At 39.9% G+C, this 121,896-nt stretch overlaps 1 protein-coding gene across 1 annotated transcript; it reads left to right on the forward strand.

Moving 5' to 3' along the window:
- The first annotated feature begins 37,912 nt into the window (after positions 1 to 37,912).
- STK32A (serine/threonine kinase 32A) lies at positions 37,913 to 121,615 on the forward strand. The gene is made up of 11 exons (XM_065874062.1): positions 37,913 to 37,960; positions 39,018 to 39,169; positions 70,155 to 70,328; positions 90,570 to 90,607; positions 97,655 to 97,744; positions 105,839 to 105,936; positions 111,221 to 111,337; positions 113,717 to 113,842; positions 115,328 to 115,456; positions 119,880 to 119,885; positions 121,547 to 121,615. Exons 2-11 carry the CDS (start codon positions 39,051 to 39,053, stop codon positions 121,613 to 121,615), a joined length of 966 nt encoding a protein of 321 aa, XP_065730134.1. The 5' UTR covers positions 37,913 to 37,960; positions 39,018 to 39,050.
- The last annotated feature ends 281 nt before the right edge of the window (positions 121,616 to 121,896 follow it).

The raw sequence follows: 121,896 nt of genomic DNA on the forward strand, positions 1-121,896 counted from the left end.
GTTAAACTCTTCCAAAATACAGCAGAGGGAGGACCACTCCCAAATTCCTTCTACGAGGCCACCATCACCTTGATACCAAAACCAGACAAGGATGTCACAAAGAAAGAAAACTACAAGCCAATATCACTGATGAACATAGATGCAAAAATCCTCAACAAAACACTAGCAAACAGAATCCAACAGCACATTAAAATGATCATACACCATGATCAAGTGGGGTTTATTCCAGGAATGCAAGGATTCTTCAATATACGCAAATCTATCAATGTGATAAACCATATTAACAAATTGAAGGAGAAAAACCATATGATCATCTCAATAGATGCAGAGAAAGCTTTCGACAAAATTCAACATCCATTTTGATAAAAACCCTGCAAAAAGTAGGCATAGAGGGAAATTTCCTCAACATAATAAAGGCCATATATGACAAGTCCACAGCCAACATCATCCTCAATGGTGAAAAACTGAAAGCATTTCCACTAAGATCAGGAATGTGACAAGGTTGCCCACTCTCACCACTCTTATTCAACATAGTTTTGGAAGTTTTAGCCACAGCAATCAGAGAAGAAAAGGAAATAAAAGGAATTCAAATGGGAAAAGAAGAAGTAAAGCTGTCACTCTTTGCAGATGACATGATACTATATATAGAGAATCCTAAAGATGCTACCAGAAAACTAGTAGAGCTAATCAATGAATTTGGTAAAGTAGCAGGTTACAAAATTAATGCACAGAAATCTCTGGCATTCCTATACACTAATGATGAAAAATCTGAAAGTGAAATCAAGAAAACACTCCCACTTACCATTGCAACAAAAAGAATAAAATATCTAGGAATAAACCTACCTAAGGAGACAAAAGACCTGTATGCAGAAGATTATAAGACACTGATGAAAGAAATTAAAGATGATACAAATAGATGGAGAGATATACCTTGTTCTTGGATTGGAAGAATCAACATTGTGAAAATGACTCTACTACCCAAAGCAATCTATAGATTCAATGCAATCCCTATCAAACTACCACTGGCATTTTTCACAGAACTAGAACAAAAATTTTCATAATTTGTATGGAAACACAAAAGACCCCGAATAGCCAAAGCAATCTTGAGAACGAAAAACAGAGCTGGAGGAATCTGACTCCCTGACTTCAGAGTATACTACAAAGCTACAGTAATCAAGACAGTATGGTACTGGTACAAAAACAGAAAGATAGAACAGGACAGAAAGCCCAGAGATAAACCCACGCACATACGGTCACCTTATCTTTGATAAAGGAGGCAGGAATGTACAGTGGAGAAAGGACAGCCTCTTCAATAAGTGGTGCTGAGAAAACTGGACATGTACATGTAAAAGTAGGAGATTAGATCACTCCCTAACACCATACAACAAAATAAGCTCAAAATGGATTAAAGACCTAAATGTAAGGCCAGAAACTATCAAACTCTTAGAGGAAAACATAGGCAGAACACTCTATGACATACATCACAGGAAGATCCTTTTTGACTCACCTTCTAGAGAAATGGAAATAAAAACAAAAATAAACAAATGGGACCTAATGAAACTTCAAAGCTTTTGCACAGCAAAGGAAACCATAAACAAAACCAAAAGGCAACCCTCAGAATGGGAGAAAATATTTGCAAATGAAGCAACTGACAAAGGATTAACCTCCAAAATTTATAAGCAGCTCATGCAACTCAATAACAAAAAAACAAACAAGCCAATCCAAAAATGGGCAGAAGACCTAAATAGACATTTCTCCAAAGAAGATATACAGACTGCCAAAAAACACATGAAAGAATGCTCAACATCATTAATCATTAGAGAAATGCAAATCAAAACTACAATGAGATATCATCTCACACCGGTCAGAATGGCCATCATCAAAAAATCTACAAACAATAAATGCTAGAGAGGGTGTGGAGAAAAGGGAACACTCTTGCACTGCTGGTGGGAATGTGAATTGGTTCAGCCACTATGGAGAACAGTATGGAGGTTCCTTAAAAAACTACAAATAGAACTACCATATGACCCAGCAATCCCACTACTGGGCATACCCTGAGAAAACCAAAATTCAAAAAGAGTCAGGTACCAAAATGTTCATTGCAGCTCTATTTACAATAGCCCAGAGATGGAAACAATCTAAGTGCCCATCATCGGATGAATGGATAAAGAAGATGTGGCACATATATACAATGGAATATTACTCAGCTATAAAAAGAAACGAAATTGAGCTATTTGTAATGAGGTGGATAGACCTAGAGTCTGTCATACAGAGTGAAGTATGTCAGAAAGAGAAAGACAAATACCATATGCTAACACATATATGGAATTTAAGAAAAAAAAATGTCATGAAGAACCTAGGGGTAAGACAGGAATAAAGACACAGACCTACTGGAGAACGGACTTGAGGATATGGGGAGGGGGAAGGGTGAGCTGTGATAAAGTGAGAGAGAGGCATGGACATATATATACTAACAAACGTAAGGTAGATAGCTAGTGGGAAGCAGCCGCATAGCACAGGGAGATCAGCTCGGTGCTTTGTGACCACGTGGAGGGTTGGGATAGGGAGGGTGGGAGCGAGGGAGACACAAGAGGGAAGAGATATGGGAACATATGTATATGTATAACTGATTCACTTTGTTATAAAGCAGAAACTAACACACCATTTTAAAGCAATTATACCCCATTAAAGATGTTAAAAAAAAAACACAAAAAAACAATGTGTTTTCAATCAGGTGTCTGATTTGTGCCTTAAAAATAATATCCTCTCTCCAAAATGATTCCTTAAAAATTCTCTTTTCTTTTTTTCTAAACTTGGTTGCCCTCTTTTGGAACTTGAGGCAAATTCCACTTTAAATGTTCATTTATATCATCCGATCCTCTCTTAAACAGGTTTTCATAAGGAGCTGGCAATATAAAGTAAGGTTCTACAGAGTTCTGCCACCAACTCATTGTGTGACTTTTGGCAAATTCCTTCCTCAGGACCCCCATTGGTAAAGGAGAGAGTGGGCCAGTTGAAGGTCAAGGTTATTCCAACCTTGAATATTACTAGGATAGAATGTAGCCCATGGCTGAGGTAATAGAAAGAAGATGAAAGGGGCTAAGTCATAATAAAACAAGATAATTACTCTGAAATATTCGTTTGAGTAAATTATGGGGCTCTAGACTGTAAGGTGAGCCACCAACAGCTTCAACAATTTCAGCATATATTTAAGATGCATTAGACACCATTGTATGAGCTAGTACTAAACAAGGTGATGGAAGCCAAGGTGGTTCTTGCACGCTGTGCAAATTTACATCTAGACAGATCAAAAAGTGGGAGTCTAAAAATTAACGTTCCAGCCACAGACACATTTTGTTGGACCAACACAGTTTTTAACATTTTTAAAACTTGCCAATGTTTATAAATGATGCGAGATTTCACAGAAGTTCTCGTGTCTCGCTTCCCTTTTAAAATCTGAATATTTGGCAACGCAGAGCTGGTATTTCCACATTGCAGCGAAACGCTGGGCTTGGATAGAAGCTGTTCCCACATCACTCCCAGACTAGACTTACACCCTCTGGTGTCTCCCCCCTCACCCTCGCCTCACCACTGCCCACCATTTCACACCCTGGCAATTTCAGTAAGAAACCTATATGCCAATTCTCTGATGGCTTAAGTGTGTGTGACTCTACAGTTAGAGAGAAAACAGTAAGAAGTTATTTCAGTCGTGTTGATTATTACAAAAGGGAAGTACAGGGAGCTGCCACGGGAGAGAACAAAGAAACTTCAAGTGGGATTGATGTTAAAAATGGGGGCTGGGAGCCAGGAGACCCGGGTCTAGAAAAGGTTCTCTCCATTAATTATGTTACACTGGACAAGTATTTTTCTTCTCTGTGTCTCATTTTCCCCAGCCGTAAAACGAGGAAATCTGCAAAACCGTAATCGTTACATGATCCTTCATGTCGGGATCTATAAAATTCTCAACCCTCTCTTGGGTCTTCCTAACACCCCTAGGAAGTCTTAAAGGAAATCGTGCCTCTCCCCATCTGAGATCTGCAGGCTCCTATCAGTCACCTCCATATCCACCATCCTCGGCGGCGCTGCCCGGGTATCTTGAGTGGGAGATGGTAGGGGGTGGGGGAAGGGGTCACTTCAGGGGAACCGGGTCTCTGTCGGGTAAGTTGGGTCGCGCTCTGAGTCTCTGCGGCTCCGGATCCTGCCAATGCGCCGCGGGACCCGCCGCCAGCTCGCAGCGCCGCCCTCCCGCCTCGCCCTCGCCCTGGCGGAACTCGGAGCCCTGGAGACTGCCCAGGCCAATCCCGCAGAGCACTGCGCCCGGGACCGCCCGCCGGCCGGCTGCTCCCCACCCCTGCCCCGACCCCGGAACCACCCCTCCCGGAGGAGCTGCGACCTCTGCCTACGCTCGGACCCCTCCGCAGCTGCAGGTGCCAGCCCGCCCCGCCACGCCCCGCGCTGGCGGCCGCTGGAACGCCCAGGCAGGTAGGTGCCTTCCCCTGCTTGCTCCTCGTTTCTCGGAGTTGATCTTTTAGCTTCGCCTCCCCGGGTGGAAGCACCAGTCTGAGCTTCTCGGAAGGCGTGAAGCGAGAGCCGAGATCTAGGTGAGTGATGGTCTAGATTTTTTCCTTTTAAGTAAACCTGCATACTAAGGGCACTGTTGGGAACCTAGGAAGTTAAAACGGAAGAGAAATATAAAGGCAGGCCGTCAGGATGACCCACTACAATCTGACAGGGCTGGGATCATTCCTAGCTTCTTAGCTATTTTGTACCCTACTTTGTCCCCCAGCCTCTGACTCGGGTCCAGATGCGGACAGACTTCAATAAATATTTGTTGGGTGGAGATAAGTACGGGAGGTATTTCTGCTTGTTTCTCTTATCCGGTCTCAAAACAAGCCAACACTGTCTTTGATGGTTGGCTTCATCTCCACCAGGATTTTTCCCCCCTAAGCTGAAGAATTTAAACGTTTTTACACTAAGTGCCCAGGATTCACACAATGGACTGCTATGCAGCGCTTAAAAAGCAGAAATCAGAGCTGTAGAGATCAGCATGGCTAGATGGCACAAGTATAATGGTAATGATTACAGTCAGATGCAAAATATACCTACTATATGATGTCATTTAGGTGACTTACTTTAAAAGGCATGTCGTGTGTGTAAAATCGTAGAAAGTGGACTGTAAAATGTATACCAGATTAACAATTGTGGCTGTTTTGGGGAAGTATGAAAGGGGAATTAATTTGGCATGAGGACTGAGGTGGAAAAACTATTTACCTACGGTTTTAATATATAAAAATGATGAAGCAAAAGTTGATGAAATATAAACAATACTTAACTGCAAGTGGTTGTAACTTGGGTCTTTTTCAGGATATTTTCTTTCTTTCTCACATTTCTAAATTTGTCTCAGCTTAAGTAGTTCTGTTTTTCAAATGCAAACAAAATAAATTATGTCTATGCATATGCTGTGACAATAAAACTAGACAGTTCTGTCAGAAGTTACAACTTTCTTGCATCACAACATAGGTTCTTCCTGAAGAAGACATCTCTTTACCTAGGGAGCCTTAGCTGCTTGGAGCAGCTCACCTGTTGACATCCCCCCAAAGTGTAGGCTAAAGGTCAAATGTCATCTGCAGTTAATAATCTGATAAGCGGCCAGGTCAAGGTAGAATCTGGAAACTCTTTGTGTTCCTATAAGACACATTGCTGTTTCTCTTATATGTTCTGTTTAGGATGTTCATTTCCATGGGTGGTGACTGCTTGACATCTCAAAAAGTGGTTATGTAACACTGCAGAGTTAATATCAGGTCAGGAAAGAGGCCTATAGCTCTGCTGGGCCCTATTCAGTGGAACAGAAAAGATGTGTCTCCACTTGCCTGCCAGAAAAACGTTGATTTCTTTCTGGATATGAGGGAAAGTTACAAATTTGGTTATCCACGAAGGGAGAAAAAGATAAAGACCATTCTAGACTGGATTGAGAGTATTAAGTGCAGTGGAGAAACCACCACCCAATAGTCCGAGCCTGCTCATCCCCCAAACATATACAAAATTTGTTCCCTGTTTACATATTTTCTTCCCGCTAAAAAAAAAAAAAATCACCGGATATTTGGTAAACAAAATTGTCTGCACATCAGAAGGCAACTCAGAAATATGGCAAATTGTGATAATTTTCCTCTTTCTCTTTCTGACTTGACAACTTGCAAGGTCAGTGCTCAGTACATCTTGTGTTGCAGGAAGATGGGCTACTTGAGAAAAGCCTGAGGTGTGAAGAAAAATCTAAGAAAGACAGGATTAGGGTGTGGTGTGAAAACTACATGTACCGAGGTTTTACGCACAAAATTAAAGAGAACATAGCCCCAGTTGGTAGTATTAACAACTGCAGCTCCTTCAAATTGATATTCTCTTTAGGACTGAGCCTCTCTAATGTCATCTGTGGCTCAGCCCTGACACTATTTCCCACTTATTCAGGACTCTAAATGCAGTAATGCAACACACAGGGCACCCCATTTGCTTCTCCCTAGCCCACAAGGAAACACTAAGGGCATCCCACCTGCTTCTTCCTCATCCTCTTTTCCACTGGCATTAAAAGCCCTTTGTTTTTAGCCCAGAGATATAGTTGAGTTCTTTCTATCTTCCTGATCTCCATCATCCCCTCTGAGCTTCCTCCAGACACCTGTTACCTCCTGCCCCTCTCTCCCCTCCCCCATACCGTTTAACCACTTGCTTCCTAATTGCTGACTCTGTCTTTGCTCTCCATTTAATGATTCTTTTTAAAGTCCAGAAGGCACTTTGCCAGCAGTTGGCTTTCAGTATGACAAGCCGCATTTCCTTAATGAGTCTGCCTTCCAAATGAAGGCTTTACTTACATTTCCCCTAATAGGAAAAGAAGCTTTTCTTCTCGATTTGCTCCGGGGCTCCTCTAGTTCCTTTTCAATAACTCATCCTTAGCCCAGGTTCACGTGGGATACTTTTTTCAATTCTGACTCCGATCTGTATTTCCTTCACATGCAAAAACTCCAAGAGGAAATCAACAGGTGTCAAATTTAAAAGAAAATAATACGTGATAAGGAAATACCCACTACTAATAAAATAGCAATAGCTAATATTAATTCTTTGCAAATTATGTGCCAGGTGTGGTGCTAGCTGCCTCATACAGATTCTCATTAACTATATGCCATGAGCTGTATTTGTCCTGTACATGAGATTTGCTCAAGCCATATAGCTAAAACAAACTTTTTTTTAAATTAATTTTTATTGCAGTATAGTTGCTTTATACATAAAACGAACTTTTAAATATAATTTTATATAACATCTGGATCTTGACCCTTTTTTGGGTAAATCTGAAGATCTGGCCCCTGGGCCCATGTTTCCACTTAGCAACAATCTTTTAGATCCAAGAGCAGTGACATCTTTTAGATGGAGCCTGGATTCACTAGGTCACCAGTGTCGCCAGCAGGCAGTAATGTCTTCCACCTGGTCCAGCTCAATTACTTGCATTTCCCTCTGGCTCTTGTGGGCATCTGAGCTTGTTATTCCTACAGAAGGCATTACTGTTTCTCCCATTTAAGAGATGAGAGATTAGGTCATTGAGCCAAAGCCGTTATCAGTGTCAGTTTTAGAACCAGAACTCTGGATGCCGCCTCTCCTTACCAGTTTCCAAGAAAGTAAAGTTATTTATGTTTAAAAATGAACAAAGCCATAAATATACAACTTTCAGGGCTTTTTAGTTCTCACCTATGTCGTTCAATTTGGGCTCCCTAGTGGCCTGCAATTATCAAGCACTTGTGCTGTGAAAAGACTTTACTTATCTCATGAAATCACATTTAATTTGTCTTTGAGGTAAGGACCGTTATGATCTTCAAGTTCAGGGAAAGGAAAAAAAGTAATGTGTTCCGGACTTCCCCGGTGGCACAGTGGTTAAGAATCCGCCTGCCAGTGCAGGGAACACGGGTTCGAGCCCTGGTCCGGGAAGATCCCACATGCCGTGGAGCAACTAAGCCCGTGCGCCACGACTACTGAGCCTGCACTCCAGAGCCTGCGAGCCACAACAATTGAGCCCACGTGCCACAACTACTGAAGCTCGTGTGCCTAGAGCCTGTGCTCTGCAACAAGAGAAGCCACCACAACAAGGAGCCTGTGCACCACGATGAAGAAAGCCCGAAGATGCAACACAGCCAAAAATAAATAAATATATTTAAAAAAAAAAAAGTAATGTGTTCCATGAAGCTCAGCGACTTGCTGGTATGATCAAGCCCAAACTCAGAACTTGTTCCTTTGACGTTGTAGTAACTTCCAGGGCAGGAGGAAAGAGGCGTATGTCTTTTCATGACTAAAAAAATAAGTTGTTGATCACACATCAAAAAAATGTTTAAAATTAACATATTTTCTCAAAGACATGGAGAGTCACAATAAAATATATATTAGTTTATAGTGGTTAAATAAAGTATTGCTGACCTCATTTTAAACTTGCCTTCACACTCAGAAAAATATTTTGCTTTCCTCCTTTCTTGTAAGTCCAGGTCCACTTCTGACGAGGCCATATAGTGGGTACTCCCAGATGCTTGACTTTCTCTGTTTTCTCTGAAATTATTATTTTCAAGAACAAAAAAATTCCACTGCAGGGGCATAGATGAGGTTAATTTTCAGCCATCGTCTATAATCAGGGTACCTAGAGTACACCATATCATAAGGATACTGTTTCTTTTTCTCTCCTAGATATCTAGCTAAGGTTTCCGGTTCTCTTTTGAGTGAAGCTGAATGTTTCTGCTGGGATAATGTAACTGGAGGATCCGGGTCTGGGCAGACTTGACCATGGGAGCCAACACTTCAAGCAAACCACCGGTGTTTGATGAAAATGACGATGGTGAGAAACGTGCGATAATTGTATATAAACATAGTTTGCAAAATTCAAATATAAGCTCCTTGTTTCATAAGTAAACTGTCATGTAAGACCTTAAAAAAAAAAAAAAAAAAGAACCACAAGGGTAAGCCTGAGGACCTGGTATGCTAAGAGCTGGATTTTTACCTTCTACTTTCCATGGGACCTTGGACAACTTTTTTTTTAATTAGAAAAGTGATATATTAGATTTTTAAAATTTTTTTTAACTTTTTATTTTATATCGGAGTATAGTTGATTAACAGTGTTGTGATAGTTTCAGGTGTACAGCAAAGTGATTCAGTTATACATATACATGTAGCTATTCTTTTTCAAATTCTTTTCCCACTTAGGTTGTTACATAATATTGAGCAGGGTTCCCTGTGCTATACAGTAGATCCTTGTTGGTTATCCATTTTAAATATAGCAGTGCGTCCATGTCAATCCTACACTCCCTAACTATCCCTTTCCCCCGGAAAACCATAAGTTCTTTCTCTACATCTATGAGTCTGTTTCTGTTTTGTAAATAAGTTCATTTGTATAATTTCTTTTTACATTCCGCATATAAGTGATATCATACAGCTTTCTTAATCACAACTCTACCAATGCCCTTTGTCCAAAGGGAGCTATGGGTTGTCATCTGGTGGATAGAAGACCTTGAAACAAAATGATTTATTTGTTGTCTGTGCTGCTCCCTTGACAGTTGAAGCTACCCCTATTGCTAGTTGTTATAGAAAAATTCTTATATTATCGAGTTGCATGTGAATGATGATTGATACTCATAATATTGTACAGTGGAGTCAGGCAAGCAAGTTGGTGCCTCCTAGCCAAATTCCACAATGCTGGGTCACAGGAAAAAGGATCAGTTTTATTGGAGAAAAGGGAAACTTTACAGCAGCCTTGTAGGTATATACTGTTTATAGGTCGCCTGGGAAAAAGGTGGCCCTGGGTCCTAGCTCGTAAGTTATCCAGGCCCCCCAGACGCAGCCCTCAGAATCATTTCCAGGGAGTTCTGCTAAATGGACCACAGAGAAAAAGAACAATGAACTGAAATCCAGGAGATCTGAACACTCGTCCTATTACCAGCTACCTGTGTGCTCGAGAAGTTTATTTACCTTCAGTTTCCTCATCAGTCAAGTGAGAGGAGAGGGTAGTAACCTTGAAGGTCTTTTTCAACTCCAAAAGTTTATCATTTTGAGATCCATACTGCAAAAATTATGAAGCAGCATCTGAATCACCAAGGAAAGCTTGCTCAAACAGAAACTACAAATCACAGTGGCATAAAGAAGATGGTAGCGTTTTTCTTTCTCACGTAACAATCTAGGCATAAGTAATTCAGGTGAGATGTGGCTGTGAAGGGTTAGGGACTCTGGCTCTGACAAGCTGGCTTCTTTCCTTCCCTTCCCTGCCCTAGAGTGTTACTGTCACCCTCATGCCTCAGGATGGCTCACCACCACATCCACATTCCAGCCAGTGGGAAGGGGAAGAGTGGGGAGACCGAGCCCACTTCTTTTCAGGATATGATCTGTCTCTTGCTTGTCACTTTCACTCACATGCTTCATTACAAAGGAGACTGGGAAATTTATTTAGTTATCTTGCGTGGCCATGAATCTTCTAAATACAAGGACTTGTGTTTTGTTACGAAAGAAGGGGACAATTAGCTATTTGCCATGGCTGGGAGACAAACAGAAGTCTGCTGCAATCTTAATTTTTGAATCTTTGATTGGACCCTTTAAAAAACATGTCTAACCAATCAACACACCTTGTTGCCAGCTTTTCACTATCAGTGTAAAGGTGCATCATGACTACCTATACAAAATATTCTCATAGGAGCCCTGAAATTACATAGCTTGAAAATGGTCTTAAGAAAACTTTTTCCCACTCATATCTGTTGCCTTGCTTTGCTTTATCAAGTTGTAAAGTCAAGGATCTAGAGGCCAGGGATGTTCCTTGATTTTTCCATCTCTAAAATGGGAAGGCAAGAAGGCTTAGATTTCATTTGTTTGGTGCCCTGTGCTCCCTACAGATTCAAAACTAATGTGCATGAGGCTGGTCCTCAGAGAACAGAGGAGGTAAGAGAGGCCAGCTTCATGCTTGTTACTTGCTAGGGGTATGTATTGTTTTAAGGTATTAGGGTAACATGATAATGAGAAAATACAGAGGTGTCTAAATCTTTAATCCAGCCGGCCCTTGGTCTCATGGAGTGCCCAAGAAAGCAACTGCCCCAAGGCATTATGGCAAATGGGAAATCAGGTAGCACTTTATAAGTACCTTCAAGGGGCTCTGGGAAAACTAGGTTGGAGTGAAGTTAGGCTTAATGAGCAAGGAGATCTTTCTTAACACCCTCTAGGTCACCACTTTTTGTGGTCCTGTCCCCCAGGCCAATGAGACAAGCCTACAGCAGCACCCTTAGAGAGAAGGGCTGAGCCTAACAGTATGTCTGCACTTGCCAGGGGCGAAGCTCTGAGTCCGTTCACACACACAGTTGCAAGGCAGAAGTAGAAAGGCAACCCCGCCTACTATGAGCCCATCACTCTGCTAGATGTCCCTCTGCTAGATGTGAGGAACAGAGTAGGAGAGAAGATGGCCCTTCCCCTGCCCTTGTGGAGCTCGTATTCTAATCGTGGGAGGCAAACAATAAACTAGTTCACAAATACATAAACCAGATAACTTCAGATAGTGTTAAAGTGCCACCAAGGAAATGACTGTGAGTGATCTTATGGAGAGTGACAGGTGACGGTAAGGAGACCACTTCAGATAGGGTGTGGCCGGGGTTGGCCTTTCTGACGAGGTGACATCTGAGGTAAAGCCTGAAAAAGGTGAGGAAGCCACTCACGTAATAACAGAAGAACAGTTCAGGCACAGGAAAAAGTCCAAATAATGACAAAATCGGAAATGACCGGTTGCCTATGTCTTCACATTCCGATGAGGATGAGTTTGTATATTATGAAAGGGATATTTTTAAAATAAATTTATTCATCTATTTATTTATTTATGGCTGCATTGGGTCTTCTTTGCTGCGTGCGGGCTTTCTCTAGTTGTGGCGAGCAGGGGCTACTCTTCGTTGCGGTGCGCTGGCTTCTCATTGCGGTGGCCTCTCCCGTTGTGGAGCACGGGCTCCAGGCACATGGGCTTCAGTAGTTGTGGCACGCAGGCTCAGTAGTTGTGGCTTGCAGGCTCTAGAGCGCAGGCTCAGTAGTTGTGGCTCACGGGCTCAGTAGTTGCGGCACACGGGCTCAGTAGTTGTGGCTCGTGGGCTCTAGAGCGCCGACTGAGTAGTTGTGGCGCACGGGCTTAGTTGTTCTGAGGCATGTGGGATCTTCCCGGACCAGGGGTCATACCCCAGTCCCCTGCAATGGCAGGTGGACTCCCAACCACTGCGCCACCAGGCAAGTCCTGAAAGGAATCGCATTTAATTGCTGTATTAACTTGTTTACAAGATCATTGAGTTTTGGGGAGGAAAAGTATGAAATTCCAGTTATTTACTTTTTTTTAAGCAGTAAATCCTATAAAGGTGATTTGGCTCCTTTCATAGGTCTGGATTGAGCACAAGGTGAAACTTTATTTGATTGCTGTGAGGCTTCTGACCAAGAAACAACAACAAAAAGCACTGACTAATCCAAGAACATAAATGCCTATATCATTTTGATCTATTTTTATATAAATAATCAAATGGGGCCAGAATCTAGGGCACTTAAACGAACCAATTTAATTTTTTTTAATATACTGCTGAAAAGAATCCCAAAATGTGATGGAAAAGTATCTAATATTTCCTTCAAAGTGTTTACTATTCCCAATATATAGATTTGAGGAGAAAATGTGTACCCATTTTCCCAAGTAATATTTCAAGATTTCTTTCTCATGGAAAAAAAGTTTTGGTTCACTTTGAAGGTAATTAAGGAATAAGATGTTAGTGGATGTCCCTTGAGATAAGCTGTTCTTGCTGGAATTCATCCTGACACTTTGTGTTTCATGCTGTTCCATCTGATACTGATCTTGAGATCATTCTGTTAGTTACTTATGTTGATCTTTATTTAGTGAAAACAAAGTATAAGCTTTACAGCTGCTGTGGAAGAGCAGAAGGCTTGCTTATGTAATTACTGTTAAGTGAGTTTTTACAAAGTAGACCTCACATGATATTATTGTTTTCTTTTGTGGCCTAGGGCAAACCCAAGTCCTAGTTACATTTTTTATTGTGGTATAATACATAATAAAGTGTACCATTTTAACGATTTTTAAGTGTACGGTTCAGTGGCATTGAGTATATTCACATTTGGGGACAACCATCACCACCACCATAGAACTTTTTAATCTTCCCAAACTGAAATTTTGTGCCCATTAAACAGTAACTCCCCATTCCCTCTTCCCCGCAGCCCCTGACAACCACCATTCTACTCTGTCTCTATGATTTTAACTATTCTAGGTACCTTATATAAGTGGAATCATGTAATATCTGTCCTTTTGTGTCTGGTTTATTTCAGTTATCAAGGTTCATCCATACTGTAGCATGTATCAGAATTTCATTCCTTTTTAAGGCTGAATAATACTCTACTGTATGCAGATACCACATTTTGTTTATTCTTTCATTCATCAGTGAACATTAGGTTGTTTTTACCTTTTGACTACCATAAAGAATGCTGCTGTGAACACGGGTGTACAAGTATCTGTTCAAGTCCCTGTTTTCACCTGGTACATCCTTAGAAGCAGAATTGCTGGATCATATGACAATTCTTCAATTTTTTAAGGAGCCACCCAGCACAATGTCTTCTACCTAATTATGTTTTGTGTTTTAGTGGTGGGAGATCACCTGACATAACAGGCCAGGGCTCTGGTAGCGGAAACACATACACAGTTTCAAATCTCAGCTGTACCACAGCCTAGCAATCTGTGTATTTCTATGAGAAAAAGCAAAGGGGATATAGCCTGATCAACCATCCAACCCTAGAGTCAACTTAACTAACAATAAAGTGTTCTAAAGGGATTTGAGATACAATAGAAAAATGTCCCCAAATCTGAATAATGACTAGTGAATTAATTTGAAAAAAACCCAAACAAACCCTTCTATTGTACAAGTTATCAAACCTCTGTAAGCTCAGTTTCTTCATATATAAAATACAAGTTAATTGGGCATACTTCACTGGGTCATTGTGAGGAGAGAATAAAATAGCGCAGATAAAACACTTAGCAAGGTGTCTCATATAAAGTAACCACCCAATTAATGCTAGTTATAAGATTATTTACCAGTGTCAGAGTCTCTGAGCATGAACTCTTGGAAGTCTTTCAACTTCTAAAAGGAACAAAATCGATTACATGCAACTGTGTAGATGCCATAGTTAATATGACCTATTCACACTTCTATCAACAGAGCTGAATTGCCAGATTGCATGCATTCTGTGAAAACCTATATAAGTCCTCTGAAAGAAGCCAAATTATTAACTTCACAAAAACATAATCCCATCTGTTTTTTCTGTGATTCCCCCCGGGGTGATTATATTTTCATTTAAGGCAAAATCAAGAACTCACTGGGCTGAAAAATTGATAAACTTACTTTTTCTGATTTAAGCCCAAAGCAGATTATTTAAATAATCCCATTTGATCAACAGACACAGTGACAGTTGTCCCCCAGACCCAACTATCATGTGGATACTATAAGAAATAATGATACAGAAAAGCATCCTAAGTTTTCTGAAAGAAAAGAAGTACAGGTAATACTTGTTTTACTGTTTATAGCTTGTTCATTATATCTGCTTTATTTCCTCTCTCTGAATGCAGTGCTTTTTGTTTTGTTTGGGTTTTTTTTTTTCTTTTGCTTGTTTGATTAAAAAATTAACATTTTTAAAGTCCAATCATTGAGGTTTTCAGGCTGATTTAGAGAAAGAAATTCTTTAGTACGGGAACAAGTGGACTTGGTTATAATTCACAGTCTGGGCAACAGAAGAGGATCTTGCAATCATTATAAGTAGTATGTGTTTCCAAGCATATACAAAGAATGTAGAGGAGATAGAGTTGGTTTAGTTAAACCAAGAGACAACTTTCTTCTGGAGTGCTGTAGCTAAGAACAGTTGGCCTTAGGTTAAAATGTCTCTACAAAGAGTACATCAATGCCCTGAGTTTGCAAAGAGAGCTCAATTATTGCATTGTTCTTCAGACTTGCTGAAAACCCAATGTTCCACTTTCATTTGGCAACACTTGTCTCCTAGGATATGTGATCGCTTCCAGTTTTCCTACATCTTCTTTGGTGAGGGAGGCACTGGGTCCTTCAAAAAAGTTGGGCCAAAAAAATTGGTCACAGATTTGCAATCCAAAAGAAATGGGAGGTTACTGAATTGATTCCAGCCACGGAAGGACTCTGAGACTCTTGTTATTTTAATGTCCATGCATTGCATATTTGTACCCAGTGGCGTAGGCAAATGAATTTCAGACTTTCCTCTCTCAAACTTGAGTTATGTTGTCTGATATTATTTACTATTTTGTGTTAAAATGATTGGGAAAGTAAAATGAAAATTTCCCTAGTAAGAATTGGCTTTTTTTTTTAAATTTATTTGTTTTATTTATTTATTTTTGGCTGCGTTGGGTCTCCGTTGCTGCACGCGGGCTTTCTCTAGTTGCAGAGAGGGGCTAGTCTTCATTGCGGTGCACGGGCTTCTCATTGTGGTGGCTTCTCTTGTTGCAGAGCACGGGCTCTAGGCGTGCGGGCTTCAGTAGTTGTGGCTCGCAGGCTCTAGAGCACAGGCTCAGCAGTTGTGGCGCACGGGCTTAGTTGCTCTGCAGCATGCGGGATCTTCTCGGACCAGGGCTTGAACCCGTGTCCCCTGCACTGGCAGGCAGATTCTTAGCCACTGTGCCACCGGGGAAGCCCGAGAATCAGCTTCCTAAAATCATTATGTTATCTTGGACGGTCTAATATTTAGTTAAGGTGTTTGTCATAAATAATCTCAGATCCACTAGTTTATAGCAACAAACACTTTTAATTTGGGAGGGTTTTAATTTCCCCTATCCCAAGGGATTGGAGGAATCTGGGAGAAACAGACTAGAAGGCCAAGAAAACAGACATCAAAGACGGAGCTAGTGCTTCTGATTGGCATGCTTGCTGATACATGTTTAGGAGAATCTACTCAAACAAATTTAGGAAACTTACATCCTGCCCTTGGAGATTCACCATGCTTATTAGCATAATAAAGGCTCTGAAATGTGCAACAATATTGAAATCTCAGTACTCTGACATTTTTCAAACTTATTTCAAAATTAAATCAGTTTTGTGGAAAACCTCTTAATACCTTGTGGCAAATAATTCTCTGTGGACCTCAATTTGGGAAACAAAAGGTCATGATCAGGAACACTCTTTTTCTATTGGAAACGTCATTTCTTCCCATTTATCCTCCCCTTCCTCCCCTCCCTGGTTTAACAGCTACAGCTTCTGATTTGCAGAATGTCGACAGCTGAAGAGCGATTATGTTCTCTAAGGTCTCCTCACTACAACTTTTTCAGGCAACACAATTCATGTTTACTCAGGTTAATGAGTAAAACACAAGGTAGCTCTGTTTAATGGTGGGATGCTTCTAGTCCAAGTGGGAATTAGATTGGGAGATAATTCACTTCTTTATTGTTCTTTAAATAAAGAACATTTTACTTCAAAGAGTGTCTTATGAACAAATTATGGTGATGTATTTGCCGGTTATTAAACACTCATGCTATACTAACTTTTTATCCTATCCAAAGCTAGAGACATTTTTAAAATTTTCATCTTGAAACTAACCTAGGTTGAAAACCGAAATCTGTAAGCTGGCTTCAATATTCAGCAGCTACTTCAATGAGAACGGACTGAAGGCCTTCAGAGAATCTGACTTCTGCTATATGGCCTTGCCAGTGTAAACTTAATTACAGTGACCAGCGTTACCCATCACTTTACCAATTTAGGTCCTATGAATTATATGGGGATTTCAACTATGCATTGCTATGGGACCATTTGTGGAAATTTTATTTGGAAACACACATGCACAATGCCAGTGATGGAATTATATTCCTGTTAAAATAGGACGCTGAGCATAATTTATATGGTTGAAAGGACTGAGAAACCTATGGGTATAGATTTTGAATTCAAAAGACTGGCAGAGGCTTTATTTTTTTTTCTCCTGAACTATTTCTTCTTTCCTTCCTGAAGGCATATTTACAGTACCATGAGTAATATTAACCTTGTTTTACACTTGAGTAGCCTATGTTTTTTGTTATTTCTGAGAACAGCTGAATGTAGGGGTTGGCATGCTTTTTCTGTGATGGGCCAGATAGTAAATGTTTTATGTTCTGCTGTTCAGTCTGTGTCACAACGACTCAACTCTGCTGTTGCGGCATGAAGGCAGCCAGAGATAATGTGGAAACTAACGAACGTGGCTCTGTTCCACTAACACTTTATTTGTGGACACTGAAATTTGAATTTCACATCATTTTCACTTGTCACAAAATATTTTTATTTTCCAAGCATTTAGAAATGTGAAAGCCATTCCTAGCTTATGAGCCATATAAAAATAGATGGTGGGTTGGATCTGGCCCACGCGCCATACTGTACTGACCTTTGCTCTAAAGCATCCTGCAGACACTTCTTTACATGTGCCAGGGGCTCATCTGATATCCATTCATAACCCTCTAGCTGTAACTGAGGGACTGGGCAAGGAGGCTGACATCTGTTCTCTATAGATGCTTAAAGGCAGTCTTCACCAACTCTCTTTTGGTTCATTAGTCTGAGTCAGTGGAAGTACTTGAACCGAGAAATCTACTGTTTTAGAGAATAAAATATATCATTTTTGTGATATATATTATTTGGTAACCACATAGACTGGATTCAGTTAAATGGGTACAACCTAGAATTCTTTTGAAATATCATTAGATAGAGTTTATTTCCTACTGGGGCATTTAGTCAACTGAGAAGCATCCAACAGTTGGGGGTATTGATCCCCCATCCTGCCCCACTGTTCTACTTCCTGATTTGTTCTAAAGAAATAGCCAGTGTAATTCTGACTTCTGAGCAAATTCATGAACTGGGGTTCAGGCAGCAGAAAAAGAAGCTGTTGGTGCCCACTGCTTGGTCTTGGCACCAGTAATGGATGTCGGTAAAGCCCAGACTCCCTGGGGCACCACATTTCCTAAAAGGGAAGTGGTGACTGTGCAAGCAGATGCCTCAACTGGCCTTGGAAGCTCCTTCCATGGAGACGTTTCAAATATATCCCGAAACTACCTGCCAAGAACCACATGTATTAGTGGCAACCGTTAGCTGCCAATCATTTGGTTTGATAAAGGGCTAGTGAACCAGCTAAGTAGTTTTAATTAGTGAATCACCAGTGAAATGTTCTAGAGTGGACCTTCACTAGTGTAGGTGATGCTAGTGTAACTAGCATCATGGTGTCAGAGTTACAGGTTAAATCAGTAGCTTCCAGACACCCTCTGTGGACAAATGTAACATTTTTCTTAGTTTGTTGAGAAAGGTGAAAAACAAGGGCAATGTAGTTTCTCATAAAGCTAACACTATCAAAAATTTTAATTTTTTTAAACATCTTTATTGGAGTATAATTGCTTTACAATGGTGTGTTAGTTTCTACAGTATAACAAAGTGAATCAGCTATACATATACATATGTCCCCATATCTCCTCCCTCTTGCATCTCCCTCCCACCCTCCCTATCCCACCCCTCTAGGTGGTCACAAAGCACCAAGCTGACCTCGCTGTGCTATGCAGCTGCTTCCCACTAGCAATCTGTCTTACATTTGGTAGTATATATAAGTCCATGCCATTCACTCACTTCATCCCAGTTTACCCTTCCCCCTCCCCATGTCCTCAAGTCCATTCTCTATGTCTGCATCTTTATTCCTGTCCTGCCCCTAGGTTCTTCATAACCTTTTTTCTTTTCTTTTTACATTCCATGTATATGTGTTAGCATACAGTATTTTTCTCTTTTCTCTTTCTCTTTTCTCTGACTTACTTCACTCTGTATGACAGACTCTAGGTCCATCCACCTCACTGCAAATAACTCAATTTCATTTCTTTTTATGGCTGAGTAATATTCCATTGTATATATGTGCCACATCTTCTTTATCCATTCATCTGTCGATGTACACTTAGGTTGCTTCCATGTCCTGGCTATTGTAAATAGAGCTGCAATGAACACTGTGGTACGTGACTCTTTTTGAATTATGGTTTTTTCAGGGTCTCTGCCCAGTAGTGGGATTGCTGGGTCATATGGTAGTTCTATTTGTAGTTTTTTAAGGAACCTCCATACTGTTCTCCATAGTGGCTGTATCGATTTACATTCTCACCAACATTGCAAGAGAGTTCCCTTTTCTCCACACTTTCTCCAGCATTTATTGTTTGTAGATTTTTTGATGTTGGCCATTCTGACTGGTGTGAGGTGATACCTCATTGTAGTTTTGATTTGCATTTCTCTAATGATTAGTGATGTTGAGCATTCTTTCATGTGTTTGTTGGCAATCTGTGTATCTTCTTTGGAGAAATGTCTATTTAGGCCTTCTGCCCATTTTTAGATGGGGTTATTTGTTTGTTTGATATTGAGCTGCATGAGCTGCTTGTAAATTTTGGAGATTAATCCTTTGTCAGTTGATTCATTTGCAAATATTTTCTCCCATTCTGAGGTTATCTTTTCATCTTGTTTATAGTTTCCTTTGCTGTGCAAAAGCTTTTAAGTTTCATTAGGTGCCATTTATTTTTGTTTTTATTTCCATTTCTCTAAGAGGTGGGTCTAAAAGGATCTTACTGTGATTTATGTCAGAGTGTTCTGCCTATGTTTTCCTCTAAGAGTTTTATAGTGTCTGGCCTTACATTTAAGTCTTTAATCCATTTTGAGTTTATTTTTGTGTATGGTCTTAGGGAGTGTTCTAATTTCATTCTTTTACATGTAGCTGTCCAGTTTTCCCAGCACCACTTATTGAAGAGGCTGTCTTTTCTCCATTGTATATTCTTGCCTCCTTTATCAAAGATAAGGTGACCATATGTGTGTGGGTTCATCTCTGGGCTTTCAATCCTGTTCCATTGAGCTATATTTCTGTTTTTGTGCCAGTACCATACTGTCTTAATGACTGTAGCTTTGTAGTATAATCTGAAGTCAGTGGGCTTCTTCCAGTTCCATTTTTCTTTCTCAAGATTGCATTGGCTATTCAGGGTCTTTTGTGTTTCCGTACAAATTGTGAAATTTTTTGCTCTAGTTCTGTGAAAATTGCCATTGGTAGTTTGATAGGGGTTGCATTGAATCTGTAGATTGCTTTGTTTGGTATAGTCATTTTCACAATGTTGACTCTTCCAATCCAAGAATATGGTATGTCTCTCCATCTGTTTCCATCTTTAGTTTCTTTCATCAGTGTCTTATAATTTTCTGCATACAGGTCTTTTGTCTCCTTAGGTAGGTTTATTCTTAGGTATTTTATTCTTTTTGTTGCAATGGTAAATGGGACTGTTTCCCTAATTTCTCTTTCAGATTTTTCATCATTAGTGTATAGGAGTGCAAGAGATTTCTGTGCATTAATTTTGTATCCTGCTACTTTAACAAATTCAATGATTAGCTCTAGTAGTTTTCTGGTAGCATCTTTAGGATTCTCTATGTATAGTATATCATGTCATCTACAAACAGTGACAGCCTTACTTCTTCTTCTCTGATTTGGATTCCTTTTCTTTCTTTTTCATCTCTGATTGCTGTGGCTAAAACTTCCAAAACTATGTTGAATAAGAGTGGTGAGAGTGGGCAACCTTGTCTTGTTCCTGATCTTAGTGGAAATGGTTTCAGTTTTTCACCACTGAGAACAATGTTGGCTGTGAGTTTGTCATATATGGCCTTTATTATGTTGAGGTAAGGAGAAACAGAGGAGAAGAACCCCCGTATTTAGAAGTCAGGCAGAGGAAAACAATCAGGTAAGGAAACTGAGAAGGAACAGCCTGTGAGTCATGAAAAACATTTGTCATGAAATGTAAGAGAGAAGACTTCTTGAAGAAGGAGGAAGTAGTCTCTTGTGCTGAATGTTCCTGGGTGGTTGAGTAAAGTGAGAAGTATCTGTGGGATCAGGCAATCAGCAGGATATAGGTGATCCTGACAAAAGCAGTTCAAGTGGGGATATGGGGGCAAGAGCCAGAGTCTGGGGGATGAGGAGTGTTTGGGAGGGGAGGACGTGGACACGGCCAGTACAGTAAATAAACCCTTTCCAGAAGTTTACTCTAAAGGGAAGCAGAGAAATGAGCCAAGAGCTGAAGCTGAGTATGATGTTAAGGGAAGAGTTTTGTTTTTTTTTTTATAAAGAGGAGATAGTAGAGCAAGTCTTAGCTGATGGTTTCTTCCCTTTATATTGGTTAATTCCTGTGAAATGATGTGACCAGGAACCAGGGCTGGCTTCATCCACATGAGACCAGTGCAGGCACACATTGCCTTGTGTTCACAAGGGCACCACACGTGGGCTTCACTGCCTCCAGCTGCTGTCTCTAAATTCTTACTAATTTTATCTTAGAATTTATGTGAGGTCTGATGGGGTAGTGGATCACCTGCCAGGGGCTTGGAGCTTTGCCTCATAGTCTGTCCCCTCCCTAGGAAGCCTTCTAAGTCAGTTACCTAGACCCTCCTACCCTCCTCCTACAACGAGGATTTGGGTGCTGATGAGGGGGATGTTTGGGGGTAAGCACCCCCATGACATACTCAGGCGGGGCGTGGTGGTGGCTGTCATTGCCTCAGGCTGGCAGTTTGGTAGGTGGCCAGCTGGGCACTGTCTCTTGGGATCTCACTCACCACCTTCCCATCCAGATACTGAGTATGTCATGGAGTTCGATTTGGAATCAAGTGATGTAAAGATGTACTCACCACCCAGTAAGACCAGCTACCAAAATGCATTTTATCATCACATCAGCCTACAACTTAAACACAGCAGGACTGAGGCGTAGGAAGGTTAAACCACTGAAATCGGATAGCCACATGGCGACATCCTGAATCTTGATATAAATGAATCTCATTTATTTCAGTTATAGATATCCTCCCACGATGGCCAACCAGAATGTATTTATAAAATTAAACAAACCTAGGGGATTGATTTTACATAAGAATACATCAGACACCCATTACGTGCCTGCCAGTGCATCCTGCTTCAGAGGGCTGAGTCATCTCATTTCACAGTGGCATTCATCTTCACGTCTGGTCTGTGTCTGTGTGCAGGCTTCTCTCCTTACGAGGGTACCAGTCATATCGGTTTAGGGGCCTAGCCTACCTTACTCTGGTACGACCTCATCTTAACTGATTACATCTGCAACAATGTCATTCCCAAATAAGATCACATTCTTTGGTACTAGCGGTTGTGACTCCTATGTATCTTTTTTGGGGGGGACCCTCAACTCATAACCTATACCCTTGGTTTGACTGCTAACTCCAGCCATTACTAGCTCTACGACCTTGAGCAAGTTACCTACTCTCTTCTCAATGTTTTACTTGTGTTTTGGGGCTAATAGGAATTACATGAAATAATGCAAGGGAAATGCCTAGCACAGTGCTTCATATAGTAAGTGTTGGAAAGTGCTCTCAGATTACCATTTGATTCGTGAACGGGGCTTATCCTTAGGGTTTTATGTTAGGATGCTGGTTCAGAGGTAGTATCTCTCACTTAGAAGACATCTATTAATTGTTAACATGGGATCTATAAATAGGATTCTGAGGAACCCTGTGATTTATACCAAGACTAGTTTGTATGCTTGTGTTCTTTATTCTCCCTGGAAAAAGAGTCCACGTATTCACCCAAGGAGTCCATGCCGCCCCCTCAACTTTAAGGTTGTGCTTGTAGCAATTCATGGTGAGGTTATAGGGAACCTTCAATACAGAAAACTTAGAGCTGAGTCTGAGAGACAGGTGGATGTCAGGTGGAATAAGGGAAACCCGTGCTCCCAGGAGTGCGTCTCAAAACGGGGTACTGTGCCTAGGTTATCTCACTTTATCCTCATCACAAATTATGAGGAACATATCAGCCACGCTGATTTCCAGAGCAAGGAGTGGAGACTCTGCAAGGTTAGAAAGGCTGCCCAGTTCACGTGCTAGGAAGAGGCAGAGCAAAAACCCTCACCCAATTCTGGCTGCCTCCAGCCCAAGGAGGCAGCTTTGTGCCGCACGGTATTTGCTCATCCTCTTCTAATTTGACTCTTAAAGTAATCCTGAGATAAATAAGAAAGCGATTATTATCCCTTATTTGGATGAAAATACAAGTCTAAAGATGATTTTAAAAAACACTAGCCAAGGGGACTTCCTTGGTGGTCCAGTGGGTAGAAACTCCACATTCCCAATGCAGGGGGCCCAGGTTCGATTCCTGGTTGGGGCAATAGATCCCGCATGCATGCTGCAACTAAGAATCCACATGCCACAACCAACACCTGGTGCAGCCAAAATTAATTAATTTAAAAAACAAAAACACTAGCCAAGGTAACACAGAAAATAAATGATATATTGATGGCTATCTCTGATTCCCACTGTTAAGTTCCACCTTCCAAAAGTAATCAAACATAACTCGTTTACTGAGCACCTACTGTACTCTGGATATATGCCTGCTTTACGTAATCTAATTTAGTTCCCACCGTAGCCCTGTGAGGTAGGTATCTATTTTAAGGATGAGGAAAAATGGAAGCAAGACTTCCAGGGAGAGATGGTGAGTGCAACACATTCTTCTCCTTCCAGTCCCCGGGGAATCTGCAGTGTTACGTGTCTCTCGAAGTAGAGGTGCTTGGATATCTGTTTAAAAACTGGTTGGGTCCTTCTACCACTTTGTCAAAAGAAAGAAACTAGTCATCTGCTCTCCACACATCCACACTGTGGTTTATCCTCTGGAGAGGAAAGTCCCTTAACGGGAAAGACCTGGCACACTGAGGGCCACCAGTGCCTCGTGGAGAATGGAGGAACTGGATAAATTAATGCATGCTGGGTGTGCAAGCCCTCAGCCCTCTTTCCCATTAGGCTCTGATAACACTGACACCAGGGTCCTCCCTCTCCAGACAAGACTCCAGGTAGGGTCTTTCCTGGAGCTTTTGACAACTCAAGAGGAAAATTTAAAGTTAGCCGACTTCAGAATTTTCTAACTCAACATCCTAGCCATTGATTTCTGGAGTGAAGCCTGCTGTCAACAAGTTCCACCCTCATGCTCAGAACTTTCAGACAGGGGTTTAGGTCTCCACACTTAAAGATGAACAGATAACCAAGGATTTTCGGACACGTGGGAAAGGCTTCTACTAGGACCGACAGATACTGAAACACATCAACAGAGAAAACAGCAACTTGACGATAACTATGAGAGAGAGAGATGTGATATAGCGACCAATAATTTATTTTGATGAAAAAAAATAGGATACCAAGAGAGCAACATTCATAGACCAAAAATTAGTGTGAGGAGAAAAAATTACAGCAAAAATGGAAAAATTCCAAAGGTTCAGAAGATAGGTTTAAGAAAATTTCCTAGAATAATGAACAGAGATAGAAAACAGAAGGGTAAGTACAAGAAAACTTAAGAGCCAGTCTAAGAGTTCTAGTTTTAAATAATAGTAGGTACAAAAATAGAGCAAGAGAAAATAAAAGGGAGGAAACCATCACTATATAATTTAAAGGAAAAAGAAAAGCCCAGAACTTTTCCAGATTGAATGAGCCTATGAAGTGCCCAGCATGAGAAATAAAATAAGCCCATATAATCATAAAACTTCAAAACATTCAGCACAAATACACAGTCCTGCAAGGTTCCAGAGAGGAAAACTGTTGCTACATCAGAGGGTCTGCCATCAAAATATCTTTAACGTAACAGCAACACAAAAAGCTAGAAATTAAGGAGAGCCAGGCCTCAAAATTTGGGAGGAAATCGAACCTAGAATTCAATACTCAGCCAAACTTGCGATTGAGTGCGAGTAGAATAATATATTTTGCATATTTATAAGGCTTCAAAAATTTACCTCCCATGCAATCCTTCCTACAAAACTGTTGTAGAATGCACTCCACGAAAACAGGGGGATCAAGCAAGAAAGAGGGAGACAGTGCATGCGATAAGCAGGGACTCCTTCGTGAAAGAGGAGTGAAGGAAATCCCTAGGACGACTGTGACGGGGAGCCCAAGAATGACAGCTGGGAAGCAAAAAGGATAAAGAGTCCAGGTTGGAGGGCTCTGGTAGAGACATTTTCAGGAAGGTGGCCTTGTGATTGATGCACTTGAACATGTTGAAAGGGAACTTAGACAACTAGAGAAGAGTTTGAGATCGAATTAGGAAAAAGTCTATAGAAAAGCAAACAAGTATAAACAAGACAATTATTAACTCCAGGGAAAACCAAAAAAAACATGTGCAAGAAGGGAAAACCGGTTGTGGTTTACTACATGACTCAGGTGTGTGTACCATTTCCATACTCATAATAATGGAAATACTGAATATTGATCTAATTGAAATTATTTTATCAGATACAGCTATACTGTATTAGAAAGACAGGAGCATGTTGGGGTAAGACCAAAAGACCAAGGAAGTGAGCTAAATGCCCACCTGCCACCTTGAAAATTCAGTAAGTAATGCCTAAAACTGACAAGAAAAAAAAAAAGATACTATTTAGATGATACGGTGGAAACTACCCAACTTATTAACTCAAAGAGGTAAAAGTGTTAGCTTCTTGGCCAGAAGAGATTGAAGTGTGAGACAAGTGGATCATAGGACTAACATCAGTGTTTAATGTAGATATAGATAAAATAAAAATAAAAATGATAAAAATAAAAATGTCTTTGATAAAAATAAAAATGTCTAAAAGATAGAAAAACTAATCAAAATAGTAATCGGTTATCTTTAGATGATTTTGTTTTTCTTCTACTTTTCTGTATTTATGATAAAAGCATATGAGTTTTATATAAAAAATATTCATTATGAACAAGAAATTGAAACTCAGAAACGGCCAGTAAATTTCCTAATTCCATTTATCTTGTAGGTGGTGCATCTAGGATTCCAGTGCAATTCTGTCTGACTCAAATCATTTTTTATCTTTCATCAAAGCATTCCACCTTCACTAAAAACCAAGAAGCAAAATTGCCATGCCAAAATACTTGCTCCCCTCTCCATAGAGCTTCTTTCTTTCTATACCAAACACTTGATTGCTTTCATTTGTCTACTTATTTGCCTATGTATTTATTTATACTCATTTAATTCCAGAAAGATTAAAAAATGGATTCCAAAGATAAATACACTATAGCAAAATAAAATGTAAGTGGGGCAGGGGCATTCGTTTATCCAGGTTCTCACAAATACAACTGAATGAGTCATACTCAGTTTCCTGAGGATGTGACTTGAACCCAAGCTCCTTTTGTTTTTCCACTGCCTTCAGTGCCTAGCACAGTCCTGGCCATAGAGATGCTCAAAAAATATTGGTTGATGTGACTTGCTAGTAAAGCTATGGCTTCTGGAGGAGCAAGCTGAACTTCCTTCCTCCTTGTTGTGACTGTCTTGAAAGGGTTTAAGTAGTTTTTTTGCTAACTGCCTCCATTTGGGAATATAGCATAATTCACCTAATTAATGGAAAACTGGTAAAATCCACTAAAAGAACTATTTTTAACCAGCACTTCAATTTTTTTCGGTCCTTTTATTCCCTTTTTGGCAAGTCATGCAGTGTCCATTCTTAAAAATAAATGGGCAAAGTGACATCAGGAGGTATATGGAAGGTATGATGAGGTATATGGAAGACTAATTTAATGTGGGTACCTTCCAGTTGCCATAGTGAGATGCATTTACTTCTGTTTGAAGATCATGCAGCAGTGACAAAGGCAATTTGACTCCTGCTGTTAATTATCCTTCAGTTCCTGGGGTTTTCATCCATGTCCCTGCTTAGGATAGCTGTTGGTTATGAGGTTGGTAGGGTGGAAGATGGCAGTTCAGAGAATGGCAGTTCTTGACACTTTTGGGCTCAGAGAATGAGTAAATCAATCCTTGAGGTGTTTAAGATATAAATCTAGTGCCTTCAGAGAAATCTGAAGTTGTCACCATTCTAATGGAGACTTTCTTTTTTAATTGCCTAGCTCATTAAGAAGCCTTTTGATAATGGGTCAGATAATTGGTAAGATATTCCTTAGGAGCTACGTTACCCATTCTATTAAAAAATTTTTTTAAATTTTTAATTGAAGTATATAGTTAATTTACAATGTTGTGTGGAGGTACCAATTTTAAATGATGACATGCTAGGAGAAGAAAAATATCTTTAAAATGTTTCCTCCTAAGCTATTACATAATCTGTTAAACTTTGGTGATGGGACTTCCTTCACTTAATAAGTATTGATTATGCATGTGCTACGTGCCCAACATGGTTGTAGGCAACGTAGATACCATAGCCAACAGGATGGGCCCAGTGTCTGCCTTCATAGAGGGTATATTCTTGGTACTGTTCATCCTGTGTCATGTCCCAACATCATTTTGCCTCACGTTTTGGCAAGAAAAGCATTGTTCTGGGCTGATACCACAGTGACTCATCCAGTAACAATAGCGAAAACAGTAATAATGATACTTTTATTGAGTTCTAACTAAAAACTCTTGATAAGCACCTTTGATATGCCTTATTTCACCTAGTCCTCCTAATAACCTTAGAAGGGATACTAAATGCAATCAGTTTTGCAGAAGAGGAAATTTAAACTCAGAGAAGTTAACTAATTTAAAGTCCATAGCTAGTAAGCAAAGCAGCCAAAACCCAAACCCTGAATTTCATGCTCATAACCACCATATTGTATTGCAAAACTTCCAGGACGCATCTGTACTATTAAAATCAACAAACTTGGAGCCACACATAGTCAGTTTCAAGTCCAAGCACCACCCCTGGGAGAGTTAACTTTTTTGAGTCTCTGTAACTCATCCACAAAGCAGCAATAATCTGACAGCCTTATGGTGTTTTGGTAAGGATTAATTAGAATAATGTATATAAAGCACTGGATCGGTGCCTATACAATGGGTGTACGTAATAGATAATGAGTATAATTATCAACTTTGACCTAAAATGTGGCACAGTGCAGGCAACAGAGGCCTATTAATTATTTATAGACACTATTATTAATTCGCTTCCAATTCATGGGGATGGGGACAGAGGCAGAAGGGGAGGTCTGAGGCCTTGGGAATCAAATTAAGTAAACGATTTATTGAGAGCCTCATCACACTAGGGTTTGAGTCGCTCAGTAAGTACATCCTCCCTGCCCTCCACTGCTTGGTCACCTGTTCAACTCTTACCCTTTCTGCGAGGCCCAAGTGAAATGCTGCCCTTCCCTGAAGCTCTTTTCATCTTCTATAGTAGGAAGAAATTTCTCCCACCTTAGAACTCGCATGGTTTTTAGTGAACAAAACAGTGGTTCGTAAATAAAGCTCTGCAGACTGGTTCCGGCAAGTTTTCATCAAAATCTTAGGTCCAGCCTCCAGAGCCTGATTCAGATGAGGCCCATGTATCTGCATCTTTAAAACAGTTGGGGTTTTTTGTGTTTTTTTGCGGTACGCGGACCTCTCACTGTTGTGGCCCCTCCCGTTGTGGAGCACAGGCTCCGGACGCGCAGGCTCAGCGGCCATGGCTCACGGGCCCAGCCGCTCCGCGGCATGTGGGATCTTCCCGGACCGGGACACGAACCCGTGTCCCCTGCATCGGCAGGCGGACTCTCAGCCACTGCGCCACCAGGGAAGCCCTAAAACAGTGTTTTGTGTGATTTTGGTGGGCAGACATATTTGGGAATCACTGTAGGACAACATGAGGCTCTCAGTACATATGCATTCCTTTACACTGCAGTCATGTATGTGTAGGTTTCATTTCTTTTCCTTGGAGATGATCTTTCTGATATTCCAATTCAATGTAGGGATAAAAATAAGAAAAAAATAGAAAGAGGAAGTCCCTTGTAACATTTTTCACAGGTCCTAATCACCTCCTCTAAGATGTTTTACTGCATTTCCTGGACAGCTGTTCCTGCTGTATGTTCCCATAACACTCTGATTTTCTCCCTACAGCAGTGGAGCTTGTGTTACTTGGAACTTGAATGAGTTTTGCTAAAAACATAAAAATTGAAAAATCATTGGAAGAATATCAGGGTGCCTGCAGAGTAATCAAGATAGGCCCTATCTGAATAGAAAGCCACACACTTTAATGCTATCAGGGATCCCTTTTTATCGTGCAAGTCCACTTTATTCCATGTGTTGGTTTCATTTCCTGGGACCTACCGACCTGCTTTTTCTCCATTTGGCCAGTTCTGTTCTCATGTTCAGACAGCTTTGTGATAGCGGGGAAGCATGCATTTCCAGATCAAAAAACCCTGCATGTAGAGTATATAGACTGGAATGACTCAGGTCACAGTCCCCCTCCCAGACCACGGCTTCTGGCAAAGGGTGGGGGACATGATGAGTGACAGATACCAGTGACCGCACATGGTTGGTGGGATCAGTGTTATAAGACAGGATCCATGAAAAAAAAGATCTTGCTGAAGAAGACAAGCCAGAAAGATGGACACTGTTGTGAGACAAGTCTTTCCCTGACTCTGTGCTGCATATATACTACTTTCTCGGGTACAATTACCTACATTTAATGGGCTGCAGCAGAGAACAGCGTTTGAGGACAGCTCCGGACTTCACCCCTTGGAGCTGCCCCTTGCTTACGCTGTGGCCTTGAGAAAATTACTTCATTACTCTGGGCTGCAGTTTGCTCAGCTTAAAAAAATGGCAATAATAGTAGTACTATTTCATCGGATTGATGGAAAATTGAGATAATATATCTCTGGTGTCCCACTAGACTGTCAGCCCCAGGAAGGTAGGCAACCTTGGCTTTCTTTCTCCCCGGCACAGAGCACAATGCCTGGTTGTTACTGCGTGAGCCATCAGTACAGCTTTGTTGTCGGTGAACGCAGACCAAGTTCAGTGAGCATGATCTGTACCATTACTCCACCGAAGTGTCTATTCTGCCATAGTGGGGGGAGGGAGGGGGGAGGAATTACACACACGCACGCGCGCACACACACACACACTTCCTGAACTGGAGTGAAGAAGGGGCACATGGGGCCAGCTAAGCCATTACTGTCTCCATGTGGAATTGACTCTGCCTTTAGAGAACCACAGCCAACCCCATGTCATGTTTAAGCAACCGATGTGTGTAATGTATCAATTGGGACCAAAGAGCACTGGAATTTAACATCATGCTGTATAAGTAAAGTGTTTACTAAATAAATTACCAGCATAAGCAAGATATGGAGAGCCTGCTTCAAGAGGATATTTCCCAAAGCACTTAGAAGTATCCACTTATTAACAATACATTGGCATGATGGCATGCAAGGAAATGATTGATTGTTTGGGCTTTTAACTTAAGCAGTAGCAGGAGTCTTTAGAATTGTTGGAATTTGGAAACTTTTTTGCTCTGTGTATCTTGGATAGATATAACCTTAGAATAAATTATGTTGTATTTTAATACAAGTACATGCTTTTAACAACAACAAAAAAAAATGCCTTTTTTAAAAAGACTTAAGTCCAGAGGGACAAAAAGGGAAAGATGGATACATTTGACCATATAAAATTTGACTATAAAATATAAATTTAACACTTAAGTTTTCTACCTTATTAAAAATGTTTTAAAGTCAAAAGCCAAATGGACAGCCTAGAAAAATATTTCCGAGATGTACTAAGAGAAAGTTAATTTACTTAACACTTTAAATGCATTTGCAAATCAATAAGAATAGCTCATTAGAAACAGGGAAAATATATGAATAGGCAGTTCTTTGAAAAAATAAATGTACAAAGATATGAGACTTTACTCATTAAAGAAATACAGCTGACCTTTGAACAGCAATTGTGTGGTCCACTAATTTTTTAAAATAAATACGTACTACGGTAACTACAGTAGTACACGATCTACCTTGGATTAAATCCGCAGATACGAAAACACAGATATGGAGGAAACTCAGATTTGGAAGGCTGACTATAAATTACATGTGGATTTTTGCTGACAGCAGGGCTGGCACCCCTAACCCCCTACATTGTTCAAGAGTCAACTGTATAAAGTAAATAATTCAATTTTTTTTTCACTTGTCAGATAAAGGACAGTTGATGTGATAGTGTTGGCAGGGTGGTGGACAAAATGTCACTCTTACACGTTGCTGGAAGGAGATTGGGTGCAACATCTTTGGAGGGCTGTTGACAATATCCATTAAATTGGAAAATCCACATAATCTTTGTCCCAGTAGTTCTACTTTTATAAAGTTAGCCTACAACACATGTACATAAGCTGATCAAGGATGTTTATGGTAGTATTGTAGGAAATAGCAGATAATTAAATCATCTTTGAACGTCCATCAACAGGCTAAATATTTTATGTATATTTATGCAATGAAGTATAAAGGAGCTATTTAAAATAATTAGATATAGAGCTATATGTAATGGTATGAAAGGACAGAAACAGTATAATTATGTAGAAAGGGCTTATAATTTCTGTCCCTATAGGGATGCTAGTACCTTGCTATTGCTATCAAAAGGGAATACATATAATATGCAGGAAAAAATCTCTTAAAGGATACAGAAGAAATGGTTAATAGTGGTTGCCTTCTAGGAATAGAACTAAAATTTTGCAATGAGAAGAAGACTTAATTTTCTCTGAATAATTGTACTTTTTTATCATTTGTAACTTTTAGCTTTCAGTGGGCCAGACATTATACTTCTGTTTTATAGCATCTCATCTTCAAAACCACTGGCGAGTCAAGTTTAATTAGCTCTGTTCTACAGATGGGGACCTTGTGATTTGAAAAGATGGAGTAACTTATCTAGGGTCCCACCACTGGTGTCCTTGTTCTCTCATCAATAGAAAGGTTTACAGAAATATCAAGGAGTGCGATTCTCAATAATCTCACGTATGTTCATGATTCCATACTTAGGAAGGCTGAAATATTTTTAAAGAAAAAATAAAATATTTTCCAAATATTTTTACCTCAAAAGTAGAAAAAAGAATAGATTTTCTGCTTTACTTTCTAGAATGCTCTTCTCCCAAATTCCAAGTGTCAGGGTGGTATAACAAAGTCTAAAAAGTGTTTCCCCTTTTCTTTCCTTCAACACTGTTTATTGACCACAATGTTTAGACTGGGGAGATGGTAAGAGAAGTAGAACAAAGGAAATAAAGAGCATCAGGCCTGAATCCCACCATCAGTACGCTTCCGTTTAGGGAAAGACTTGGGAAAGCCTGACTTGTGATTCTAGAAGGATAGACAAAGAAGTTCCACCTTGCTTCTCCTGATTCTACTTCTGGAATGGGTGGACAGCTATAGAGATTAAAAATGTGGGTGCAGGATCAGAAAGGTGTATATGAATTTACATGAAGGTGGATTTATTCTATCCACTCCTCCACTCAAGTGTTGGGTGTGGCTTTGTGACAACAGTCAACTGCTGTCCCCTTAGTTGGTCTTATTGTCCATGTGACTTATAAATTCGAGCCTACCAAAGAGCTGAGTGTGACTTCAGTGCTTAAACATTTGTTTTTCATACAATAGCCCCTAAATGCAATTCCTTGGGTGCTCACACAAGGAAAACAAAACTGAATTGGACTTTGACAGACTGTCTTGGTCTTCAAATGGGGTACCTTCTCCGAGGATTTACATGTGTAGTTTTGACTGAACAGGTTTTGCCTTACTTTCTGACTTACGAACCTAACCCCAAGATGAGTGAGTCACAATACTAGCTATAATCATGGCCAATTATTTAATCTCTCTGAGGCTGAACACGCCCATCTGTAAAAGCCGTAAGGTTACTGAGAGAATACAATGAGGCATACAAAGGAAACATACATAAACAGACCTCTAATGCTATAGAATTTCTGTGTCTGGTAGATTAGTGGAGAATGTGCACCTATCCAAAAGAAAAACTCTAAAATAAGTCCTTTTAAGATACTTAGTTTTAAAAATAAATAAAAATATTCCGTGGGATCTCATAAAGTTAGGATCTGTTCAGCTTTGTCTATTAACCTGATATATCTCCAGGCAGCCTTAAGAATACTGTACGTACTGACGTGATGGTTGCTAAGACTGAGGTGAGAAGACCTGTGTGAAAGCAAGACTGAGGCACAGAGGAAGGTGCCAGAGGTTGGGCTGCTGTTGCCTGTTTGTTTCCCTGCAGGCCACATTCCCTGGCCCAGCCCTATCAGCGTAAGTGAGAACCAGATTCTGTCCCTCCCTACACTCAACCATGACCTTCAAAACCCCACAAAGACCCAGGGTCTAACAGGGTCTCCAGGAGACCCTTTTTATCTTATTGGCACCAGAGCTTCTCCAGGAACCAGAAGGAAAGTTTTAGAACATGATACAAGGACAAGACACAAGAAGAAGCCACAACAAAGGTTACTTTGCTTCAGAGATTGAAGAAAACACTGCTGCAAGGCCACCACACCACAGATTGCAAAGCCCAGATGTGTAGAAATGACACTGACAGCTGCCATTTACTTCCGTGTTGCCTGCTAATATCCACGTGTCATGATAGCAGCTTACCACGGTATTTGCTGGGAGCTCTGAATTAGCCTATTCCCTAAGCAGTAGTAGTAGTACTAGTAAAAGTAGTTTGTTCCAGTTCATATTCTAAGTACTTTACATATGTTAACTCATTTCATTTTGCTATAAACCCTATGATGTATATATTACTTTGATCCCTATTTTATCAATGAAGATACAGAGCATGGAAATAACTCGACAGGAAAAAAAAAAGAAATGGCCAGGATTACACAAGTATTCATTGTAGAAGCTGGAATTTGAACTCAGGTAGTCTGTCTCCACAGACTGTGCTCTTAATCTCAGGGGCTGGTAAATTTTTTGTAAAGGGCCAGCTAGTAAATATTATGGCATCGATTTTCATATGGTCTCTATTGCATATTCTTTATTGTTTTTTTCTAAATCCTTTAAAAATGTAAAACCAATCTTAGCTCACAGGAGACACAAATACAGGCAGCAGGCCCATTTTGGCTGTGGGCCATATGTAATCTGCTGGTTAATACTGCACGGGGTGATCAAAGGTTTAAGCACACAGTGGGTGGGCTATTGCATACTCCCCTTAGGCAAATCCTATATGCCTATAATATAATTGGTTTTCTGTTGACAAAAGAATCCACAGTTCTGACTTCATCTCTCTCTCTCATTTTGTCTGAATTGATGAGGTTTGGTTGCCTTTTCAATCAGCCTTCCTCCAAACTAGTGTTGCTGTTGTTGGACATTTAAGAAGGGACCGTAAGGATGGAATAAGAGCTTATTTTTCAGTCACTTTCAGCGTGTCATTGGCTTTCTCTCCAGGATGTATTATTATACAGGGAAGTGACCTTAGGCACTATGGCATTGGACTGGAGTTGGATCTTTCTTTGACTGACTAGAAACAAAGGCATAAATAAGATGTAGTATCTCTAAAACCTTAAGGTTGCCACTTTTCTGGGACCTAACCTGACATTAATTAAGGCAGTTCTGCTAGTAGAAATTTATCAGCAACCTGGCATCTAATGCTTTATCATTTTCATTAAAGCTTAAAATGGCTTAATAAAGAGACACGGTTCGTGAAATGGATTGATATCGCAATGGAACGTCCTGCTTTCTAGGTACCTGCTATACACTTGGAGATTCAAAACATCATCACAGCATTGTAGGCTAGGCTGCTAGTGAAGAAACCACTGTGAGTTATTGGATTTGCTAAAAATGAAATAAATCTTGGTTATTTAACACTTCCATAGTACATAATGCATAACTCAGCCTCACGTGGTGAGTGTGAGGAAATCATTGCATTGGTTATTTCAGTTTGAAACTTAAGAAAAAACTTACAAAAGTGTTTTTCAAGTTATTTTGACCACAACTCATAGTAAAATATAGACTAAAAGAATTCTCACGATACAGTACACGTCTATCTACACACAGATGTAAACTGAAACAAAAGTTTCAGAGTCAATACTACTCTAACTACATTTGAGACATTTCTGATATTTTATTATCTATTCCAGTCCATTAAATTTTTAAATGTTCTTTATTACAACTAAATTTATTTCATAATTTATTAATGGGTCTTGACTCAGTTTACAAAACACTTCCCTAGAAGACCCACATTCTCACACTGCTCTGGTTTACAAGAAGCAACTCTTTGGGGGTTCTTCTGTATCTTTATCTCTTACTTTATTTGTTGAGAACCAGATTTATGTGAGATTTATGTGTAAATCACTGTACCAGGCTCCATGGGAAGTGCAAAGAGATGCCTTCAACTACCCCAAGCCAGGAATTTTCTGAGTTGCCAGGAAAATACAGGTGAACAAAGCAACATATAATCTCTGCCCTCATAGAGTTTATGATCTAGTGAATGAAAGAAACTCAGAACTCAAGGAGTTTGGGAAGACAACATAGTCAAGTGAATGACTTAAGTAAACTGTTTTATTAGCATTTTTCTGGATAAAAAGTATTTCTTTATCTAGCAGGGTCAGTCCCATTCTTACAGATGAGAAAATGGAGACTCAGAATCTGTCATTTAGGCTTAAAAATATAAGACATGACACCATAAAACTCCTAGAATAGAACATAGGCAAAACATTCTCTGACATAAATTGTACCAATGTTTTCTTAGGTCAGTCTCCCAAAGCAATAGAAATAAAAGCAAAAATAAACAAATGGGACCTAATAAAATTTATAAGCCTTTGCACAGCAAAGGAAACCATAAACAAAAAGACAACCTATGGACTGGGAGAAAATATTTGCAAATGATGTGACAGACAAGGGCTTAATTTCCAAAATATACAAACAGCTCATACAACTTAACCAAAAAAACCCCAAACAACCCAATCGAAAAATGGGCAGAAAACCTACATAGACATTTCTCCAAAGAAGAAATACAGATGGTGAATAGGCACATGAAAAGATGCTGAACATCACTAATTATTAGAGAAATGCAAATCAAATCTGCAGTGAGGTACCACCTCACACCAGGCAGAAAGGACATCATTACAAATGTTGGATAGGGTGTGGAGAAAAGGGAACCCTCTTACACTGTTGGTGGGAATGTAAATTGGTGCAGCCACTATGGAGAACAGTATAGGGGTTCCTCAAAAAACTAAAAATAGAGTTGCCATATGATCCAGCAATCCCAGTCCTGGGTATATAGCCAGACAAAACTATAATTCAAAAAGATATGTGCACCCCTACGTTCATAGCCACATTATTTACAATAGCCAAGACAGGCAACCTAAATGTCCATCGACAGAGGAATGGATAAAGAAGACGTGGTATATATACAATGGAATATTACTCAGACATAAAAAAGAATGAAATAATGCCATTTGCAGCAACATGGATGGACCTAGAGATTATCATACTAAGTGAAGTAAGCCAGACAGAGAAAGACAAATATCATATGATATCACTTATAGGTGGAATCTAAAAAAATGATACAAATGAACTTATCTACGAGACAGAAAAGACTCAGTTCTAGAGAACAGAATTGTGGTTGCCAAGGGGAAGGGGTGAGTGGGGGAGGGAAGGACTGGGAGTTCGGGATTAGCAGATACAAACTATTATATACAGGATGGGTAAACAACAAGGTCCTACTGTAGATCACAGGGAACTGTTTTCAATATTCTGTGATAAACCATAATGGAAAAGAATATGAAAAAGAATATACATATATGTATAACTGAATCACTTTACTTTACAGGAGAAATTAACATAACATTGTAAATCAACTATACTTCAAGAAAATTTAAAAAAAGAATCTGTCATTTACCAGAATTACATCATTGTTTACAGGCCAAATCCAGGTTTATTTGTAATAGACATGCTGCCTCACATGGTTAAATGTTTTGGGTTTTTTTTTTTGAAATAAAGTGGGTTGGGAGTTTAAAAGAAGTGATGATTAAGTCACATTATAAAAATGTTTTCACCTTGAGAAAGCTTGGAAGATGAGAGGTCCCATTACTCATCTCTCTTTCCTTCAGAAGGAGCTAATCTGATTTTTTTTTTTTTTTTGAAATCGACAAATTATGTCTTTTAAAGAGAAGAATGGCACCTTCTTGTACTTTGCAATCTTTTCTGATTAAATTCTTAAAATCCCTCATTTGGAATTTTACTCATCTAAACCCTTATTTCAAAAACCAGGAAAGAAAGTGGGACATTTTCTGCAGATTATCAAGGAAAGGAACCAAAGAATGTCACCTGTCTGGGAGAATCTAGGCTTTGTTCTTCTCTTCACCAAGCATTTCTTGAGCATTGACCCAAGAGACCATGCTATCTATACACTAAACATCTACTGCTCCTAGGAAGGAGTGAACATGTTATTTTTTTTAAATTGATGTATAGTTGACTTAAAATGTATTAGTTTCAGGTGTACAGCATAGTGATTCAATATTTTTATAGATTATATTCCATTTAAAGTTTAGGAGTGGAAATTTTTAAATGTCAGATGGAAAAGATCATCTCAACTTCAAATGAAGTATATAAAATAGACTTTTATACTCATAATCATCCTCTTCTCTTAGATATCTGTGCCTTGGGGATCAACTTATTCTGTAAACTTACATGTGTAATAGTTTCTTACTTGGGAAAATTGAGATCATTTGGATACACTAAAGAGCGGTTTTAGTGAGAAAACAGACAAGGAGAAGATTTTTAAAGTGCCAACCCTTAGTAGAATTGTATGCACAGAGGACCAGGTCTCTGGCCACCTACGTGAAACCCTCTGTTATATCCACTTAGAGCCCAACAACTTCTCTCTTAATGTTCACCAAGAGTTTTAATTGCCCACTCATTTTGTGACTATTTAATCTGTAAGAGTCTCTCTGGGGAGGCTTCACTAGACTACAGTCTCCATAAAAGTAGAGATTTTATTTCTACTCTATTACTACTATATCCCCCAGTACTAAGCAATGTGATTAAGTGTTAAAGAAATGTCTATTGGATGAATGAATGGTCATGTTAAGGAATGTTGTTTTAAATAAAGTACTTAGGTTTAGTTCAATCTTTATATATTATTCATTAGCTACTAAAAGAGCACGTGAATCACTCATGATGTTCTTTTTGTTTGTTTTCCAGTCAACTTTGACCACTTTGAAATTTTAAGAGCCATTGGAAAAGGCAGTTTTGGGAAGGTGAGAACCAAAATGATTAACCAATAATGGGGTATGTAGCTCAGAGAACAGAGAGCCCAAGAAGGTTCAGATTAGTTACTGGGACCACAGTAAATGATAATTCAGAGATGTTTTCATAATGGGTTTTTATAAAATTATTACCACAGTTTGAGCAAAGTATGAGACAGGCAGCTGCATAATGAACATGTATGATCTCAGAATTATCTCAAAGTCAAATCAGTTTACTCACTAGAGTTGGAGGCTTTCTCTACACTAATGGGGAGAGTAAGATTTCATAATCATTTGCAAGTTGTACCAGTACATTCAGTAACAGTTGTCTTGTCAGTATAAGAATTAAATCTTTTCATGTGGGAAAGAAGCCACCTGATTTCTGTTTTCCCCAATTGTACCACAGTTTTATTTTTAAAAACCTACCACAAAAATCCTACCATAAAATTCATACACATTCAGTCCAATTCTTTGTAAGAATCTTCTAGATTCATATCCTGATTACTATTGTGTCTTGTGGAAACATTAACAGAATACCTCATATTTCATAGTGAACTTGCATTTTAGAATCATCTGCTCTCGACTTTATCAGGCATTATATGAACTTCTAAAAGAGTTTCACAAACATGCACATCACGCTTCGTGTTTATCCCCATGCTTCAAGTCCTTTTTGGTTGTATCACCTATGGCTGTCAACAGAAATTCTCACACAATATTGTTCATCTTGACAGTTTAGTCATGCCTATTTTGGTCACTAAAAAGCAGAATACGGATGCTGTTAGTTATTGGAAGATTCCTGACATGGAGGCAGCTATTTTCCCCAAAATGCAAAATCCCCAAAAGCAAAAACAGGCAAACTCATTTGAGAAGGCAGAGATTTAGAAATTGACTTGGTACAGGGGAAGAAAGTGAAATTTTTTACTCTGAAATCAGAGCTAAGTGGCAACTTTAACATCAGAGAATTTGCAAGTGATGGGGCCTCCATGCTGTGATAAAAGGTCTTGTTCGGTCTCATTCCCATGATCCATCATCTCCCTGATCACTTTCTCACTCTGGTTGGCACCATTAGGTCTGCATCGTACAGAAGAATGATACCAAGAAGATGTATGCGATGAAGTACATGAACAAACAGAAGTGTGTGGAGCGCAATGAAGTGAGGAATGTCTTCAAGGAGCTCCAGATCATGCAGGGGCTGGAGCATCCTTTCCTGGTTAATTTGTGGTAAGTGGTTTTCTTGGACCTCTGAATGGGACACTCCTACCTTCACCCCCACATCCTCTTACATAAACACATCCTGATTTCTATGTGTGCATTGGCAAAACGCTCATTGGGATCTTCCTCGGGACTTTCGTTCACCTTGGCTTCTTTGACTTTATAAAGAAACAAAAATGTTATATTATCACCAGTAAATACTGCTCAGTTCAGTTGCCATATTTCCCCTTGTCCTTGAGGTCAGTATTTTTTTTAAAGCATTGTCATTCAATAGGCTGGCAAGGAATGAGTTCAGATGTCTTCTCACTCATTAGGTCTTTTTCCCCCTTACTCGTGGGGCAGGGACTTGGAGTGCAAAGTACGGCATCACTGGCAGAGATGAGGTTGACTGTTAGGACTTGTACAAAACACTTTCTTCTTAAAGTGATTGGCAATCAACCTTTTTTCCTTGCAGCATACTTCTTAAGCAGCCACATATATACCTGTGAGTTGGAAAAGGATGGGTGCTGCCTTTCTCACCAAATAGACTTTAACACAACCGGAGCTAATTTATGTCAGTAGCTAGACATTAAATGACTGATCTGCTCTCAAAGCCATTATCATAATCCAAGCCTTAGAAGCTAGCGGAGAAGCTTGCATTATCTACTACTTCCGGCTCTCTTCTTACCCATGGAGGTCTTTATGTGGCTGGCTCATTTTGCTCTACATTTTAATGCATCCATTATGTTAAGAGCCAGTTCTTAAAGCTAATTCAGTATGACTGTTATTTAAATATGTATACCAAGCAGTTCTTACTTACTAGCAAAGGGGGAAAAAAAAAAAAGAGATCTCTATTCAGAGAATACTAATGGAAAAATCATCGAAATGTCACTGTGTGTTTAGGGAGATTCTCTAGAGGAATCAGTGCAGAAAACCTGTCTCCCTCCATCTTTAATTTATACAGTTCACTTAATACACAATTTGCTTGAAGACTCTATGCCACAGTTGAAAAGAAGATGGTTCTGTGTGACTTGGCAATAGGTGTGTTAGAGTTTATGCACTCTTCAGACATGGGGAAGCTCATTTTGGCCCAGCCTTGGTGTATTTAATCAGTATTTTACAATGGCCTATTCACAATGCTGCCATGTAAAGAGTTAAATGGATGCAGCTCTTTCTTCCCCGTCCTTAGCAATCATCAAATTGCCTTTTTTTTCCCTCTCTCCACAATGATGATCTTCCCTTTGTTCAAACTCACACTGTTCTCCTTCAAAAGTTCAACCAACTAATTTTCTTCTTTTAAGACCAGGAAACCTTTGTAAGGGCACGTTTACCATTTTGCCCTCTCATGCTTGTCTGTCATCCCTGAGTAGGCCACGTTGATTTCATTCTATTCCCTTTTTTTTTTTTTTTAATAACATGAGTGTTGTGAGACTTTAAGCTGGCCAAAGAGTATAATTTTGCTACTTGCTCGCTTGGTTTCACTCCAGACATCATTCTCTTGTCTGTGCATCCTGACTTGGCAATAACAGGACATATATCCTATTCTACCCTTCTTCTCACTTCTGACACTGAATCTTACAGTAGAATCCTGGGCACCATTAACATGATAGAAGAGAGAGAAGAGACAGCTCCACCCCCATGATTCTAATACCACATTCAGAACTGGAAACTGATAAGGGACATTCCCAAAGGTACGGCAGAAACCTCTTTGTCTTTCAAACCTTGAGATAAAAGTCTTCAGACTTCAGCATCTTTTCTCCTTCTAATAAATGCTTTCTGCCTTACTCAGTACAGCATAGTAAATATAAGTGATCTTTCCACAACTATTAAGCACCTTGCAGTGCTTCAGGAGATGTGGCTGTGAGTAATTTACTTTATCATTTTTAAGTCCCATTGTTATAAGATACGCTTAATGTGTGTAATTTGGGTTGTTTCTATGAGTGAAGTATGCTCAAGTGCTCTGCCCGGTGCCCAGCACATAGTAAGCATCTTACAAACGGTAGCTCTTAATTTCCTTGCTCCATTAAGGCATAGCATTCTCAAGTGCCCATCACTGGTGGCCAGTGTGGAACTCCAAAAGACAAATCTGAAGGGTGCTTGGTCCCAAGGCATCCTGGCAAGCTGTGTGTGGTGAAGGAAGGGGGGAAGAGTCTTCAACTCATTCCCTGTAAGAGCTTATGTTTGTTTTGTCTTCCACCTGCATTCTGCAAATCAAAGGAAAGATTCCCTGTGTATTATGTACAATTGAATCTAGATTTTTCTATCCTGGGTTTAACTAGACTGAGCTTTATATCCCCAAAACTTCAGGAGCCGATTTTCTTAAGAAGCATTGTATGATTAACAAAATAATAGCAACATTTTTTAGACACTCATGTACTTCTGTACCCATTCATGTACTCTCTTTTGCTGATATGTTGTGCTGGCCTGCCAATATTGCTTTTAATAATAATCTTCTCAGGGATGCTCAAAATGTCCTCTGGGGATGTGTTCAGAAAATTCTGGTTTTCAGGATGAAGGAAAACACAAATTGTTTCTCTTTCAAGCAGGTTTTACACTAATGTTAAGAAGTTGGTTTATGACTATATTGGTATAAACACAGACACATGTGTCTTTGAAAACTTTTCTGCTCATTGCAAGTTGAAAAACAGAAAATCACATAGAGAACTGAAAATTCTCCAATAATCCTATCACTTTGAAACCACTCCTAACAATGTGGACTTTCCAGTAAAATGTCTGCATCTGATTACGCATGAGTGCCATTCATTCCTTCATTCGTGTATATATTTCCGGAGCATCACGGTTTATAATCAGGGTTGCCAGATAAAATACAGGATGCATAATTAGATTTGAATTTCAGATAAATAACCAATAACTTCTAGTATATGTCCCAAGGATCACACAGGACATATTTTAAGTAAAAATTACTCATTATGTGAATTTCTAATTTGTGGGCATGTTGTATTTTTATTTGCTCAACCTGGGGACCCTAATTGTAACAGAGGCCCGTATCGTGGGGACGCAGTACTGAGCACAAATAGCGCGTGAATATATCAACTATGAGAAGTGCATGAAGGAACTAAGTAGAAAGAGGGGTGTGGGTGGTATGTTTTGAGGGTTTTCAGGGAAGGAAGGTCACTAGTCTGGGAGCATCAGTGTTAAGGGTGGAAGAAACTTCTGAATTAAAATTCAGCCTCTCCAGACCTCTCCAGACCTGGCTCGACTCAGAACACAGTTACCAGATAAAGGCCTTGTTATAAAGTGAAGGCTGCCGGACAGGGCTGACATCCAAGAAAAGCAAATACAATCTCCCTGCGAGCCCCTCCCTGAGGGCCTCTAAACAAAGCCCTGGCAACCCACAGCCCGCAAAACAATCGCCTGAGTCCTGCCCAGCACAGCCGATCCCCAAGTGTCTTTTGTTCACTGAGATTAAGCCTGCAGCTGCGCACAGCCACTCAGGGCTCCGAGCTCTCCTCACCCTTGTCTCCCGTTCCTCCCGTCCCGTGAACCCCAAGAGTCCTCGTGTGATTTCAGGAAATGAGGAGATGCGACTGTCTGTGTTAAATGAAAAGGACCATGGGTACTGGGAGTGCGAAAAGGGAGCCCCGTGAGATAGCTCAACACAGTCACATAAATGAGTTCCCTGGAAGCAACCTCAATCATCTGTGACTCAGAGTGCCAGCACCTCTTCACGCAATCAGAGACCTTTGAGAACTCAGGGTAGCCTTCAGAGTCCCAGCATCAACCATAATAGCTGCTATTACTTTGGGTTTTACATATATGTTCTCATGTATTCATCCCAACAACCTACGTGGATGGGGATTATTCTTCCCATTTTACACCTGAAGAAACTGAGGCTCAGAGAGGTTACACCATTTCCCCAGAGTCACACAGCCAGGACCCAAACCCAGGAATCCTGATTTCAAAGACCTTGCTCTTCCTGCTATCCTCTACCCTCCCCCACAGATGTCTTGTGAGACTCTGTTACAAAATACGTACAGAAATGCAATTTATTTTGTTGATCTCTCTCCATACCCCACCAAAATACAAAGTCCATGACGCAGATATGTTAGTATCTTTTGTTTACTGCCTCACTCTCCAGCTCCTACAATAGTGCCCAGGTCACAGAAAGGGCTCAATAAATGTATGTTGAATGAATGAATGAACAAACGAAGTGAATTAGCAGCGGGACTAGTCTTCTGGCTCCTGGTTTTTTGCTCTTTGCCCATCGTACCTCTGCCACCTCTTGCACACTCACAAACAGCCCCATATAATCATGCCCATTCCAGATTCTTTGTAGGCCCTGAGGTCAGAGGGACCCGAGTTTGAATCCCTGTTTCGCCACTTGCTAACTGTGTAAATGAAGCAAGTTACATTATGTGTTTTTCTTGGTTTCCTCATCTATAATTGGGAGTAAGAGCAATAGCCATAGCGGAAGGTACTGATACGAATAAGAACATGTATATAAAGCATCTCAAACACAGTAGACATTTAATAAATGATGGCTTTAAACAAACAACTCTGAGGCCCCTCCCAGAAAGGACATGACCCCCCCGCCCCCATAGCCAGAGACGATTCTAAAGACTCTTAGGTGGACAGATGCACCTGAACTTCAGCTGGCTTGGGCATTAGAAAGTCTTTTGTTCTAAAATTTTAACTCAAACAATTTCTTTGAATCTAAAATAAATGTCTTGATATAAAATAAGGAACTACAGAGTGTTCTAATGAAAATAACAAATACCCATATATCGTCACTCAAAATAACTGTTGTAATAGTTTCCTATTGCTGCTTTAACAAATTACCGCACACACCAAACAACAACAACAAATTACCACCAACTTAGTGGTTTAAAACAACAGGAATTGAAGTAGCTGAGGTTAAAGCTATTTTCGTAATATAATGAAAACATTATTTTCCTTTTGCCCTGCATGGTTATTTGCACTGAAACTTCACAGGCAAAACTAATCAGAACAATGATTACCTATGGAATGTACAGATTAACTAGAAGGTTGCATGTGGAAAACTTAGGGAGTAATTGAAAGATTCCATTATCTTTATTGTGGCGTTGCTCACAGGAGAGTATATATTTGTAAAAATTCATTACATTTTATACTTAATATCTGTGCTTTTCACTATAATTTTCCCTCATTAAAATAATATGGAAAATTTTTTTCAAAACACAGATGTATTATATTACAATTCTGGAGGTCAGAAGTGCAAAATCAGTCTTCCTGAGCTAAAACCAAGCTATCACAGGGCTATGTTCCTTCTGAAGGCTCTAGGGGGGAGGACTTACTTCCTTACCTTTTCCAGCTTCTCCGGGCTGCCTGCATGCCTCGGTTGATGGCTCCTTCTTCCATCTTCAAACCTCTCTCTGACCTTCTGCCTTCCTCTTCCATCTTTTAAGGACTTCTGTGATTGCATTGGGCCCACCTGGTGATGATGATTCTTGCCCAAGCTCTAGCCACTCTCCACTGGGCCCTCTTCTCAGCTAGGCCTCAACCCTACCCAATAAAGACTTGAACAAAACACTAACATCCTTTTTAACAGCTCAAGGCCTCATCCTAGGATGACCCTAGCCCACTTACAGTGCTTGCCTGAGAAAACTCAAGGCTGGAGAAAAATTTACTGTTTGCTCCGCGAACACCTGAAGACAGGGCCCCTGTCTCCCAGCCACTGCGGAAGGGGAGGAGCCCAATTTCCATACACGGCGTCAGTTAACAAACCAGGTGGGATTCACGCGGACCAACCCCACCTTCCCAGTTTTTGTAAGTTTTCACTTTGCTGGCTCTTCTGAGCCCCTGCTCACCACCCTCTCTATTCCCTATTCAACAAATCAAAGTTGAGTTCAGTTCACAACTGGACTCTTCCTTTTTTTTTTTTTACAGCTTTATTAGAGTATAATTGCTTTACAATGGTGTGTTAGTTTCTGCTTTATAGCAAAGTGAATCAGTTATACATATACATGTGGACTCTTTCTATTGTAGTAGGATATTACGGACTAAACTCTCTCCTTACTACTTTAACCAGTGTCAGCTTTGTTAACTTAGGAAGAGATGCGATTAAATTAAGGATCTTGAGAAGGGGCGATTATCCTGAATTATCCAGTGTTGTCATAGGAAGAAGTTGTCCCTGATGAACCTGGATAGTTGGGGAAGAAGGAAGCAGTCCCTGAAGAAGAACTTGGCAGACAACAGTGTTATTGTGTGGCCAATACATAGTACTTGTTCCATATAGTTGTTGACTGACTGACTGTTGGGCTAATGGCCAAGGAACTGGATCTTTATAATGCAGACTTATTCATTTATTCCTCAATATCACAAAGGATTCCTTAGAAATTCATTGGAAGAACATGTGGTAGCTTACACAGTATCAGAAGTAAAGCTTGAAGAAGTAGGTCTCAGGAGGGTGAGGGACAAAGGCAGTTCTGGGACTCTAGATAGCAGGAAGTAATGGACAGAAGTGCAAAATCAGTCTTCCTGAGCTAAAACCAAGCTACCACAGGGCTGTGTTCCTTCTGAAGGCTCTAGGGTGGAGGACTTACTTCCTTACCTTTTCCAGCTTCTCCGGGCTGCCTGCATGCAGGGTATCTCAGCTGGGATGAATCAGCTCCAGCCAATTTTCTAACCTTGCATCACGGACTCAACATTCAAAGTCCTGGGAGGGAATCCAACTGGCCTTGCTCAGAAACATGCTTACCCCTTCGCTAGAAGAAAGAGTGAAACAGATAATGACTCCCAGATTGTTGGCCGGAAAAACTTGGTGAATAATTGTGTCAGTCACTGAAGAGGAGCAGATTCATTGTCAAAATCAAGAACTCTCTTTAATTAACAAGAACTCTCTGTTAACTTTGAGCTGTATCTTAGTCATGCTGTTGAATAGGCATTGAGTCTGGTGCTCAGAAGAGAAATCCAGAGTCAAAGGAGAAGTCCCACAAAACATGAATATGGGAATCATTGGCTTATAGGTGCTCTTTAAATCAGAGACTTGAAGGAAGCACCTTTGGAGAGAGATGACATAAAAGAAAAGGGCTGAGGACTCAAGACCTAGAGCATTTAATACAGTAGTTCTGACAGAGGAGGAAGACTCAGGGAACTAGACAAAGAAGGTACTCCCAGGAACCTAGCCAACAAGCTAGGGGTAAATCAGGAGAGAATCCTAGAATCAAGAAAGGAAAGTGTTTCAGAAAAGAAGGCATGTAAACCATTTCAAGTGCTGCAGAGAAGTCAAGAATAAGGAGACAACTGCCCACTGACTTGGGAAGGGATAGATGTGGTGACCTTGATATGAGCCAACTCCAAATGGCTGGACAAAAGGTGGAAGGGAGTGGCTTGATCAGAGCATGGGACTGAGTAATTTTCTTTTTCGAGGGTGGAGTGCAAAGTGGTTTTGTGTTTTGAGATTAATCCATGTTGTCACAAGCAGCAATAGTGTATTGTCATTTCCCTATCATAGTCCACTGTATGAATATCCCATGACTTATTTATACATCTTACTATTTTTTATTATGCAACACAATTTTTTTTTTTTTTGCGGTTTGCGGGCCTCTCACTGTTGTGGCCTCTCCCGTCGCGGAGCACAGGCTCCGGACGCGCAGGCTCACCTAGCCGTTCCATGGCATGTGGGATCTTCCCGGACCGGGGCACGAACCCGCATCCCCTGCATCGGCAGGCGGACTCCCAACCACCACGCCACCAGGGAAGCACTGCAACATAGTTTTTAATTGAAGTATAGGTGATATACAGTGTTGTGTTATATATATCCTTTTTCAGATTCTTTTCCCTTATAGGTTATTACAAAATACTGAGTAATAGTTCCCTGTGCTCTACAGTGGGTCCTTGTTGGTTATCTATTTTATATACAGTAGTGTGTGTATATACATCTTATTACTGATGGATGTTTGGGTTGTTTCCAGTTTGAAACTTTTACAAATAGTCCTGCTGTTAACATTCTTCTTTGTATCTTTTGGTAAACAAAAGTACACACATTTGGGGGCAATAAACCTAGGAATGAAATCACTGGATCCTAAGATTTATGTAGGTTTACCTGGCAAACAGTTTTCCGAATAAGTTGTACCAATTTATATTCACATCAGCAAGATGTGAGAATTCAAGTTACTCTAAAACCTCACCAACACTTGGTATTGTCAGTTTCTTTATATATAGGTGTTCCAGTAAATGTGTTAATTGTATCTCATTTGGTTTCATATTGAGTTTCCCTGGTGACTTAGAGTTTGGGAACATTTTTATATGCTTATTGGCCATTGGGAATCTGCTCTTGAGAAGTGCTTGAGTTTTTGGTCCATCTTTTTATGGTTTGCCTCTTTTTCTCATTGATCCATAGAAGTTCTTTATATATTCTGTAAACAAGTCTTTTTGAGGATGTAAATTATTTGCCCAATCTGTGACTTACCTTTTCACTCTCTAATGATGTTTTCTAAAATAATCATTAAAGCTTGAATTTAAATGTGGTATAATTTATCAACCTTTTCCTTTATGGGTAGTGCTTTCTGTGTCATGTTTAGGTAATCTTTGCCCATACCAATGTGAAAATATCTATCCTGTTTCCTAGAAGCTTTGTTGTTTTAGCTTTTACATTTAGATCTATATTCTAGGACCAAGATTCACTTTCTTTCCCCATATGGCTATCTAATTAACCCAACCCCATTTATTGGAGCTTTTATGTTTTCCTTCCTGCATCACAGTAACACATTTGTTATTAGTCATCATATACATGTGGGTTTCCAGACTTTGTTCTATTGATCTACTTGTGTACCTTGACACATTTATCACACTACCCTAAGGACTACAGTTTCAGACTGGTAAAAGAATTCAGTAAAATAATGCTCCTTCTTGGGCTTCCCTGGTGGCGCAGTGGTTGAGAGTCCGCCTGCCGATGCAGGGGACACGGGTTCGTGCCCCGGTCTGGGAAGATCCCACGTGCCGTGGAGTGGCTGTGCCCGTGAGCCATGGCCGCTGAGCCTGTGCGTCCAGAGCCTGTTGCTCCGTGACGGGAGGGGCCACAGCAGTGAGAGGCCCGCGTACTGCAAAAAAAAACCCCCAAAAACCCATAATGCTCCTTCTTGATTATCTTCATTATAGTTGGACCTTTTCAATTCCATGTAAATTTCATAATCAGCTTGTCAACTTGTATTTTAAAGCTGCTGTTATTTATATTGGGTTACATTGAATTTATAGACTAGTCCAGGGAGAATTAAAATATTTGAAAGCTATTAAACCTTCCAATTTATCAAATACACACACACATAATTACGGTATCCCTTAATTTCTGTCTTTAGTTTCAGTTTTTAGTGTAGAGTTCTAGCATATTTGTCTTTAGATTTATTTCTAGGTATTTAGTGTTTTTAAATTATTATAAATAGTAATTGTTTATCAAAATGTAATTTTCTAGTAGTTTGTTGCTTGTTTACCAAAATACAATTGATTTTCAATATTGATTTTATGTCCAATGACCTTGTGAAATTCTCTTATTCTTTCTACCAGTAGGCCTGTAGATTTTTTTGGATCTTCAATATTTACGATCATGTCATTAACTAACAGTGACATTATTAGTTCTTCCTTTCCCATCTTCTTACCTTTTACTTTCATGCCCATTGTATTTGCATCGAGAACAATGTCGAATATAGCGGACATCCTTATGTGTTTGTCCTGATTTCATGGGGAAGGTTTTAGGGATTTCAAGATTTCGTATGTTTGCTGTAAGCTCTTCGTAGATATCCATGATCACAATAAGAAAGTTTGCTTCCAGTCCTAGTTTGCTAGAAGTTTTGATCATGAACGGGTATTAAATTTTGTCAAATGTGTTTTTGTTTTATCAAGATCATTTCTATTATGTGGTGAAGTAAATTAATTGATCTGCAGATCTTAAAACAACCTTGATCCTAAAATAAACCCTAGTTGGTCGTGTTCTATTATCCTTTTGTATATATCACTAGACACTATAACACATTTTTAAGTATTTATTTTTATATATTATTTTTATTTATCAACTTTTATTATGTATACCATGTATATTTTTTTTTCAAATGTGCATAAACAAGTTTGAATGCAGAGTATGAGCCCATCAAGAGGAAGGACCTGGTAATGTAGGATAGAAAAGGGAAGATAGCTAGAGCAAGCTGCTGAATGTGGAGAGATGGATGTGATTCAGGGCACAGCTAAGTGTGCTGGCCTTAGGGAGAAGCCAGGGCACTTCTTTCACTGTACTAGGACAGAAGGCAGAGTACGTAACTGTATATATTCCTAAAGTGGTGGATTTATCGCTGGGCAGATGAAGTAGTTCTCATGCCATTGCCTCTGTGACACATGAGTTACCAATTGAGAATGAGGAATGGGCCCAGTATAGGAAATGTTGAGGAGAAAAGCTAAGTGACTGAAAGTATAAAATCAATAGAGAATTAGGACTTTCTTAATATCTATTTGAGACTTGTGGTTAAAAATGTAAGTGAATCCAGTCAGCACTGTTTGTGTTTTTTCTCCTGAGGGTGCACTTAATGGATATTAGTTTGTTTTCTGTTGCTGTTTTAAAGCATATAGGTGTGTTTAATCAGGATTGGAGTGTAGCTGGGAGAGGTATCTTCACTATGACAGAATTTGATGAATTGAAAAATATATTTGAGGGAGTAGACTCAAGAAGTAGACTCCTGGGGGAAACTTAAGGAAATCATACATTCGTGAAGTCTAAGACAGTTAATATTTTTGAGGTGTTATGCTAAAATATTACATGCATTATCTCATACATCTTCAAATACTAGTTCCTATAAAATAGGAAGAGTATTTGTCCCCTTATAAGTATGAGTAAGCTGTAGATGAGAGGTTTGACTCCTTGCCAAACTACAAAACCAGAAAGTCATGGCACATCTAGATTCTACATCCCACCCCCAAATTCTTTAAAACACTTAGTGTTAACTTATATTTTATTTTAATGTTGCTTATACATGTATCATTACTTCCAAAACTCTGAAACTGAACTTTAAAAAATTATACACTGCAAAATCAATTTTAAAAAATTTCAGGAGCCTTTTAGTGTGATGAGTTATGATGTTTTAGAGAAACAAAATCACCACTTGCAGCTTAATATATTTCAGTTTGAGATTAAAAAAAAAAAAACATTATGCCTACTCCTGCTTCCCTGGTAGAGTTCCAAGGGCTGGATATCAGAACTAGAGTTGCATGGAAAGCCTCATGAGATGGGAGCAGAGACAGGAAAGATCAAAACATTTCTGAAGATGCAATTGATCTAGTTGGACTATAAACACTAGTCAGGTAATCAGAAGTGGGATGCATTACAAATGAGAGAATAGGAGAAGGGCACGGAGGGCAAAGTAAGAATCTCTGTAGTTGGTAGCAGCACTGGGAAGTCCTCTGCCTGCCCTGGAATTCTGAGACAGGGGCAGCTAGGTCAGTAAGGAAATAAATTGCTTTTCTGGCTAGAGAGGCAGAGGGGTAGATGATACCATGAGCCAGATGAACTTGCCCTCTGTCCACTTCATCCACTCTGGAGAAATGACCAATCAAAATGTATGACTCAGCATGTCCTGGAACCCTCTCAGCCCAGCCAGGACCTGCCCAGCCACTCTCTGAATCACAAGTGGTAATTTGTGATCCATCAGTGACCCAAACTCATCCCCTTGGATTGTCTCTCTGCTGGAAGTCTACAGTTCTCCAGAAGCACAAAAAGTGTTAACTTCTAACATTTTTTTCTCTGGACCCCTGATAAATTCTATGGGTAAGAGTCTGATCTAATTGTTCCTCATTATCATCTGAGCTTGGGGCTTGGCTTTTCTTTTTATATGGGTGACAAGATGTTGTTATTCCCCTTTGCCTGTTTACTGGCTATATTATTCTCTGAGGTAACTATCTCAAGAGAATCTGTAGAAGATAATAATAGTGATATTTTCCCCAGAGAAGCTTCATAAATACATCTCCAGAGCCAGCACAGATGAGCTGACAGATCACAAAATAGCATTTAAAGCTCTGCCCAGAGAAAGGTCAGAGCTGGAGGAAATCAGCTATTACATCAGAACATCAGGAAAATAATCTGCAACCTGTTAGGTGTGACATTTAAAAATCATCCACAATCTTTTTCATTGAGTAAATTATGGATTTTTGTTCATTTTATTGGAGGCTATAGGTTATGGTTTGAATCAGGCAAGTAGGTATGTGTATTACTGTCTCTGAGGCTTTTATGATCCCCTGCAATCAAAATTAGGTCCTTCCGTTAGTTTCTAGCACAGTATCCTGCACTTTTCCTTCAAAGCCCTTACCACATTTTATAACTACATATATTTATGTTGTATAGATGATTAGGTTTAAGATGAAGGAAACTATGTTCCTTGGTTTAGTCTTTTAGCCTCATCACCTGTATGATAAATATACAATAAATAGTTGTAAAATGGCCACTGAATAAACAAGTGTTCATTATGTATCAAGCTAATGATATGTGCTGGGTTGCTGATGGATGGAGATGAGCAAAGCACAGATTCCTCAAAGTGTTCAGTCAAATGAGGAATTCAGGCAAAAAGAAGCCTAATGGTTATGATACAATACAATACATTGCAACCATCTATAGCTAGGTTCCTGGAGTGTTCTGTAACAGAGAAATGGCTGGGTGCTGTGGAAGGGCAAAGAGGGGTAACATCTAATTTATGTTTGGCAAGAAGAGGTCAGGAAAGACTAACGTAAAGGAGAAATGAACTCAGACAGAGTCTTTATGTCTTGTGAGATGTACATAAAAGCTGCTTCTGGCTAAAAAGGAAGTTTTAATGAACATTTATCATAACTATTATAGGGTGGGTTCCTCAAATCCATTCTATCCATTGCCAAAAAGATCTGTGTAAGCTCTAAATTTTACATGTTTATGAATTTTAGATACATGGGTTTTGAACCTGGATATCCTGTACACACAAAATACACAAGGGTGGATGAGGTCATCTATGTGTGTTTTGATGAGGGCATTTAAGGTGTGTTTCTTCCCTTTCAGAACATTATAAGGCTACTTATGAGACAGAGAAAACGCACTTTGTAAGTTACGAATCTTACTCTACTGCTGGGTTTTTCTGAAGATGGAAACTTCTGGAAATTTGACAACATATTCTAGAGAGAGAATATGGGGAAATAGGTACTCTCATAAATTCCTGGTGGGGATTCAAAATGATACACCCTCTATGGAGATAATTTGGCAATACAGAGTCTAAAATTACATATTCCTTTATCCTTTGTTTGAACAAACTTTATCTCAGCAAACCCACTTCTAGGAATCTATCTCAAAGTAGTTCTGGCCAAAATACAAAAAGCCAGATGCAAAAAGTTTTTCACTATTGCAGTATCAGTAATAGCAAAAGGCTGGAAACAACCTGAATGTCCTTCAGTAGGGAACAGGTTGAGTAAACAAGTGACACCCATAAAATGCAGCACTACACAGCTGAAAGAGAGAATGAGAAGTATCTTTATATACTTTTATGGTCTACTGTCCAGAATATACTGTTAAGTGGGAAAAGCAATGTAGCCTCAATTGATCTACAGCTTCTACAAAATGCCTATCAAAATCTCAGCTAGATTCTTTGAAAAAAAATGGCAAGCTGATCTTAAAATTCATATATAACTTTAAGGGATCTGAAACTCAAGAAATTCAAGGGAATAGCTAAAACAGTCTTGGAAAAAAACAAGGTTGGAGGGCTCACACATGGTTTCAAAACTTAATCCAAAGCTACATTAATCAAGACAGTGTAGTACTGGCGTAACGATGGGTATGAAGCTGAATTGAGAGTCTGAAAACAAACCCTCCATTTATGATCAATTGACTTTTGACCAGTATGCCAAGACAATTCAATGGGTAAAAAGTCTTTTCAGGGCTTCCCTGGTGGCGCAGTGGCTGACAGTCCGCCTGCCGATGCAGGGGACACGGGTTCGTGTCCCGGTCCGGGAAGATCCCACATGCCGCGGAGCGGCTGGGCCCGTGAGCCATGGCCGTTGAGCCTGCGCGTCCGGAGCCTGTGCTCCGCAGCGGGAGAGGCCACAACAGTGAAGAGGCCCGCGTACCGCAAAAAAAAAAAACAAAAAAAGTCTTTTCAACAAATGGTACTGGGACAATGCGATATCCAAATGCAAAAGAATGAAGTTGGACCCCTACCTCACACTATACAAAAATGAACTCAAAATGGATAACAGACCTAAATATAAGAGCTAAAACTAGGGCTTCCCTGGTGGCGCAGTGGTTGAGAGTTCACCTGCCGATGCAGGGGACCCAGGTTCGTGCCCCGGTCCGGGAAGATCCCACATGCCGCGGAGCGGCTGGGCCCGTGAGCCATGGCCGCTGAGCCTGCACGTCCGGAGCCTGTGCTCCGCAACGGGAGAGCCCACAGCGGTGAGAGGCCCGCGTACCGCAAAAAAAAAAAAAAAAAAAAAAAAAGTTAAACATAGAATTACCATGCAATCCAGCAATTCCTATCCTAAGTATATACTAAAATAATTGAAAGGGATTCAAACAGATACTTATACACTAATATTCATAGTGGCGTTATTCATAGTAATCAAATAGTAGAAACAATCCAAATGTCTGTCAACAGATGAATGGAAAAACAAAATGTGGTATATGCATAGAGCAGAATCTTATTCAGCCTAAAAAGGAATGAAATTCTGATACATGCTACATGAATGAACCTTGAACACATTATACTAAGTGAAATAAGCCTGATGCAAAAGGACAAGTGTTGTATAATTGCACTTACATGAGGTGCCTAAAATAGACAAATACATACAGATAGAAACAGAGTTTACCAGGGGTTGGGGAGAGGGAGAATAGGGAGGTATTATTTAATGGGTAGAGTTCTTGTTCGGGATGAAGAAAAAGTTCCGGAAATAGGTAGTGGTGATGATTATACAACATTGTGAATGTACTTAGTGGCATTGAATTGTACACTTGAAGTGGTTAATATGGTAAATCTTATGTTATATATATTTTACCACAATCAAAAAATATTTTTTAAAAAGTTATTAATAGACAAATGGTGGTATTAAAGAAAACAGAGAGGGATAGGAGATTTTTTCTCAAGATACCTTGTTTTGCCGATTTGGCTTTGATTTTATAAAATACAGAAATACTTTATATAACTCTAAAACAAAATGAAAATTTAAAAACCATCCTCCCAAATGGAATGTATAATAAAACAAATGAACCCAAGTATCTATCCAGTTTGAGGCATAACCACACAGAAATGTACTATTTCAAGTGAGTTTCAAACAATGACTTTATATCATTTGTGGAATTATACCTTAATGACAAAAAAGAATAGCTATATCTTAAAGTGTTTTCAGTAACGGTATTGTTGAAGGTAATGTTTATATTGCTATTCTGAAAGTGTTTTACATCCATTATGGATAAAGCAAACAGCATTGGAGGGTAATTTGGTAAAAACTTGAGAGATCTCAAAATCTTTGAGAACTAGGATTTTCAGTAAGGAAGAAAGGAGTTACTGATATAATAGTGATGAGATTGGGCTTCCCTGATGGCGCAGTGGTTAAGAGTCCGCCTGCTGATGCAGGGGACACGGGTTCGTGCCCCAGTCCGGGAAGATCCCACACGCCGCGGAGCGGCTGGGCCCACGAGCCATGGCCGCTGAGCCTGTGCGTCTGGAGCCTGTGCTCTGCAACGGGAGAGGCCGGCGTACCGCAAAAAAAAAAAAATAGTGATGAGATTAAGAGTCACTGCAGTCTTGAATATAAATTGAAACTATCATTATGAATTTATAGTGTATTTATCTTTAATTACATTTGTGTATGCATATATATATATATATATATATTATACCTATACTTATATCAAATATCTGTATCTAATCCTAGCTCTAGCCATTGAAAAGACCTAGTAACAATGACAATCCAATTGCAGCAGACACTTCTATCGCTCAGTCTGGAGGAGGAAATATCTTTTCATATCAGAAAGTCATAAAGCTATCAAAACCTACTAGGGTCATGTCAAAAAAACACATGATCCAACTTGACTATGTTCCTACTGGCCAAAGAATGGACATCAATAAGGGTGATAACCCATCAAACCCATGATTTCATTATGATTTAAAAAAAAAAACTTACTGATTGCTTTGGGAGGATTCTAGGAAACCAACAAATCATTTTGAAAAGTGATAAATAAAAGACTTCAGCATTTGTTTTACGTTTTCTGTATGAACTGTACCTCAGAGTAACTAAATAATTGCTGAAAGCCAATTTCTCTTTATAAAAGTACTCCAGCTAAAATACAAAGGAAAAATGATAGAATTCAAATATTACAACCCATAAGAACTTTTTGGATCTAGGCATTCAGATGCCTTTTTAGATCGAGGCATTCACCATGAAAAGAAAGACCTACTGATTATCTACCTCCTGCTCAAAGTACACCCCACCACCTGTGAAGTAGTCCTGCCTGTCCCCCCTGCATCGAACCTGAATCTGAGCAAACCTTAAGATCTAACCAGCAATTTTCACAAAATACAGAGAGTTGTGAAACATGTAGAAAGACGAGCCAGAAATGCAAACAGCAAAATTCAGGCTGTGGAACGGCTACAGCAAAAATGATTTGGTTTCTTCAACAAAAAATTACTAGGAATAAAAGAAGAGTTGGTCAGGGAAGCTATAGAATAAAAAATATCTTAAAGTCACATAAACCAAGGACAAAGTATGGACCTTGTTTGAATCCATTTAGAGGACCCAAATATTCTATAAAAGTTCCTTTTTAAAAGAAGACATTTAATCATATATTAACGCATATATGTGGAATCTAGGAAAATGGTACAGATGAACCGGTTTGCAAGGCAGAAATAGAGACACAGATGTAGAGAACAAACGTATGGACACCAAGGGAGGAAAGCGGGGGTTTGGGGGGTGGGATGAACTGGGATATTGGGATTGACATATATACACTAATATGTATAAAATAGACAACTAATAAGAACCTGCTGTATTAAAAATAAAATTTTAAAAAATAACTAAAAAATAAAAGCAGACATTTATAGAACAATCAGGGAATTGTGAACATTGAATATTTGGTGAAAACCTCGAGTCTAGGTAATTTATAGAGATTAGAAGCTGATTCATCTGTGTTAGTTCCTTTCCTGATGAGACAACATAGATCATTTTTTCTTTTTCTAATGGAAATATATTTGACATCTAACATCGTGCAGATTTAAAGTGTACAACATGTTAATCTGACACATTTATATATTGTAATATGGTTGCCATCGCGATAATTAGCACCTTTGTTGAGTTATATAATGATCCTTTTTTTTAGTGGTTGGAATCACTAAATTCTAATCTCTTAGCAAGTTTATTGATTATAATACAGTATTGTTGTCTATATTCACTATACCGTGTACTAGATCACTGGGATCTAGTACAAGGAGACAAAATATATTAGTTATATCAAAGTAGAAATATTTTTGTTGTATTTATTAGGCCTTTTAAATATAAAAATAAAATGATGCAATCTTACTGTTTAGATAACTGGTTATCTTATTTTCAAAACAAATTTTATGCATATACCAGCATACTTGTGTAATATGTTTCCTTTTGTGGTTGTGTTTATATATCCTTTTTTTACTGTATAGTTTTTATGTACACTAAGCGTTCAGTACTGTAATGCATATTTTAGTCTAAACATTTTCTTTCCCTCACTTTATCTCATAATATCTTGAAAATCTTTTCATATGAGAATATAGATTTGCCTTATTTTTTTTAAATTGCTGTATAATCAGAACATGAATTTACCATAATTTATTCACATGTTCTCCTATTAATGGGCATACAAATTGTTTTCGATTTTTTATGATGTACTGTGTATCCTTACAAGTACATCTTGGTGTGATTTTTCAAGTGCATCTATAGTAAAAGTTTCTAGCAGTGAAATTACAGGGTCAAACACCATGTGTTTTTTCAAGAAGTATTTCCAAATTGTCCTCAGAGGCACTTTTACCAAACTACCTTCCATCCAGAGCACGAGAGTGCCCAGTTCTCCAAGTTGTCACCGACTGTGCCTCACCTCAAGCCCTGATGGAAGTGTTCTCACTCTGACACACTGAGTAGGAGTCAAACACGCTTGTTTAGGTTGTAAATTCCCTCCTTCTAAATTTATAGCAGAGAGAATTTAGATTCTTGTCTCAACTTGGTTCCCATGTTATCCTAGCCATGTACCTTTCTTTTACTTCAGTTTGTCATGCATACTTTGGAAATTCAGTTCAAACACACACACACACACACACACACACAGAGCAACAACTGGGCATAGTTATTTATAAACTGTTGAAATCTGACTTTTGCAAACCTTAGGTTTTCTGTATTGTCATGGCAAATTCGTTAGATGAAATGATACTAGTTTGGTTTTATTTTTTGTGAGTTTCACACTAGACACACTTTGGAAAATTACTACAGAGCCACAAGAAGAGAAATATGATAGAGCAGTGCTCCAAAGAAAGACAATGGGACAGTGCACCCTAACCTCCTCTTTGCCCATTCCTCAAGGATCTCTTCTCACAAGGGCTAATGATTTTCCTAAGCTGTGAAAAGCTTGCTGTGGGCACTCCCTGGTCAGAGTCTGAAAAACACAGATTAATTTTTCTCCCATTTTAGTGCATAGGACAGCAATGGTTCTTAAAAACACTTCTGTGGAGATCCCTGGCTGAAGATCAGAAATGTCCCACCATTGGAATGAGACTACCCAAGAGGCATACAAATTGAATTTTGAGAGCTGAATTGAAGGGGACATAAATAAGTAACCTACTCCCTGACACGATTTTATTATAAGCTTTAGATGCTTTTTTGTCACATGAACTTTATTGGCCGCTGTGCACTCATGTATATTAACTGCGTGGGTTTAGGTGCAATCCCGCCTCCACAATTTCCTAACATGTGGTTCTTGAGCAAATATTTAATCTCTCTACACCATAATCTTTTCTTTTCCTCCTAACCACTGCCCTCTTTTTTGCAACAATTTTATTGAGGTATATTTTACACATCATAAAATTCACCCATTTCAAGTGTTCAATTCAGTGATCCTAAGTAATTTTACTGAGTGGTGCAAGTCACTATAAATCAATTTTAGAAACTTTTATCCTGCTAGTAAGATCCTTTGTGCCCATTTAGTTAATTCCCATTCCAAGCCTGAGCCCCAGGCAACTAATAATCTACTTTCTGTATCTATAAATTTGCCTTTTCTGACAATTTCATATAAATGGAATTATAAATATGTAATCTCTTGTGTCTCGCTCCTTTCGTGTAGCATAATGTTTATGGGGTTCATCCATTATGTAGTCTGTGCTATTAATTTGTTCCTTTTTAGAGCTGAATAGTATGTCACTATATGGATGTACCACATTTTGTCTGTTCCTTCACCAGTTGATGGACATGTAGCTTGTCTCCAGTTTGGGGCAATAATGAATAATGTTGCAATGAACACTTGCATAGAAGTCTTTGCATAGAAATGTGATTTTATTTCTCTTGGATAGATATCTAACAGTGGAATTGCTGGGTGATATGGTAATTTAATGTTTAACTTTTTGAGAGACTCACAAACTGTCTTCCAAAGTGACTGTACCATTTACATTTCCACCAGCAATGTATAAGGGTTCTCTTTTCTCTACATCCTAGAGCTGACATTTGTTATTGTCTATTTTATTTATTACAGCCATTCAGATGAGCATGGCATTTGTGGTTTTAGTTTCCGTTTCTCTAATGCCTAGTAATGTTAGGCATCTTTTCATGTGTATCTTCTTTAGTGAAACATCTGTTCATATCTTTGCCCACTTTTTCTTCGGTTGTATTTTTTTTTTTTTTTTTTTTTTTTTGCAGTACGTGGGCCTCTCACTGCTGTGGTCTCTCCCGTGGCGGAGCACAGGCTCTGGACGTGCAGACCCAGTGGCCATGGCTCACGGGCCCAGCCGCTCCGCGGCATGTGAGATCCTCCCGGACCAGGGCACGAAACCGCGTTCCCTGCATCGGCAGGCGGGCTCTCAACCACTGCGCCACCAGGGGAGCCCCTGGTTGTATTATTATTGAATTGTAGTAGTCCTTTGTAAATTCTGGGTATAATCCTTTTATCTGTTACATATTCGGCAAATATTCTCTCCTAGTCTGTTGCTTGCCTTGTCATTTTCTTAATGGCATCTTTTGAAGTGCAACAATTTTGAATTTAGATAAACTCTAATTTATCAAGTTTTTAATAGACCTTGCTTTTAGTATTGTATCTAGGAAAGTTTTGCCTAATCCAAGGTCTCAAAGATTTTATCCTGTGTTTTACTGTAAAAGTTTTGTTGTTTTTGCACTTACATCTATGATCCATTTGAGTTATTTTTATGTATGGTGTGGAGGTCTAAGTTCATCATTTTTGGATGTGAATATCTAACTGACCCATCACCATTTGTTAAACCGATTATCTTTTCCTGGCATCTTAGTCAAAAATCAATTGACTATAAATATAAAGATATATTTCTGAACTCTTAGTTCTGTTCCATTGACCTATACCTCTACATTATGCCAGTACCACACTGTGTTGATAACTACAGCTTTATAATACATTTAGAAATTGGGAAGTGAAAGTCCTCTGATTTTTTTCTTCAACATCATTTTGGCTATTCTAGGTGTTTTGCATTTCCTTATAAATTTAAGAGATGCATGTCAGTTCATACAAAAACAAAAAGCCTGCTGGGAATTCGATAGGAATTGCACTGACCCTATAGATATTTTGGGGCATAATCGACATCTTGACAATATTTGAGTCTTTCAATTTATGAATATGAAATGTTTCTCCAGTTATTTAGATCTTTAATTTCCCTGAACAGAGTTTTGTGATTTTTTTGTGTATGTCTTGCTCCTCTTTGCTAAATTTTAATTTAATATTCTTAAGCATTTTATTATCTTTGAGCTTTTCTGAACACAATTGTATTCTTAATTTTATTTCCATTTTGTTCATTGCTTATATAGAAAAATACAATTGGTTTTTGTATATTGATCTTGTATCCTGAAACCTTGCTACCTTGATTATTAGTTCTAATAGTATTTTGTAGCTCCCTTATGATTTTCTATATGCAGAATCGTGTTGTCTGTAATTAAAGGAAGTTTCATTTCTTCCTTTCCAATATGCCATTCTTCCTTCCTTCCTTCCTCCCTGCCTTCCTCTCTCCCTCCCTCCCTTCCTCCTTCCCTTTCTTTCTTTCACTGGCTAGAATTGCCAGTACTGTATTGAAAAGAAGTGAGGGGAGGTATTCTTGCCTTGTTTCTGATCTTAGAGGGGGAAGTATTCAACTTTAGGGTTTTATTGCAGATACCCTTTATCAAATTGAGGAAGCTCCCTTCCATTTCAAATTTGTTAAGAGTCTTGATCACGGATGAGTGCTGTGTTTTGTCAAATGCTTTTCCAGTGTCTATTGAGATGATCATAATGTTTTGTCCATTATTCTATTAATATGATGTATTATATTCATTGATTTTCAGATATTAATCCCACTTGGTCATGGCATATAACTTTTTAAATATGTTGATGGATTTGGTTTGCTATTTTTTCTGATGACTAAACCTGAATTTCTACCATTAGTAAAAATGAGGATAAAGATATTACTTACTGAGAGAATCACCAGACATCACGCATGGCAGAGAATCTAACATGAAGAGCACCAGAATCACAACTAACTGCTGAACAATCATTGACAGGAAGACACTGGAACTCACCAAAAAAGATACCCCACGTCCAAAGACAAAGGAGAAGCTGCAGTGAGATGGTAGGAGGGGTGCAATCACAATAAAATCAAATCGCATAACTGCTGGGTGGGTGACTCACAAACTGGAGAACACTCATACCACACAAGTCCACCCACTGGAGTGAAAGTTCTGAGCCCCACATCAGGCTTCCCAACCTGGGGGTCTGGCAACAGGAAAAATTCCTAGAGAATCAGACTTTGACAGCTAGTGGGATTTGATCGTAGGACTTCGACAGGACTGGGGAAAGCAGAGACTCCACTCTTGGAGGACACATACAAAGTAGTGTGCGCATCAGGACCCAGGGGAAGGAGCAGTGACCCCAGGGGAGACTGAACCAGACCAATCTGCTAGTGTTGAAGGGTCTCCTGCAGAGGTGGGGGGCGGCTGTGGCTCACCATGGGGACAAGGACACTGGCAGCAGAAGTTCTGGGAAGTACTTCTTGGCGTGAGCCCTCCCGGAGTCCACCATTAGTGCCACCAAAGAGCCTGTAGGCCTCAGTGCTGGGTCGCCTCAGGCCAAACAACCAACAGGGAGGGAACTCCGTCCCACATATCAGCGGACAAGTAGATTAAAGTTTTACTGAGCTCTGCCCACCAGAGCAACACCGGCTCTACCCACCACCAGTCCCTCCCATCAGGAAGCTTGCACAAGCCTCTTAGGTAGCCTCATCACCAGAGGGCAGACAGCAGAAGCAAGAAGAACTACAATCCTGCAGCCTGTGGAACGAAAACCACATTCACAGAAAGATAGACAAGATGAAAAGGCAGAGGACTATGTACCAGATGAAGGAACAAGATAAAACCCCAGAAAAACAACTAAATGAAGTGGAGATGGGCAACCTTCCAGAAAAAGAATTCAGAATAATGATAGTGAAGATGATCCAGGACCTCGGAAAAAGAATGGAGGCAAAGATCGAGAAGATGCAAGAAATGTTTAACAAAGACCTAGAAGAATTAAAGAACAAACAAGCACATGAACAATACAATAACTGAAATGAAAACTACACTAGAAGGAATTAATAGCAGAATAACTGAGGCAGAAGAATGGATAAGTGGCGTGGAAGTCAGAATGGTGGAATTCACTGCCACAGAACAGAATAAAGAAAAAAGAATGAAAAGAAATGAAGACAGCCTAAGAGACCTCTGGGACAAAATTAAATGCACAAACATTCGCATTATAGGGGTCTCAGAAGGAGAAGAGAGAGAGAGAAAGGACCTGAGAAAATATTTGAAGAGATTATAGTCGAAAACTTCCCTAACATGGGAAAGGAAATAGCCACCCAAGTCCAGGAAGCGCAGCGAGTACAAGACAGGATAAACCTGAAGAGAAACATGCCACACGACATAGTAGTCAAATTGACAAAAATTAAAGACAAAGAAAAATTATTAAAAGCAACAAGGTAAAAATGACAAATGACATACAAGGGAACTCCCATATGGTTAACAGCTGATTTCTCAGAAGAAACACTACAAGCCAGAAGGGAGTGGCATGATATACTTAAAGTGATGAAAGGGAAGAACTTACAACCAAGATTACTCTACCCGGCAAGGATCTCATTCAGATTCGATGGAGAAATCAAAAGCTTTACAGACATGCAAAAGCTAAGAGAATTCAGCACCACCAAACCAGCTGTACAACAAATGCTAAAGGAACTTCTTCTCTAAGTGGGAAACACAAGAGAAGAAAAGGAACTATGAAAACAAACCCAAAACAATTAAGAAAATGATAATAGGAACATACATATAAATAATTACCTTAAATGTGAATGGATTAAAAGCTCCAACCAAAGGACACAGGCTTGCTGCATGGATACAAAATGGAGACCCATACAAATGCTGTCTACAAGCGACCTACTTCAGACCTAGGGACACATACGATTGAAAATGAGTGTGAAAATGACTATACTACCCAAAGCAATCTACAGATTGAATGCAATCCCTATCAAATTACTAATGGCATTTTTTACAGAACTAGAACAAAAAATCTTAAAATTTCGATGGAGACACAAAAGACCCCGAATAGCCAAAGCAGTCTTGAGGGAAAAAAACAGAGCTGGAGGAATCAGACTCCCTGACTTCAGACTATACTACAAAGCTACAGTAATCAACACAATATGGTACTGGCGCTAAAACAGAAACACAGATCAATTGAACAGGATAGAAAGCTGAAAGATAAACCCATGCACCTATGGTCAATTAATCTATGACAAAGGAGTCAAGGACATACAATGGAGAAAAGACAGTCTCTTCGATAAGTGGTGCTGGGAAAACTGGACAGCTACATGTAAAAGAATGAAATTAGAACACTCCCTAACACCACACACAAAAATATACTTAAAATGGATTAGAGACCTAAATTTAAGATCAGACACTATAAAACTCTTAGAGGAAAACATAGGCAGAACACCCTTTGACATAAATCACACCAAGATCCTTTTTGATGCACCTCCTAGAGTAATGGAAATAAAAACAAAAATAAACAAATGAGACCTAATGCAACTTAAAAAAGATTTTGCACAGCAAAGGAAACTATAAACAAGACAAAAAGACAACCCTCAGAATGTGAGAAAATATTTGCAAACGAATCAACAAGGATTAATCTCCAAAATTTACAAGCAGCTCATGCAGTTCAATATTAAAAAAACAAACAACCCAATTAAAAAATGGGCAGAAGACCTAAATAGACATTTCTCCAAAGCAGATATACAGATTGCCAACAAACACATGAAAGGATGCTCAACATCACTAATTATTAGAGAAATGCAAATCAAAACTACAATGAACTATCACATCACACCGGTCAGAATGGCCATCATCAAAAAATCTACAAACAATAAATGCTGGAGAGTGTGTGGAGAAAAGGGAACCCCCTTGCACTATTGGTGGGAATGTAAATTGATACAGCCACTATGGAAAACAGTATGGAGGTTCCTTAAAAAACTAATAATAGAACTACCATACGACCCAGCAATCCCACTACTGGGCATATACCCAGAGAGAACCATAATTCAAAAAGACACATGCACCCCAATGTTCATTGCAGCACTATGCACCCCAATGTTCATTGCAGCACTATTTATAATAGCCAAGACACGGAAACAACCTAAATGTCCATGGACAGACGAATGGATAAAGAAGATGTGGTGTATATACACGGTGGAATACTACTCAGCCATAAAAAGGAAAGAAATTGGGTCATTTGTAGAGATGTGGATGGACCTAGAGATTGTCATACAGAGTGAAGTAAGTCAGAAAGAGAAAAACAAATATCATATATTAACGCATATATGTGGAACCTAGAAAAATGGTACAGATGAACTGGTTTGCAGGGAAGAAATAGAGACAGAGATGTAGAGAACAAACGCATGGATACCAAGGGGGAAAGTGGGGGTAGGGTTGGTGGTTGTGTGATGAATTGGGAGATTGGGATTGACATGTATACACTGATATGTGTAAAATAGATAACTAATAAGAACCTGCTGTATAAAAAAATAAATGAAATTTTAAAAAAAAGATATTACTTACCTCACAGGTTTATAGTAACAATCAAATGCAATAATATACATAAAGTACCTAGCATGGTATCTGACACATAGTAAGAGCTCAGTTAATGGTAATCATGTTGATTATACCACTGACAATAAATATATTCATAAAAGGGAACCCTCCCATACTGTTGGTAGGAATGTAAATTGGTGCAACCACCATGGGAAACAGTATGGAGGTTCTTTTAAAAACTAAAAATAGAGTTACCATATGATGCAGCAATCCCACTTCTGGGCATCTATCCAGAAAAGACAAAAGCTCTAATTTGAAAAGATACATACACCCCAATGTTCATAGTGGCACTATTTACAATAGCCAAGACATGAAAGCAACCTAAGTGTCCATCAACAGATGAATGGATAAAGAAGTTGTGGTATATATATACATATACAATGAAATATTGCTCAGCCATAAAAACAAATGAAATAATGCCATTTGCAGCAACATGGATGGACCTAGAGATTATCATACTAAATGAAGTAAGTCAGAGAAAGACAAATATAATATCACTTATATGTGGAATCTAAAAAAATAGCACAAATGAACTTATTTACAAAACAGAAACAGACTCACAGACATAGAAGTCACACTTATGGTCACCAAAGTGGAAGGGGTGAGGGGATAAATTGTGAGTACAGAATTAACAGATGTACAACTACCATATATAAAATAGATAAGCAACAAGGATTTACTATACAGCACAGGGATCTATATTCGATATCTTATAATAAACTATAATGGAAAAGAATTTAAAAAATAGATATACATATGTATGTATAAGTGAATCACTTTGCTGTACACCTGAAACTAACACAATATTGTAAATCAACTATAAATCAATCAGTATCTTCATATAATTACCTCATATAAAATAATAGGAAACAATTGCATAAAACAAGTTAATCTGCTTAATACCAGAGTTATATTACATTCATGGGTGGAAGAAGAAAGGTAATTATACTAGCTATCTTCCAAGTACTTCCATGTACTCTTTTAAGCACTTTATGTGTATTAACTACACTTGATCTTCCCAACAGCCCTATGAGGTATATACTACTATAGATGGGCAAGCTGAGGGCTTATATAACTTGCTCCATCCAGTTTTAAAGATGTTAAAGGGCAGAGCTGGGATTTAAACACAAGCAGTCTGTCCCCAGGGCCAAGTTCCTTACCACCGTGCTCTGAGCCATGCTTTGCGCTAATTACTTTACAAACATTATATCTAATTTGCTCTTTGCCACATGGTACATAAAATCATTTCCAATGTACAAATATCCTCTCAGAGTTTCAGTTTCCTTTAAGGGACTTGCTCCAGATTCACATGTGATATTTAAACCCAGGCCTGCCTAAAGCCTATGCATTTTCCATTTGTATTTTCCTTAAATATGTTTTTAAGTGGATTCCATCTTTGATGAATCAATATCTTTTTCTACAAAAGCTGAGAGCTTAAAAAAGCAATATCTGATAATATTTGTCCTGCATTTCCCATGCTTTGCTAGATGGAGACATCAGAACTGACAGACATCAGAAATGGTAAAGTCTGAATGGGATTTGATACAATAGTTCTGGAATGAGCAGCAGGTTGCCCTAGTGTCACAGTTTTCAAGCTTTTTTTATCTTCAACCCACGGGAAGAAATCTATTTTTCATCACAACCCAGTAGATATACTCACAGAGACACACGTTATATTCACAAAAACAATGTTTGGCCTTATATGTTAATACCATTTATTTTATTTTATTCAGTCTATTTTATTTCTTCCAAAAAAGTGCTTGTTAGGACCAACCAAACTGATTTCACAACCATTAGTGCGTTATGAGCCACAATTTGAAAAACCCTCCATTGGAAAATACTTTAGATCTCTTCCAGTGCTCCAATTCAGATTTATTTCAAAGTGGCCTGCATCAGACAGCTTCAAGAAGGTGAGTGACTGATTTGGTAGCCATGCTAATTTCTAAAAATAGAACCTAACAAATGTTTATCAGACCCACCCAAACTGAGTTTTGTTTTGTTTTTTTGCGGTACGCGGGCCTCTCACTGCTGTGGCCTCTCCCGTTGCGGAGCACAGGCTCCAGACGCGCAGGCTCAGTGGCCATGGCTCACAGGCCCAGCCGCTCTGCAGCATGTGAGATCTTCCCGGACCGGGGCACGAACCCGTGTCCCCTGCATCGGCAGGCAGACTCTCAACCACTGCGGCACCAGGGAAGCCCCAAACCTGAGTTGTTTTTTTTTTTTTCAAACCTGAGTTTTAATCTTGCTTTTCTCTTTCCTTTTTTTTAGTTCATTCATGAATTTGTTACTTTTTCTACAACTGTTTGTAGAGTCTACATTTCAGGAAGCATACAGGGACCGAGGAATGAAGGATGAGTAAAAACAGGCATGCTTCCTGATGGCAGAGTGGGAATGAAAGCTGTTAATCCAAAAGCATGCAGGAAAATATTTTCAAATTATGATAAGTTGAGGGAACAAGAATACTGCACTGTGTATAACAGGGAGACAAGGTTTGATATGGAGTGTTAGAAATGTCTCTGTGAGGTGTCCTTTGGGCTGAGACTGAAAGAGGAAGAGACAATAACCAGGTAGTGGACAGCATTGTGCGTGCAGGCAAGGTCATACCATATCGCAGTCTTCTAAAGCTGGAGGGGGCATGAACTGCTAGTTGAGTAATGGAAGGAAAAGATCTTCAAAATAAGTCTGGAAAAGTAAACAGGGCCAGACCACACAGGGTCCTACGGACCATGGAAAGAGGTGAAGGGGTTTTATGGGTCTGCATAACATAAAACTCACATTGTAAAAACATAACCATGGTGTGTAGAATGAATTGGAGAGGTTCAACATTACAGAGAGAGAGCTGTGTATAGTCTATGGCAATATGATGGAGTAGGGTGGAGCAGGGTGGTGGTCCTTTGTTACTTATCTCCGCTCTTACTGAGCAGACTTTACAATGCATTTCACATGCAGTGGGACCAGATTTACTAATTTTGGAGCTGTCAACTAACAAATAAGCCATGATATAGCATTTTTAAAAAGTAATGGAAATGCATCCTTGAGTCTATGGGATAAATGGCCAAGGTATAGGGAAGCTCTTTCACTTTTAGGTTTAAAAAATCAGGTTATGATATGAACCTTCATATCCTAGTTATTACCAAACTGTGTTGTGCCCACATATTTTACTGGATATAGTCCTGGAAATTAAAATCTTATCTTCTCTCCCTCTGAGAGTCTGGGATCTGTGATAGAGGGCTTCAGGTCTGATGTGCCGAAGGGGAAAAAGGGTTTTTAACAGCCAACTGGCTCCATGATTAAATAAATTTAAAATCATACTGGCCAAGGGAAGCATGTTGCCTCTTGCCTGGGCTGCTTCTTCTCTGACTAATAATCCCCCGCGTGGCCGGACACTGTCGTTAACTTGACACAACTGGCACCTTTATCACTTTGTTCTTTGAATAAAAATCGCTGAGCCCAAGTCGCAATAAAAATGTTCGTTCACTTAGGGTGAATTTAATAATACCTTTGTCCCCCACTTCGAGTTAAATAGAGTAATGGGAGAGGAGTCCTCTTCTCTGTCACCGGGTTTGGGACCTCCGCCTGCCCCCAGTGGGGAGCTGAATGCAGCCAATCCCTGCTCTCTATGCGAACCCAGTCTGCCTGGGTTGTATCCATTGGCAGTGAGTTACGTTCATGGTTAGCATTCTCTTCTCCCTTCTTTTGGTACCCAGTTCTCAGCCACCTCATTTGCCAGCTATCCCAAGAAGACACTGCTCACATCCCATGAGCCATCATCGTTTGTTATATCAGCTAAGGGCAGCCTGAGTGCAATAGATCCCGGGCAGGGTTACGTATAACTAGCACATTATTACTTCCTGAAAGACCTGTAAAACACAATGGATATAACGTGTAGTGGTGCAGCTGGGAGGATCCTGAACCAAATAGCCCAGGTTCGGGAACCTATCCTGGTGCCCATTAAACCTATGGCAGAGATGCCCAGCCAGTCCTTGCAAGGAGGTGAGCAATAACACTTCCTAAAAGACAATACCAAGGATGCGCTGCCCACACTTTTACAAGCCCTTCCCGTGTTTCTGTCTAAATTCCCCCTAAGGGCTTAATTTCTGACATCTTCTGTGTGAATCAGTCCCCAGTGGTAAACAGAATTTTATTTACTGAACAAGTAAACACCGAGGACCTAGTCTTCATTAGAATGTTACTGCCTCAGATTAATGCTTCATTGAATTTCTCTTTTTTCTTTTGTTTGCAAGTCCTCTCCTCCTCTAGCACAACGATCACTCTAAAGAAGAAAATGTACTCAGTACAGTTCTCCCATCATTGATATTCTATGTTTGTTTCCTAAGCAAAGAACTTGTCACTAGGAATTCGTTTGCATCCTGGGCACTGCTTTGCAGACTCTTAATTCTGTGATTCAAATAAAACTTGAAAATACGATCTCAGTGACATGATGTCAAAAGAAACATGTTGACATAGTGCTGATACAGAGAGCTTTTTGTGACTAGAAATCATATCTGTGCTTTGAGGAAAACAAAACGAGTCATAGCAGCAGTTGGAATGCATTTTTACAGAAGACTGCAGACAGCAGAGGCCAATTCTGCTGGCCTGTGTCTCCTTCCCTCTTCCCGTCCGTCCAGCCCATGCTCCTTCAAGTGTGAAGTCCCCGTCTGATCATACGTCCTGCTTAAACCTCTTCACCATCTTTCCAACGTGTACAGACTCGTGTCATGGGATCTGCCCTCTATCTTTCTCTCCAGGCTCAAGCTTCCCCGTAACACCTGTCGTTCCAACAAACCCAAACTATTTTCCTTTCCCCCCTCACACTGTGTTCTTTCCCATGTCTGTGCTTAATTCCTGCTGGTTTCCTCTCTCAGATCTTCCTTTTGGACATGGAGACCCCTTCACCTCTACCATTTATTGGGTGTTTTACCTTGTGCAAATTACTTAAGCTTCACCGGGCCTTGATTTCCTCATTTGTAAAATGGGAGCATAAGAGCAGCATTGTGGGGTTAATGACACCACATTTGTGGAGTCCTTTAGAGTCTGCCCCAGAGATGTTGGCTTTATTTTGTAGTTATTATTATTGTCACCATCCTTCAAAATTTAACTCAGTTTTCTCCTCTGCTGAGAAGATTTCCCTTCCCTCCTGATCCCAGAGACTGAGCGAATTACTGCCCTGTACTGTGCACTTACTTCTTTATTGCCCTTTTTATATCTTTTTCTTATCATTTATGTGGTTCACGATTTGTTATAATGTTGCTGGGCAATGAAGTTGTTAGTGTGGAAAAATAAGCACGAGGTGCTTCAAGGAGGGCTTGTAACTCATATTTTATGGACCTCCTGCAACAGTGTGTTCAGGATATGATCGTTAATAATAGGTGAATAAATGGGGTGTTCTTTATTTCCTGGGCTTTATAGCTTTGTAGACCTCCAGTTAATGGGTTCTTACTATATGCCAGGAATGACATTAAATATTATACTTATCATATTTAGTCTTCACTATGATCAAATGTGGAAGATCTTCTTATCATTCCCATTTTACACATGTGGAAACTGAGGGCCTGGAGTGAGTAATAGACCAGTACTCCCAAAGCCTGAACCCTTAGCTTAGGAAAGTTCTGCTCTGATCTTTAAGGTGTCCTTTGCCTCTGGGCCTCTTTAGTGTGTAAATGTATTTAACCCACTTGCATTTCTAATTCCCCTCCAGGTACTCCTTCCAAGATGAGGAAGACATGTTCATGGTGGTGGACCTCCTGCTGGGCGGGGACCTGCGTTACCACCTGCAGCAGAATGTCCGCTTCCAGGAAGACACTGTGAAGCTCTTCATCTGTGAGCTGGCCATGGCCCTGGACTACCTGCAGAGCCAGCGCATCATTCACAGGTGAGTCAAGTCCAAGGGCACAGCCTTGGTCTGAATGCACAGGAGGGAATGCACAACCTGAAGCATTCAACAGGTCCTTGTTGAACGTGACATCTAATTCTTACTTAATTCTTACGACATCCCTGGAGGTAGGTGTATTGTCCCCATTTTTCAGATTAAAAAAAAACAAAAACTGAGCACATTGAGCTTAGTCTGCCCAAGGTCACAGTTTGTAAACAACAAGACCAGAATGAGTGAGTGTTGGTGCTGCTTATAACTAAGCCTAGACAAAGAGAAGAAAAGGTGACATATAGGAACTTAAGAAATATAAATGAATTAATCGAAAGAGAAATGGAGGAAGTGCATGAAAGGAAAGAAATAGAATGGGTAGGAAGAAAATACTTTGGGGAGAAAATTTGAGTCCTAACATCTGCCTGTCATCTACCCTATTGTGAGGGCATGCTGCAGACAGAAGTCAGCAAAAGCAACGTATCTCCTTCACTTGGGGCATTTGTGCTAAAGACAAACAAATAACACAAGTAGCTATAAACCCAAACAGACAACAGAGAGAAAAGGATAATGCTTTATATTTATATAGGAGTTCGTAGTTTTTAATGGCAATTTCCTATATAATATCTCACTTGATCTCTGTAATAAGTGATCAGTGAGCTGAGCAGGTATAGTTAGACCAGTATTAAATATGAGATTTTGTAACTTGGAGGCATTAAAGATCATCTAGGTTACTTATAAGAAGTTTGAACCTAATCACCATCAAAGCAGCTACTATTTACCTGGCTTTCTATATGCCAGGTACTGCTAGGTACTTTCATATATTATCCTGTTAAATTCTCAAAACTCAAAGAGGACTCCACATTTCATTACAGTATTCCCATTATACAGATGAGAAAAGTGTGGCTCAAAGATTTGCCAAGGAGAGACCCTGACAATTGGCATTGCCGGGATTCGAACCTATATCTCTCCCATCCTAAAGTCAGAGCTCTGTCTACTATACCACCTTGCATTAATAACACATATGAAATATATACATTAATTAATTATACATTGTTAAATGAACCAACATGTGACTCTGCCACTGTCATCTCTAATCCTTGAAGAATCTGCTGAGTTTTTAAGTTTAATTATGTCTCATTTACTGAAAATTTGTCTAGATAAAATTTTTGCCCACCACTAGTTGACATTTATCTAGAACTTATCAGGACTAGTACAGGGCCTGTGGTTGAAGAAGTAACATCATAATTTATAGATTCTCCATGCAAGCACTGTGGACCAATCCTTTTTTTTTTTTTTTTTCTTTTTGGCCTTGGCGCTTACATAATTATTATTTAATTTTCTATCTTTGGAAGGGCCCATTTGTATTGGAAACGTGCTCTTCAGGCAATGGATAAATAGAAAGCAGACCAGTTAATCATGTATGATCTCGGAAGTAAATTCACACACCCGGTGTTTTTGTCAATAACTGGGAATCCTGTTGACAAGCGATCTTTCTCCCCTACTGCCTTGCTGCTACCTCCCGCCTAGCTCTTTCCGAGGAGAAACTTTTCATATTTGTAGGCTGTAGAGTCCCTGTCAGGGTCTTCATGCTCACTCATCCTCCCCCAAATTGCCAACTCACAGTCTGTTTGGGGTGCTGACATTGCAGATCTCAGGCAGAAGCCAGGGACTATGAAAAGCCAACATCACCAGAGGCCACCTTGTAACTTTCTCCCTTCTCTGTTTGAATCTGAGTTCTGTGGCTTCTTTCTCTGAGCTTCATTTTCTCAGTTATCACAAGTCAAGATGCTCTGAGCATTTTTGCCATGTGCTTAGAACCATGTTCCAAGAAGAATACAGGAGAAAAACGAAACAGAAAACTGGATACAATTTTCACCCCCAAGGAACATAACCATACCAAATAGCATTGTTTTCTGTCCTTGTCTCCCTCACTCTCTTTTGCTCCTATCACGGTTTTGCCACTTGAATAAGAAACCAAGGACTAAGTTTCTGCTCCTTGCCCTTTACACACTCACAATTACTACTTAGTGCCCACCTTCAGAGGGCCTCTTTGTACTGAAATGTCTCCTCCTCATGGCAGGTGAATGGAAGGCAAACACCATGACATTATGAATGCTGGGTTAAAATGAGATAGCATCCTAGGACAGGAATAAAGATGCAGATGTAGAGAATGGACTTGAGGACACGGGGAGGGGGAAGGGTAAGCTGGGACGAAATGAGAGAGTGGCATGGACATATATACACTACCAAATGTAAAACAGTTAGCTAGTGGGAAGCAGCCGCATAGCACAAGGAGATCAGCTCAGTGCTTTGTGACCACCTAGAGGGATGGGATAGGGAGGGTGGGAGGGAGACGCGCAAGAGGGAGGGGATATGGGGATATATGTATACGTATAGCTGGTTCACTTTGTTATACAGCAGAAACTGACACAACATTGTAAAGCAATTATACTCCGATAAAGATGTTAAAAAAAAAATCCAGATGTATTTCTACTGCCCCTATGTCCTACCTTGCCTCCCCATGCGTTATGTTTTATAGTCAATCGTAACATTTTGTACCTCTCCTGAGGAGTTGTGATGTTTTGGGTATATAATTACCTAATGTCTGTGTGCTGTGCTAAATTGTAAACTCCATGAGTTGGGGCCATGCGTGTTGTGCTTCTCACTGTGTAACCAGTGTGTGACAAAAATCTGAAGGAATGAACACTGCCCGAACCACACGGATGACAGATTGATTAAAAGCCCAGCTTTACAGATAACAAAGACGAAATTAAGCTAGAAGGCATTAAAGCCATAAATTTCAGTTACCTTGGTCTTCACATTGGGTAATCATGTAACTTATCATCCAAACCAGGGTACTCCGGAGAATGAAAGGAGTTGTGTTAATAATTATGCTGGGACAACAGGCAAAACCCCTAAGTGTTTCGGAAAAATCAGAACATATATCAGCCTCATTAGGGCTTTTCAAGACAGTCATGACCAAATAGGCATTTTAATTGTGAGGGAGCTCTAATAACCAGGACTTTCTGCCTTCAGACTAGTAGATATCAATGTGAAGTGATTTCCATTTGAAGTGGTATCAAATGGCTTAAAAGACATGTACATGGTGAAGTAAGCAGTGTCCCTTTGTCTATGGCATTTAGAAGATAATAGTGGCGGCACTCTGAAGCCAGCTTCAGGGCTCCTGGGGCAGAGTTAAAAGCGTGAAGAGCAACATAGAAGAAGAGATAGAGGCTTCTGAGTACTGTAATTCTCTTTCTAAATCTCTTTCTTCAAAAGAATCTGAAGAATTCATGCTGTATTTGATGGAATCTAAGATAACAAAACATCTTTCAGCTACTTAGAGGATTGGATTTAAGACACCACCTGAGTTCCAAAGTATTAAAATGTGAATTAAAAAAAGAAGGACAAAATACAGATTTCCCAGGCAAGGAAAGATCATTTGCATGAAAGTGCAGATGTAAAATATGTGACTTCCAGGGCTTCCCTGGTGGCGCAGTGGTTGAGAGTCCGCCTGCCGATGCAGGGGACACGGGTTCGTGCCCCGGTCCGGGAAGATCCCACATGCCGCGGAGCGGCTGGGCCCGTGAGCCATGGCCGCTGAGCCTGCGCGTCCGGAGCCTGTGCTCCGCAACGAGAGAGGCCACAACAGTGAGTGGCCCACGTACCGAAAAAAAAGGAAAAAAAATGTGACTTCCTAATTTCAAAACAACATTTTGTCTCTGGACAGGGTAGAAGGTTCCAATTTGCCTGTGGTGGTCAGCGAATATGTGTGGAGCAGAAGTGGTAATAGGCTGCCCTGACTGAGGGGTTCCTGGGTACCAGGTGCTCTGCTTAAGCACTTGTGAATTATTTCACTCAGTCCACCCACAACTCCAAGAGGCTGATGGTGTGACCGTCCTCATTTTACAGCTGATGAAACTCCAGTTCAGAAAATCACTTGGCTAACGTGTAGGTGAGGCCATCTACACTTGAAGGATATGCAGAGCTCTTAGCCACTCTCCACACCTACTGATGTTCAGCACTGTTGTTGCCCTGAGGAGGGTGTGGCACAGGGTGGGGCACGGCCACCTGCCTTCAGGTACCCGCTGTCAGGCTGCACAAATGAAGATGACACAAAGGGAGCCAACAGACAACAGAAGAGCCTAAAACTAGAAGGTAAATTGGATGAGAAAGACTGAAGTGCTTCAGTAGGGAAGATGCTTTGGGGTAACAAAATAAGTTTCTTCTGAGCTCAGAGGGCTTAAAAGCAGGAAGGAGAGTTTAGTCTGTGTAAGGGGAACTGTATTCTGAATGAAAGTATTAGTTTGTCTCCCTGTGGTAACACAGAATAGGCTCTGTCTTTAGTTTTTTTGTTTGCATTGTTTTTCCTGCCAGCAATGGCCATCTTATCTTTTTAAATACCATAAATGCTATTTCTGCCTAAATTGCAAATGAGACATAAATGGGGTTTTGTTTTATTTTGTTTGTGGATTATTTTTAATCCACAGACTTGACTTTTTGTAGTTTCCTAAATATGTAGAATATTTAGCTAATTTTTTTTCACTTTTAGAATCTGTTTTCTCTATAGCTGTGAAAGACACAGATTGCACAGTAATCATTAATTTCGAATTGGGCAATTAGACATATTTCTTATTGGGCAGGAAGTCAAACATTTTTCTATGAGTACAGCTTGAAAATCAGCTCTAGTTTCCAAATTATGGCCATTTCCTTGTTCAATATTCTGCTTTACTTACATTACATCAGTGAATCAAGATCTTAAGATATAGATACAGTGATTATTTGCTTTTATTTTTTAAAATAAGGAAAATTAAACTCATTACAATCCTTCCTATGGGATAGTACTCTGATTTGTTGATTACCACAGTCTCTCCAGTGAATAAAGTGATAGAAAGTAATTATTACAGTCTAATGACAAATTTGTATTCCTTCTCTTGTCAGATGTTAAAGACTCAATTACAGATTTAATCTAATGAGATGAATTGTTTGGGACAGTTAAATAGTAAGTCATCTTGGGTCAAAATACCACTTGAGGGCTTCCCTGGTGGCGCAGTGGTTGAGAGTCCGCCTGCCGATGTGGGGGACACGGGTTCGTGCCCCGGTCCGGGAAGATCCCACATGCCGCGGAGCGGCTGGGCCCGTGAGCCATGGCCGCTGAGCCTGCATGTCCAGAGCCTGTGCTCCGCAACGGGAAAGGCCACAACACTGAGAGGCCAGCGTACCGCAAAAAAAGAAAAAAAAAAAAAAACATTTGAGTGGATGTTTGTCTTTCCGTCTTTCTAAGAATTATCTCACTCTAATGAAGTTATAACTGACTGCTTTCTAAATTCCTACAGGAATAAGATAAAAATCTAATTAGGCCATTGGTATCAATGATGGCAGTGCAACAGAGTGAGCTGCAAAAGTTCATCTCCATCTCCAACTGATTACAGATACGCTGAAGTAGGAATAAAAGAAAATTCATGATTGCCAAAAAAAGAATAGGATGCTATTTTTATTAATCGCCTTTGTCTTCTCTGCTATAATCATAGAAATCGTTAACTGACACCCAGTCCATCTCGGAGCCTCCATAAAATACACAAAGGAATTAGTTTTCGCACATCCCCTCTTGGACTGAAGTAGCTGCTTGCCAGGTGTTTATATCGTTCTTCTGGAAATCAGCATTTTGATGGTGAAGATAAAAACTTAGGGATATGCTTCTTTCATAAATATCCATTCAAGAACTGTTTCTTGAGTATCTGTTTGCCAGACAATGTTCTCGGTGCTGACCTTCAATGCTGAAAAGACGGACAGCTTCCCCATCATCCGGAGTTGATAATATAGCATGAAAGGGAGTCAAGTAAACAATTCAACACTCGTACCAGAAAGGTGTTTAAATTCTGTGGCATTTACTACAAAGTAAATAAGCAGTTATGTGCCACCCATACACGTCACTCACTCTCTGTGCATCTTCACAGTGGTCTTGATCCTACTTTTACTGGTAGCCCCTGGCTCACAATATTCCTTATAAGGAGTGGTCTCTCCCTTCTAAACTGAGGCCCTATTCCTCACTCCTGTTCTAATCTCTAATCTAATCTCTAGTCTAATCCAGAGCGGTTGCTAAATACATCAGTGACTGAACAAATGAATGAGGACAGAACATACACGTGCTCCTTGGGTGGACGTGGAAGGTAAAGGTTGCTTGGATAAAGTTGTCTTCAGCATCTTTTTAAGTTATTCCCACTGTGTGTCTACAGTGTGTGGGGCTCCATGCTGCCTTTCCTCCATGCTGTGTTAGTTGTTATGCCGTGTAAGGAAACCACCACAGATGTAGTGACTCAAAATAACACACATTGATTATCTCACTGTTTCTTTTTTTTTTTTACATCTTTATTGGAGTATAATTGCTTTACAATGGTGTGTTAGTTTCTGCTTTATAACAAAGTGAATGAGTTATACATATGTTCCCGTAACTCTTCCCTCTTGTGTTTCCCTCCCTCCCACCCTCCCTATCCCACCTCACAGTTTCTTTGGGCCAGGAGTCTGGACACATCTTAGCTGGGTTCTCAGAAACGCTATAATCAAGGTGTTGGCCAGAACTGCATTCTCTTCTGGAGGCTGGACTGGGCAAGGGTCCACTTCCAAGTTCAGTAGGGATGTTGGCAGAATTCGTTGCCTCATGACTATAGGACTCTGCTTGTTTCCTCAAACTCAGTGAGGAGACCAAGACTCCAGAGTGAGTCTGCTAGCAAGACAGGGTATATATCATTGAATAAAATTATGTAACACAATCACTCACAAAGAAGAGCGACCTCGCATCACCCTTGCTGCATAATGTCGGTTAGAAGCAAATCATACAATCAGCCCACACTCAAGGGCTGAGGATGACACAAGACGTGAACAGGAGGAGGTGGGGAACATGGGGGGCACCATAAAGTCTGTCTACCATACTTCCTCTAAACAAGTTTTCCTATGCCTGACTCCGACATCAATATCCTCTATGACCGTAAACATAATCCTGAACATCCTTGTCAAGGAAGCAATGAGGTGGTTTGGCCAGATGAACAGGAATGGTTCTTTCATACCTAAGAGTCTAGGGTGATTCCCCTCAGCCCCGATGGGATGATGCTCTTCAAAGTATAACCTCTTTGACTTTCTGCTCTCCACCACGCACCTATTTCTCCCCAGCAATGCCCCATGACCGAAATGAACTGTCAAAGGGCATGTAACAGTGAGGTGGGATAGTCAGCCTTTAACACATTTAATAATCAAGACCTTTTTGCAATTCAGTTGTGAGCCAAAATTCTTTGTTTTAACGAAGGTCTTGAGTTTGTTACGGGCAGAGATCTTCGAGGCTGAGATTTCGTCTTTTTGTCTGACTCATACACACTGCAGCATCTTGGAAAACACATTTTATTTTCTTGGATGATCATTCATAGGGAAGAAATAAGATCTTTCTGCAGCTAATCATTTTAGTCAATGATCATTGAGGGACAGATGAGCTTCTGATGAATGAACTTGCCAACACAGTGACACCCCAGGTTTCTGCAGCCTGTGGAAATGGGTCATCTGGAGAGACGCTTTTCTAATTCCTGGAGGTGTTTACTCCCCTCTGCTCACCATTTAAATTATACTACAAATACCTATCTCATTTTCTCAATGGCTTAAGAAGAGCTGTCATTCATTGTGCATATACCAAGAACTAGGCACTGTGCTAACAAGCGTTTTGCACACACTGCCTAGGCTGATAGTCAGCAATACTGTGACAGGGTTAAGTGACTTGCCCAGTACCATACAGGTGGTATACTAAGGCCACATTCAAAAGTAGGATGAACTGATTCAAAGATCCTACTCTTAATATAGGCTCTTTTAGTTTCATTCTTATGAACATAATAGACTTCTTCAAGATCAGATGAGCTATTTAGTGCTATTTACCCAACAGCAGCAAACATTAGTTTAGATACACATTTTTCGTTGGTATGTGTTATGGGTTAAATTTTGTGCCCCCCCCCCCACCGCCGCCCAAAAGGTATGTGGAAGTCCTAATCCCCAGTAACTCAGAATGTGACCTTATTAGGAAATAAGGTCTTTACAGAGGTCATCAAGTAAAAATGAGTTTATGAGGGTGGGTCCTAACCCAATATAACGGGGATTCTTACCAAAAGAGGGAATGTGGACATAGAGATAGATATAAACAGAAGGAAGATGATGTGAAGAGACACAGGGAGAACTCTGTGTGAAGACGAAGGATTGGAGTGACGTGTCTATAAGCCGAGGAAGGCTAAAATTTGCCAGCAAACCAACACAAGCTAGGAAGAAGCAAGGAAGACCCCTCATCTACAGATTTCAGTAGGAGGAGGGCCTTGATGACACCTTGATTTCAGACTTTTACCCTCCAGAACCATGAAACAGTATATTTCTGTTTTCTTAAGCCACCTAGTTTGAGGTACTTTGTTACAGCAGCCCTGGCAAATGAATACAGTACGTTTTCATAGTTTTATTAGGTGCTGAAATTTCAATCTTTGTTTCTCTAGCACGTACTACTCAGAGCAGCTTCTACTTCACTCCTGATATGCTACTTCAAATATATTATGGGATGGAAGACCAGAACAAAACTTGTTAGAATTGTTTATAAAATTACAGTAACCCAAGAGAGAGTTCACTAAGTCAAATCCATTAGCTTTAGTAGATGGTAAGCTATTTTATGTTGCCCAGACACTGTCTCTGCTTACTTTCATATTTCAGATTTGGTGAGATATTTCAGATATCTCTGGCTTTTTCATAACGTTTCTCTAGTCCAAGGAGTTTCGTTTTGTGCTTACATATCTCTAAGGGAAGTGAAATCTTTTCCAATTTACCAAAGCAGCATGTCCAGGATGATGAAATTAAAAGTCTAAAAATACTTATAGATGATCTGATTACTTGTATTGTCCATGCTCCAAGTGATGCTGCCTTTCTTCCTCCCAGTGTATTTTTTTTTTTTTTTTTTTTGCGGTATGTGGGCCTCTCACTGCTGCGGCCTCTCCCGTTGCGGAGCACAGGCTCCGGACGCGCAGGCCCAGCGGCCATGGCTCACAGGCCTAGCCGCTGCACGGCATGTGGGATCTTCCCGGACCGGGGCACGAACCCGTGTCCCCTGCATCGGCAGGCAGACTCTCAACCACTGCGCCACCGGGGAAGCCCCCTCCCAGTGTATTGTTAATATTTTCTGTTTATTGCAGTGGGATAATAGATTTTGGCTTCCGACTGCCATTTTCTGTGGAGTGGTTGAGAAAATGCCCTTGCTTGTTGTTTTGGTAAATCTTCTCTTCAGAAGCTCACCAGCCCTTGCGAATGTTTTCTCTTCCTAACTCCCATGGCAGAAGGGCCACTTGAGCCTCAAAAACAAAACGGCAGTGCAGTAATGAGGGTATTAGGTTGGTACGTTCTATTCAGCACCTGCTCCCAAGCTACCGAATAATGAATGAGCGTGAATTACACATTGTGAAAACAGGAGGCTCTGCCTGCTTTGTGCGTCAGGCAGTTCCGAAAGGAGCTTTGAAACTGTGCTTCTCACGCGAGGGCACCCATTTGTGAAAACCCACGTGAACAAGGCAAAGAGCTGCTCGTTTACAGGTTAACATGTAACTCGCCTGGTGCTGAGCTTTTAATAGTTTCTATAAGGTCAAGAGTTTCGTTAATATGCAACCTGTAACTTAGTCCAAATTAAATTTTACTTTGCCTAGCCTACATTTTAGTACAAAGCTGAAGCTTCATTCTTTCAGGTTTAGTCATTTAACAGGTAGTATTGATGACTTATTTATGTGCCGGGCACACAGCTCTTGAATGGAGGTTTTTCTGGATTCATTAACAACTTTGTTTATTCACATGTATATTTTAAAAATTTTTTATTGAAGTATAGTTGATTTACAATGTTGTGTTAATTTCAGGTATACATCAAAGTGATTCAGTTTATATATATACATATATATGTGTGTGTGTGTATATATATATATATATATAAATCTATTCTTTTTCAGATTCTTTTCCATTGTAGGTTATTACAAAATACTGAGTATAGTTCCCTGTGCTATACAGTAGGTCCTTCTTGGTTATCTATTTTATATATAGTAGTGTGTATATGTTAATCCTAAACTCCTAATTTATCCCTTCCCCCCTCCACTTTGGTAATCATAAGTTTGTTTTCTACATCTGTGACTCTATTGCTGTTTTGTAAATAAGTTCATTTGTAACATTGTTTTAGATTCCACGTATAAGCAGTATCATATGATATTTGACTTTCTCTGTCTGACTTACTTCACTCAGTATGAAGAGTTTTTGAAGAATAAAAACATGGTTTCTGTCCCTTTAAAGCTTACAGTTTGGTTGAGGAGATGGACAATGAATATAATACAGAAACATAAACAATGAACAAATACATAAATAATCATGTTAGTTACAGAGTCTGTTGAGTGCTTTGTGGGAAATAAACAAGGATCTAAGAAAAAGAGTACAGAGTTGGGGGTGAGGGTCATTGCTCTCGAAGAAGCCTCTCCGGTAGGTGGCATTTGAGCCAAGCCTTGCAGGACAAGCAGCTCTAAGGTGGAAGCTTGTTAGGTGTCCTGGAGCAGAACAGAGGCCTCTGTGGTTGGAACATGTGAGAAAGGGGGAACGTGGTTCAAGAAGCCACAGGAGAGGTGAGCCGAGATCAGGTTGTCTTACTACATGCTCTCACAAAGGCTCTAGTTCAAACTTATTTCTTATTTGTGCTTTAATGAACATACAGAGCCAGTCAGGAAAGGGGAGATATTTGAATCTGTAATCAGTTTGGAGATAAGGATAGAACATTCACAGTGGGTGGTAGGAAAACAAGGATGGAAATCACAGAGAATGGGATCCATGAGCTATTGTAGATACTAGGGCAAAAAAGAGCCTGGAGATTATTAGTTCAACTTGCTCCCTCTGTAGGTAAGGGATTGGCATACTTTATCTGTAAAAGGCTAGATAGCAAATGTTTTAGACTTTGTAGGCTATAGGGTCTGTCACAACTCATCGACTTTGTCATTGTAGAGTGAAGGCGTCCAGATAATATGTAAGCAAATGAACACGACTGTGTTGCAATAAAACCTTATTACAGACACTGACATCTGAATCTCACGTGATTTTTTATGTGTCATAAGATAGTATTCTTTTTTATTTTTCAACTATTTAGAAATGTAGGAGCTCTTCTTAGCTCATAGCCGTACAAAAACAGATGATGTGCTACATTTGGCCCATGGGCCATAGTTTGTCAACCCCGGTACAGATGCTAAAACTGTGGCCCAGGGAAGCAAGTGATATGCCCAAAGTCACAAGGCAAATCAGAGAGAAGGCTAAGAAATCATGTGTTCTAGCTATTAGGCTGGTACTTAAAAGAAAAAAAAAAATAGTGTCTTCATTGATAAAAGTAATGAGAAGATATTATGTAATATCTTATAATAAGATTTTTATGTAATACTTTGGTTCAAATCGATAAAGATGGCATGTTTATTTTAGAAATTTGTGGGGGAATATAGAAAAGTATTGCAAAAAATAAAAACCCAGTGGTAATCTAATGTGGTTTATTTCTAGCCTTATTTCGTTGAGCATTAAATATATACTGATACTCTTTTATAGAATTATCACTATATGTATAGGAATATTACAAATATATACACATAGTCATATCCTTTGTAAACAGAATAATATGAAGGTATTTTATATGCTCAAATCATGTAGTTGTCCACCATGATATTCATATGCCCATAGCAAGGCTATTTGCAAGGTGTCCATCATAAGCAGTGACTGATGGCGTTAGAATTATATAATGGCTCTTCCACTTACGAGAGAGGCAACTGTGGGCAAGTTACTTAGCATCTCTGACCCTCATTTGCTGTATCAGTAAAATGAAGAAACCTATACATAATTTACAGGGCTGTGGTGGAGATAACTTCTAACGTATGCACAACACCTACATAGAAAGTGTTCAATAAATTTATAGCTATTGATTAATATTGATACACTATACCATTTGCTTCCATTACTTTCCTTGCACTAAACTATGGGGAAAACATACTGTTCCTTTCATACTCTAGAATACATCATCACCAAAATGACACATTTATCTTATAATACAACCATTAAGAAAACACAATATTCTCGTTTGAAAGCAGAGTATGACATAGTAGACAGGGTAAGGGGCTTTGGACTAGTCAGATCAGGGCTCAGTTTGGGGCTTCGTCCACTTATTATCTGTATGACTTTAGGAAAATTAATAAGCTCTGAGATCTATTTCTCTAATTTGTGAAGTAGATTTAATAATGTCGTATATATTAAAGCAGGAAAAATATGACAAGCCTTTATTACATTGCTCAGAAAATCAGGGATGGCTAATAAAGGGAAACCATACTATTTTCCCGCCAGTTGGAAAACAACTATGGGCTATTACAGAACCTTGGGATGTTAGAGTGAAGGTTATTGTAGAGATCAAGTCCTACCTGCATCCAAAGGCAGAATTTCTTCCACAACCTCTCCAACAAGGAATTGTCTTCCTAGCTTTTAAACACTTCAGAGGTGAGATACTCATTACCACGTAAGGTAGATGATTTCATTTTTAGACATGCTGAATTTTTAGAAAGTTCTTCCTTCTGTGGACTCACAGTCAGCCTCGTGGTTCCCCTGCTGCCCATTGGAGCTGAACTAAGTAAGGTGTCAAGTCAGACAGGACTTTTATTAGTCGTCACCCACTCGTAATCTTACTGGTAATTTATCTCTAGCCTCCAGGATTCCTTATGGTCGGTGCCCTGTTGTGATTAGTGTTTGTTCCTTGTTAAGTATGTTGAATATCACTCCTGGTGTCAGGTAAACATGAACTGGAATCCTGACTCTTCTCATAATAGTGGATGACAATGCAGTAATTCCTGGAATTAGCCCTCTGTGTGCCTCAGTGGTCCCATCTGTGAAATAAGGGTAATAATTATACCTACTTCATAAGGTTGTTCGAGGATAATAGGGCATAAAGTATTCAAAGGGCTTATCCTTATCTCACTTGTTGCATTAAATGAGATCTATCATCATGAGTACATCACAATGGTTCCATGATAGTTGAAAACAACTATTCATCATTTATCGTTCTCAGTTTAACACCAGTTTCTTGCCATCTAGCCCTTCCTACACTGACACTTCCTAATTACTTGTTCAATGTTTTCTGAAAGTCAGTTGGACAATTACTATGTGCCAGATACGAAACTAGAAGTTTTACACGAGCCATCTCACTAAATCCTCACAACAGCTCTATAAAGCAGATACAATTGCTGTCCTCGATTTATAGATTCACGGGGCCGAGTCTCAGAAACATATTACCAAACATGTTTCTAGTCTCAATAGAAAACTAACTGACATGGGACTAAACAATGAAGGGGATTTATTATTCTATGATACTTGCAAGTCCAGATGTATACCAGACTTGTAGGCTATCTTGACCCAGCACCTCAGCCTAGGACTCTATGCTAACTCCTTTAAATCCAATGAATCACACACCTTCTAAAAGCTTTCCCCAGGACAGCAAGGAAACTTCTTCCTCAGAAGCCCATAGCTTAACTCTTCTTCCTACTTAACGGCTTAAATAAGCGTTACAGCCCATCCCAGAACCAATAACCAGGACTGTGGAGTGGCATAACTCTCACTAGATTAGGCCTTAGTCATAGAACCGTCTCCTAAAGTCAAGCGTGGGATAGACTCCCCCAAACAAAAGGACTACAGCGTGTGTGTGTATGTGTGTGTGTGTGTGTGTGTGTGTGTGTGTGTGTGTGTGGCAGAGAGGTTAAATACCCAAACGAGAACTGAAATGATTAAGAGAATAAAGAATGCATGTGAGGAGGGCAATCACAATGTACATTATACAAGGTTCTAACTTGCCCAAGGTCCCAGAACTAGCAAGTTCTCAGCTGAGATTTGAAACTGGGTCATCTAACTCCAGAGCCCCACTCTTAACATCTAGGTTCTACTGCTTCCCAAATAAACCTAGTAATGCCTGGGAAGGGATAGAAACATTTGTGATTACTAATTGTATTCTACACACACACACACAAACACACCATGCAGTACAACACAGTATAGCATATACAAGGCACACGTTTAGTCCACCAGGGAAGCCTGTACCTTGCAGTTTGGGGTTGTAATCCCAGTTCTGTCTGTTACTTAAAATCTTGAACCATCTCTGAGCTCCCCCTTCTTCATTTGCAAGAATGGGTGTAGGGCTTCCCTGGTGGCGCAGTGGTTGAGAGTCCGCCTGCCGATGCAGGGGACATGGGTTCGTGCCCCGGTCCGGGAGGATCCCACGTGCTGCGGAGCGGCTGGGCCCGTGAGCCATGGCCGCTGAGCCTGCGTGTCCGGAGCCTGTGCTCCGCGACAGGAGAGGCCACAACAGAGAGAGGCCCGCGTACCGCAAAAAAAAAAAAAAAAAAAAAAAGAATGGGTGTAATATCTAAGTTATGGAGCTATTATGAAGAATAAGAGATGCTGTCTCTCAAGTGCCTGCCATGTGCCTGCCACAGCATGGACAATAAATAATAGCTATAACCACTCTCTTGACTCATGGGAAGCACAGCAGTTTGAAAACACTCTTATGGACTAGCCCCAACACCTCTTCCTATGGCAATGGCAGGCATTTCCAATCAATCTTTTCCCTTGGACATGGAGGTCCTTTACCAACACAGCCTGAAAGCCTTCAGTCTCTTTACTTCACTTCCTTGTAATGGCTTCTGTAACTAATACTACCTTGAACAAACTGTGGGAAAGGCTGGGATTGAGTAACAACAAAAAGAAGTAGCCAGAAAGTAGCTAAGAGTGTAGATCTTAAAAGTTCTCATCACAAGAAAAATAAATTCATAACTATGTATGGTGATGGACGCTAACTAGACGTAGTGTGGTGATCATTTCAGAATATACACAAATATTGAATTATTATTTGCACACCTGAAACTGATATAATAGTCACTTATGTCTCAATTAAAAAAAAAAAGAAGCGGCATCCAGGTGGTAAGAAAGTTGGAGGATGATACCTGGCCCTTACTAATCCAGTCCTGTGGGACACTGAAGAAGTTGAGTTTCATTAGGATACACTGATTTTCCTGTTCCCTCTTCTCAAATACCCCATATCAGATTGCAGGGTGAGCAACTTGATTCCAGGGTAGGCACAGTGAAGGGATGTAATTAGCCTATTAAGTTCTGCTAATGTCTTGTTAAAGTCATTCAGGTGAGAACAGCAGATACATCAGTTCCGCCTTGGACCCTGCCACAGGGAGTGTTGCATTTCCACACTGCTATTTGTAGTTCTTACAGTAAGAATCAGCTGATTCAGCAGGACCTGGACTTTTCTGTTTCATCAAATCAAGATGCAATGAAGGATTTCTACAGAATGTGTGTGTTCCCAAAATTGTACTTTACCGCTCTGCAAATGATGGGTTTTTTTCATTGCCAACAGTAAATATAGTGCATCTGGCACATGGAGGGTGTTTTGTTGTCATTGTTCTTATTCTTTGGTGCTAGTTTGCTTTAATACATGGCTTATTATTCCAGAAGTTTGAGAAGCCAAGGGACTAGATTTACTCATTTTTCTGACAAATATTTATTTAAACACTGACTTTGTTCTGGGCACTGTGATGAGCCTAGGAGCTACAGCACTGAACAGCACAGAAAAGATGTCCTTGCTCTGAGAATCTGGGGGAAAAACAAATAATGAACAAATAAAGAAGAAAATAGGTAATGATAGTGCTGTGCTGAAAATAAGATGGAGGTGAAGAGATGAGGATGGAGAGAGCTACTACTCTAGATTGGGTGGTCAAGAAAGAACTTGGAGGATATGATATTTTAGCCAAGATCTGAATGACAAGAAGACACAAGCCACCTGAAGGTCTAGGGGGACAGGACTGCAGGCAGAGGGGACAACGTGTGAAGGAGACCAAGAAGAACAGTGCAGTTGGAGCATGGTGTGTGGCAGAGAGAGTAGGCTATGAGATGTAGCTCAGGGCTCCGCAGGACTAGAGCACCTACAGGTCATATAAGGCTGGGGTAAATGGTTCGGATTTTATTCCATGTGGGTTGGGAGCCAATGGAGTCATTAGGCAGGGAAGGTGTGTGTAATGAAAAACACCACCCTGGCTGCTATGTGGATAATGGATTGTCAGGGGACAAGTGGAGAAGCAAGAAGAACAAGGTATTATACTATTGCAGACTTCAGTATGGTGATGGTGGTAGCGCTGGAGATGGTAATTCTAATGTGTGTCTATGTGTAAGTATTTTTTCACTGTAGTAAAATATACATCACATAAAATTTATCATTTTAACCATTTTTAAGTGACAAAGTACATCAAGTACATTTATACTGTTGTGCAACCATCACTACCATCAATCTCCAGAACTTTTTTGTCATCCCAAAATGAAACTCTATAAATATTAAACAATAAATCATCACTCCGTCTTTCCCCACAACCTTTGGGAACCTCTATTCTATTTTCTGTCTCTGTGAGTTTGACTATTCTAAGGACCTCATATAAGTAGAATCATACAATAATTGCTCTTTTGTGCCTGGCATATTTCACTTAGCATAATGTCTTCAAGGTTCATCCATGTTAGAGACTGTATCAGAATTTTATTCTTTTTTAAAGCTGAATAATATTCCATATGTATATACCACATTTATCTATACACCCATCCATGGATACTCGGGTGGTTTCCACCTCGTGGCTATTGTGAATAGTGCTGCCACGGGTGTACAAATATCTGTTCAAATACCTGCTTTCACTTCTTTGGGGTATATACCCAGAAGTAGAATTACTAGATCAAGTATTAATTTCATGGGTTTTTTTGGTGTTTGTGTGGGATTTGGTGGATATCAAAGGTTCTCTTTAGGATATATTATATTTATATTTATCATGGCTGCTAAACATACAGATGGAAACATCAGGCAGGAAGTTTTACATATTATTAGTCTAGAATCCCTGGGTCGTGTCTGGTGATAAAAGGTATATGATAGAAGGTCATGCCGCCCGGTGGATAGGCTGTCGTGATGACAAAAGAATGATTAAGGAAATGGGAGTGAGGAAACAGTTGGGGTGCATGTTATTTTCAGCTCCCCAGGTGATCCTAGATACACCCAGGTTTGGTAACTACCCAGTTAAACCATCTTATAGATTGCCTTACATGAAGAAAACCATTTAGGATTATTGGAGAAGACAGAAAAGATAAGAAGTTGTGCTTAAATTCTGAACTAGAAAATCTCAACTTGTTCTAGCAGGAATTTTAATACAGCACCTGGGTTTATTTTCATTTCCTTTCTCCTACTGCATGAATAAACAATCTTATCACACTGCCATTCACCCTGTAGTGACTTAGAGGTTACCTCATCACTTTTTAGAGAAACTATGTACTTAGAATTTATGCTTATAAACTTTATTTTTCTGTTAAAAGTCCACTTTTTCTTTTATATTTTTCTTAGATTTTCCTCATAGTCTTTCTCTGAATTTAGTAATAAACATGCCTCTTTACCACTTTAAACCCCTTTGGCATGGCTCCTTTTGAACCTTTCTTACCCTCCCCATCCCTGAGGGAACTATGTCTCATCTATCTTTATATTTCTCATATCCTAACACAGTGACTTATCAAAGTAGATAAATGTTTGATAAATAAATGAATATAAGATTGAAGTAGGACATATCACCTTAAACTATGACCTCTCTGATCTCCATATTATTCTTTAAGCTGCAAGGAAGTTTCTGGGGAAAGTAGTGGATATCACAAAGTGTGGCTATAACAAATTTTAAAAATTGCACCTAGGGATTTAATAGAAAGCCCATAAAGTGCCAAACCCACAGCAATTCATTTCTCCTAGCAAGCCCTCATAAATTCAGGCCACGAAATCATTGTGCTCATCTTGCCACACCCAAGTCTCTCCCTTCCTGGCAGGGCTCCTCAGGGCCTCCTCCTCGCCTGGCAGACACTACCTGATGCTCACTGGTACAGGTCTGAAAGAGGTGGCAAGAGCCTAATGGCTAGTTTACCTCGAGCTTTAAACTGCAGAGTGTTCAATGGTGTGCTGGAGTGCTCTGGTGTATCCTGGTTTATGTATTAATCAAGAAACCATCCCCGCCATCAAGGAGTTCACGATCCAGTTGGAGGAAAAATGAATAGAAGTGTGATAAATGTTGTGACGGGATAAGCATACCATGCAGAGCACACAGGAGGGGCCATTGACTCAGAACTGGAAAATCAGGGAAGGCTTCCTGTAGGAAGTGGCATCTGAGCTAAGAGGTGAGGGATGACTCTGCATTTTCTGGGTGCAGTGGTTCAGGGCTCTGATTCAGGCAAAGGAACGGCAGAAGGTGAGGGGATGCAGGGAGCTTTTAGGGGACTCCATGCCCTCCATGTGGCTGGCACAGGAGCCAGATTATGAAAGGGCCTTTAATCCATGTGAGTGAATTTAGACTTGATAATTTTTGGAATAATGAAATCCATCAAAGGGGTTAGGGTGGAGTCTGCAATACTGAGAGCTTAGCCAGGGAAACATGCAATTTGAAACCCCCTTGCACTCTATGTTTTTAGCAAATTATACCCTGAACCAGAGAAAAATTTGCCACAGCTACAAATGACCGCTTATGAATCCAGAGCTAATTTTAAGAACCTAATAAACTAAACGAGAAGATATTCAAAGCTCATGAAAGTACCCATGCACCTGCCTGTTGGGTGGGGCATATACTTGGTTCTGTGTGTAGCTAAGAGGCTTGTTATTCATTAATATTTTCAAAAGAGGACTCTGACAGTCTCGGTCTGTCACAGACTAAAGTCACCTTATTCTAGTGACATAAAAGCCACTTGACTAGGCTGAAAATGTGTTCCCAAACCTGTTGCAGAATTTCTTCCCTAATGGCTTCTGTGAATTTGGGTTTAAGGGCTTTAATGGTACATCAGGGAAGGGCAGTAAAAACCGGAGTGTGGAAGAGTGAGGGCTGCTACGAACTACAGAGCTGTGCTGTCATTGAGGAACACTGCTTACAATAATATTTGTTTCTTGAGGACTTCTGAAACTCTACAGGCCATTCCTCTAAGTACTTACCATCAAACCTCTTAGTATTTACCATCAAACTACGGCCTTCGTTGGAAGGGGGTGGATTATGTTCCCTTCTATGGATTTAAGGATCTCACCAATGCATAGAAAACTGGTCCAAATCCTTTAATTAACAATCCCAGGAATAATACTTATTAAGCAACTAGAGGCATTATAGCATCATCCTAAAAAAGATTCTAATCTCTGCAAGTTTAAAATGTAATCACTTTATAGATCATTTTGTTTCTCTTTTTTATAGTCTTTAAGTTTACCTCATCTTTGTAGCTCTAGAGTTACACAGGCAACAATGATGATTAGTACTACTACTGTACTACTACCTTATGACAATTTAAATGCTGTATGATCACACACTACTATATGTAAGAAAGATAACCAACAAGGACCTACTATATATACCACAGGGAACTCTACTCAATATTCTGTGGTAACCTATATGAGAAAAGAATCTGAAAAAGAATGAATATATGTATATGTAGAAATCAATCACTTTGCAGTACACCTGAAACTAACAAACATTGTAAATCAACTACACTCCAATAAAATTTAAAAAATAAAAATTATACATAAAATTTAAATAAATAAATAAATGCCGGATGATCTATGGAGCAATACTGACACACTTGGATATAATAACGCTGTAGAACTTAAGAGTCTGAGCTTCTAGGGACTTCCCTGGTGGCACAGTGGATAGAACTCCACGCTCCCAATTCAGGGTGCCCAGGTTCGATCCCTGGTCGGGGAGCTATATCCCACATGCATACCGCAACTAAGAGTTCGCATGCCACAACTAAGGAGCCCACCTGCTGCAACTAAGACCCTGTGTAACCAAATATAAATAAATATTAAAAGAAAAAAAGAGTCTGAGCTTTTGAATGCGAGAGACCCAGGTCCAGAGCCCTGTTTTTCTGTTTATTAGCTCTGTAACCTTGGGGTAAGTTACTTAACCTCTTTAAGCCTCAGTTCTGACCTAGAAATTGGGGGTATTAATGGTAACTATCTCAATTCACTGTGAGAACTGAATGAGACTGTGAGTGATGAAGGGCTAGTACATTCATTCCTAGCTAGCATTCTTAAGCAGTTCACCTTTATCCTTTAGTTCTGTTTCTTTGTTTTATTATGAGCAACTTTCTCCTTTCTTTTTACTCCCCTAGGGATATGAAACCTGACAATATTTTGCTTGATGAACATGGTAAGTAAATGATTTGTTTGCAATCAACCACATAACATGCACGTAGAACAAGCTGGTTATCCCCAGCAAAGTAGTACTATATAGGGAAAAAGCGTCTTACTCGGTTCAGTTGAGTTGCATGTACAAACTCCATTTTATGGTGGGAGGGACCATATGGGGGAACTTTATCATTTACTGCAGTGACGTTGTACACCCTTAAATAGCCTTACATTTACATAAGGAGAAAGTTATTCTCTTTTCAATTTTCTTCCATTCCTACTGATTTCTTCAAGAAAACCATCCCAGTTTTTTGGTGCTAGTTTGCTTTAATATCTCTATAGCAATCATCTCCCTTTTTTTTTTTTTTTTCATAAAGACAGAAGAGGCTTAGAGCATTTGGTAGGCAATAGTATCTACCTAGAGATTCGTGACAGACTTTCCTTCTTGTGAGGGTAAACTGGTTTCACATTTACAGAAGAGATATCAAGTTTTCTGTTCAAAGGTTTTCAGTTACTAAAAATCAGTCCATTTAAAGAAAGATATAAAGCAGATAAGAGTATCTCTGGTACCCAGCTATGAAAGTGACAGAGGGATATGGCAATGACCATGATGGTGATACATGAATGCCTGAAGTTCAAGAAGCACTGATTGAAGATGTCCTACAGAACAAGCTTTGACCAACAGTGATTAAATGTGTACAATCTCTTCCTAATATTATTTCAATGTACACTTGGATTTATTTATTAGAGCAGACCTGTAGGACACACAGCCTGCATGTTTTAAATGTTACAGAGGCAATAAGATCCTTGTTAAATTTTTAGAAAGCTGCTAGGGAAGGGAGTCCTAAATCTGAAAAGCTCTGTATCTCTCTAACTTTTACAAAAGGGATTTGCAAGTGGGACTAAAACTCCACGGGCCATCCGTCACTTATTATTTATTTACCTAGTTGCATTTTAAGCCTGATTTGCCAGACGCCACGTGTGCTCAGGGGGCTAAGAAACACTTTTGTGTATGACCTCTAATTTCAAAGCTTGGAGCCATTATTTATTTATGGACTGTCTAAAAAGATTTTCTCCACTTTCTTCCGATGCCTTATTTCTTCCTTCCCTTTACTGCTTCTGACATTTGGGAATAGTTTCTGAATCTCAGAAATGTGGGCAATGGTGAGACAACATGAAGGTGACTTTCATTAAAGCACCAGCTGTCTCTGCCTTAAATAGGAAGCAGGATCCCCTCTCACACCGGTGCAGATAAACTCTGTGGAGCTTCACAGCTGTGGACAAGGCCTCCCCCAACCTCTAGAGGCCATCTTTGCACCATGTACAAAAAGGTGCTCTGTGTGCCTACCACAGCCTTGGGAAGGTGACCACTGGTAATGCAGAGCCTGATTTCGGGTTCTGTCCCCACTTCCCCCTCACCTGCTTGCCTTTGCGCCCTACATATTGCTCAACCATTTGTCAGGACCCTGAATGGAGACATATGGGTCCTGTCAACCAAAAACATGTACCTTCCATTCAGAGAACAACGTTTCGGTCTTGGATCTCAAACATGGCTTCATCTTATTCCTACCATGAAGTCGTCCTGTTCTCTCTCATTCAACTTCTTTCTCTTCCTCATTTTCTTGTCAACTTGGTGATTGCAGATTAGGAGAAACATCCAGGAATAAATTAATCTTCGAGTTTATCCACCCTTAGAGACTACCCTTGGGAAAGACTGTGTGACATCGTAGATAAGAGCATATGGGGTTCTGAGCTCAAAACCCGGTTCTCTCACTCACCAGCTCTGAAACGCTCGACAGGTTGCCTAAAACTTCTCGGCACCTTAGATTCTTCAGGGATGAAAGGCATCCTTACTTCTCAGGGTAATTGTAAACACTAACTGACACCCTGTTTATAAAGTGCTTGATTGCCACGTGCACAAGGAGATCACTCAATAACGGTTAAATGCTAGTATGACTCCATGAGGTAGCAGGGGCTTTCTCCCCTACAGAAGGAAGCTTAGGTGACTTCATTTTGTTTTATATGACTTTATCTATATCATATAGCGTAAGTGAAAGCTGGGTCCTCACCTGTCTCTACTAAAGAATTATTTTGATTCCAGGTGGGATATACCAAAGATTGTGTGTGGCTACTTCTTAGGTCTTGCGTTTAAACAGTTTTCTCTGACACTTAATTCTCAGGTAACTACACTTTCAGTGGCCCATTCTGCCTGTCCTTCATGCACGCAGGGGGTTAAGCCCACTTTTCAGGGCATTTTATTCTTGGTTGGACTGGGGCTCTGTTACTTAGGGACTACAAGTAGGCATCCCGGTCTGCCTGAGGGACGGTCCTAGTCTACAACTGTCATCCAGTGTACTATTTACAAAGATCTTTTTCACTCTCAAGTTTTGGGGTTTGGACAATGACTTAAGAGGGGGCTCTTCTGTATTTTTTCCCATCCTAAACTGAACTGGAGGATCACTGCAGTCAATAAGAGAAACATTGCTTTGGGAAGGACTGGATATGTGAATGGGATAGAAGCAAACATAAAGGTTGCGAGCCATTCTCTAAGCATTGTCCTGGGGATCCCTTTCTGGAGAAAATAATTTTTTGAGCTTATTTACTTTCCGTTTATTCAAATTCTGAAAAATTAAGCTTTTAGGCATTGCTCAGGGACCATAATTAACTACTTTGAAATGAAGAAATTCCCGGTGGCCCTCGCTCCCCAGCTCATTATGCACAGCTGCTCTTGGGACAGCCAACTGGACCACAAATCAATGCCTGCCTTTGGGAGTGCTTTCTGGTGTGATTTTCCAAGGTCTCACGTTCGAAAACTTCATTTGTCTCCTCTGTCTCCTCTCCTTCATTTATAACTTTTCACCCTTTATGGACAAGAGCATGTACGCCTCTTGCATGGGGACTTAGCAACTGTAAAGGATAACTGTTTACCTCTAATACACCTCCTATGCCCGTTCCTCCAAGTGAGCTGTGTATTACACCACATAGCTTATATTTTAATTCCGCACCATCAGGAAGAGGCAGAAATTTTGTTTTACTCTTACTGATTCATATTGGTACATGTTCATCAGAAAAGGTTGGTATTTGAAGGAGCTAAATTCTTTTGTAAATGGAGAATCCTTCCACTGGTGTGAATGAACATTCCTTATACATCAGAATTTGACTTTAAAAAGTCTGCAATTTACAGCATACCTGTTCTCCTTAAATGTCTCACTCACTAGTTCAGAGCCCAAGGTGGCATTAGATCTTGCATGGCTCATAACCAACTGTCCTGATATATAGGTTTCATGTCCTACCAACTTAAGTACCCCATGCAATTCGATCAGTTCAATAGTGTCTAAAATTCTTGTGTTTTTCCTAAGCTATTCAGGAAATAAGTGCTGCATACAAGGAGCAATAATGTCTCCCTGGTGTATCTGAGAGAATGACAATTACCACATCATCTATAATTTAGGTTTCTTAATATCATCCCTAGTCACAGGGAACAGAGAAAGGCAAAAACTCGGTTTGGGGGTGTGAGGAAGAAATAATCCTGCTACCTTAACAGCTTCTCCCTTGCAGAGTCCCAAAATGTACCTAAAAATCAAGTGGGTAGCATCTTAAAACCTATATATACGTATACATATATGTATATTATATATACACACACACACACACGCATATATAGAACTCTGTACCCTATCCCCAGATAATCAGGTGTATACGTCTCTGCTAGTGCCTAACGATATGAATTTTTAATAAGAATCCTAGAAAAATGTGACACACACGATCTAACTATCTTTGAGTTGAGGAAATTTTTGAAAGTTAGGAGTCACGCCAACCAATTGTTTATGGTGTCCTTGAGGGCTTTGTTGAGAAACATCCTCAGGCTGGACACAGGCACAGTGCAAAAGAGTATAAGTAATGACCACAACGATGACTAAATTCAGTGACTCAATACTGTGAGCTCCAATTTTTAATGTGATTCTTTGCCTCAAGGTACAGAGGTGAAAAGAACTGGCAGATCACTCCCTATAGGGTGTTCACAGTGAGGAAGTTCTGAGCCTTGTATCTGAAAAACTTCACAGTAAGGCAGTGGTTCTAACTGGGGATGCTTTCGCTCTATAGTCTCTCCCTGCAGAGGACACTTGGCAATGTCTGGAGACATTTTTGATGGTCAGGATTCTATCTAGGAGAGGGAAGTCCTTTTGGCATCTAGTGGACAGAGGCCAGGGATGCAACTAAGCATTCCACCATGCACCGGACGGCCCTTCACAGCAAAGAATGATCAGGTCCTAGATATCAATAGTTCCAGGTTGAAAAACCTCTGTTCTAAGGCTCCCTCAGAGCCGGGGCTTATGGAAGAGGCCAGAGTGGTCCCTCACACCCAAGCAATTCCTGTGTCCCTCCATCAGCAGGTGACTGAACCTTCCTCTGTGAGCCAGAACTCAGATCCATTTCCACAGCACAGAAGGGAACATGGCAGAAGGATCCCCACGGTGAGCACAGGGAAGTATGGCAGCATCCTGGGCCAGGAATGCAGACGTCGGGGCTGGTGGCCAGGGGCTCTGCTTGCCTTGTTCAGCTTGAGGGCAGCAGGCAACAGTTTCCAGTAGATCCTGACCCTCAAATGATTCCTCCCCATTGTTTACCATGCACCCTGGTGGGGGAACCCTGAGCCAGCCAGCAGATAGTTCTTTTCGTTTGTTCAGCTCTTTGGTCTTACGATAAAGCGCAAAAAGTTTTTGGACGATTTATAACCCACCAAAGAAGTCCTGGACCAAATTGTAGATCCTCATTCTAGCTCTGCTACGTCTAAGTACTGAGAACTTAGCCACAAACAGCTCTTCTGTAAAATAGGAACTACTTCATTAGGCTAAAGTGTACAAAAACCTTTTGAAACTTGCAATTAATCATATGAATGTAAAAAATACTACTTATGACATTAACATTCTTTCAACTACATTTGAAAGAAATGTAATGAGTGAGTACTTACTGCAGTCACGATCTTCTACTAAGCCTAGTCTTCTTTTAAAAGTGTGGTCTCAAACTTTACTGGGTATCAGAATCACCTAGGGAGCTTTTTTAAACACTGGGCCCCCATCCTCCGAGTTTCTGATTCAGTACGCAGAGGTAGGGCCCAGGAATGTGCATTTCTAACACTTTCCCAGGTGATACTGATACTGCTGGTCTGGGGACTGCACTTTGAGAACCAACTGATTCTGAAACATCCTCTACCTTCTACATGAACATAGCCAATCTTAGGACTGAGTCGGCTTAGAACACCTGCTCGGGCTAACGTAGAGGATCCCGTGCCTGGCTGCCCATCTGAATCACCTGTGGAGTTTCTTGTTCTGTTTCTAATGTGGATGCCTGGCTCTCCCACCAGTCCCACTGCATTGGTGTCCCGGGAGAATGAAGTCCAGGAGTGTGAGTTTCACAAAATCACTCTGGAGCGTCTGATCATGACAAATGGCAACTTCCTGCCAAATGCTGAGCAAAGCCTTCAGCATTATTGTGCCCTATATATTGTGCCCTAAATAACAGCATTATTTCATTTGATCTTCCCAACAACCTCGTGAGAAGATGACTACTCTCATCTCAACTTTACAGAGAGGGTAAGTCTGAGGATAATACTTTTTGAGGTAGCATAGCTGGTTAGTATTAGAGCCGGGACTTGAAGCCAGGCAGTCAGACTCCAGAGAACAGACTCTTAATCATTAAGTCTCCAGGCTCACCTGTTTTGTATCAAACCTTGTGAAACATTGATCCAGTGCTTTCAGCGTGACCCACGGGGAGAAACAGAGAAAGAAAATACTGAAACAACCTATATTATGATAGGGTGATTTCTGGAAATCATCTGTTGGTACCACTTATGCAAGAATACCTTGACTTTCAGCTTGATGAGCGCTACTTTATTAAAATGTCATCAGATATAAACAAAACACTTTTTGCACCACACAAAACCCTGGTGATAAAGACAGTGAGATTAATCGTTAGCGGCAGGCTGGATGCTATCAGGGAGCAGACAGTGCAGTTGGCAGGGGGAGCGTGGTCTGTGGGATATGGAAGAAGAATCCCCTCCACTTACCACCATATCTCATCACAACCACAGAAGCATGCAAATGGAAATGCCAACACTTCACGATCCTCTCAAAACATATGACTTTCCTGCCAACAGCTGACAGAACAGGCTTATCCTACTTCTGGCTGTGAATGGAAGGACCGTAATACACTTTGTAGGGTGTGCTCCCTGCTGAACTTAAGTGTTAGACCCACAGTATACTGCCATGAGTGCGAACACTGCAGAGAGACCCTAGAGATCGTCTAGTCCGCCCATGAATTTTTTTTTTTTTTTTTAAGGGAAACGGGTTCAACACAGGAAAGGAACTGCAAGTGTACGATGTATTGGGAGCAGAATTCAGGGCAGGACCTAAGTCTCCTGGCTCCCAGTCTAGGGCTCTTTCTAGAGCCTCCTTAAAAATAAAACTTGACTTTTCCCTACTTTCGCTTTGTACATTATTTTGTTGGGGACCACTGGGGGACAACCTGAACTATCAGACAAAACACTACTAATGATATTCAGAAAAACAAGGAAAGAACTCTTTCTTGGCAAAGAAATAAATATATGCATCCAGTCATGTCTGCTTTGTATTAACAACATTTGTTTCTTTAAAAAAAAGATGCTGTAAAGATGCTTGGAAATGATACTTCAAATAGTTCTTATCTACCCCGCTCTTGATTCTCACAGGCTGTACCAACTTACAATGCTGACAACAGGCAAAAATTGCCTAAGTAGAATTTACCAGAGCGTGGGCTCTTAAAGACCAAGGTTAAAACTTTCTGACATTGAACTACAAATTTACAACCAGACATTAACCTTTTCGTGTTTTGGCACCTGGAGGGTTGCTCGTTTAGACGATATTGGTCTTGAGGGTAGGATAATTGACTTTTTACTGTGTGTACCCAATTGCAAACGGCGTACAAGAATTTACAAACTAAGCTTCCAGGTGCTATTGATAAAAAAAAAAAGCGTGGTCTGCCGCTGGGTTGAATGGAACTTAACGTTCTCTGTGGTCCTTCTCCCTCGCAGGGCACGTGCACATCACAGACTTCAACATTGCTACGATGCTACCTGTGGAGATGTGCATCACCACCATGGCCGGCACCAAGCCTTACATGGGTATGGGCCCCCTGAGCCGCCACAGCGACTAAGAGGAAGGCTTTTTTATTCCTTCCTGTAGACACCATGTACTACGGGTTCAATCATCTGTAGGGCCTTGCGGCTAGAAATGACGAGTCCCCCCTCTCACTTTACCTAGAGAGCTTCTAATTTCACAGGTCTGCGGTGAGCCTCAGGAATTTCCTTTTAGCAAGCACCCAGACTGATCTTGATTCAGGAGAGTCACGGATTACATGTAAAAACACTATTTTATGAGTTATTAAGGACAGTTTCTACCTACTTCCTGATGAAGAATATTAATAATTAATTCAATAAATACCTACTAATTGCCTCTGTGTACTCAGCACTGTTTCAGGTGCTGGTGGTGCCGCAGGGAGCAAAACATACAAGGTCTCCAGCCCATGGAGCTTACCTTCTAGTAAAAGGAGTTAAAAAAAAAAAAAAAAAAAGAATCAAACAGAGAAGGTACAGCCATAAGTAGGGTGGTAATAAGTGACATAAGTATTATTATAACCATGATTTACATAATCCTGCATAACATGCATAGGGCTATAAGTTCACAAAGTACCTTCCAGTTATAATTTTGGTTTTAGGTTTATCACCACAACAATCCCATGAATAATTCACAGGTGGAATATTGGAACTTGAAATTAAAGGCAAGAGCAATGCCACTTTCTTTCAATATTTCATTCTCTTCCTCATGGAACTAAAGAGAGAATTAAAGAGAGAGAGGAAAAGAGAACTGTGCAGGGCCACCTCACTTTCCAAGAGAAAGAAATCATCTGTGGGGAAAAATGAGCCTGATTTTATATGGTATTTGAACAACTGCAAGTTCCTGGCTTCCAATTATCAGTGGGGGGAAGAAGCCTCCTTTGTCCTTCTAAAATAATGGACACACATAATTCAGCCTATTTTCTTGCCTGAAACCCATGGTGCTCAAATGATAAAAAGGAATCTCTGAGACTGCTGGTCTGATGAGTTTATTCCCTAGGTTTCCTGGGTTTCCATATTAAGGGCTACCTGCTTGGAGCCAAATCAGAAAATGTGCATCTGGGTTTTCTAAGCCTGGTTTCCATGGTGAGAGGAGTAAAGGAAGACCAACTTTGTTTTCTCTCCCCAGTGATTTTAAATACAATATCCGTATAATTTGATTCTCCTAAAGGTTGGCAATTCCAGTCTTTTCACAACATAGAGCTAGGAGATTGGAATCCTGTCAAGTTTCTCTGCACCTCTCCACCCTCACCCTTATAATTAACAGTTACCAATATTTATTGAAAGCCTTCTAGGGACCAGACAATGTGTTAAATGTTTTGCATTCATTGACTGATTAATTTTTTCTCAACAACCCTGTGAGGCAAACTGTAATTATCACCATTTTACAATGAGGAAAATAAGAAGCTAAGTAATTTGCTCAAGATCACATAGCTAATAATTGAAAAAGCCTAGATTTAGAGCAAGCTCGTTCTGACTTTAGAAAGCCAAGCTTCTCCCTAAAAGACACAGAAATTTAAAAGTTTATGTATTTATGATTCTTAAATAGATGTAAGCCAAATTAGGTAGGCCATACTCTTAGAAATGTTTCTAGTTTTATTTTTAAAAATGAATATCTGACTGTCAACGCTTATATTTTCATCCAGAAGTTGTTCTTGCCTTTGATTTTTGGATGGGAATCTTCCTAAGAGGTATCACAGGCGGAAGTCTGCTTTCTCTTTTTAAAAATTATGTTCCCGGGCTTCCCTGGTGGTGCAGTGGTTGAGAGTCCGCCTGCCGCTGCAGGGGACACGGGTTCGTGCCCCGGTCCGGGAAGATCCCACATGCCGCGAAGCGGCTGGGCCCGTAAGCCATGGCCGCTGAGCCTGCGCGTCCGGAGCCTGTGCTCCGCAATGGGAGAGGCCACAATAGTGAGAGGCCCGCGTATTGCAAAAAAAAAAAAAAAAAAATGTTCCCAATAATTTGGTAAAATCTACCTAACAGACATTCACCAGCACTCATTTTATAGCATTCCTGCAGAATGTAATTAGCAATTAACCAGAAAGAAAAAAAATTCTAAAAAGAAAGAAAACTAGGATGAAATACTGAATGAAGATTATAGGAATATACAACATTTTCTAATGTAAGATGCTGAGCATATTATACAGCAGTTCCTCGACTCTGGCAATAAGAAGATGAGCTGTCAGTTCTTTTTTTTTTTTTTAACATGTTTATTGGCGTATAATTGCTTTACAATGGTGTGTTAGTCTCTGCTTTATAACAAAGCGAATCAGCTATACATATACATATATCCCCATATCCCCTCCCTCTTGCATCTCCCTCCCTCCCACCCTCCCTATCCCACCCCTTGTCTGTCAGTTCTTAAGCACCTGCACCCAACAAGGAAGTTTTACTTTTTTGAATTCCTCATCTTCTACCTCCATGCTCTTTCCAATCAACTCCAATCCCTCCTTCTCCCCATCCGTGGTCTGTGTAAATATCATTCAGATCGCTTAGAGCTTAACCAGTTAAAACATTCCTCTTCTCCAAATTAACCAAACCAAACAAACAGATATACTATGGAAAATGCTGATTAAGCCATGGGGAAATTAATCTCTCTACTTGTAGCTATTTAGGGTTTCCTTCCAGACCTTTATTCTGCATACACACAAACACAATTTTTTAAGTTGGATCATACTGGAGTTTTGCAACCCAAATTTTCACTTTAAAATGTAATAATAGGCATCATATAGTGAGAATCTATTATGTCCCAAGCATTTTGCTAAGTTTTTAACATTATATCATTAAATTTTCAAAGCAACTCAACGAAATATGTTTTCATAGATTAAAAATAATCAGGCCTCCAGGGAAAGCGACGTGATTATAATCACACAGCAAGCAACTGGCAGAGCACAAAGTTAAATCCAAATCGAAAACGTCTCAAGTCTGGAATGCTGACGGTGATGACAACAGAGCAGGAGGGGTAATGGCTGACATTTACTGAGCTCTTCCTATTGGCCAAGCACTGGCCTAAGTGCACGTGTGACATCATTTAAACTAAAAGCAATTCAGTGAGGGATGCTAGAGTCTAACCCTCCACACGCTGCTGTGCTATCTCTCCGCCTCCTGGCAATAAGCGTGTCTCAGCCAGAACGGAAACCACTACTCTCTGACTTCAGAGCCCGGCTCTGCACAACTGACACTACTTATTTTTCCAGGCCCATATATATAACTATCGTTTTTAATGTTCACGTGCTACAGAATTAGAGGGCTGCATCAAAATCTATTGAACCAATTCTTTATTGTTGAATTTTAGGTTATTTCTCATTTTGAAATATAACTAAATTTGTGATAAAAATCCTGTTAGCAGAAATATGTGCTACAACTTATTTCCCGTGATAAATCCCCATTCAAGGAATTTCTGGTCAAAGGGTATATACGTTAATGCATTTCCCTCCTGAAAGTTTGCGTTGATTTCTACTCATTTGCTCTGGAAGCATCTGAGGATATTTACTTCCTTGCATCCTCACCAGGGCTGCACTGTCAATACCTTAATCTTCGCAAAAAAGATAAGTGAAAACGGTACCTCATTATGACATTAAAATTGCTTTTATTTTAATTCTTCTGTAAGTTGCCTGTTCATGTTCTTTGCCCATTTTCTATTAGTTAATACATTTTTGTCTATTTCTTATTATGTAAAGAATTCTTGACCTTTATATATAAAGGATATTAAATTCTAATGTATCATGTGTTATAAATATAATTTCCTACTTTTTAGTTGCTGTTCTTATAGCATTTTTGACATGAAAACAATGTTTCTAACATCAAACCCTTAGTCAGTCTTTTGTAGTCTATTTTTTTTTATTTTTAAAGGTTCTACTCCATTTATAGTTATTATAAAATATTGGCTATATTCCCTGTGTTGCACAGTATGTACTTGGAGCTTATTTTATACCTAACAGTAGTTTGTACATTTTAATCCCCTACCCTTATATTGCCCCTCCCCCCATATTGCCCCTCCTCTCTTCCCTCCCCCCACTGGTGACCACTAGTTTGTTCTCTATAACTGTGAATCTGCTTCTTTTTCGTTATATTCACTAGTTTGTTGTATTTTTCATTTTTATTTTTTTAATTTTTTTAACATCTTTATTGGAGTATAATTGCTTTACAATGGTGTTAGTTTCTGCTTTATAACAAAATGAATCAGTTATACATATACATATGTTCCCATATCTCTTCTCTCTTGCGGCTCCCTCCCTCCCACCCTCCCTATCCCACCCCTCCAGGCGGTCACAAAGCACCCAGCTGATCTCCCTGTGCTATGCAGCTGCTTCCCACTAGCTATCTATTTTACATTTGGTAGTGTATATATGTCCATGCCTCTCTCTCTGTCACAGCTTACCCTTCCCCTTCCCTGTGTCCTCAAGTCCATTCTCTAGTAGGTCTGTGTCTTTATTCCTATCTTGCCCCTAGGTTCTTCATGACCTTTTTTTTTTTTTTAAGATTCCATATATATGGGTTAGCATATAGTATTTGTTTTTCTCTTTCTGACTTACTTCGCTCTGTATGACAGACTCTAGGTCCATCCACCTCACTACAAATAACTCAATTTCGTTTCTTTTTATGGCTGAGCAGTATTCCATGGTATATATGTGCCACATCTTCTTTATCCATTCATCTGTTGATGGACACTTAGGTTGCTTCCATTAGTCTTTTTCCTTTATAGCTTCTACCTTTGATGATATTCTTGGCAAGATCTTCTTACCTCTAGATTTTAGACATGGTTACCTATATTCTTATTTTTGTTATAGTTTAATTTTTCTTAATCCAGCTATATATGTGGTAAGATATACAGTAAGGATGTGACTTCATTTTTGTTATATTCTTAAATAATTGTTTTGAGACCATGTATCAAATAAGATCCCATACATGCTGATTTGAAACATGTTCATCATAAACTAAGTATTTTTATATACTAGCATCTGTATTCTGTGGCTTTCAAATCAATTATTGTAGCTTTACAATGTGGTTTAACACATGGAATGCAAGTCCCTTTATCCTTTTTCAGAAAACCTTTATTATTCACATATTTTATAGAGGAAATTTAGAATCATTTTTGTAAATTCCATCAATTATTTCTGTTGTACTATATTTATGTATCAGTTTTTGTCCCCTTTCTTTATGTCCTGAGCAGAATCTACTGTCCAGTTGCTTTAAAATCTGAAAGCCAAATAATGGAAATCCAAATAGCTAATAAATGTATTAAAGCATGGGCAAGCTTATTAGCAATCAGGGGAATGCCAATTTAAACCACAATGGAAGACCATTACATGCCCACTAGATTGGAAAAGTCACAAAGTTAGTTAATGTCGAGAGTGGATAAGGAAGTTGAGCAAAGTCTCATGCGTTGCTAGTCAGAGCGTTAATTGGTACAACCACTGTGGTAAATAGTTTGGCATTATCTAGCATGGGTGAAGATGCACAGCCCATCCCAGAATTTCCCCTCCCAGAAATGTAACCTAAAGACGTGTGGACTTAGAGGAGTCTTACATGTGCAGGAATGTTCATGAGAGCATTACTCAAAATACTCCAAATTGAAAACAGTCCAAATGGCTATTAAAAGTAGGAAAGGAGGTAAATGACAGTGTATTCGTATGGCTTTGAATGTGAACAAACTATGTGCAGCAAGTTGGATAAATTTTATACACATAATGTTGAACAAGAAAAGTCACTGAAGAAAACAAGCAGTAAGATTTAACACACACACACACACGTTATATATATGCACAAATACATGTACATGTTATACACACATCTGTTATATATACATAATGTCATATACACATATATATACACAACATACATATAACATATGTATTACTAAAATAGGCAAAACTAAGGTGTTGCTTAGAAATGCATATGCAGGTAGTAAATCTATGTAGAAAGGCAAGAAGAAAATTACCGACAGAAATTCAGGATAGTGGTTACTTCTATGGTTGTAAACAGGACAGGACCCAGTGGTGGAGTCAAGATTCTATATTGTGCCCTGGGTAAGGTTACGTGGCCATTTACTTATAAATGCTTGTTAATTTTTCTTTTATGTTATATTTACTTTTCTGAATGGAAGTATGGAAATAGTTTAAGAACTAAATGAAATACTCAACGTCTTTTTGAAGGAAACTTAGTCCCTCTCCACCTCTACTTGTACCATCTCAGGAGCAAGGAGTCCTCCTGCAGGGTTGATGGAAGCCCTCAGCATCTCCCTGCCCTGACTTTTCAGCTCTTTGAGGGCTCAAAGAATTACCCATCTGTTATGCTTTTGTATGTTGCCATCATGTTTTTTCTTAGTGTTCTTCCAAAATTCCTTAATGCCTAGCATAGCATGAATATTTGTTGAATGAATGAATGCATATTCAAGTATCTTCATGCCGGAAAACAGTAAGTAGAAGAGGATTCTACTCGTATAAACTCCAAGGGTGGTCCAAGACGACAGAATACACAGCTTTCACAGAGTGATGTTTATGCTGGTGGATAATTTCTTAGCACAGCTGTCTGTTTAACCCTCAAAGTTCTCTGCAGCTTCTCTGAGATACCTGGAGGGACTACGTCATCTACAGATGACTTGCTGTGAGATACTGATAAGGGAAAGCAGAAGTATAGCCCACTCCATCCAGTCTGTGGGAGCACCGTGGGTTCAGGACCATTATCTCCCAAATTGCATGGGGAGCTGTGACTTGCAGAAAGAATGCAGTGACGCATGAAAGGTGAATCCACCAGGGAATGAAGCTTCCTTAGTTCCGCTACGGCGGGCTTTTATAGTCTGGGTCAACCCTGGACGTTGGGATGTCAACATTCTACCTCTCTAATTGGATGTTGCCCACAGGATTTTCCTTGAAATTGAGTGCACCAGGCAGGGCAAACCTGTATGCAGGTCCCACATCACACCAATTTCCTTTGTCCAGAGCCAGCACCTTACTACCAGAGGCTTGGGTCAAGTGTGCAACTTTTGGCTAGGTAAAATTCCCATTATTATGGATGTTTGCCTCTCTAGAAGAATGCCTAGCTTTTTGAGTCCTTTCCAGGTGCCAGACACTGTGCTGAGATTTTGGCATGCATCATTATCTCACTTAGTTTCTCACCTCTGTAGGAACTGCCTTCTCATTGTTCTGATTTTGCTGGTGAAGATTCTCAAGCTCAGCCCACTGACTCGTTTAAGGTCACAATAAGTGGTGAAGGCAGTTGGTGAACACACACAGCCTGGTTTCAGCTAATGTTTGCAACCAGGGCTTGATTCAGTATTGTTCCTTCTTTTAACCAGTTTCTGTTGAGTGACACTAGATGCCAGATTCGGTACTGGACAAGCAAACAGAGAAGAGACCTGCCTTTGCTTTGTACTTCATTTTCCCCACTCCATCCCTCGGGAGTTAGGTACATTCTTGGAAGGGTGTGTAGAAGGTAGAAGGTTCTCAGTGTGTTAGAGAACACATAACTAGGGGTCTCCACTGGGGTAAGATTGACTGAGGTTCTGCCTTCCACTGGAGCCAATTCACAGAACTATGGGACAAAGGGTAAATGCCCCACAAGTGATGGAAAACCATGTCTCTCTCAGAGTGCCCCACCCTTTCTCCTCTCCCTCAGCCCCAGTACAGGCTGCAAATGCTGCCTTTGCCTCTTCCAGAGGACTCTGAGATGGAGAGTCAATCCCATGTAGTTGCAGCTAAATTCTGAACAATGTCTGCAGCAGTAATACCAATTTACGGCCTGATCACAACCCTTCCAAATCAAGACAATGAATATAACCTCTTCTCAGCCTTCCTGCTTTCAGAGTCAGCCACACATTTGAGGCCTGATGGGATCCAAGTTTTCATAGGTGCATGTTCTAAGTCAGAGAAGAATTTGTCCATTAAGGGCTGTGTATGCCTGTGTGTGTTGGTGATGAATGAGAAAGACTAGAAAATTAGAAACTTTTGCCTGCAGTGAGCAATCTAGCAATGGATGATAAACACACATAAAAGTGTTGGTACCCTTTTCCCTGGTAATTTGCCTTTGGAGGAACATGTTGGGAAGATAGATTTGTTAATGTCTCAGGGAGTAAAACTGACCTAACTCTTCTGTGTTTTTCAGCACCTGAGATGTTCAACTCCAGAAGAGAAGCAGGTTATTCCTTTGCTGTTGACTGGTGGTCACTGGGAGTGACAGCATATGAGCTGTTGAGAGGCCGGGTACAGTAGAATTACATTTCTCTTCAGTTACTCTTCCAGCAAGTTTCATTTTTACAGTGAAAGGATTGATTCTTTTTTTTTTTTTTTTTTTTTTGCCAAAAGTCAAGTAGTTTGTTTCAGAGATGAAAGCAACAATGCCATGTGATGCTGGTAACAACCCTTGGGATTTCCGCCCATAATTAATTCACTCTCCTACATATGGGGCCAAGCATGTGAGTTGACATTAAATTATGCAGATAAAATTAAATGAATTATAGGGATATTACTAACTCCCAGAGAGGGAAAATCAATACATGTCACTCCATATCTTATATAAATATATTTGTTTGTTTAAAGAAAATAATTTTGCAGTCAGAGTCCAGGGCTCTGATTCAGTGTGAATTATTAATACAACACAATTCATGCCCTGTCTTGTTGGATTCCTGTCTTCCATTTGCCTCTTGAGTTCTGGGTTCAATGGCTAATTAGAGTAGTTTCCTTTTAGAAGAAACATTTCTTAAACTAAGAAAATGCCTAGGAAGAATTTTGCTAAGAAAAGATTTTTTTTCTCCCTCCCATATTATTGTACCTCGTGGTAGTTCCCTGTGATTTGATGTAACTGACAATGTATTAACACTGGCAGATCCATTTTTCTTTTCGTTTTCTGCTTAGGAAAGGTGAAGCATAGTTACTGTTAGGTTGCTGAATTCATATCTACGTATATAAATTCGGGGTTATCAGCTATAGTGACTATGTTACACTTAGATCCTCAGATCTTATTCGGCTCACAACTGAAAGTTTGTACCCTTTTACCAACCTCTCCCTATTTTCCCCACCCTCAACCCCTGGCAACTATTCTACTCTCTGTTTCTTTGTGTTTGAATTTTTTTTTTTTTTTAAGATTCCATGTGTAAGTGATACGATGCAGTTATTTGTCTTCTCTGTCTGACTTGTTTCAGTTTGTGTATTGGACTCAAGTTCTGTCCATGTTGCTGCAAATGGCAGGATCTCCTTTTTTATGGCTGAATAATATTCCATTATTCATATATATTGTATATGAATATGTATTAGATATGTTATATATAATATTCCATTATTCATTTATAATTTATCCATATATAATGAATATGATGTGTAAATATATAATACCATATATAAGTATATATTATAAATATATGTATATATGTGGGTGTATAAATATATATATGTATATCATGTACACACACATCTTTATTCATTCATCTGTTGATGGATATTTACGCTGTTTCTGTGCCTTGGCTATTGTGAATAATGCTGCAATGAACATGGGAATGCAGATTCTTTTTTGTAAAGCACAGATATAACTTTTCATGTTAAAAAAAATGCTGTTACTCCCTAATGCCTCATATACTCACACACACACATACACACACACACACACACACACCCTTCACCTGCCTTACCCACCCCTCTCCTCCCCGACACTCTTCAGACACCTTAGCTTGGCATTCTTTGCCCGTTAGAACCATGTTAACTTTTCAGATTTTGCTTCAATTTGAATGACCCTGACTCTTCACAAACTCACTTCAGACTCTTTGGACTCCCTCCTGTCTCGAGGCATCCCTTGGAGCTCTTTTCCTCTTGTTCCTTTGCCTATAAAGGTATTTCCTAAGATAAGCCCTGGTCTTTTTTTAAAAAAAATCACTCTTTGAATAAGTTTGGAAATTGCTAAATTAAGTTTGAGTAAAGTTAAGGATGTGTCTTAATTGTAGAACAGAATCCTTATATCTCATGTATATTGATCATTTCTAAGAAAGGACAGATTTAGAAAATTCTCAATTAAGAAATTAAAAACTCATTTGACCTTCCAATCTCATCTTCTAGAATTAACAGCTTGTATTTACTTCCAAACCTTTTCTGATTTTATAAGGATAACGTTTTCACATACATGCGCATATACATAGTTAACTGTTGTTTCAGTAAAAAGAGAATTATGCTTTAACCTGTTGAGACTTTTTTTTTCCACTTAAAATAAAATGTAGAACTTTCTACATCAGAACACGTAAATCTATTTTACATTTTAGGATTAAATCCATTTCGCAAATGTATCACCCTTGTAAATTTTTCCAGATATATCTTATTATTATTTTTTTTTTTTTTGCGGTACGCGGGCCTCTCACTGTTGTGGCCTCTCCCGTTGCGGAGCACAGGCTCCGGACGCGCAGGCTCAGCGGCCATGGCTCACGGGCCCAGCCGCTCCGCGGCATGTGGGATCCGCGGCATGTGGGATCCTCCCGGACCGGGGCACGAACCCGTGTCCCCTGCATCGGCAGGCGGACTCTCAACCACTGTGCCACCAGGGAAGCCCCAGATATATCTATTTTTATGGTTTTAATCTCTTCTATATCATCAGACTGTAAATTTATTAAAGGTGGAGCCAGTGTTTTATACAGTTTAGTATTATCCACAATATTTAGCTTTCAACAGGTACATAACAAATGCTTGTTGAAAGTACAGAGGAACAAGTCACTACAAAACAATTCTGACACATTCTCACAAAGAATCACCAAGGAGCCTGCATGTAATTATGTTTCAAAATATAGCTAATCTGAAGAAATGAAATACCAACATTTAATTACAACTAGCAACACAACTAAACCACAGAGGAAGGGTGCTAAACAATCATTTCCTCCACATTTACAAATTGTGATTAAGAGAACAATATATGCTTCAAAGGGAAATGTGCCTGAAACTTCCCTGTGGTGTCTGATCTTGTCCTGACCATGGTCCCGTAGCCCTTAAGCTGCTTTGTCATCTCTCTGTGTCCCCGCTTGCACTGCCATTGTAAAGGCAAGGTCCACGTCTTCTCTAATTTTGTATTGTCCATAGTATTAGCTTATGATAGGGAAGTACGTCGTTTTGCACTAATTGTACACCCTTGGCTGCAGCTCTTTTGCTTTTGTACTCCTGAAATAAGACTATAATCACAACACCTCACTTTGTCCCATCTAACGTTTTCCCTTTTCCACCTTGGTTATTTTTTACATTCTCATTCTTAATTTATATGCTGCCCTAAAACTGTCTGCTATATCCTGTCATTGCACACTATAATTTTTCTTTATAGCATGTATTCCATTGATGTGTGTGTGTGTGTGTGTGTGTACAGTCTCTCTTATTATTTATGGTTTTGCTGAGTAGACTGTAGGCTCTACCACTGTAGAAATCCCATCTGTCCTGTCTTCATTGTATCCCCAGGGCCCAGCAGAGGTGCAGGACATGATAGGCATTCAATCAATATTTGGTAAATGAATAAATATAAAGCTCTGGTTGTTGATGGCTTAATGTGGATTTTAAAGTTTGGAACTAGAAACATACATTACTGTATAAGACAAAGGTAATTTGACTATTTTGAACAAGTCGACAGAGCATGAGGATTTAAATATATGTATATTACATTCAGTCATATGGCCTAAAGTAAATGAAAAAAACACAACATACTTAAACCATTTGCTTGTGGCATTTGTCAGTTCCTTTATTAGTTTATCAAAGCATTTTGTTTTTAGATGTCTCAAAAGCAGGTTTCGAGACATCAATGAATTAAAGAAAATTAGAAAAAAGAAAAAATATATGTGCACATACATATAACCCGGGAAACTTGGTGTGCCAACCTGCCCCAGCTCTTAATGGTAAACATGCAGTGAATCACATGTAGTGACCCACAGTGCCCTTGGCTTGCAAACAGTCAATAAACATTGATGACGCTGATAAGGTACCCGGCACTCTTTTTCTGATATTGAGTTACAAGGGTTATTTCCACTGTATCATTACTCAGACAAATGAATTAACTATGGTCCTTTATTCAGTCTTGAGGGAAGAAAATATGCGGCAGGGGTTTTTAAACGTTGCATTAAAAAAATAAAGTTTGGGCAATCTCCCTTTTAGGGAGTCAACCCCTAGCACTTCCTGGTTCCCTGGGTAACTGCTGTTGACATGCCATGCATAGACTTAAGCCTTCCTTCACATCACCTTTGTTGATAACTCATCTTGCTGTTCATTATTTACATTTATAGCCACCATCCTTTATGTCAATAATCATATCTCTCCTGTATTATGTCTAATATATATTAGCCACTCTATTGAGAACTTTACATGTATTATGTGATTTAATTTTCCCCACACTCCCCTAAGGTGGTTCATTTTACAGAAGTAACTTCATCTTACAGATGAAGGAATTGAAACTCAAATTGACTGACCCAGTTTAGCGCTCAAATCCTTTTGCCTTCAGAGCTCCAACACTTAATTACATTATGTTACCTTTTAGTAATGATGTACAACAAGGAAAAAATTAAACTCCTCCATTTCTCCCAATTTAGTTGGGAGAAATCGGTCCACAGTCATTATCTCGAAAGAGTCAGGCACTTGATAAATGTACATATCCATATTCACTGTCCTATTGTTGGTTAATCTAATATGAAAACTGTGTTCATTCAACAAACATGTAATGAGCACTCACTAGGTGCTAGGTCCCATGGGCAAAAATGTGAATACGGTAAAATCTCTAGCTTTAAGTAGCTCACTTCACATAAAGAGAGACAATCCCAGGGTGAATCCTTTATGAAAGAGAAATCAATGTAGGTAAAGGCTGCCCTCTAGTGGATATCTGTGAAAATTATAACAAAGCCACCGTTTTGTTTAATTTCTTTTCCCCCCAAGTTAGGACTGTAGAAGAATCTGGTTCTCTCAGGGGTAAAAATACTTTTGCCTCATCACAAAATTCTCCACCCCACTCCGTAGTACTAGCAGCTCATAGCATTTGGAACTGGGGTTGAAGTCTTCTGGGTAACCTTCTAACCTGAGCTTAGTCATTATGATTCGAAGAAGTAAAAAGAGGTGTGTGTATGGCAAAACTCTGAATCTCTTTATAATCAACACTTAAATAACAATTTTTTAAATTTCCATTTACTGAGCGCTTGTCCAGTGTTTTAGGTAAATACTTACATTAGTTAACCTTACAAAACAGTTCCAAACTGACATCTCAGACGTGGATTTAGCCCACAGAAATGTTTCCTTTGACCCAGAGGGTTACCAACTTTTAAAAATTCCAAGATTTCACAAGGATGTATAGATTTCTGGTACGCTTTTTTAAAAGTAGGAAATCTGGCAACCGTGGACCACATACGCATATGGCAACACAACAATTGGCTGGAGGGGATTAGAAAATGCTATTTAGATTTTACTAGTTGAAAATTGAGCTTGGAAGCATTTGCAAAGGAACATTTTTTCTTTTACCCTTTAAAAATGAAGACTCTTACTTCTCTCCCTTAAGAGACCGTATCATATTCGCTCCAGTACCTCCAGCAAGGAAATTGCACACATGTTTGAGACGGCGCTTGTGACTTACCCTTCTGCCTGGTCACAGGAAATGGTGTCACTTCTTAAAAAGGTAAGAAGGACAAATGCATGACAAAAGGAAGTGATAAAAATGAAGCACATGCTCTGGTTTGAAGTTAAAAGTTAAGTTACAATATCGGAGGCAGTCATGATAAATACATTTCCAGAGTGGGTTTTGCAGCTAAGAGCTTTCAAATACATGGCTTCATTAATAAGGCGACACACGTGTCCTCTTAAATGTCCCAAAGACGTCTCAAACTCCATGTGCCAAATGGAATTCTTGAACTCATTATTTCCTGGACTTTCTCCAGCGTTCCTGCTCTGGCGTCTCCGTCCACCCACTAATATAAGCCAGAACCAGAAATCATTCATCATCCACATACCCAGTTCATCACCATGTTCATATTTGACCTTTTAAATGTCTTCTGGATCTGTCACTTCTCTCCATCTATCTTCCTAGTCCTACTGCCATCAAGTCTTGCCTTTTCACTGGTTTGCCCCTGTACACTTTTATACACTCCATTGTCTTCTCTGCTATGCCCCATAGGGATCTGTTCAATACAAAGTTTACCGCCTTCCCATTGTTCTTAGAATAAAGATCAAAATTATTTGTATGGTATAAAGGTTCTAATTACCCCTCAAGTCTTATTTTGGACTGTTGTCCCCCTTTTGACTAAAAACTGCTTTGAGCTTCTTTTCTCTCCTCTTTGCCCTCCCCCTCCTCACCCTCATATATCATTCTCTAACCACAGGGCCTTTGCACATGCTAGTCTCATTGCCTAGAACATTGCTCCCATCCCCAGCTCTTCCAGCTCCCTCCTTTAGGTCAGTACTACTAATGCGATTCACTGACTGGTTCAAGTCCATGAATTACTTCCAACAGGTCCATAACATGTATAGAAACTGAGGGAAGTATTTTAAAACTTTTATAGCAACTTGATACCTCTGATACCTCAAAGCACATGGTCAGTGGACTCATCTCACTGAATAGGGTCCAAGCCTATGCAGTGATGTTGAACTCAAATCACAAGTTGCACACAGTGTGGTGTTCTACACCAGCCATACACAGTAACACCACATATTGACTTCAGTGGGTTGGAAATTAAACCAAACAAACAAAGAGAAATAACTGGCCCTTCTGCATAGCTTGAGAAACACAGCTTTAGATCTCAGCTCACGTATCACTTCCTCTGGAAGCCTCCCTCTGTTTTCAGATCACACAGCACTAGCTTTCCTTCATCCTATTTTTCACACTTTTAAATTATACATTGCACGTGTGTGACTCTTGGGTTAATGACCATTGTTCTTTAAGCTGCATGAGGGAAGGACCACGTCTGACTCGTTCATGGTGTCCTCAGCACTTAACACAGAGTATGACAGGTGGTAGACTTTGGTATTTAAATTAATGAGGTCCACAGTTTTCCTCAGCTTTTCAAGGTGCCTGTGTTCACCAGAAAGATTAAGGACAGCTGTAGTGAGAGCTCAGTCATGTGTAGTGAATAATTACGTGAAAGAAAGAATGAGGAGCCTAAGAGGAGGACCTTGGCTTTTTTCTGAAGAGAGAAAATTGCCCAGGTTGTAACTGGTCAAGGAACAGAGCTTCAGGGGCTAAGAATTCAAAACCTATGTCTCTTGTCTATGGGTCCAGTGTTCTGTTTTGGAATAGGGATATTGCCATTGGTGATGTCAAACATAAAGAATGGGGGCGGGGGTCATTTTCCATAAGCAAATTTTCCTTAGTTCCTATTATCCCAAAAGTGCACACTGATGACCCACGGCTGTCACCTCCAGGCCCATTCTCAAGTGGAACTGCTATTTTCCATTTGAGCCACAGGACTGAAATGATGTTGGCTCTGGAGTGGTTAAAGGGGAAAAATTCTTTAATCCCAGTTCATAAAACCCAGAACTATCACAGCAACCTTAGTTACATCTTATCTGTGTCACCCCAGTATATTTTGATTAGTGGTAAAAACTGCTAAATTTTCTAGTGTGAAATAAATTTCATTTGTTAAAACCAATGTACATTTTCCACGTAAGAACAGACCTTCTCTTGGTCACTTTATATACATGGCTTGATTTAATCATAGCAAACCTTATGAAATAGCTTATTATCCCTTTTTTACAGATGGGTAAACTGAGGTTTAGAGAACAAACTTCCCCATCATTACTAAGTTGGGGAATCAGTAATCACACATAAGTTTGACTCAGTAGGACAAGCTATTTTCACTCACCACATTGCAACTTACAAAAACCAACTTACAATTCATTCTGACCACTCATCTATATTATTTGTTTATGGGGCTAAGAAAGGAGAACACTACTTCTTTCCTTCAATCCTATACTTGGAAATATTCATAGGGAATCTGTATGATTTTTTGCACTCCAAGTTTTGCCCTTCCTCATGATCTTGGTGTTTGTATTCCATTGGCAGCTACTGGAACCGAATCCAGACCAACGATTTTCCCATTTGTCAGATGTTCAAAACTTCCCATATATGAATGATATGAACTGGGACGCAGTTTTGCAGAAGAGGCTCATTCCAGGATTTATTCCTAACGTGAGTCAATCTTAACAAACCTATAGTAACTCTCATTCAATGCACATTAACTCTGTGTGCCAGATATGCACATGGTCTCATTAGATAACGCGCCAATGTTGTAAGACAGCCCAGATTTCTATTTTACAGATGAGAAAACGGAGGCACACACAGGGTAGATTGGCCACCAAAGTCACATAGCTGGGTTGGGATTCTAATCTAGATCTATGTTGGGAGTTCTAGCTCCTAACCACGTTTTGTGGCTTACTTTTTTTTTTTTTTTTTTTTTTTTGCGTTACGCGGGCCTCTCACTGTTGTGGCCTCTCCCGTTGCGGGGCACAGGCTCCGGACGCGCAGGCTCAGCGGCCATGGCTCACAGGCCCAGCCGCTCCGCGGCATTTGGGATCCTCCCAGACCAAGGCACGAACCCGTGTCCCCTGCATCGGCAGGCAGACTCTCAACCACTGTGCCACCAGGGAAGCCCCTGTGGCTTACTTTTAGTGGAAAGAAGTCCTAATCCTACAAACAGTCATTTCTGGGAATCTGCCAATTAAAAAAAAAAGTTTTCTCTGATTCCAAAGATATAGAAATTTGTATCCAAGGAGTTCTGAGTCAAAGGACTGACAGCTGCTGGGGATGGGATGGGGTATTTATCTTTACCATGCACCCCTCTTCCTCTGGCAGTTCTATGCTGGGACCAATATTCACAATGACTAATAGCCAAAGCGAAGTAATTCCCACCGTCTATACCCGGCCAAGGTATCTGTGGCCTCCCGCAGTCGGCTGGTAAAAGCCAGACCCAGAAGCTCCAGCCAAGGGGCCAAGTGAGCGCTCTGACTCCCCTCGCTCCCCACAGCCTGATTTTACACATTCAGTTGTCGGCAGATTGGCAGAATAACAAGCTCATGGAGCAGCGGGGGGGTGGGGTCCTACCTGGCCACCCTCCAGGGTCCAGCAGGGGCCGCTTGCACCGTGGGTGATGCGTGACGCCGTGGAGATCTAGGCACCTTTCCTGTTGTTTCTGCTCTGCCACGCACCCTGCAATGAGCGCTGCCTCGAGAGACCTTCTACCTAGACTTCTCTGACTTAATTGAATCTGAATCATCTGGGCAGCTCGTTAAACATGCAATTTCCTGGCCCTCGTTTTCAGAAACATTAATTCTCCAGGTCTGGTTGGGGGGAACCGGGAATCAACTCAGGTGATTCTGATCTACCCTTGAACCCACTTCAAGAAACAGCCCCAAAGGCAAACTTTAGAAAAATAATTATAATAGGATTTCCTTTCTAACTCATGGAAGGCTCCTTGGGAGTTTAGAAAAATATACAAAATCAAAGAACATGAAAAGCAAGGCTGGCAAGAAGTTATTTCAAACTTCAAGTGCAACTCCGAGCTGGTTATTCTTGGACTGCTCCTGCAGGAGGGAGTGTTATTCTCCTTATCCGGTTGGGTCTAGTTTTAGAAAAATACAGGTATCTAAGGAGTGAGTCAACCCGTCTTCCTTGCAGAAAGGCAGGCTGAATTGCGACCCCACCTTTGAGCTCGAAGAAATGATTTTGGAGTCCAAGCCTCTTCACAAGAAAAAAAAGCGCCTGGCCAAGAAGGAGAAGGAAACGAGGAAATGTGATTCCTCTCAGGTAAGCAGTCCCCTCAGACCCAGGGTCGTGGGAATCTTCATGGCAGCTGCAATTCGTTGGAGAGCTTCTGGTGGGCGGCCATCCCACAAGAACTGGCTGCTTCATGAATGTGAGGCGGAGATGAACACCCCAGCTTCTGAAAGGGCAGCTCTGGGGGTCCCGGCAGCAACATTTCACAGGTGGACTTCCTCCCTAGGTTTCTGCCATTAACTTGATTCCCTTACTGCCCTCTCCCAGCTCTCAATTCAAACTTTGCAATCTCCTGGGAGAAAATCTAATTGGCCAAGCCTAAGTCAGGTGACCATCCCTAAAATGATGGAAATGGGCTGGTTCTAAAGTACACACATGGCTGTTTTGGGCCACACTCCAAGGACTCACTGGGAGCAGCAGACCCTAGACGGGGGTGTCTGTTCTTTGCCAGACCCAGAATTTTGTGATATCAGGGTCTAGCAGAAGTAAGGAGTATCTATTCACAGAAAAGATAGAACTCTTATACGGGTGAGCACTATTGCTGGAATTCAGGCTGAGTCAAATTAATTTTGTAACTAACTGTATTATCCTCTGTCAGAGTTCAAGGTCAGATTTCAATACGGTAACCTGCAGGGACTCAGTAGGATTTTATACGTGTGGTTCTGCGTATTATAATGATGGTAAAGTAACAAACATTCATTTTGCCTCTAATGGCCATCCATTCATCCACCCGTCACCCTAGCCACTCAACTAATGGTCGTGCATTCTTCCATCCCTGCATCTCTCCATCCCTCCATTCCTCCATCCCTCCATTCCTCCATCTCTCCACCCCTCCATCCCTCCCCCTATCCAATTGTTTAGGCTATTTTTATTGAATCCCTATTATCTGCCACATTCTGTGCTCAACGCTGGAGAGAGATATAGATGAGATATTATTCCTGCATTCACTGACATCCCTGTTCTCAAAGATTGCATAGTCTTGTGGTGAAAACAGCTCTTCAAACAAATAAGTATCTTCAATGTCCCTAATTTCTCTAGTCCTCAGGGGCTACTATACCCTTTAACGGTCAGTTAACCAAAGTCCACATCCTGTTTGTCCACAGAACTGGCCTCTTACCAGATTCCCATCCTTAAGTGTTTTCTAGGGCCCTCCAAGGAATGCTTAGCTATCCCACAAACCCATCTTGCTTCTTGCTTTTTACTTCACCCATCTTCCTCCTAATGATCTGTTCTTCTTCATATCATAACCAACCAGCTTCTCCAGGCCAGCTCCTTCCTTTGTACCTAGAAAGCTTGTCTATGCAGGCTCCTCTGTTAACAGACCCCCAAATGTAGCCAAGTACAGGACATCATCTTCATTACAAGTTTTCTAAAGTTTTAGAGACGACAGCAATCTGTGAGTAACTTTTGCCATGCCTTCCATGCTCTATATGATCTGTCTACTTCCCCCGCCCCAACCCTTGTACTATGCCATTCTTGACCTTCAGATATTTCTGCTTTCTTAATGTAGATATCTACAGCTATAAAGTTCCCTCTGAGCACTGCCTTTCTCTGCATCTCTTAAGTTTTGGCATGTTGTATTTTTGTTTTCATTCACCTCAAAATATTTCCTAATTCTTGTGATTTATTTTTTGACACATCGGTTGCTTAAGAATGTGTTGTTTAATTTCCACGTTTGTGAATTTTCCAGTTGTTCTTCTGTTTTTGATTTCTAGCTTCATTCATTGTGGTCAGAGAAAATATTTTGTATGATTTTAATCTTTTTAAGTCTATTGAGACCTGTTTTGTGGCCTAACATATGGTTTCCTTTGACTATCTGAGCATACCTAAAATAGTTGTTTTAGGGTCTCTGTCTAGTAAGTCCAATGTCTGGGCTTCCTCAGGGATGATTTATGTCAGTTTATTTGGTTTCTTTGAATGGGCCATACTTTCTTGTTTCTTTGTACACCTTGTGGTATTTTTGTTGAAAACTTGCTAGTTGACTATTACAATCCAGTAACTCCAGAAATCAGATTCTCCCCTTCCTTCTCTAGGGTTTGCTGTTTTTTGATTGTTGAAGGCTGTACTTGCATCTTTGAGTGACTTTTACAAACTATTCTGCAAAAAGACTATTCCTTGTCATGCATCACCACTGCTGTCTCTTGTTATGTTAGCTTGTGTTCAGATAATATTTTGATAGAGATTTCCTTAAACACCAGGACCATTTTTAAGTTGCTTTTTTCCTGATTCAGTGTTTGTCTGGTTGCTATAAACCTTTGCTTGCTTTCCAGAGTTCTGACAGTGTTGGCCCTAACAGTTTCTGTTTGTTTTTCTGATGTTTCTGTTGAGGGTTGGGGGTTTGGAGCTGCCTGTGCCATCATTTTGCTCTAGTTTCTCCTAATCTTATAGCCTCCATTTAAAAATAAAAAGGATTTTGTTTCAAAACAAAGAGTAGCCTTCCCTCAAAGAAGAATCAGAAAGATGGTGAATCTCAAAGTAGCACTTTATCTCTATTCAAGGATTTTAAAATGTGAGCGTCAATTTTAGCAGCTCCTTACATTATCATCATGCTTGTTCATTCATTCAGCTGAATCTGGGGGTGTGGCCTGGGCATCAGGATGTTCTTCAGGTGATTCAGGTATGCAGTGACTGTTATCATCTACAGCTGTAGAATGCAGGCTGTGATTAAATAAAGTAAAAGCGCTAAAGTTTTCCTTTCCCCCCTGTATCTCTGTTTCCTCATTTATAAAATGGAGTTGGTATTGCTACCTACTTCATAGACTGTTCTGAGTCAATTAGTACATGTCTGCCAAAATGCTAGCCGTTGTTAGAGAAGATGTGGTACATATACACGATGGAATATTACTCAGCCATAAAAAAGAATGAAATAATGCCATCTGCAGCAACATGGATGGACCTAGAGATTATCATACTAAGTAAAGTAAGTCAGAAAGAGAAAGACATACTATATGATATCACTTATATGTGGAATCTAAAATATGACACAAATGAACTTATCTACAAAACAGAAACAGACTCACAGAGAACAGACCTGTGGCTGCTAAGGGGGAGACGGAGTGGGGGAGGGATGGATTGGGAGTTTGGGATTGACATATACACACTACTACATCTAAAATAGATAACTAATAAGGACCTACTGTATAACACAGGGAACTCTGCTCAATATTCTGTAATAACCTAAATGGGAAAAGAAATTTGAAAAAGAATAGCTATATGTATAACTGAATCACTTTGCTGTACACCCGAAACTAACACAACGTTGTAAATCAACTATAGTCCAGTATAAAATAAAAATTAAAAAACAGAAACAAAAAAAATTAAAGTGCTAACCCTAAAAAAAAAAAAGTTAGCCATTTTTTATGTTTTACTTTTCCACTCGACTTCCTGACTTCTAACTCCATTCTTTTCCATGACTCTGGTTCATGCTCACAGTAGATGCCTCTGTCGTTTCTTTGCATCCAGGATGTTCTCCACTGACCCTCTCTGCTCATCAGCCCCTTTAAAGTAAAGAACCAAAAAGACTGACACACACCCAGTCTGCCTGCTATGGAAGCAAATGACCTAAGTCCTCTTTTTCTGCCTCCTGAGATTTCCACCTGCTCTAAGCCCTTCAGATATTTCTGATGCCATCTCTACTTACACCAGTCTAATCTCTGTTTGCTCTGTCATCCCTGAGAAGCACATTCTAACATTTTTTAATCAGTAGTTCTCTTCTCAACCACATAAGACTCATTCGTTCCTCCATTCTGTTTGCTCCCCACTCCTCTCCCTCATACTCTGCCTACTGCTGTTGAGTTGTCCATGTAGCTGCACTTCTTAAACTTTTCCAACTAAAGCAGAGGAAAAAGAACATGTGGCACATGAGCCCTTAGGGCCAGGGTGGGCCTCATAGGGCCTGCAGTGCCGTATCACAAACTCATCTGAGTGTGCACTTTACATCTTTGTTTAAATAAAACAGAGTTATATGACAGAGAAAAGAACTTGAGTGAACTTCTGAATTTTAGTGATTATAATCTTGATTTTTAATGTTAAAATATTTTAAAATGTTAATATTTCAAATATCTTCATGTTAAACTTTATATAACATTTTGTATGTTTATGTATTTATTTATGTTTATATTATACATATATTTTTATGTCTATAATATAAACACATACATAATACGTACATATAGAAATATGTATATGTATATGTATAAAATACAAACATATATAAAACATAAACATGTTTATCCAAACATATAAAGTATTATATAAATGTGTTAAGACATTATGTAATATTTTATATATTTTTATGTAATATTTAAATGTTAAAAATATTTGTTCTACAATCTTGGGGTAAAGCTGCTGCTCCAAGGAGCTCTATCAGATCATGTTTATCCCATAGCTTCATGTCCCCTACTACTGATACTGGAAACCCCCAGCATTACAGGTACCCCAACTTGAGGATAAGAGTGAGGTGTAGCAGAATCTCTTTTCTCTCCTTTGTTTTGCTTCCCCCCACCCCTTCTCTGAAAATTTCCTCTCCTTTTTATAGTTTACTCTCCCAACACTTAATTATTTGTTCAGGAAAGGTAAAAAAAAAAAAAAACTCTCTAGTACTTGAAGACTTAGTATTTTCTAATTCCTAGATTTAAAAACAAAATGAATGAATGATATTTTTTCCTTCAAGAAGAATATTTGTCATCAGAAGTAATTTGGAAGTATTTTGTTACAGACTTTTAAAACATTTGATCTGGGGCTGATACTATACTGGGCCTGGTGATGGTCATTTCTTTGAGGTTAAATTTTCTGATTATGTTGGAAACGTCATCTAGAGATACTGACAGCCAGACAGTGAAGCAGCAAAGCAAATGCTTTGCAAATCTGTGAGAAAGTCACAACTGAAGAAGGCTGCTCACCACAACTGAAGTATAATCAGCCCCAGTGCAGTTGAAGGGAACAGTCAATCCGAATTCAGCCTGACGGCATGTTTGTAGGCTACTCGTTAAATCCAAGCAAAACTGTTGTTGAACCCAAGTTTGTGTGCCTGACACACAGTGAGGTCAAACAAACGGAAATGTTTGAGTTTAGAGCAGAGAAAGGTTTATTGCAGGGGTCAAGCAAGGTGAAAGGGGAGGAGGGGATGGGCTCAAAAGACCCAAACTCCCCGATGGCTTTCAGACAAGGGTTTTTTAAAGACAGTGTTAGGAGAGAGGGTCCTAGGATGCGTGTTCAGCTCATGGACCTTCTTCTGATTGGTTGGTGGCGAGGGAACAGGGTGATGTTTTGAGAATCTCAACCCTCTGGTTCCAACCAGCCTGGAGTCTACGTGCTCTGGTCAGCATTTAGTCACCATCCCCCCACTTGGCTGGGGGGGTCTGAGTTTCTACAGAACAACTCAAAGATATGCATCAGATTGTTATCCAGTTCCCTTCAGGAGGAAATGGGAGTCCTGTGATTCTATTGTCCTAATAATTAACTGCTTCAGTGCTCTTTGGAACTTGGGAAAGGCCTAGGAGACTAAAGCCTTTTTTCTCTACAAAGAAAAAACGGGGGCACAGAGGGACTTTTGTACCTGGGAAGGCCCCGCAGGGTCCTGCTCAGTTTCAGTCTCCCCTTCTCTTTGAATCCTGAGGGGGACAGGGGCAGGACAGAAAAGGGAATAAAGTTTTGGACGGAGAGATTAATCATAAACTTGGCAGGGGAACTCAGTTTTAGGGGGACTTGGTTTCAGAACCTCCAAACCTTTTACATGAGGGCCAGGAGATGAGAAGCAAATAGGTGACCAGCTTAATAAACCCTTGTGCCCATCTGCCTTGAAGCTGTGGTTTCTTGGGCTAAATGGCTGAAAGACATCAAGCTCATAAACCATAACCCAGGTCTTCTTTGCTGCCTCATTGTGGGGAGCAGAGAGTTGATGTATTTTTCCCCGTTTCTTTCCTATATGCTCCTCTATTAATTTCATTGTGGTCTCACTCCTGCTACAAACTCTCAGATAGCATCTATTTTGAGGACACATTGGTCCTCCTCGATTTGGGCCACTCAGTTAAGGGACACTCAGTAGGTTATTGGCTACTTGAGGATCTTCACTGGTCTGCTAACTATACCTCTATTTTTTTTCCAACATTCACCCGGAAGATGTGCCTTCTTCAAGAGCACCTTGAATCTGTCCAAAAGGAGTTCATAATTTTCAACAGAGAGAAGTAAGTAACCCCTGGAAGAACAGCAGCTCAGCGAATGATGGAGTGTTTCAGCCAGATTCAACTTGCAAAGATTTAATATAGTTTTAAACATTTTTTCCTTTCTGATTACAAAAATGATGCATATCCATGATAGAAAATCTGGAAAATACAGAAACTTTTTTTTCTTGTAAGAGATTTCAAAAATTGTAATAGGTAAATTAGCTTAGTATCAGGTTTCTGTTGATGGGAAGGGCAGAAGAATGGGGACTTCAACACTTAAAATCAATGATGTTTGTAAGAGTTACC

This window comes from Phocoena phocoena, chromosome 3, assembly GCF_963924675.1.
Source record: "Phocoena phocoena chromosome 3, mPhoPho1.1, whole genome shotgun sequence".
Taxonomy (NCBI): Eukaryota; Metazoa; Chordata; class Mammalia; order Artiodactyla; family Phocoenidae; genus Phocoena; species Phocoena phocoena.

Bases quoted from the DNA above. Each gene is read 5' to 3' on its own strand.
- STK32A (XM_065874062.1), top strand. From the start codon at position 39,051: ATGTATGCGATGAAGTACATGAACAAACAGAAGTGTGTGGAGCGCAAT. The intron at 39,170-70,154 runs GTAAGTGGTTTT...ATTCCCCTCCAG, and splicing joins CCTTTCCTGGTTAATTTGTG to GTACTCCTTCCAAGATGAGG. The intron at 90,608-97,654 runs GTAAGTAAATGA...TCTCCCTCGCAG, and splicing joins TATTTTGCTTGATGAACATG to GGCACGTGCACATCACAGAC.